The sequence below is a fragment of the Opisthocomus hoazin genome, chromosome 17 (assembly GCF_030867145.1).
Source record: "Opisthocomus hoazin isolate bOpiHoa1 chromosome 17, bOpiHoa1.hap1, whole genome shotgun sequence".
NCBI lineage: Eukaryota > Metazoa > Chordata > Aves > Opisthocomiformes > Opisthocomidae > Opisthocomus > Opisthocomus hoazin.
Genome location: NC_134430.1, coordinates 6,043,765 through 6,187,943, shown reverse-complemented (window position 1 = coordinate 6,187,943; position 144,179 = coordinate 6,043,765). Strand labels below are relative to the sequence as shown.

Sequence of the window (144,179 nt, the reverse complement as noted above, 5' to 3'; positions counted from 1 at the left end):
AGCAGCAGTCTTCGCAGGGGTGCAAAACAGCCTAAAATAATAGGGCAAGGACTGGATGCATCAAAACTCTTTTCCTGCAGAAAACAGGGATTTTGAAACTTTCATTCCATAGTCACTTTTTACAGAGTGCTTCCATTTCTGTCAACAAAGGCAAACACACAAAGAGGAAAACATTTTAAACTGTTCAGCTTCACACTGAATGTTTGACAACAAAATTAGATACCCGAAGCTGTAGCCCTGGAACCATCTTCCATGCAAGACTTTGGATGGTATTTTTTGGAGTCCAAAAGAGATTATGCAACAAAAATCAACATTTCCCCCACAAGTACAGAAGTCACTCATTCTCTGCTCAGTTAACACACTCACTTATTAATCATTTTTGCCATAGCATTTTAGGGAAACATGTGCACTACTTCTCTTAGAATACATGTGCAGCCATGAGGTATTTAGCCTTGCTCTAACTCAGCAGATGCAGCCCCGTGCTCTTCTCGCTGTGTAAATTACACCTCAAGAAACATTTTTAAGGTTTCTGTATCTTCAGCTCTGAGATTTCAGCGTGATGCTCATGGAGTGAATTCTCATGCGACCAGATGATGCAAAATTTATAACTGGAAACGCACAGAGCTGTCATGGCCCTTGTATGACGGCGGAGGGAGGGGAGCTAAGCCCACAAAAAAGCTTCAAGCCTGTGGAAATGACTGCAGAGTGATGCCTGGAGGCACTCCCTTCCCAAAGGTTTTAGGAAGGGGGAGGCTGAAAACCAGCTCCTCAGCTAGAAGGTTGTCACCATGGTGTCAGAGATTTAAAGGGGACAAAACTGTCCATCTACACAGAGACATGCAGAGAATCAGCTTAAGCACATGGGACTCGTTTGCTTGGATAAGAATCATCTGCAGATTAAGATGGTGTAAAGTATGTGGCTCCATATGTGCTGAGTGCCTATCCTCCCATCAGAGTGAATCTTGGGTACAATTCAATTATTTAAGCATTTACTTCATTTGGAACCCTGAGGGCACCCAAGACATGTACAGTGGCCTGGAAAATGTGACACAGGGTCTCAGGAGAACATTTCTCTTCTGGAGGGACATTAGGAGGCCATATGAGATACCTTAGGGCAATCAAGCTGCGCTAGATGGGTATACATGAACGACCACATTGGGCTTCTCACCAGTAACTAGTGGAAATCTGGGGATCTTTCTGCTCACCAAAGTGGGCCCCGAGATTTTGCTTTTTCTGCGTCCCACACATGTCCTTGTGAGCAGGAAACTGGGGCTGAGAGTGGAGATGAGCCTGGAGATGGACTTGGAGACAGACTGGATCAACCATATCTCCCATGGGTGTCCTGCAGGGCTGCGGCAACAGTACAAGGGTTTGTGGGTCTCCCACCACCACAGACCAGTCCTAATGACTGAGTGTCACTCGGTATCTCCTGGTCTTTGCACAGAGACACACAAACCCCCTTGCTGCATCTCGCAGGTCTTGCCTGGTTGGATCACCTGCAGCTTGCAGCGTCTGGTGAATGTGCCAGCGCAATTTCCAGTTTAACTTCTTGCGAGTTACTCTTTCTTTCCCCTCTTTCATGTTTTCCACAACCTGAAACCACGATTCTGGCACAGTTCCTGGGAGCATAGCATGGGAGGGTATTTAAGACTACGTCTCCCTCTCTGCCGCCAGACATGTTGCCCCTTAGGGGAATCCCTCCTTTTCCTTGCCTTTCTCATGCTGCTGCATGCCTTCTGGTTCTCACCATACAGAGCAAACTGCTTCTAACTCAGAGCCCCCAGAAATTCACACAGACCAGTGCCCAGTCACCAGCCCACCTCCAGATTTATACCCACTGGGCTGGGCCAGTGTAAGGAGGCAAACACCCCAAGCAGCAAAATGATTCGCAGCATCCCGGGGCAGCATCGCTCGCAGCTGGTTGCTCTGCCTGTAGATGCTGCTGTGGGCTGCAGCTTGCTCCAGGCCATGGCCTGTTCCTGGTTAATAAACAGTGCAAAGCTGGAGCTTGAGCGCTGTGGAAAACAAACTGTGTCTTTACAGAGGATGCAGCTGCCTTGAATCAGTGCTTGCTTTTTAGGGCTTTTTCTGATTTTAAGCAGCATAGCAGACATCCCTCTCGTGTTTCTGGAAAGTCTAGGAGCACCTACAGTTACTGGTTGCAATAAGAAGCTCGTTTTTACAATTTTGTTCATCCTCATCTGAGGATCTCTGTGTAGGATCCTAAATATCCTCCATGGGAAAAATGCATGTACGTCAGCTGAGCTGTCAGGGCACTTTTGTTCTTTATAAACATTTTGAGCTCTTCTCGGTGCAAAAGTACAGCAGGATGGATGCCTTATCCCAGACAGTAAGCTCAACAGACACCTCTGACCAGCTGGGGAGGAGCAAGGAGTCACTTATCCAGTGTCAGATAAGGAACCTTTCCCCAGAAAATTGTGGGGATTGAATTCAGACAGAGGTCCCTCTGAAGCCACAAATCCAAAGGCCACCCTTCCTGTATCTTCTCAGACCATTGCACTGTGCCACAGCCACAAACCTGAGAGGGGTTTGGCTCTTCAGAGACAGGATCCAGATGCAGCTGGAACCAAAAGCCCCGAGCTTGGGTGCAGTACACACTGAACAAGAGATGTTTTCTTTCAAGCCAAACGGCTGGATGACCTTTGCATTCATTACCTTGGAGCGACGGTTCATTTAGGACATTTTTCCCTCTGATGGAAGGACAAGACCTGTCCCGTATCTGTCACACAGCTTCATATTTTTGTCCCATGCTTAATGAAGGGGTATTATGAAAGCACACACTTGGGGAAGGAGATGGGTGCCCGCCAGTACTCTTCCTGCTGAAGATTTTGCTTCACTCACCAAAAAAAACCCAGAGACAGTTTGTTCTCCTGATCAGAATCCAGGTGCCATATTTACATTTTGTCTGAAATTAATTCAGTCAGATCTTTCAAATGCAAATAGCCAGGAAAGAAATAGCCATGGATTATTGGGGAAAGTATATATGTTTTTTTTTCCCTTAAAGAAATAATGCAGGCAATTGCTTGTGTTAGAGAGCAGCTATTTGTAAACAATCAAAAGCATAAAATTCACAGGTTAGGCAGAGGTAGAAATGTTCTTTCTTCTTCTCTTTAATAAATATTGAAAATGGACATTGACCGAAGCTACTAATTCTGCTATTAAAAGCAGGTGCTTACTCTCATTTCTATTTTTGCTGGTTAGCTTCTCATAAAATAAATATGGCTAGGACAGAAGTAATCAAGTATCAGCAGTGTGTTTGCACGACACACCAAAAATAGGATAGAATCCGCTTGTTAGTTCTTTATGCTAAGCCCTTTAACAGAGAGTCATCAGTTGTATGCACTTGGCTCTTTCCACTGAAGCTCACCTGGGGTACTCGGAGGCACAACAGAGTGCGTGTTTTCTTTTCAGTTGGGTATGGTGTTTCATTATATTCACATATAGGTACAGCAGTAGCTTGGAAAGGAAATCATCAGCCATTTTCCCATTTTGTGGAAACCGAGGCACAGGAAAGGGAAACAAACTTTTCCTGGCCATCAGGTTAGGCAGCACCATTGCTGATGGCTCTCCTACCCCCTACCTGCTGCTGCCTCTTTAAAGAAGGATCACTTTTTTTTACCTTCGTTCACCTAAAACATCTAGAAGCACAGCAGGTTGTTTCTGTCTGGATGTGCTTCGCTAAGCAGACGCCTTTCAACCCGATGCACCTGTAATCTTTGGCAACCAAACAAGTCCCACATTCCTCCGTGTAACTGGATCATTAGTGGGAACAGGTGCCTTGTACCAGGCTGCTTTGGGGACCTTTCAGGGCACATAAAGTTCCTTGTACTTGGGAATACCTGGTGCATTTGGCAGAGAAATAAACATGTCCTACCTTGCAATGACAGGGAACTGTTGCAGCAAATAATATTCTGCTGACTGGAGACTGTATTAGAGGAAAAAGTGGTAAAAATAAAGTGGGTTTGGCTCCTGGATTTCCTTTGGCATTCACGGGGCTGCGAAGCAAGATTCAACAGTCTTGGTGTGGTGGCATCGGTGCTCAGCTTCAGTCAACCCAGGTGGAGAGGGGCTCTCTGGAGGTCTGCTCCTGGGAGCCCATACCTGTGGCTGCCCACCAGCCATGCTGAGCTCCAGCACCTCGTCCTCCTTTGGGCATCTCCTCAGAGTGCAGCCAACCGGCACACATGCATGGATGTCTTCCTCTTGGAAATCCAAGTGTCTGGGGGAGGAACAGCAGGGGTCCTTGGACTGCATCCTGGAGGAGTCAGGACACGATGGGAGAAGTGACGACCAGCACGATGCAAGCAGCTGCAATGACACAAAGCCATGTGGATTTGTTGGCAGTGGTGTCTCACCACGTGATCCAAAAAAAGCTACTCAGAGGGTCAAAGATGATGAGCAACTGTTGGTTTGACTCACATCAGCCATGCAGACTGCCAGAACCTGGTTGATGTGAAAATGTACAGGCATTTAGGTGGTGAAATGTGTGTGAGGGCTCTGCCTGTCCCTGGCTGTGGCATTTGAGTATGCCAGGGCATAGGTACCCTTGGAAGGTCCAGGATTATTTATCCAAGTTTGAAAATGCTAGTCCAAAATTTTTCATGGCAAAAACAGAATCTTGGGATCCCCAGGGCAGAGATGTTCAAATTACTGCTCAGAAAATTAAGGAACAAGAGTATGTTCTGTTTGTTAAAAATGAGAACATTTCCTTTTTCTCCCCCAGCCTCTACTCACCGAAAGTTCTGTTTTGGTCTGACACAATTCTCTGTTTCATTGCTTTTCCTTTTGAACAAAATGTTTTGCCATCTTTGGCGTCTAAGAATTTGAAAATGAAAACCCACTTATTTCACTTTGGAGAGAGCAGGAAAAGATGTTTCATCACATCTGAATTCTTCTGCCATTTGTTTTTGTGAACAGACCTCTTTGATGAATACAGCTAAAGTGGGCAAATGTTTGCTGTCAGCTGCTGGTCATCTTCATCGGCAAATAAATTCATCATGTGAACTAATTTGCCAAGTCTGTTTGGGAATCCTGACTTCCCTGTTGCTTCTGCCCTGGCAGTTAACAGCAGCCATGCGAATGTGCCTTGGTTTTCAGCGAAAAGGTAATAGGATTTTAATATCACTGCAGCTTAAGGTGAAACCAATGCATTTCATTTTTCTTGGAACAGGGCTAGAAAGGAAAAGGAAAAGAGGAATCCTGCCAGGGACTTCATGATTTCACTCTGTGCCACCGAGGACCTGAATTCTTCAGAATGTCACTTGCCAGGCAGTCCTCATCGTTAATAACCAGTGGCAAATGGGAAGTCCTGGGAGTGCAGAATTATTCTTATAAATTAAGTTGCTGTGGAAGAGGTTGGCAAACCCAGAGTACTGGCTCAGTCAGTCCTGCAAGTTCACAGAGGTGCTGGGGGAGTGAGCGATTGGGGCTGGCCAGATGGATGAGCCTTTAAACAAGTTGCTAAAAGAGAGAGAAAAAAAAAAAAGTGAATTTAGTTAGTAGACAAGAAATAAAATTTTTGGTGTGGCCAGTGGCTCAGTGACGTCCCTATCAGATCTGCCCTAGACTGGAAATATGTGATGGGGACATGGTCTTCCTCCTCATTTAAATTAATAGCAATTTGATGCTTGGTTTTATATTTAGATGATAAATATCCCCCTGCTTGCATTCCTCCAAGTGAAGGCTTGTTTACCTTCTCACCCAGGAAGCCCTCGTGATGTCAGTGAATTTCTCTGTATTAGCAGAGAGAAGACAGTATCCCAAAGCCATTTCCCACATTTTGGAAGGTAGTGTGAGACACACTACAAATATCAGCCTGGCATGAAACAATGGATTTTGGATAACTTCTAAGATGGTGAGAAATGCCCTGCAGGGCAGACCATGAGGCTTAGGACTGTCTTTGATGGTGGCAGCAGGACATCCCTTCCAGGGACAGCAGGAGAGCCCATTTCCTGTCAGGGGACCATTCCCTTACACCCTCCCTTCACATCCACACTTTCAGTCATGGAAGGTGTCCTGCATGTCCGTCAGCTCTGCTCAGACATCTCAGCTGTCCCAGAGCTTCTCCAGTGGTACTTGGTGCCTCTCCTGAGGCAATTTCAGCTGAGCACTCACTGACTTTGATGGGGTCCTGGATGGTGGGGCCCGTTCAGTAGACCACTCTGTCTACTGCCATTAGAAACAGCTTAAGGCCACCCTGCTCCTATGCCATGTAACTGCTCTGTGTCACATTTGCCATCCCCATGCAGATACCTGAGCATCTGAAATGGCCCCAGACACTTCTGGTTAAGAAGAGGTGTTGATCTTTAATGGGAACTCAAACAGCGGAGACAAATTCTACCCACACAAAGACATGCAAAAGGATGCTGTGAGATCCAGGAAATGCATTTGTGTTTTGGGATCGCACAGTGTTTTCCTGACACACCCAACCAGGCTAATCCTGAGATTGGATGCCACCCTCCGTACTCCCAGCCTGCCTGAAACATGTTGTCTGCCGCTGATTTCCATGACACTGATTTCAGGCATCTCCAGTAACTAGATCTGGGCTTTACATCTTGCTCTCTTCCTTCATCCACTCCTCACTTATGCTTACAGCCCACGCACACAGAATGAAGACATTCAGCTCAAGAGTAGGGCTGGATCACAGGCTGTTGCAATTCAGGTTGCTAAGACACAACCTCAGAAGATTTTCAGGAAGAAGCAAAAATGAGGTCTGTTGATCTGTCTCTATCAGGACCTTTTCCAAAGATAGATGAACAGGAAACCATAAGGTCACAAGGCAGTTGTGTGCTTTCTGTAAGCACAGGGTGACTTTCCTACTGAGCATTGCCTTGCTTTACAACTCCTCCAAAACACTTTCTGCAACAGGAGCAGTTCTTACTGCTCCACTCCAAGGACACAGGTTGCCAAACACCTCAGCTGGTCATAGGGTGAGCTGAGGCAAAGAATGCTTGATCTGAGCTGACCCTGGTGTGAGTGATTTGACTGACCCAAAGAAATACAACTCAGTCCAGCAGTGGGAAGAAAAAAGTGCTGGGAGAGAAGCCAGGAGCTTTGCAACAGGCTTACCATACAGGCTTCACTGAAATGGGTTTTCTTCTTGTGCTGTTGTGCGTAACACCTGCCCTTGGAACCTGAACACCAGAATGTTTAATAATATTATTTTTTCTGCTGAAGGAGGACAGGCAGTGCCTTTTCTCTTCCAGGTCTTTTTGCTGGACCTAGATACATGCTGAAAAGCTGCTAAGTAGTTTACAAAATTCATAGGCTATGTTGTCCTTTGTGGTGTGGGTGTAGAAGTCTGAAATCAGTGCATGAACACTGGGCTTACAGTGATGTTAATGGGAACAGCAGTTCTTAGTGAGCTAGGCCAAAATCTTTTAAAGGAACATTTGTGTTATGCATGTCCAGGATGTGATACTTGCCTTGGAGAAAGCATCAAACTTTCAGATGGGTTAAATAAGGTGAGATGAGTCCTATAACTAATATTTCTTAATGGGATCCTTTGGGATCAAGATATGAGTCTTTATGATCTCATTATGACTGTTGCTCCCTTTCCAGTGTCATTTCGGTGTCTTTGACTTCTGCCAACACTTTGTGCTTATAAAAATCTTTTCATTATTGTATCATTTTACAGATATTAAGAGTGTGTGGCCTCATGCCATGTCTCAACCTTTACATCAGATGTACTTCACTGACTTCAAAGCAAATCGGGCACCCTGGTAATTTCATAATGACTCTGAGATAGCTGAACACTGTAGGGCCCTTTCTGCTGTCAGGGCTAATTAGGAAGGGATTGGACTATGTCAGGTCTGAAACTGCAATGAAAAGCCTGAGGTTTCCAAACCTAATCTATGTTGCAATATTGAGTGTAATACTCTAAATTTAACCAATGCTGAGACACTGGCACAGACAAAAGAGGCACCCTGAAACCTAAAATCCAGGAATTTCAAGTGAATCTGATATGGTGCTGATATAAGGGGGGTGGGGGGGAGAAAAGAAAGAAAATTAAAAAACCCACCCTATTTCCAATACTGCTTGACATCTTCAGAATGGATCTTCAGCAGCCTTCCTAAATTTAGGTATGAGTATGACCTTCAAAGCTTGTTATCCCAGCAGGGTAGCTGTCTGCACTCCTCATCATGGAGAAAATCTCAGTCTAGATCTGAGTTTCATGGCTTAGCCCTGGTAGTCAGCTGCACGTAAGTGGCTTGGTTTTTTTCAGCATTCAGTTCAAAACCAAGGAGGAGGGCCAGGGCTTAAGCAGATCAAAACAGGTACCAAAATATTAATGTAAGCTCATGGGAAAAGAAACCATCAAGTTACTCATGCTCTTGATTACTCCTTCTCCTGAGGACGGAACTAAAACACAGCAGAGTGCTCAAAATATCTCACCTGCTCTATGTCGTGTTCCTTCTTTCCAGTCACATGCACTAAAGGGAAACATGGCAAAAAAACCTCCATCTGAGGACAGTTCAAGGCAAGGGCTTCAACTGTGCATTGAAATTCTCTCTTCTGTGTTACTCAAGACAAATTTCATGTAGGTTGAAGGCCTTGTGCATAGTTACAGGTTCATCATAGAAATTTCAGGCCTCTTTTTGGATACAGTCTTTGCCCTACAGGAGTTCATCCTTACAGTTCATTAATTCTCCAAGGACATCTTAACTGGGGAAGGATTTCAGCTGGCCAAGAAATGGGCATCTCCAGGGACACTGAATAGCCCTGTATGAGAAAGAGTGAAGTGTATGACCTCCCTATACCTTGGGATATATTGTCATGCAATTAAGATATTGCTCCTTATGTCACGGTGGCTACCTGCAGGGTTCTTCCATGCTGTTTACTGCCCCACCACCACTAGCTGACCCTTTCCTGCCCCACCACCACTAGCTGACCCATCTAGTAGCCATCCAGTGGATGTGTGTGTGGCATAACAGAGAATCAGCTCCGGAGAGCAGGTACTGGCTTCTTAGCCCTGGAATCCCAGCAGATCTTGTGCAGCAGTCCTTGTGCTGGTGAAGAAAAAGCTGAAAATCTCTCAACTGGCCCAAGATATCAGACTTTATCTTGTTTGGTTCAGTGAGCCACTGTTTTGGTAGCATGACCTTTGCTTTAGGAAAGCTATGTAGGAGGTGTTATGCCATGGTCTGCTGGGTGTGAAAGGCTCCATCCTCACATGCACACCTGTGGACAAGAGTGCACAGTGCCACTGTCTTTGGGCTGATACACAGCTTGGTGCTCACAGGCTCGTAAGGAGGTTTGTCTCCCTTGCCGCAGCCACGCAGCAGTCCACTGGATTGTAAGAACAAGTGTGTCTATCCAGCCGTGTCTCTGACAGGGGCCAAAATCAACTTCCCAGGAAAGCGCACAAGAACAGAACATGACAATTTCCAATATCCATTCATTTTCAGCTGAGGGACTCTCTTCACCTAATGTAGCTTTTTTATGTGTTTAATAACCCTCTATGGATTTCTATTCTCTCAGCTTGTCCATCCTTCCTCTACAAACTCACAGCATCCTATGGCAGGAGTTTCACAGCTTAATTCTATGTAAGGATGTTCATCTCTGAAGAAACATCTCCTTTGCTTTGCTTTAACTTTGCCTTCTACTACCTTGATTTAATGACCTCTGGCTCTCATTCTGGATTAGGCACTGAATGATCAATTCTTGTATACGTTCTTCATGCATGTCACAAATCCCTCCTGGGCATCGCGACAGTTGTGCTTGAGCTATCCATGATGTAAAAGGGGTTCTTACATGTGCCAAAGATGTGATCACGGCCTCTCCCTGGCCGATGCTAGGCAATTCTGTGAGGGTTTAGGGATCATCGTAGATTCAGAGAGAATCAGTGTTGGAAGAGTCCCTGAGACATTGTATAATGCATAGAGTTGTGGACAGACCAGCAAGAATGTGTTTCTCTTGCATACAGGCAGGTGTGAGAAGGTGTTAATTCTTCCTGTAAACAGGTTTATTATGGTAACAAGATGTCCAAAAGCCCCTTCCAAGCATTCACAGTGACTGATACAAATTCCCATTTGTGTGACCGTATTTTCAAAAACATCTTCCTCATGCACGTAAGGAGACCATATCCCCGGGAGATGTGTGTTCTTGGAACAGAGTTTGCATTTCTAGGACATTTTTCTATTTCCACAAGTCCCTTAGGGAGCACAGATGTGATCTGTCGGGATCCTCACAGCCTAGAGTGTTAAAGGCACCAGTCCTATGAAGGAAAACACAAACGGCCCCTCTCTGAGGTTTCATTCATCCTGCTCCAAACGCCTGTGAATGTGCAAGCAGATTTGAGGGAAGGGCTGTTGTTTTTTTTGAGTGCCCCCAGAGAGGCTGTTGATAAACTTTGGCAGCTACTCCCCAGGCCTGAGCCAGCAAACAGTTTGTACCTATGGTCGTCATGCATCAAACCATTGGGATTTGAAGGTAAAGGCTTACAGGAAAACACAGCACTATTTCTCAGGTACTTGAAAAGCCAGTGTGACTTCCAAACTGTGCTCACTCTGATGAAAAAGGGCAGGAATCCCAGGTCAACGCTATGCTTAAATGCCTGGGAGATTTTAGGGTTCAGTTTCTTGTTGCTTTGAGTTTGTGTCACATAATGTATTGTTTTCATGCAAGGAGTAGACAGGAACAAACACGACGTACTTAATGACCTCATAGGAGTACAGAGTTGTTTAACCCTGGAAGAGTACGAAGGTAGTCACACAAAATCTATAGGGACGCTGGAGCCTTTTAAGATGCTCCTACCCCGATAGGTACTGGTAACAGCTTCTCGCCTGGAGGTCACCTCTTCCATAAATGAACTGGTGGCTGTGTCATTGCTCCTCGACCATTTTGACGCAAAGTCATCTATGCTGGCTTTTGAAGACGTTGAAGTCACGTGGGCAGACTTTGCCTTGAGGCTGTTAATGAGCCTCCATACGATCCTTTCAGTAAACTCCGTGGCTTTGATTTTGTTTTGATCTCAAAATGCTTCAGTGCCCAGGGCATCATGGCGTGGGCTCAGGCACATAGAGCCCCTTTGATCTGGCCTGGTCAAATCAACTCAATGTCAGTGGGGAAAACGGTCCTGTAAGACAAGAGGAACCATGTTCCAGAGCAGATGAGTAGAAACCTTCTACCCTGGTTTGGATACCCTGGGTAGAAAATGATTTGTCCTAGTCTTAAATTTTTGACATTGGGTTTCTAATCTCAGTCACTCATTTATTGTCAATGGAGATGCTTCTGGAGGCAGGTACATCTCAATATTTTGTCAAATCTACCACATCTATATTCAGGACACCTAATTTGAGCATAACCCAGAAAGTCCCTGAAGAATGAATGATCTTGGGAATTTTGTCTTACACTGCTCTAATCTATGACATTTTCTTGACTGTAGGTGATATACAACTGCTGTCACTCCCATATATTTGCACTTTAAGCAGAGTCTTTCTCCTTAATGAAAGGATTCTAGACAAAAGACTTAGTGCCACTTCATGTCTCCTTTATGTTAAAATGCAGATATTTCTAAGATATAAAGTTAAACATCAATGCAAAAATGCACAGCTGAGAAAATGTGTTCATTCTTACATTGATCTAGAAGTTGCTTTTAGGACTACTATCCCCTAATCTTGAGAATAATTTATATGTTTGGTTGCAATCTTTGATTTCTTACTTCACCACACCAAATGGCCAGACACTTTAAAAGGAAGAGAAAAATGCAGTTACTAGTGCTCCATAACAAAATCCTAAATTTCAGTGCTCTCTAAATTCCTGCTTTAAAGGAGGAGGACAGAAATTGTTTGTTCACTGGAGTGTCTATACCCTGGAAAAAAGATTCTAAACCTAGAAACCTAGATTTTAAAACTAACAAGAATAATGATTCTAAACCTGAAAACAAATTCAGAAAAAATACTAGAGCAAAAATACTTCTTACTGGGGCAAAAGTCTTTGTCAGCAATATCCAGGATACATAAAACAATTGAGAGCGGTGTCTTACCTTACAGGGACATGACATAATAAATGGAGGAGGAAGTCTTTAAGGTGTTTCTGGCTGCAAAGTGGGTTAAACAGCACTTGAAAAACTGTCTATCACTTCTCATGTATTCCACAGAGAATGCAGCTATGTAGTTTTGCCAGATCAAATGTGTAATCTAGCAAACTTTTTCTCTCTGCAAGCCAGATAGTAGAGCTCAGGCTGTGCCACATAACTTCTTTCTCATGCAGATATTGAACAGTCTTCAGAAATGTGCTACCCATGGACCTAGCAGACCAAGCTTTGTGCATTGCCAGAAGCATCTGAGTTCAAGCCTTTAGACTCTGGGAATTCACTGAAATGCATGAACGTGCCTCCATCTCTTTGAACCAGCACAAAATAAGTAAATAAATAGCTGTCAGGAAGGTACAGCCTGCAGGGAAACAAAAGGGGTCAGGGGCACTGCTTAAGAGTCACTATGGTGGAAAACAAACTCAAGTCCCTTGTGCTTTACAGCAACTAATCCATGTTCATTTATTTTAAGAAAGCTTAAACCACTGAGCTAACACCTCACAGATAAACACATTTACTGACTAAGGTGTTTGGTGAAGTGTCCAGGTGCTGCTCTTGCTGTGCTGTGCAGTGCAATACCCATGGGGCATGGTCAGTTCAGCTGGTGGGGAGTTGCACCTTGCTCGACATTACGCTGAGACTAGATGCAGATTTATTTCATGGATGGGTATTCAAGGTGACTTAGGAACGTGCCAGCTACAAAGAGGTATGTGCTCATAGATGATGTGGGTACTATCCTTTGTATGTGCCCAGGGAGACACCTCAGGAGCCCGCCTTAAGGCCCTTAAGATTTGAAGATGACACAGAGAGAGACCTAAGATCTCTTCCTGTCCTGTTCCTGCTCAGATGAAAGTCAGCTCAAATCCATGCTTGTCCTCCCTTCTGAAAGTGGGGAATAACAGCATGCGATGTGGGGAGTGGTGGGTTGCAGACCACAGCCAGATACTTGAACACCAGACCTGGACTTCCCCTTCAGGCCACTCACCAGCTCGGAGCCAGTAAAGATGACACGATTGCTTTATCTGTATCATCGTAATACTCGATAGTCTCCATTCCAATAATAGGATGTCATTCTGTCTGGCACCAAAATCAATCAATCTGTCATGCTTAATTGAAAAGCTGATACCTTAAAGCTATATCTAATTTACAGCTTGACCACATCTTTCATTTGAGGATGATTCTTGAGTCCTTGCCTAATACTTCAAGCTTTTTCTCTAACAACTATGTATATTTTTCTCTCTCTCTCTTTATCCCATTCTATTTATTTACCTTAATATCTAGCTATCTAGTCTGTCTATATATTATCCTTTAGTATATTCATTGCTCAGGAGAGAAAAGAATAAAAGAAGATAATTCAAAACGGACAGCTTTTTTCACACTATTTCCATCCCTATTGTATAGTAGAGATTATACCCTGTGAGAGAACACAATTCACAGATTTTTTTTTAATCTTTGTGGTTTTGAAAACAAAATGATGAGGTGTTACAAGCCAATTCTAATTTATTCCAAAGGACCAAACAAACCCTGAAGTCTTTCTGAAGTAGAGAGAGCTCCCTTTGAGACCGTAGTTCTTTGTGGACTCATGAAAAGCACAGAAGAAACACTGACTCAAAATACTTCTAGAATGCATCATATTTAAAACATATCGGAGTCCCTTGTGCATGAATTACTGAATCAGAAGATCTCTGCTTGGCATCACAGGAGATGGTAGAGCATGAAATAACAACAGACCATCGCTTACCAGAAAGTACATGGCCCTGCTGTAAGGACTGTTGTAAATTTGGCTGTTAAAGTCAGTGGGAGAGCTCCAGCACAAATAAAATCTGAATATTGCTGTGTCAGCCTAACTTTATGTTTGGGCAGAGTCCTGTTTTGATCACTGGTGTTGAAGTCAGTGGAATGAATCACTATACAAGCCAAAGCGAGTGAGATCAGAAGCAAAAAGCAAGGCAAAAACAAACACTTGAGTCAGTTCAGGACAATCTGCCTCCTTTCTGATTGTGTTTAGCCCACAGAGAAACTGCTGTAAAATTGTTGTGGTTCACTCTATGACTTATCTATGCACACAGAGTTAGCTCTCATGTTTCCATACCTTTGTTGCATTCTGGGAGTGCAAGATGAATTTTCAGCAGAAGTAATAAAAGCTGTGAGATTTCATGGAAAGTCCAAAAGATGATTTCAAAACCTCATTACTTCAGCTCCTGTCAGTCATTCAAAACACATCAGTACAGTCTGCAGCCAGCGTTCTCACCTCACCGACTTGCAAAACATAATTGAAGCATGAAAATTAGATGGTTTTGGTGAGAAGTCTGTCTGTAAACCCTCATGCTGTACTGTAAATTAGGTGTTTTTCTGCTCTCTCTCTAGTGCATTTATCATCAGTGTTTTCCAGCATGAGAGTGTTGCACACCCATGGGACACTAAGTCACATGAACACGGCGAGCGAGAGAAGGAAAGGTGCTGGAGGAGACCCACAGCAATGGGGACGTTTCCTGTGCAGGTTGCTCTGGAGGTGGCCACGGCTTCTCTCCCACCCTGGGACCTCACCTGTCAAATGCAGCTGGTTCGTAACCAGAGAAATTGTGTCTACCACGTCTAGATGTGGAACTGGATCTGCATTTGGAAACAGGCCATGGAAAGAGAGAATAAAAAATCTCCCTTGCTGGAGCATTCCTGTTGTGGGAGCCAGCACCTAAATTGCTCTAACTCAGTTTCAGACTCCAGTGAATCACAGATGAAGCAAGCAAGTGCTGGGAAGAAGAAGGAGGAGATCAACTTAGCAGGCCTCCAAAAGACAGTGTCTAAATTTAAGGTTTCTGCAAATGGAAGGAGAGAACAATCTGGAAATGTATGAGGAAGGAGCACTTGTGTACAATATTTATAGATCTTAAGTTCCTGCCTGCATAAATGGGGAAAGCTTTTAGCTAGCATCAGGAAATGGACCAAAGGAGAAAAGCTGGCCGTAGTTGTTGACAACAGTACCAAAGATGTTGGGGACAGGAATGGAGATGACACAGATGCTGGGATCATTGTTCAGTAGCCAGGGAGAGGTGACAGGGAAAAACGGAGACCTTGCCAAAACTGCCTCCATAACAATTTTGTTTCTGTCCACAGGTGGAGTAACACTGCAACATGCATCTACCTTTTCTGTCTGATTTCCAAGATCAAGAACCTGTGGAACCCCAGGCAATACCACCTAGACCAGGACAAAATGGGTACAAAGATTATATTGATCCTGTTGCCTCACACTCCTGATCTGGTAAGATTTTACACCTGTGATTAATAGGTGTAAGCTAAATCTTTACTTGACATCTTGCCTAGCTGAGAGAAGGTCCAGCATCTTAGACTGTTTTTATAAATAGCTTCAAGAAGTCCTACAAATCCATGAAAAAAAAAAAAAATAATCCTAATATGGGGTGCCTAAATGTTTCCTTCAGGTTCCCAGCTTCCTCCAACTCAGCATACCAAGCAACTGCTCATCTGCTCATCAGTCCTGTTTCTCATGCTTAGCTTCAATAATGTGGTGACCTTGGAAGTTTGCTTTCACTGCATTGCGCTCCTAAAATTTCAATTAACTATCTCCGTGACTCCCTCTTCCAAAAATACTTCACCTGGCTTGCTATATGTGATCTCCCATTTGTGAATTCAGGCCTGTTCTCTTTAATTAAATCAAAACTTACCTTTGGTTTTTTTTCTCATCTATCCCTCATCCTTGTTCCATAGAATCTTCCCCTTTGGCAATGTCAATCTTTACAGGCCTGTAGTTTTGCTCTGCTGTTCCCTACAGTATTTTCCTTTGACAGGTGTTGTGTACACATCACTTCTGTCCACTGTTAATTTTCCGCTTTCCTTAGAAGCTTCTAATAACACTGTCTTTCTAGCTCTAGCAGCTCTCTTAGCTCCTTTGACACTTTGTTTGGAGTTTGGAGATTTGACCATCTGGTCTTTTTTAATCTTAAATTCTGAACAGTTGCCTCTCTTGACCAGCTATTTGGCAAGATCCCTTTCACAGATTTCTGCCTTTAGAAAATTATCACAGTTTTCCTTTTTCAGCTCCCTTCTCTTCTGTTCATGGGAACTTATAGTTGCATAAGACCTACAATACTATGGCGTGGGACATTTGGGAACAGATTCCACTGTGGATCAGGCACAGTCCAGGTTTCTGTTGACCCGTTAGACCCAACTGGTCCTGAGCTAAGCTACCTGTAAGGATAAAATTATTATAATTATACTCATGGACTTGAAAAAACCTTTAATATTTTACTGACCTTGATATCACCCTAATAAAAGTTTCAGATTAAATATAACTATTGTCACATGACAAAGCAAAAATGACTAGAGAGAAGGGTAGAAATTGCCCTTCTTAGTGTCCAGAGGTACTATTGGGAAAAGGGTGAAAGATCCATCTTATGTTTTGTGTCTAGAAGTTAGATGTCTAAGTTTGCCCTGGTCATATGCTCTATAACTGACAGATTTATATACCACTGCAACCTGTTTTCTCTTAGCCTGAAACAGGCACTTAAGACATGTCAGATGAACTGGTCCCTGAACGTTCGCGCTTATTTCTGTTTCCAGAAAAAGACTTCAGTGATGAACTTAGGCTTAAGTGACCAGAGGTTCAGTGTCCATTCTTGTGAGAGATGACTCTGAGCCCACAACTCTTCCCTCTGACACTGCAAATCAGAAGTAACTTTAGTTCCCTGAGTTTACAAGGGTGTAAGGGGAATCTGAGATCCCATCAGAGATCTCTCAGAAAGAGATCTGTCAGTGCCTTGTGAGCAAACTTTCAGTCTCTTCCTATTTTTCACATGACCTTGTTTAAGGCATCACACCCAATTTTGCTGTGAGCATGGGTTTCAAACAGGTCTAGAAAGTAAACCAAACTCCAGCCAAAGCCATGATTTCTGGTCAAAGTCCACCTCCTTCCTGTTCCAAATGCAACTCCATGCTAAGCAAACGGCTCATGAGGCTCAGAGATGTTTCTAATCACTGTCATCTCAAGTCTTGTTTTGTAGAGAAACCATTCATTTCTCCAGAGCAGCTTTCATGGAATTGCACGTGAATAATTTCTGGGGAACTGTCATGGTTTAACCTGGCAGCTGGAAACTAGGACCATACAGCCGCTCACCCGCTCCTCACGCCCCAGTGGGATGGGGAGAAGAATGAAAAAAAGTAAAACTCGTGGGTTGAGACAAAGACAGCTTAGTAAGACAAAAAAATAACAACAACAATAACAGAATATGCAGAACAAAGCAATACACACTATAATTTTTTTCTCACTGCCCAATGACTGATCTGCAGCCAGTCCCCAAGCAGCAATGGTGGAACATGTGATTTCACAGATTTTCCAGAAGAAGACCAAAAAAGTTTGGACTCACAGAAAAAAAGAGTTGAACTCCCAGAAAAGAGGTCCCTGTCCCTGGCCAACCCCCATTTATAAACTAAGCACGATGCCTATGTTAGGGAGTATTTCCATGGCCAGCTTGGGCTGGCTGCCTGGCTGTGCTCCCTCCCAGCTCCTGAGCACCTGCTCATCAGCCGAACATGGGAAACTGAAAAGAAGTCCATGATTTCTTAGCAACAACTATAACATCAGTGTATTATCAACATTCTTCTCATATTAGATCCAAAACACAGCAGCTACTGTGAGGAAAATTAACTCTATCCCAGCTTAAACCAGGACAGCACCTCTGAGGCGATGTCCTTGACATGCACTGTCTCTACTTTCTACATTCAATTGTTTTTAATGTGTTAAATTCATTCTGGGCCCTTTCCAATGATAACAAGTCACAAAATATTTTGTATCCTGTCTTCAGAGAATTAATCTCTACATGGTCTCATTCCTTCCTAACATTATTTATTCTTCTGTTTTCCGATCTTATGAGTACTGCCATTGACTGTGCCACATTTTGTCCAACATCCTTATATCTTACACAAAGACATGAAAATTCTCAGGTCCAGGCTGGTCAGTGTTCCACATCTAAACGTGTCTCCTGTGCATGTAGGAATAGTTTTGTTCTTGACTCTCAGAATGCATTTAATCCTGCACAGTTCAGAAGCTGTATGCAGAACATATCTCTGATGAAATAAAGCAGCAGAACACAACTTAACCAAAGTTACAAAATTAGACAATCTGCCTTCATAGTTTTTATTTGTGTTTTTCTTTATGGAACATTTGTCAAAGTCATCATAGGTGGCTTTCTTAGAAGAGGGAGATGGGCAGTACTAAGCATCTGGTTTATGTCCTCATCTCAACCGGTTGAGGTTCTGAACCCATAAATATGTAAATGAATCCCAAGCCTCTGTCATACAGCTGAGATCTGGCTAGCCCCATGCTAGCTCAGACATTATTTGTTGGGTTTGATGCATTTCTACTCTCTTCCCTCCACCCTCCTCAGCCACAGGAAAACATTGCTAAATAAATATTGACATCTACAGAAAGATTTTAAGGGAATGTAGAACAGGGACACATGACGAGAGAGATGTTTTCTTACTCTGAAATCTTTTTCTTACCAGGCCAAAACTTTGGTGACTTTGAGCTACAGATCTGAGTCCTACTCCTTCAACACAGCTGCCACCAAAGCAGCTTTGAAGGTACAGCACAGAAAACCTTCACATGCAGCTGATGGCCATGCTGGCACTATCAGAGCATCCACCTGTTTCATATTTTAATGGTCCCTACTTCATTTAATAATCTGTACTCCAGAAGGCATGTATCATTAAAAAGCATTTATCGAAAGACTTGTTTCCAAGCACTGTGTTCTGCAGTTTGTGATTTGGTATTCAAAGAATGAACGTTTTGTTAAGTGTTTTGCAGATGCAGGATGAGAGATAGCTCTAATCTGCAGGCATGTCTGATTCAGAGGTAGCGAATGATTAGCAGTGACCGAAGGAAATGGGGAGAGAATCAATCCTTTCAGTGCTGAGGCGGAAACAGACAGCCCTTGAAACTCGACTCCCCTCTTCCTACATCAGACATTGTCAAAGGTGGGATTGCCAGTAGGTATCTGTTCCTCTCCATTGGTGATGAAGAGAGACAATGGCAATCAGCTAAGATTTTTATATTTAACTCACAGCCATCTCAAGATTCAACTCCAGATTAAGACAACTAAATATCGGTGTCCGCACATAACCTAGGAATCTAAGGTCTTTTGGAGATGGTGAAGATCCAAAACTTCATTCAGTAGTTGACAAATAGTTATTTACTACAAATTCAGAGCATCCAAGGCATCTACATGGGACTGACAGATATGTTTCAGGACCTATGGGAGACACAGCCTTTCTGGAGCAGCAGCTGGAAACCAAATGGGATTCCCTCGGGCACAACATGGAGGCTATGCCACTGGAGAGCTGTACGTGAGCAAATCTATCGGCCCCAGCACAGATTCAGTCCTTGGAGCCTGGAGGACCAAACGCTGGCGGTTTGTTTCACGAGCCCAAATGCTGCAGACAGTGTGTCCGTCACTATCTCCAAGGATCCTAAATTGGCACTGTTAGTGGGACCACTGGCACCATCAATGGGTGTGTCTATGCTGCTTCTGGGGGGTGGGTTTGCACATGGCCAGCTGGCCTTCACACCGCTGGAGTGTCCTCTCTCATGAAGGCAGGATCCTACAGTGCAGCATGCCTGGCACAGCAGTGTGCCCGGGGCAGTGCTGCAGAGGGATCCGTGGCCGGCAGTGTGAGACATGGGTACAACACAGAGAAGATGGAGCACGTGCTCTGTTTCCAGCTGCTTGCAGCACGGGATAGCTTGGGCTGCCAGAAATACGCTCTACCTGAAAAGAAAGATCTCAGGCCTTCAGCTCTTCGGGATCCGTTTCACAGTTTACGTGGACATTTAGCCTTGTTTTCCTTCTAGCAGTGGGCAGATTTGGGAGCGTGGGATTTGCAGGCAGGGATATTTTTGAATCCAACCCACAAAGCCTTTGCTCAAGAGTAGGTTTTTTGCACTCTCTAGTCAGCCATTGCAGCAATAAATGCAGCATGAAGGCCTGGACACAGGCAGTGTTTGGAAGCTGCTATTTATGGAGCAGATGCTGTTTGGGCTTGTGAGCAGACGAAAGCCCTTTTGTGCCCGGCGCTGCCCTCGCTGATGGTACAGGTTCCCTAATCCGGAGAGTGATGGCTTCCTTGGATATTTTTAATACTGGTTCATTTAAACAAACACATATCCACATGGAGGCATGTGAAGGTTTAAGTGATTAGAAACTACTGAATAGTCATGAAAGCTATATCCAGACACAGCAGCTTCTCAGAGTGCAAATTGCATGAATATAGATGAACTGACTTATTTAAAAACACTAGCCTTTAATGCCGCTTCTTTCAGTTCATTTCACGTAGAAATAGAAGCGGAGTTTTAAGGTGAAAATCTATTCTCTTTTATGCTGCCATAAATCAAGATAGTTAATTCAAAAAAATGTCAAAGTCAGACCCTTGGGTTGTGACTCACCTGGATTCTGCTACAAAGCATAAAAGGAAGCATGAGAATAAAAAGGGGTTTTTTTGTGAAAAAAAGTCAGGACCCTAGAATTGAAGAACCAGATTATTAAAACTGCTCAAGATAAACAATGAAAGCAGTGAGCTCTGTTTCTAGATGGAGTTGGGCAACATTTTAAAATGAAAACTTGTTTAAGTCCCTCAAAAAATTCTGTACCAATTTCCAAGCAAAGGAAAACATAAAATAGCTGGAAACTGATGTAAAATCATTTGTTTCAAGATGAACAGTGTGCTTCATTCTGATAAAATCTGAGCGAGATGAATCATTTTGGATGTGATCATAAACTGAAATGCATGACTTGTTTTCACCTTTCAATTAACTGATTTTTATTTTTTTTGAAAAATCTCTTGTCATCTAACTTGAGGAAAAAATGATGTCTTTGGTTATTTCATAAATGACATCCTCCTTCGGGAGTTTGCTTGCTTACTTACTGGCTCTGATGGTGCAAGTGATGATTTCTTGCAGAAGAGCCCCATTTTTTTGCAGTCTATGGGTGGAAACGGCACTAAAGCCACATTTTCCTGCAAGAGGATTGTTAACAGGCAGGGACAGGATGGGTGTGACACAGATCCACGTGGCAAAACTCCTGTCCTGCTGTCTTCCCGTGCATAGATACCTCTATGTGATGGCATTATGGGATGTACAAACATCTGCTTGGGATACTGCCGAAACCACCAAACACATTTTCTAGCATGAGCTTCAGCAGGGTATGAAATCTGGTCCCCAAGGGGGGAAATAGGAGCATGGACCAATCCTCCTTCTTGCCACAGTTATTTGGAAAATGTTTAATGGATATTATTTTTTCCAACAGGGAAACTGCCGTGGTTGCTGTGGGTCATGGTGGGAATATATATACATACACACACAAACACACACACATATATTTTTATATATTTATACATATTTAAGTTAACATCTTTAAAAAAACATCTTGAATAGGAGTATAATAGGGGCTTGAGAAAAGGCACACAGCAAAGGGAAGAAACACACATGAGTTCTCTGGTCTCTGGACATATATCCAAGGATATGTGGCTGTCTGGTGCAAACATGTAGAGATTACCTCTTCTAGATGGGAAATCAGGAAAGCAGAGCTGGGATTGCCCAGGGAAATCTTCCTTGGGAAAATGCCTGTTAGGTGTGATTCCAGGTTTTTGACAGAAGAAGTTTGTTTTAGTCAGTGTTTTCACCTTGATTTCAGGTATAAACATAAAAAAAACTCCTGAATCAGCTAGCTTGGACATTCTAAATTAACGAAGATGTCCAGCTTCATTTTGTCTTTGGAAGATGTTTCTGAAAATGAAAATTAGTTAAATGGAGTATTCTGAATCACAAGTTTGTTAGTGTACACATGTATATATTTATATATAAAGCTTTGCCTGAATTTGCCTACATATTTCTTAAAATTTTGGTTTCGACTAGTTGTGGGGGTTTTAAAATTTTTTCTGTAGTTTGACCTCTCTTGTCCCACCCACTCCCCCTCATAGCATCCGTAGCCCACATCAGGCAGGGCATGGCTGGAGTTTTCTCCTCAGACAGACACCCACGGAAAAGGGCTGTTTCCCTGGTCATTGGAACTAGCAGTTATAGAGTCTGGGATGCTCTTGCACAGAAATTTGGGGTGGAATTAAAAGAACCAATCTCTTCAGCACCTGTTGCCCAGATCTCTTCATCACCTCATGGAAGTTTCACGTCTGGCAAAGACCTCTGCAAAGAGGCCTGAAATCGGGAAACAGAGGTGTAGAGGGAACCAGATACTCCTCACCCATCCAGAGACCTGAGAAGTCAACCAGGTTTTGAGGAAGACCATCACAGCCTCGCTCAAGGCAGAAGTCCCTATTGTGCTGCTGGATAAGAATGATCTCTGCTACAGGGGCAGAATCAGAGTAAATCATAATCAGTAGGGTTTTGTGAATCGCTCCCATCCCCAAAACATTTTCCTCCGCTTCCACTGCTAGCGAAGAAACATCCAGTCATCCCTCTAGCAGACAAGAGAAAAAAAAAAAGAAAAAAATGAATGAAAAGCCTTGAAAGCCAGCACACAAACATGCCTTATAAGGGGGTCTTTATTTGAGCGGATGGGGTAAGGGAGTTGGAATCACTTTTTGAGGATGAAGAATTCACTGGGGTGGCTGCCATGAAGTCTCACAACAGTCCCCAGCACAACGCCGGGGTCTATGTTACCCAAAACTTGGGAGCACCTCAAAAAAAAAAAAAAGCTGCTTTTAAAATAGTGTGCGGTGGGATTTATGGCATTCCAGCATCTCGTCTGGTATGAAGCAGATCTTGGTTTTTTACAGTTACAGTCAAAGAAGAGGGCTGTAGGCTGAGAGTGACAGACTCACTGCATTCATGAAAATGGTTGTAAGATACTTTCATTTCTAGAAAAAAACATAAACCAGTCATTGAACTTAGCAACTGAGCACCAAAAGCTGGTTTGTCATTACAGGGGTGCACAAGTGCAGACAGCATTCCCAGGGACCCTGCTTCAACCTGTTGGTCGTACGTTCAGGTGCTATGATACCATTTAAAATTCAATCAGTTATGCAACAATAAATGTGCAGATTTAATGGGATTAAAAGCAACAGTGAGAATGAGTCTACTGAAGAGTAGGAGGAGGAGAAGGAGGAGTATTTTGGGAGAAAAAGGATGTAAAATGCCAAGAAAAATTAAAGAAACGTTACCCTTTGCATTACCCTGGCTCTTGACTACAGCTTGTTGCAAATGCTCCATCACAACGATTTTTGAAAGGAAAGTAGGTTTTCAATGAAATGTATTTTTTTTTCCTAGAGCTCTTCTTCTTTCCTGGAAAAGGCTTGATTGTTTTTCATCCAGACAAAAAGTACCTGGATTCTGCAGCTGAACTTCTATGTTCCTTGAATCACCTACATGCAAATCCCAAGATGTATGGCCTTCTGTCTTTTAAGAAAAAGAATGGTGAGGCACTGAAGGAATTTTAGTCCAAGAAAATGCCCAGTAAAGAGAATGAAAGTATGAGGTATGCAATAGAGTAGTGGGAATTTTCAAAGCCCAATATTTAGATCTTGTGCAGCCCCTACTCCTCAAAGAAAAAAAAAAATAGGGCTTATTTGTTTCTGTAAACAATACGTTTTCATGGATTTTCCCCTATTTTTCCCTAAGTGTTTAATCAGGGACAAATAAATAAATAAATCTTGATCGGTTGTCTGGGAACATCCAGACCAAACTACCAACAGTTCTACAGCACAGCTGAGAAAGCTCTTGCCCACACAGTTCTAATTTTGGTTGAGACAGAAATGTGTACACTTTATTTACATACAAACCCCAGTTATTTATTTACACCTGAGACATTTGGATGAATTCCTTCTGCTTTCAGCTTGTTTTTTAATTCCCAGTGGCCCCCTGTGCTGGGACTTGACCGGCTCTGAGCTGTTCTCTGCTTTCCTCCCCAGTGACTTCTGGAGATCTGGTCCATGCTTTCCAAACACGTGCGGGGTGGAGAGAAGCTCTGCAGAACTGTCTGGAGGGTTATCAGGACAAGCCCTAGCAGGATGGCTGAAAGCATTACCGGACTATATTGATTTTTGAGCGTAATTAGAGATAAAAGTGGAGAAAATGAGAAAGCAAGACCATGAGCTGATTTTTCCAGCTAAATCTTTGATTTCCTTGGTCTTGAAAGAAGAGCATCTCTTCTCACTCACACATGGCAGCTTGCTCACCCACTCAGTGTCTGGTCTCCAGGGTCTGACTGAGGTACGTGCAACATGGACAGCATCTTAGCAGTGCCTCTGGGCAGGAGGTGTATTTAGAGTTAGTGGAAATCAGCACACCAAATACTCTGAATTTTATTTACACTGCAAAGCTTGTTTGCATCACCTTAAAACACCCCAGAGTTCCTCAAAGGGAATAAATGTGCAGTCAGAAGCAACACCCACTGCTCAGTGCCCCTCCATTGATGGCTGGACGGTTTGGTTTGAGCACCGGTACAGTAAGCAGCTTGGTGCAGGGAGTTTCTTTGCAGCACTTGCCATCGCACGCTGCAGGCCCGTGACTGGGTGCACCTTTCCTGCTGCTGCACCTCCTAATTCCTAAATCCCCCCTGTGGTCTCAGGCTAGTGCAATTAGCTCAGAAATATTTACTGAATGGGACAACACACAGATCGGATGATCGTTTGTTCCAGCTCATACTGCCAGGTTCATGGTGTCCAGAGCATTTGTCATGAGCAGCACCGTGGCCATTTGCTACAGATCCAAGTTCTGATCTGAAAATTGGCAGGCCCACACAGAAAAGACAGCGATTCTCACTGTTTGCTTGTTGGAGATGTGAAAACGAATAGAAGAGCAGGAGACATGAAGACAGATTGAGAGATGACAGGGAACAGCATGTGGGGAAGGATCCGCTGTGCCGCTGGCTGGCTCAGTACCTTCACAGCTAAAGAAACTTTGGAGTTAAAGCTCTGCACCTTTCCTCCATGGCCCAGATTTGGGGAGGCAGACTGTGCCTGGAGTCGCAGTGGTGCAAATGGGATGTAACTCCATCAGACCCAGCAGGATGGCCTCTTATGTGCAGCAGCGTAAGGCTGGGCTGAATCTGCATGGTACTAATGGAAACACAGCCACAGTTTGGTCACAGATGCTTTCTATCATAAACATCCAAACTCTATATTCAGTCTTTCTAAACTTCCCAGTGCCCTGATGTAACTGGTTATGAAAATGAAGTGTGTCTGGCGCAGCTGGAGTTGGAGAGCTAAATTATCATCCGTCGCCTCGCAGCAAAACTCCGATGCTTTGAAAGCAGCCAGGATTCTGCTATGCTGTAAAACACAGAAAAGAGCCTGTTCTCTGCCTACCTTAGACTGCCTCCTCCATCTCCCACCTCTCAGCCTCACTGTACAGAAATTTCCTAAATCCCAGTGCAGATCATGCTATCGCGACATTGTGTGTAGAAAGGTATTTGTTTAGATTAAGTCTTTTAAAAATAATGGTGACAAAGGCATACGCATTAAACAAGGAAAATCTTAATTGACCTAACCAAACAATTTGCTACATTACTTACCTGATGTAGCAGTGTATATAGGATAGAAATAAGTATATTATGTTTAGTATAACATAAGAAAATGAATATAGTGGAGTAATGAAAGCAAATAATCTTGTATTATACTAGCTAGTAAATTTAAAGTGTGCAGAGAAGAGATAATACATTATTTTATCATCAAGTGCCCTTATGAGATATTAGTGAAGTGAGGCTGTGATGAACCAAGCCTTTTGTTACACGTTTGTGAATTCTGAAGGTGATGCATTAGGTGGTCTTAAAGCTGCTGTCAAGGTCGAAGTGATATGAATACAATCTTACTCAGTAGAATGAGGTCTCCCTAAGTGTATCATATAGGATGCAAGACTGCATAGGTAATGAATTAGTATGTAAATTGGGGTAGTTTTAGGAGATAAAGGGCATAGTTGAGGGGTGTACTCCGAGAACTGCTCTCCCGAGATAAGGTCACTGACAACCACCATGGTCCTCTTGCTGTCAAATCAGCCTGTAACAGAGGTCACAAAAGATTTTGCTCTGTTAGAATAGTTACGTGCTCCAGAGCACAGCAGGTACTGAACTTGTGTCCTGTCTGCCCTTCCTTTATTGCTTTTATTCCAACAGATCTAATAATTTTCATGTGACTATTGAGAAAAAGTGGTGTTGAACTGGCCTGTGCTTTCTACCAGCCCACAATGGAATAGGCTGCACACAGAACTGAACCATGCACCAGTATTTGGGGATTTTCGTGAAGCCCCGTTTCTTCAGTCAAAAAAATGCTGTAAGAATAACAATAAAAACCCCACCCCTCTTCCTAAACAAAGAACCTGGCTTATTTCATCTCCTTTGTCCACCTCTCCTGCACAATATCTTGTCTGCGAATGGAAGTACAAACTGGCTGTGGTGACAAGATTTCCAGCTTTGCGCAATCAAAAGGCACAAATCTCATTTGTGGGCTGTCGGTTACAAATCTCACATTTTTCAAGGCTACACAACAGTGCTAACAAGTGGAGGTGGGCAAACTAGTAAAGGCAGTATTTTCTTGTAAGGAAGGAATCCCAAATACCTGCTCATATAGAGCAGCTTGAGCCAATGCTCCTAGGGTAGCAAACCTATTTAGGACCGCTCCCTAAAGCATTTCATCTTGCCTTTGGTCATTTCTCTGTCTAGCTACAGTTAGAACATAGTGCTAACAAAAAGGCAAGATAAAGCTGAAAATGAATAACTAAAGAAACTAAGGAAAGTTGGGGTTTTTTAATAAGAATTGTGCCTTCTTTATCTGATGCGAGGTCTAACCTACTGCACTTGCCCCATTCTTGGTAAAAAATAAGCTCTGTACTGCTGTAGCAGATCACCTCCTGGAAACATCTCCCCCACTTCTGTACCTTTCCCCAGAGCTCAGGTGACTGCTAGCACTACCTGCATGATCTCTTTAAGAGCTAGTTAGGACAGGTGAATCCCATTCTCTGCAGGTATAATTAACTCCACCTCTAATGAAAGTGTCTCTGATCTTCTAGAACATCAAGACTTCTCTACATGGTCATCCTACATGCTTGTGCTTTTCTTTTTCCCTCAACATGTCTGCTAAGAAAGGTAAGGCAATCAACAGCAATTCTGTAAAATATCAAGAATTTTGTATGATAAAATTCTTTGTTACTGCTGGGTTTTAGGGTTTCCTTTTCAGAATTCTACCTGCAACCAGGAGTGCTGACTGGAAACAAATCCTGTTTCATTTTTCTTTACGTGGGCAAATGAGCTATATTTATCTCCCAACTTTTTAACTGGCCAATTTAGTTTTGGAGAAAGTACAGGCTGTTTCTTTATATTATTCTGAAAAAGAATGCCAGTCTTTAATTTCTTCACTTGAAAATCTAGCACTGTGGAGCCAATATCATTGTTACCTTGGAGTAGGTTTCTCTGTTATTCCCCACAGCTGCGAAAGAACATTATAGATATGAAGTTGTTCTGGGAAGGAGCTGGGAAAGAAATCTGGCCAGGAATATAAATTACTTTTCCTTTTATTCATCTTGAATTTTCAGTTATTCTGGCATAAAACTAGAGTAACAAATCCTCTTAGTATAGGATTTACACCATTGACTTAAGTGAGGTTGCTTTGTGTTCACAATCCTGGATTCAATGGGAGAGAATAACACCAATAAAAGCACCATGAGGACACCAATAAAAAATAAGCAGAATTGGGTCCCTCAGAAGCACCCTTTAAACAAAGTTGAGCCCTAAGTAATGGCTGTATGCAGTAAGCAAGGTAAACCTGAAGCCAGTGAGGAGAGCAAAGGCAGTAGTGTCTTCCTTTTGCTAGGAGCTCCTGGACCTGTGATGGTGGGAAACCACTGCTCTGGGTGAGGCCGAGGCTTCTCTCTGAATACACGTAATGTGGTTTTCTGATCCTTGCTCTGAGGTGTTAGTGGGGTTTTCCAGGAGTGTCTTCTTGTTGGGTTTTGGGAGAGCAGCTTCTAGATGGGTGGCCCCTAGAGTACGGAGAGGACAAGGATTCCCCGTGCTCTCACATTGACTCTTTGACTTGGCAGAGGTGAAGTTCACAGAGCAGATGCTCCTCTGACTCATGCAGCTGTAAATAAGGATTTCTTCCAAAGAAAGCTACACGTTACACCTACCCATCTTGCCAGAGCTGGTGGAGTTGCTGCTGATTCATGCTGGGAAAATTTGGCTCCATGACCCCAAACGCTGGACCACACAGTCCACTCCTTTCCCCTCTCTGTAATTCATACCCAGTAACGCACTTGTAAGGATGATATATACTTTCAGTAGATGTTCTCTGTGCTGGTATGATGAATATGTACCCAGGGTATTGCACTACATAAGCAGTGCCAGCAGAGAAATGGTCTGGTGGGCTCAAATTTCAAAGGGTTGATTCACACAGACAAGAAAAGCCCTTGCCCACAGATCCTGAGACACTGTCCCAAAACAGAGTCAATCAGATGCATAGATGGCATCAGGGGAATAATTTTAGGGAGTCTTCTCTGATCTGAAGTCTAATAGTCCAAACCATGGAAAAAAAAAAAAAAAGAAGATCCCATTTATACATGACACAGCTGGTTTAGAGGAAAAAAGCTTTTTCCTCACAATAATTTTTATCCAAAATATACAGAGAAACTTTCCAAACTTTTGTTTTCACATCATTCAGTGTATCCAGCAGGGAAACGAACAGACATAAAGGCTGAATTGTGATGCCAAGTGTTGGTTAAGTCCAGACCCCTCTTCAGGTCCAAAGGGGACCTGAAAGAGGACGTATCACCAGAAGGCAGTTCTTCTGAGACTCCTGGGCCAAGTTTCAGACATAAAAGAAAACTTGGAAATAAATGTAACATTTTGGACAGCTACCAGGTTCAAAAGAATCTCCCAGCTGATATGGTTCCTCTATAGCGATTATCAAACATACAGAGCTGCTACCCACATGGTACTTTTACAGTCTGTGGGAATGGCAAATGAATATGTAAAGAACACTTCTTCTTGTGTGTCGTAGAAATTTCCCATTGAGACCTATCACTATGCTATCCAAACTGTATCCATATAGAATAGATGAAGTCATCAATGAATTTAATGGAATCTCTGCTTTTTTTTCCTACTGGGTTATATAAAAATCTGCTTAGATCATTTTTCTTGGAGTGTAGAAAGGAGAGGAAGTGGTTGCTTTGTGTTATGCTCTGTTCTTAGTCTGTGTTTCTTGAGAAGAATGGTTCAGTAATTGCTAAACGTTTTCAGCTATTTTTCTCTATTTCCTTCACTGAAATTTTAAAAGATATCCAATCAACTCTATAGTTCAACAACTACATTAAGAAGCTATCACAGAAATGTCTTCTGTACATTTTGAAGAAATTTTGATCAAAATTTTAAAATTATTATATTTTCCACTTAAGGTGACGAAACTCCCTGTGATAATTATGGTTGGGGTGTTTAGCCCAAGGTTTGCTTCAATAAAGTGTGGCTTGTATTTTGGTTTCTGCATCTCTTGTCTAGCTGAGATATGTGTCTAAGCTGACATGCCTACTTTGCCTGGCTCCAGCTGGAGTTTGTCTGAATAGGATCTGTCCCAGGATTCACCAACAAATTATATCTACCTCCGTATCCACATTCCTATTTTAGGTGAACACACAAAAACATCATGGATAAAGCTACTGACGTGGTGACTGCATGCTGAAGAGCAGTCCCACAGAATTGACTCCTCTGAAGAACTTCCTATTGGAGTAAAATTTCTCAAGTGCTGCATCAGATAACTTCACCCAAATTAACAGTTCTGTGGGCAGCAAAGCATCTTCCCTTTTGAAGTGAGCACCAGGATGGCCTTTATCTTTCTCACTGATGTGGAACCTAGTCAGTACTCTCCAGGGCAGGGAGGGTGGCACTTTCAGCCACTTCACTAAAACTGAGTTTCCTTGCAGGATTTTGCAGTGGGATATTGATGTCAGAGTTACAGGATGACAGATGGGTGTAATTCAAGGTGAGGGCCTTCTGCAAGGAGAACAAAGCAGGGCTTTATGCAAACCACAGAGCTCCAACCACTCTATTCGAAAGCAGTACAAAATCCCATTCAAAGACCTCATTAACTCAGTGGGAGCTTGGTCTGACCAAGAATGTTAAGCTTAGACCCTTAATAAGGACAGCCACAAGGGGACAGAGACAGCAGGATATATTCCATTTGTTTCTAACCAGGATGAAATTAATCTCTATGCAGAAAATCAGCTTAAGAACTCTACCCTACTTAAATTCCTGCAAGGCCTCTGCAGTTCACTTGAGTAATCATTGATTTGATTCTTCAGAGATACAGAGAAACTCTAGCTAATTACAGTACATCTGTGAATAACTGCATTTTTGGTCCTTAGGCAGTTGTGAAATTTGGAATAAAAAAAAAAAATCAGCCTGAAAGTATTCCAAAATGTGGTGTCTTGAAAAATAAGACTGTCAAAATCTGGTCAAGTGAAACATTTTGATTTGATTGGTGCAGTTTTTTTACCATATGTAGCACTGAAACATATTTCAAGGTCAAATGTTTTCTCAACCTGAGAAGGTGAAATGTTTCATTTTGAAAACGGCAAAACAAAATGTTCCCATTTTTATGTTATAATTCGTGGGTGGAGGACTTTTTTTAAAACTCTAAGACGTTTTGATACATTTGTGCAGTGTTCCAGCCCATCCTCATCCGAGTTGGGGGGTTCAAAAGTTTGGCTCAGGCTTGAACTTTCTGCACCCACGACAGAGAATCCTTTTCCTGTGCTAGAGCTACAGATGAAGCATCTGCACAAGGGGGTCTGTATCCACAGACAGTTACAGTGGATTGTTCTCATTCTGGAAGAAAAGATGAATGTTTGTGTGATCTATGCACACAAACTGCTGCAATATTTTAAGATCAATAGTACTGAGGACAGTCACAAGAAAGGACCATTTGCAACCCCCTAAGATTGATGTTTCCTTTCAGGAATGGGTGAAAAACACCAGAGAGATTTCTCTTTACTGTCTTAAAAATGCTCCCAGGCTGATTCAAAGTCATCTGAACCAACAAACTGATCGGTTGTACTACGGTGACATCAAGAGGCCACTGCTGTGCTGGAGACACAACTGCTCTGCAGAGCTTATGGTCCCCCGGGAGCAGGCAGGAGATGAGGAAAGCAGCAACTTGCTCAAGGACATCTCTGCAGTCAGGGCACAGCTGAGATATGACCCAGGCATGCCAGATCCCAACCCTGAACTGCCCAGCACATGCTGCTTTGCCTGAGATGAGGTTTTGCTGAAAAATAACCACCCAGAAGCTGCAATCTACAGGCTACCGCAGTGGGTGGTTCGTGACCTGCTGTGGGGTATCCATCTGTGAGCAGCCTGCAAGGCAGGGGTTAGCTGGACCTGGAGTCGGGCATGCCCGGACCAGGTGAGGCAGAGCAGGGGACTCGAAACCTTGGAGAAATGCCTTCACATGGAGCTTTCTGAGAAAAACAGGAAGGCGTTGCTTCTGCGCACTGCACAATAGCCACCAGATTGTTGTTCTTTCGGTTTCCTGGGAGCTGAGAGTGGTGACAGTGCAAGAACCCATTGGCAAGGTCTCCTCTTTCTCTGCTGCACTCCCTGCATAACAAAATCCTGCCCCCCACCCCCCCGCCCCGCAGTGTCCCTGTGTGGCATCTCTCCATCTCCCTGCACAGGGGACATTAGCTGCACCATGCAAACATGCTCAGTTGTAGTATTGCTAAATCTCTTGTGCTAAGCATGGTGGCCTCTGCTGTCCTGCATGCTCTGGGATGCAGGAGAGGGTCTGGCTGTCCGTCCTGATGATCCCTTCCTCTGCTATGCGACTTCTGAGCATTTTGACAGGACAGCCTTCTCCCACTCACAGGAATGTGCTCCAGGAGGACCAGCTTGGGTCAAGTGCTCAACATGTAGGTCTGAGACATATCATGGTGCCTCTCACCTCCATGTAGGCTTGTGGGGAAGGAACAGCTTGCACCCCTTTCCTGCCAAGCAAAGGCTTGACCTTATGGCTAAACAGTAGAAACAATACCAAAGGCCAAGAATGCCACAATTATTTCCTGTGAGGTTGCTCATTTGAGAGGTAATTTAATTTTAATCATAGATTTTATCCAAGGAAATGATCTGAGGAGTTCAAACTGGGTAATCCCTTGAAGTGGTGATGTTCCCAAACAGAGCTGGGATTTGCAGTGCATCAGCAATGGCTGTGCACACCTCTTCCCCATCCTGCTTTTTGCAAGTTAGTTTTGGGGACACACCACCTATCTCGAGGACAGCACTAGTACAGCGTCCGAGTCCCAGCAACACACCAGTCCTGACTGAGGCTCGTCCCTTCTCTCACGCTGTCTCAAGGGTTCCCTTCACAGCCTTTCTGTTGACTTTCAAAGATGCATATTCTGCTATAAGCAACAGTCCCTCAAACTGGAAGTAGGAGCATTTAGATTTTACACAGATGCTTGTGTTTAATATTGCAAATCTTCCTTTCCAATTAAGATAATGGGAGCCTTGTTGTCCACATTTGCCCTTCTTCCCAACAACTCCCTCATCGGCGTGGCTGACTCCTGGAAGCTCTCTGCTTTCCTGAGCTCAGTTTAGACTTCAATCGACTTTCCTGTTACTGAAGAGGCTTCACTCTGCTGTGCAAATCGTCCATGTTTTCCTACATTTCTTGGCTATTGTTGTTGGCCATTGCTGGTTTATTAAAAAAACATATTCAGCATTTCTCTATCTGCTGCAAGTCAAATTGGGTGGAAAGCTTGAGAGTGGGTGAAGGAGCAGAAGCAGCTTCCATACAGGCTCCTATGTGTGTGTAAATATTTGAAAGGTCATCCAGTTATTCATACAGTATGTTCTGCCAAGCTTTGTGCAGAAAACACTCACCTTTTTTGGTGTCTCCTAATAAATCTTTCAGGGTTTGCAAATGCATCAGCAGGGAGTCTTGTTCCCTTTTCCAGGTAAATAATCCATTGTTTGGTTGGTTGTTTCTTTCCTGAGCAAATCAGGCCTAGGGACAAAAATATCATTAATGGGAGGTAACTGCAGATGCTTACAGTGAGCAACAAGGGCAGGTTATGAACAAACCTGGGGATGGAAAATGCAAAAGGGAGAAGATTTTTATATCGTGACTAAGTTCCAGAAATATGTTGTTTTCCTGTTGTGGCAAGCAGCAACCCACTAATTGGGCAGATCTCCCGTGGTTTGCAATGGGCAGGGTCCAGGTCTGAACTGCCAAACAGGACTGTCCTTTGCCCTCACATAAGGTGAATTTGGCTCTGGATGTGAACTGCTCTTGTGGAGTGTGCCTCTCTCCCCTGGCCTGACCTCATCCTGGGCTGGCGTCTCTGCTGGAAAAAGACCAGCACTTACCAGCACCCTTGGTCCTTTGGAGTTCAATGGACATTCAAAAATATGTGTTCTGATGCTGCAGGAGTCTGGAGACATGTTGTTGCAGCAGCACACTGCTGCTGCTTGTGCCTGCACATAGATGGATCCCCCATGTCTAAGCCGCCCCTCAAGCAGAGACTTCCAAAGCTGCAGGAGCTCTGGGGCAGAGGCGTCATAGCACACACCTCAAAGTCCTTGTGTACCCCAGTTATCCTTTCCATTTTGGTGGCAATCTGGGTCCTGGTTTTCTCAATGATGTGAAGCCAGCTCCAGCTCTCATTGCAAAAGAGATTCCTCTCTGCTAACGAGCTATTTATGAGCACCGTGCCTAGTCCAAGTTGCTCATCCAGGCTCCTGCATTCAGGAGAGGAAATCATCCCAGGTACCTCAGACTGGACACCCAACTTGACTTAGCTCCAGGTTAAGGAGCAGCATTTTGATGTTAGGTGGGGATATCTCTGTATGCTGTCAGTGGGTACAGCTGGAAGCTATAAAGGAGAATCAATGGAGATTTGGCCCTTAGACCAAAGAGGGGGATGGAGCTGGTCCCTTCTGAGTGTCTGCTCTAAGGTGACTTAAACATCTTCCAGCTTCCACCATTGGGCCAGATCTTCATGTAATGTGTTGGCAATTTAGATACCTGGCACACAACAAACACCTAAATTTAAGTGTCCTAATGGGAAGTTGAATCCCATATTTAATTTTATAAGGCTAGATCAAGAGGAGAGGCATCTCTCCATTAATCATTCACATGAAAAACAATTAAACAAAAATAATGTTTTTTTAATTTATCCTTGTTGGACGACTATATAGATGAAACTGCTGCCTTATATAAAACCAAAGGACAGTCTTGTTCTTGCATAACTTTGTGAGTAAAAGCCAATGCAACAGCTTCCTCTATCCAGCTGAATAACAATAGTCTTTTACCTCTGTGAGCATTTAAATATACTCAAGATTATTATTTATTATGTCTGAGTAAAGCAGAAGGCATGTAAAGCAATGTATAAAATATAGTAAGGTATATCTAGAGGGAGGTTGTATGGACATCAAGCATAGCAAATCTGATATAAAACATAATGAAAGAATAAAGCAGGTAACAGGGCAGATATAAATCCTGATGCAATGAATAAAGCATGTCACATAATGGCGATAAAAAAAGTAGCAAATGGCAAAACACACATCAGCATAGACATCAAGCATAATGAACTGATGGATGAAAGTCACATTAATGAATAGATTGCTCTTGTCACTCAGAATAAGCTAAACGATCATTTTGCCTTCTGAGCCCTTAGAGAGCTGCTGGCTACACAGGACTATGGGGAGGGTTTTCTAGTTTTCTTACTTAGAAACTAATAATATCTGACTCTTGCAAATACCTTTCGTTGAATATGATCATCAGATCTAAAATCCTGTCAGGTTGAAAACCTTTGTTGCTGGGCTTAGTGAGGGTTTGCATGAAGCAGGCATGGGCTGGAGACCTCGGAGAAAGACAGGTCAGCATGACTCACAGACCTTGGAGGAGCAAGGCTGGGAATATTACAAAATTCAGCAATGCTGCTATTGCAGTAACTCGATCCACAGCCACGACTCCATGGTCCTCACTTGTACCAATATATGTTCCCCAAATATCTCCAATGAAACGCAGTCTGCTCGACAAGGTGTAGGTGGAAAAGCATAGATGGGCTGACTTTCCCTGGGGTATTGTTTTTCACCTTTGTTAAAAATACATTTGAAAGTATTTTTTTAAATCATGGTGATGTAATTCACACGTTATATTGTGACTCTTTCCGAATGAAGAGTTTCACCTTTTCATCACTGTTTGGAGACAAGAGGCTTTCTAGTCGGAACAAAGGAACCCAAGTCATTGCCCCTAGAGAGCAGGAACCCCCCTCCCCTGCAAGACCAGAGCTTCACAGACTCTGGCCAGGGTGTTAATACAGCCCTCGCTTGTAAAACTCATTGATTGAGGAGTATTTTTGCCTACGAGCACCCTTCATCTCAATCCAAGGTAGGATTCCTTGACACAGAGCTCTGGTCACAGCTCACAAGCAAGTGCAAATTTTCATGTCCCTTGGACTTCTGAAGGAATTCTTACATGCTCCCCTGGCCCCCCCGAGTGCTTTCCTCTCTGATCTGGAAAACGGGGCGATTCAGTGACTGCACATCTTCTCAATTCTGCTGCATCATTTGATAGCTGCATTTTTACAAACCACCTTTTGCAAATAGATTTGAAAGGAAAGTGCATTTAGTTTAATTAGTAGAGTCTACAAGCAGAAGCCATTTGTCAGCCACTTAACCAAACTCTCCATTTTTCCTGGCAGCAGCAGATGCCTGAGCCCAACTGGTTTGAAACAGGAATTTGCGGTAGCAGACCCAATGCCAGTCTCTGCCAGAGATTTATTGCTCTGCTGGCATGCAGCAGTTCTCTCACTAAGGCTCTCATATTGTTGACTGGCTTCTTCTGAAGTGCAAATACACGAAGCAATGCTTTGAGAGAAGCCAATAAGGAAGGACAGAAGAAACTTTTCCCACTGGCTGGGGCCAGACCCAGGACTAAGCAGGATCAGGGCTGCATGGAAATTAGGAGCCTGTTACAAGAAGGGTGCTAGAGGTGTGTGTGCAGGAAGCGTAAGTACAAGTCAGCTCTGTTGTAGGCTGGTTGTTTCTCTGGTAAAAGCTTCTTAATTTCTTTGTACTTTGTTTGCTCATCTGTAAAGTCAGCACAGGTTTTTTACACTAAAAGCTTTTCTTCCTAACCCAACCTCTTGCTTTCAAGATTCTCAGTTCTTCCATAATTGTCCTTATATAGAACAGTGCATGCCTGAAACGAAGTCTGAATTAGACATAAAGATTTAGACAGGGAACATACGGCTGTGTTAATACCCCTCTGAGCAATGCAGGTGAGTTGGCAGCTCTGATTTATTTGCAGTGGCTCTCCTACACACCAGTTTGACTCTGCTCTCATCAAAGAGCAGTACACCCAAACCTGGGAAGGTCTTCGCTGCTGGGGGTGCAAAGGTGAGCAGCACATGCCTTGTTTCAGGCTCTCCTTGTGCTCTCTCTGAAGGACATGGCTTGACGGCAGATACTTTCTGACAGCAGCGGGCTGTGAACCGAGCTGAAGGACTGAGACCCCTCAAAAGAGAAGGTCCCACCTGGGATTGCTGCTAGGACAGAGTCAGGGACAAGGCTCTGCAAAGCATATACAATATACGTCCATAACGCCATGACAAAACAGGGCTGTGTTCCTTCGAGCAGACTGACTTCCTCCAACACTAATCTTTCAGCAATGGCCTGGGTGTCTGCAGAGGCTGGTATGCAGACCACTGAAAGGGGCCACTCAGGAGAATGCTGTCAGCCAAACATGCAGTGGCATTCAGGCAGTGCAGGACTATTTGAAGCCAATGGCCCAGCCTGGGCCACACTTTCTATTTGTTTTTACACGTTGTGAGCTAAGTTTGGGCATGGTATGCTCAAACACACAAGCAAGCCTCTGTCTGCCTCTAAAAGGACAGGGGGGATTGAAAAGGGAAAGTACACTTTTCAGGCAAAGTCAGGTTCAAATTATGAACCAGCTTTTCATTTTAGCAGGAAATACTTGATCCTCCTGCACCTTCATTCGGCAGGGCCCACAACATGGCTTTGAGGGGAGGCAACCCCCAAAGAAAATACAGTTCATGTGGAGAAGGTAAAGCAAAGCCTGTATGTGCAACTGATTTGTAAATGAGAGATGCTTAAAGAGATCAATTTTGAAGACCAAATATTATTTTTAACCCTGTTTCCCCAAAGATGCTCCAGACATTACTGTGGCCTGACATAGCTCTACCTGCCCCAGGGGTGCTGATAGATGCAGGGCTTGATGCTTGCGTTGCCTTCAGTCCTTGTCTGTGGCTTTGTGCTTTCCCTGGTTGTGAAGATTTCAGTTTCACGTTGCTCTATGGATCCACCAGTGAATCCATGAAAGTGGATTATGTTTTTTAATAGTAGTTAGAAGTTACACTGAAAAAAGTGTTAAAACAACATCATTTTTAGCCTGAAAAGCACACGCCATTACGGTGACAATAACAGTGATGTCAGAAATTTACCAGTTATTAGTCACAAGTGATTTGGTTTAAAAGTGACCTGATTCGGTTCAGAAGTGATCCCAAAGTTCTACAATTTAGCCTAGAGCTAGTCTGAGGTCCATTAAAAGTTATAGCAACTGTTTATCCTTTATCTCCTATTTCTTCCTCTCTCCACCTGATGGTTTCATGGAGGGTAGGAAGCAGGAGCTCTGAAACACTGGAGTAAAGCCTATATTCATAATACTGCTTGGAATAAAAAAAGCCCTGCCGGTAAGTGTGTATTCAAAACCTTGCTCCACTGTGTCTGGAATGGCGAAAACAATAAATGCTCCTGTCGGAGAGAATATTCTAGCAAATCTACCTTTCCCCATCTCCAGAGCTGCAGTTTCTGCCCCTACAAGAGTGGCTTGGCTCTTCTAGGTGATGTTGATTAGGGAGGCAGAAGGTGTGTTGTCTACAGAGCTCATTTTGCCAGTACAAACTGAGTCTCTAATAGAGGGGCTTTCTTGCTGTAACCTCATGAATCAAACTTTGATTAGTGGTAATGTAGGTGTCTGCTGTCTCAGTGCTGAACACCTCTGGAGCCCTGGAGGGACGGTGGCCATCTGGTGCTGTGCTCAGCACAGGCTGTCACTGGAGACACGGATGGGACAGAGCTGTCTCTCTTGGGGGAAGACAATTTTGAGGCTTGGGGACTAATATTAGGCATCTGCACTCGTTCAGCTGCAGTCGTGACCAGAGGAAGGCAAAGTTTTCAGAGCTATGAATATCGCGGAGTCTGTGGTCAGGGTGAGGGCTCCGAGGCAGACACAGATGGCAGGGCACCTTCTGCTCTGCTCATAGGGTAAGGGGGGAAAATGGCAGAAATGTCTCCTGTCCTAGGTAATGGGGAGGTCAGTGCACAATTCAGACTAGACAGCAGGGTTCTGACCCTGGACAAGCCCTAATCTCACCTAAAATTGGGGAAATTAAAACAGGCAAGACCAATGCTGTACTGAGTTTTTCAAAGTTTATAATAAACACCCACCAACCGTGCTGAGATCACAAAGTGGTTCCAGGAGATGTGGCTGTTCTTCTGTTTTGTTAAAAAAAAAAAAAAAAAAAAAACCAAAAAAAACCCCGAAGACCCAACCCCAAAAACGCAACCCTACAGCAATTACACTTGAAGAAAACGAAGGCGAACCCCCTCAGTGGGTAAGGAACTTTGAACATATTCCCCTTCACACTTAAAGACTGACAGAAAGATACAGCTTTAAAACAAATAGGAGATCACATTTTGGGGGCTTCAGCCCAAACTCTTCAGCACTGTGATGATACATGACAACATCTTTACCTCTGGAAGTAAGTAAAACCTATCTGGAGGTAGCACTTCCCAGCTGCTGCCATGGGTTTGCTGCAGGAGATCTCTTGTAACAGGAGACCCATAGCTGTATTATGTCAAAGTTACTTTATTTCTCATCCTAAAAAGAGGCAGAATCTGTAAAATCTCATTCTGGGGAGGAGTGACACCAAACTTACTTCCATTTCATTCTGCATAAAAGATGTGTCCTTGAAATCTGGAGCTGTTCAGAAGCCAGGCAGGTTTGAAGTGGACTGCAGAAATATAACTTATGGTGATGCCACCTTTTGCCAACACTACAATTTCAGCATCTATAAATTTCATATTTTCCTTGCAATGAAGTCTCTCCTCACAAACTGAGCAGCCTGTGAATCCACAGGCACTGGTTATCTTCCCAGCTCCCTTCTGGCCAGCAGTGTGGCCATGAACCGGGGCATTTCCAGACACATTTCTCAGATTCCCATCTGTAGAAAAGGGATAATAATACCTGCCCACCTCTGCGGAGCCCACTGAGGCCCCTGGATGGAAAGCTGTGTAGAAGGAAAGCAGACCTCTCTAGTCCTGGTGAACATTGCTTACTATGGGCTCAGCTGTGTCGGCCTGGCTGGTTTTTCAAGGAAATTTTCAACTGGAGTTAAACCTGTGGACTTCAACTGAAATAAAACATATCCAACCGACCATATGCAGCCCTAGGCTGGAGCCACCAAGAGCTGGCTTAAAACAGACTCAACTTCCACTCTCTCCCAGGACACTCAGCCTTCTAGAGTTTTTTTTTTTGCATTTAAGCATTTCTCTCGAAGTGGTGGATGGTGGAGAGCAGAAGTTTTCCGCAGCAGCGTGAGCTCTGACTCAAAGCTGGTCCCAAGGCTACTCTCAGCCTCCTGCTAACCACAGGGCAGGAGCTGTACTGCTGTCATCAGGTTTTTGAAGAATGTGAGCCGATCTTCTTCCCCAGCTTGTTTATGAGATTGGCTGAAACACAGTGTAATCATTAAACAGTGCAAAGCAAAAGAGAATCCTTTCCCTTTTCTTTTTCCACTCAGCTGTGCTTAGCTCTTCTTGCAGTTTCCCAGAAATGCAAGAATGAAAAACACAGAGGCATCGTTAAGGGGGGGGGGGGGGGGGAGAAGAGAGAATGATGCGACTTAAAAACCTGGGTCTTAAGTAATAAACTGTCAGATTTGGTGAGATTCCAAAGAAAATTATGGGAATACGCAACGAGGCCCAACTGTGCTGACCCTGCCCTGCCCTGAAATGCCTTTGTGCTGCAGAGAGGCTTGGCTCTGGGGGGGGACCCTGGGCATAAAGGCACGGTCAATCGTCTATGTATCATCTGATTTAAGTTGCCAGTTGACCTGTCTTAGATGCAGTGTCTCCAGGGATATCCAGCTACTTGTATTTCATACCATTGCTGCCCAGAACTCCTGACTTTCTCTGCAAAAGCCTCACTGTGGAACTTCAATGGTATTTGAGAACATCCACTCAGCCAGTCTGTCTGGCTTTCCAGCTTTCCAGCACACCTCCCAGAACACAGCCGGACGTGTCGCACTCTGTACAGATTTGGAGGGCTAGAGAAAAGCTATTTCCTGGCATTGCGGTGGAATTTGTGCATTTAGTTTCATAAGAGCAATCAAGAAAACTCTCTGCCTAAGCACCTTAGGGCCCTGATGCTATGCTGGCTAGGAACACTCCTGGAAGCACAAAACAATAAACTCAGCGAGTACATTTCGGATGCTGAAACCAGGCATGCTGGCACACAAGTCCTCCAAGAGCTTGTTGAGCGTGCCCAACTCTTTTGTTAATTTGGCTGCATTTACTCGCTGGAGAGCTGTCACCCTGCTGTGGCATACCAGGCCTTTCTCAGGAAGCCAGGAACTCAGGTCAATCTGCTCCACAGAAGGTCTAAAGCATGATTTTTCTGTTCCATAGGGTGGGGAAAGGGGAAAAAGAAAGAAAAAAATTGTATCTATCGGAATAGTAATAAATATATAGCAAAGAGCACATTTTAATAAGTCAAAGCAGGGGTAGACAGTCTGACGTCTTGCACAGTGGCTAAGTCACCAGGCTCAGATCTCTCTGCTGCTTTTCTTTTCCAGGAGCTGATTAACATAAATCACATCAGCTGTCCCAGGAACCCGGAGCAAATCTGCAGATCTCTCAGCCAATGACCCTGACCCTTGGAGTTCCACCATCCCCAGAGTCCAGTGCTGCTCAAGAGTCAGCTCCCAGGAACACTTCCAGGGAATGGTGACTTTGCTGGCAAGGAACGAGCCGCTTCAAACTGAGGAATTTGGACGCTTCACTGCAAAAACAGCGGGTCAAGTTTAAGGTGAAATTCTTGGCCCCCTGCTTTTGTTTCTGGTGATGTTTGTGGGACGAAGCTGTGCCCTGCTTCAGATCCCTCCTTGCCCCGTACACCTCACTTGCTGGACACCACCTGCCCGAAGCAGCATTTGTGCTTACATTTGCCATCTGGGATGTGCAAGCAGTTAAAGATCTGTCAGAAAAGCAACACAATTTTGCTTTCTTTATTATTGAGAAATCAAAGACCTCATGTGACTTTGTAGATGACTTAACACATTTGTAGAACAGGAAGGAAGTCGAGCTGCACTGTTCGCTTCGCTTTTCAGTGCGGCGGTTGCTGCAAATTCAACCTCATTAACTCACAGCTGTGTGGAGGGATCAGAAAATGACTGCCCAAATGACCACCGAGCCCCCCAGATGTTGCTTCTTCAACATCAAGACAGCAACAATCGCTTTAGGGATCTTTCACATGGTAAGTTACAGGACTGAAAGGGGGGACGGGGAGAGGGAGACAAGAAGAGACGGGGTGGTGTGATCTTTGCAGAAGGTGCAATTGCTGCAGATCACAAGGTTTCCTGTTGACTTTTCTGTGTTCCCAAAAGAGAAAAACCAACGATTTTGGAGGGATGAACAGAAGAGGAGAAGGTGGCAGGGTGAGGAGTGGGGGGAAGGAAGGAATTTATTGTACTGGGAGAGTTTTTTATCTATTTGTTCCCTGACTGTAGCAATTGGAGCTCGTGGAAGCTCACTCTGCTTCCTGTTCTTCCCTTGCAGCTTAATGCAGGAGCTCTTACCCGTGCAGGGGTGTGTAGGTTGGCCAGGTCTCAGCGCAGCTACCTGGACCTGTTGGTTAGAAACTGGGCAGCACATTGGCAGTGGAAACTGTGGGAGTGCTGAAACTACGGGTTGCTGGAGGGAGGATGGATTTGGGCCCCAGGCAAGCAAAGGGCGGGTGGGCAAAGCTGCGTCATCCCTCCCTCTACAGCCAGTTGGACACTATACACACTGTTCTGGTTTCCGTTTGGATCTGTGGCTGCGTTCAGCTCCCAGGCAGCTGGCATAACTGTTCGGGGGTGGGCACAGATGGCAGCGAGCAGAGGCAGCAGAGCCTGGAGGGACATTTCTTCCCCTCCACCTGGCTGCACAGAGGTGCTTTCAGGTGGCTTGAAGTCATACTGAGGATGTGGTTTCTTGCATAGCAGAGGCACTTAAAATAATCCCATCTGTTGCACTCGGTGTGTGCAGTCTTGGGTTGGGAGCCTGCAGAGTGGTAACGGTTAACGGGGGCATTTAACCCCCTCCTTGCACACAAGTGGAGTGAGGGGAGCTGTAGCCTGCAGGTACGTTCTGGGCAAAGCAGCTGTGGCAGCCGTTGCACGCATGGGAAGGACAGGCCAATGTGTCCCTGCAGCACCAGCCAGCTTTCCTGGGGCAGCAGGAGCACACCAGGCATGTCCTCGCTGCCTGAGCAAACCCTCGCTGCACCAAAGCCCCCTCCTGACCCACACACAGCCAAGACAGGGGTTTGACGTGCTGGTGTCATGGTTTTGGCTTCCACGATGCCATTCCTGCATACATCGGTGGAGGATTTGACTCATGAAAAGAAAGGCAAAAAAATCTGGCGATTTGTTTAGCTGCTTTTTTGGATAGTAAGATAAAGGGAAAGCATTCAGTGAATTGTGGGAGTTTATAAACATGCCAGCAGCAGCAGCACTGTGGGTTGCTGGAGGAGGCAAGCGAAGTGGGTACCTTAGCTTGGGTGCAGTGCAGCATCTCTGCACCTCCCTGGTTTGGGGCAGGAGATGGTCCCATGCCAGCTCAGAGTAGGAGAGCAGAGAAATTTGGGTCTATACTGCATCTTCGTGCAGTGTAACTGCCAACATCTTTTCCCTGGCATTACTTGAAAGCTAGGCACTCTAGTGGCATTTCCATGCCATGTTTTAGTCATTTGGGGACCCCAGAAATGTTATGAGATTGGTTAAAAGAATCACGCGATTTTATAACCTCTTTTGCCTTCTGCTTTTTGAGCATCTAGATTACACCCTGGGCAGGCTACTTGTCTTTTTGCCACAAGCTCAAAGCTTATAATCTCTCTGCTTTAAAGAAAAAGAAGTTGCTGCATTTCTTGTGCATTCTCATGACCCCAAGACACAAAAATTGAAACTTATGAAAGCGGAGAGTTTGCAGCAGACCACAAGCAATTTCTGGCAACCAATTAAACATATAGCCATCACAGAGGGATGGTCATGAACTGTTTGGAAATGAGACCCTCGTAGGAAGTATAGCCAAGATCTGAAGCAGAGCTGGCAAAATTAAAGGCCTGTTCAAAGGTGGGAAACACAAGACAGGGAACTACAACATTTTCTCCAGAGAGCTACAAGCTCACTGGGCGACGTGAGCTACCTGTTATCAGTGGTGAAACAGAGGTACAAAAAACGAATTATTTTTTCCTAGCTGGGAGGGTGAATCATAAAAGAGCTTCCTTTGTCTCTCTCAGAAGTCAGCAAACGCTTTGAACAGAGGCACATTTTTCTCGTCAGTATTTCACCATGATGCCACTAACAACAGTAAAGATTCCCGATTTGCACCAGTGTGTGATGGAAGAGAATGAGACACCACTCTCACTGAGGTGCCTAAGAGGGAAAACTTCATTACCAGTGATATCATATGAAAGGTGTGTTATTTCAGAGAAGTTTTGTGGGTCTGTTGAAGACATCTGGTAAATTTTGAACAGTGAAAGGGAGAGAGCCTTGGAGTGAGCCTTCACAGTGCTCACGGGAAAGAGTTTGCAGAAGAGGTCTGAAGGTCCATGCAGGGCAGGCAAGAGAAGCTGCTTTTCCTTGCAAAATGCAAAGGCAGAAGCCATAAGACAGCTGTCCTGAGCCAGCCCTGAAGTCCGGCAGCCTCCCAGCCTGTCTCCCGCAGCAGCTAGCAGCAGCTGCTTAGAGAAGAAGGTATTGGAAGCAGGACAGATACCAAGTGATCCTTGCCTTGTGCATCCTCTGCAGGCAGTACTTCAGAGACTTCTTGAGCTTACATGGAAACTATCACGTTTTCTAGCTGTTGTGCTCACTAATCTCTAGCTCTGTTCTGCTCACATTTCCTTTTCAATCATTTCTTTTCCCTCTTTGACAAATTCTAGTGTAACAGGGCTCTCTGTGAGCAGAGGCTGTTTCACACACAGTCTTTTTATTGCTGTGAATGTTCTCCCTCTCCTGACTGTTAGCAGTGGAGACACAGTTAAAATCAGAAATTATGTGTGGTATGCTTAGTTCTAGTTTATACCTTTCCCTATATGAATAAAAGGATAGGTGTCTGGAACAAAACAGGTAGATTGTCTGCACTGCTAACTAGAAGAGGGTAGAGGACTGGTCCTGGGCCCTGAAGCCAAGCGATGCTGCCTGGCCTGGGGTCACCCCCTTCTGGAGGAGATTTGAAGAAAAGTGATTGGAGTGATCCAAACCAAAGCCAGGGAGCAAGCTATGTAGGGCACTATGGGCAATCAGAGGTCTAGTGCTGAAGCTTCCCATTGATTCTCTTTTAAGTGGGACAAGTCTGCACTGAGTGTGAATGTGACTCTGAGACCATTTTCAGAACAGACTTGCCTATCAGCCACAGCGTGTCTCAAGCACATTCTCATGCAAGGACTTAGCAGTAATACTCTGCCTAATATTTTATCGAGAACCAAACACTCACATTGGAGTCAAAGCCACCTGCATGTGTCCCCTTTCTGCTCTGCCAGGGCATGATTTGGCTTCACCCTGCACCTGACAGATCACAAGTAAGATGAACTCAGCATGGAATCTCACCATGGTTTTGGAGAGGATCCTGCAAAGCCACAGCTCTGCTCTCCCTCTGCCCACACTGGTAATCCCCGTTGCCAGGGCTGCCTGGGTAGGAAGCATCCCTGCGTCTCTAAATGACGGCTCTTGCGCACTTCAATCACCATCACAGTGACCAGCTGGATGTGGCTGGTGGTCAGGAGGGTTTGGGGTCACCCTCACAAACTTTGCGGTCCGTCATTGCAAAACCAGAAGAGTGATTACCAGAGATATGCACAACCATGATGTACAAGATCATTGCAGTGCCAGGGAGTATTAGCAACTAACATGAGACCTGGATTTAGATGAAGGATGCAGAGATGCCCTTGAAGGCCACGACTGATACAGTAAAGGGTACGGGGAATGGGCAGGGGCAGCCTGAGCTCTTCGCGCTTCAACCCTGCTGCTGCTGGCTCCTGACAGAACAAGCATCACTGCAGTACCAGAGCCTGTAACTCCCCAAGTCCCTGCGGGTCCCACTGTGTCTGTACCTCCTGTATCATCTCAGAGGGTTTCTTTTACACAGAACCCCTTGGGAAACAGTTTCATTCTTGGATAAGGTTGTCTTGTCTTCATTCTTTTAGAGATAACACAGAATAGCTGCCATTTTTTTCCCTACCTCTTCTCCACCTTCTTGCTCAGGTATCTGCAGCTGGGCAGAGAGAGGAAAAAAGAAAAGGGGATTTATAACTCAGCTGTGACTTGGATGATTTGCTACATCAATACTGTTCATTTGTATCAGTGTAAATTATTGTTGTGGGTCCTAGTGATGAATCATAGTGATGCTAGGTGATTGTATTGCCATCAAACACAAGCTCTCATGCTTTGTGGTGATGCCTTGTCCCCCTATAAATTAGAATTGCCTCACTGCTGATCTCTCTATAGACAGTTGGAATAAATTGTGGGCGTTCTCAAACAGAGAGGGAAGGAGAAGGAGCAGAACAAGGGGACAGAGCTGTGTGATTAGCAAAGCTTCACTGGGTGTTGTGAGGTGACTCGCAGGTGACTTTCAAAGAAAACACAGAGGAATTTGTCCTGCTCATTGGCTCTTCCAAGGCATAAAGAGACCTCAAGTTATTTGACATTATCTTCAAGAATGAGGCTGGAAAGATGTTTCTGTGCATACAGCATGGCAGAAAACCTGCAATTCATTTGCTACTAGTCCTTGATCAGAGCCAAGGAGATCCTAGAAAGGCCCATGTCTGTAGCTTGGTCTGGCCTCTGTTGCAGCCAAGCTCTTCTCTTCAGCAGCTCTTTAACTCAAGGAGTAGAGTCTTCTCTCTTGGACCTTCCCCAGGTCCAGTCCTCACCTATGGACATGACTCATACTGGTACATAGCTGTGATTCATTGCACCTTCACGTGGATGACCCAAGATGTTTAGCAGACCCTATGCTGCTCCCTTGTCCTCCCTGAGCATCCCTGTTGCACAAACAAGAGGGGGAAAAGCAGGCAGCAGGAAGAAAAAAGATGAAATATTTTAAACAAAACCAAATGGGAGCTAAAAGCACTCCTCACTTCATCCTGCCGTGCCACAACAACCACTTTTAAACTGAAGTAAGAAAAAGTGAAGCACTGAAACAACAGCATTTCCATGTGGTGCTATTTGCCGTCAAAGTGCTGGATGTCTCCTGCTTGCATGCTCCACTGTCAGAAACCTTCGCAGCACCCACTACACTGTTGGAGCAGCAAGTCTCTGTCCCCAGTCACCCCTGTTCATTATGGCTTCAAGCTCTTCTTCCAGAAACACTGGGTGTGAAAAAAAACAGGAGCAGCCATCACAGCGAGGCCATGCAAATAAAGATAAATTATTTGGAGATTAGTCAAGCTGCACATATTTCAGGAAAAAAGGCACATGACACAGCCTCTAACAGCAGTTTAATACTACTGCAGCTGCAGCAAAATTACTCACCAGGGAACAGGGGCTGCATGCGTCATGCTGTTAAGTTCTGCCTTGCAAGACACCCCAAATTTAGCTGCCTTGGTTTAACGACTGGCTCTACCTCAGTCCTACGCTATTTAGCTAAGTCACTTCATTTCCTGGTGTTACAAATCTTTTCCCAAGAAACCTGGAGCATTCCTTTTAAACGGAGGCTGCAATAAGATAGGAGATGTCCTCCAAAAGTTGCAGCTGTAGGAGATAAAATCAGAAGGGTGGAGGGACTGGGAGACTCCAGCACACCAAGAAAGCTGTGAATTGAGCACTGGAACGTGAAATATCCTGTTTTAAGCCTGCCTCTCTCCTATCGTGACATAGCAATAAGAAAGGGTACCAGACGCTTCTCTGAGCAGTCCCATCTGTCTGAAATGGGAACCTTTTGGTTTCTTCTGGAGCTGAAGGGTGAATCTCAAGTGACAATATATGCGGCCTTGCAGAGCAAGGTGTGCTAGGCAGACTCCACATCAATCTTCCTCTACCTTCTTCTCACACTGAGGCAAGCAGCTCACTGTACAGGTTTTGTCACCTTGTATGTATATTCTTCAGGAAGAAATGAGATTGTCACATGCTAGCCAGCAGCATGTCAAACCCAAAGTTAGGAGATGGAGAGGTATCCTGGTTCTCACACAGCACTTGTGATGGAAAGCCGAGGGACAGGCACACTGATCTTTGTCTTATCTGGTTGCAGTTCAGTGGCTCATTCTTTCTATGCAAAAGCCCTTTTAAATGGAAAGTTTAAACCAACATTCATGTTAAAAGTCTTGCCCTTAATCTTTCAGCTTCAGCTTGGGTTTTCTGTCAGACGTGTACTTACTCTATGTGACTACCTTTGGTCTCGTTGCGTGGTTCATTTCAACACTTGAAAGGAAACCAGGAACTCTTTCGCTCTACTGTTCCCCTCTTTGATAGACATTAGAGATTAGAGATGGTTCTTCATATTGAAGTTTAGGCTCTGGCTCTGCTCTGTCTGTAAATCCATCTGGGATGGGAGCATTTGGGATCTGATGTTGTCCTTTCACTTGGCTTTCAGGAATGAAGCTGATATTTAGGGCTCAGGTCATCCATTTTTCTCAGGCCTCCATTTAACAGAAACCTGAAAAAGCAATTTCTTCCTATATTTTCCATGTTGAAATCTGAGGTGTTTGACCAACAGCAGCAATAAGGTAAGCGAATTCTCTTCAGGAACACGTACATGAAACCTCTTAGACCAGTTAGGACATTTGAAGCCAGCATGTGATCTCCATGGGTAGTCAGTCAAAATATCCTTTACATCCCAAGGGAGACTGTCAAGTGTAAAGAAACTGCAGATCAATATAATTTCATTCTTGAGAAGGTTCAGTGCTTCCATGGAACTTCAAACACTGTTACATTACATCGAATTAATTTTCTTATGTCCCCATGAAATGAGACCTAGATATTCCTCTTTTTCCTGTCATCAGCCTCACGAACAAATTGCAAAGTTCATTTACTGCATGGCAAAAAAATGAAAAAAAGCAATGTGTCTCATGTAATTGTACAATCTGATCAGACAGGCCAGGAGAAAACATGACACATCCTTTTTTCCAACTCAGACTCTAGACAGATTTAAAATTCGGAGGGAAGGCTACTGGTGGGACCCAGGGTCCCCGTCCCCACTGCGGAAAGAGTGTGGCTTGGTGGACGCTCATTCTGGAAGCAAAGGGCTCTGGGGGATGTGCTGCAGCGTTTCTGGAAACTGCACTTGCAGCTTGTGGTGCAGAAAGTTGATGAATTGGGTTTTGAAGGTAGTTTCTAGGCCTCCTGCAGCTGATGCAGAGACATTGGGAAAGTCTGCGTTCAGTTCTTGTCTGTGCCGCAGGCCATCCCTCCCAGCCTTGCTTCCCCATTTCGGGGCAATGCGAGACCTTTCTTTCCAAGCCTCTTTGTTCTGTTTGCTTGCAACATGAGCCCTAGCACAGGAGGCACCTGGCTATACGTTAGTCCTCTCTGAACGCTGCCTAGATCTTGTATGGCACCTCCAGCCACCGCTGTGCAAAAGACAAAAAATATTCTCCCTTCTGCTTGCCTAACAGTTACGTTTGTCTCATCTCCCCTCAGTAGCTGGTTTTGTGCTGTTTCCCATACGTAAAGTTTGCAAACATGACTGCAAACCACAGCAGTTCCGGTTCCTCCTTGCCTGCATCACTTCTTGAAGTGGTTGTTGAAACGAAAGGCTGCTATAGCTATTGTGGAAAAGTTGTTTCAGCTTCCACGGTACTGCAGCTTGTGTTGATCTTGGTGACAGATAGAAACTCACTTCCTGCGTCAGTGTGGTGTTCAGATGACTCACAGACAGAGGTTGGGCAGTCCAAATAAAATGGCTCCTGTCGTTCACCTCTTCACCACCATCTCTTTTTTACTGATGGCTCCCATCCCTGGAGAATAGTCTGCAGAATGGGTGCTCCCAGTGCTGGACCCGGTGTTGGCGGGGTGTAGACAGAGAGTTGTGCTGGCACAGGTTTCTCCATTTTTTGGACACCTCGGGGTTTCCTCTCCTGCAGACTCAGTTCCCACATCTCAGAGGAAAAAATGCACAGGGCATTGTGGTCCTTGCATTTTTCCTGGTCTGACTCCTGCTCTCTGCTCTCAAGGTGTGCCCTGTTGTTGTGGCCAGAGGTCCTCCTGGACAGGGGCACAGCTCAGGCAGAGAAGAAGCAGCAGCAGAGAAGTCAGAGAGCTTGTCCAGGCAGTGAGACGCAGCTGCGGGGTGACAAGTCCATGTTTCCTGCATTAACATCATCAGGCTTCCTTCTCAAACACCCAAGCTGTTAAGCCAATATTAAAAGAGTACAGCACACACTATGCTGCTTTTGGAAAGTGCAGCTGTAGGTATAGGACTGGCAGACCATGCTGTGCTCCAGCCTAAAAACGCGGAAGAAATGAAAGACCTACCAAGCATGAGGGAGGACAGCAGAGATCGGAGAATGAGGAAGAAAATGATGAACAAGATAGAATGCATGGTGAAGTCAGAAATGTGCCATCTCACTATACAGGGCAGAAACTGTCAGTAAGGTGATGAAGAAGCAATATACGGCATCAGAGCAGTCCTTTACCCCAAGAGGAGTTACTTGCTCTGACAACACTGTGGGTAGCGACTGATGCTCCGTTGTGGCCTTGTACTTCTTGTTCTTGGATCTGCAACAAGTTTGATCCCCTTGGCACGTGCTGTCTGTGGCAAACAGACTGGCAGGTTGGGATAGTCCCCAGGAGGGATGTGGTGGGGTGTCTGGCCTTGTGGCTATTCGTTTCCTGGTTTTACTTGCACAGAAATACCCTGGACCTACTGTCTGAGGTGTGCCCTGGTGAGGTCTCTAACCTTATGGAGGTCTTCTGCAGACCCTGACTGCCCAATGCCCCACATGCAACAGGAGCTCTCCCTAACTTGGGGGTTAGAAATTGATTTTTCACTGCAGATCCTCACTATTTGGGTATAGAAGTTCAGTGCTAGGACAGAGACCATAGCTCTAGACCTCACGCCATCGCACAGCTTGCTAAACTCAGAATGGAATGAATCCTGGAGTCTGGGGTTTGATAGTCCAATTCGGAAACTTGGAGAAAATAATTTTGTTTCAATGTGAAAAAAGTCCATTTGGAGATTTTTCTCAAATAAATAAAACAACCAAAGTGATACTTTTGTCAATGATGTAGTACAGCTAGACTTACAGAGAGATCTTTATTCTTCGTGTGGTTTTTTTACACTTTAAAATATTATTGTTACATGTAGCTCAATTTTGAAGCAAAATGTAATTTCAAAACGTAAATCCAGGACTTTCTGGATAAAAAATTTTGAGAGGAAACTCGTTAACTTCATAATTCCTCCATCCTCCTTCAGAAGCTGGCAGAAAAAGATAGTTAAACCCAAACCATTAATAAACGCATAACTTTAGCCTCAATATTTCCTTGTACAGGATTATGAGCCCTTCATGACTGTCTCACTTGGACACCCATCCTGCATTTAGGACTGTGGCCACTGCATGCTCCCTGGAAACAAATTTGTTGATGGGAAGTTGGCCCAAGTCCCACTGAATTGTGTCTTTTGCTTTTCTTCTCCTAGGTTATGAGTGTTTTGCTGCTGATTGAGTACTCCCTGGAGGTAGCGAGCGGGAAAGGCTTTTGCAAAGACCTGGACAAGGATTACTACAGAACTGGTAGGTCCCGGGGATGCTGGAAAGCATAGAGGTCTGTGGGGTTGGGAGGGAGCCCAAGGATGTGCATTGGTCCCTCTTTCTTCTTCATCAAATAAAATTGGAAATTCAGAGCAGATGAGTTCAAAGCTCAGACCCAAAGACAAAATTTAAGCTCTAAAGATTTGGATTTTGTTTTAGGACATGGCTGTGTTGGCTTTTGGGAGGCCAGTGTGGACCCTAGTGAAGTTGCCTTTACTTCAGTGGGTCAGGTCCTCAGCCCAAACTCTCCAGTTCCCTCATACTCCTCTAGCTCTGCTTCTCCCTCTGCAATACACTTTGCATTAATCTGACAATCCTGGTTTCCACTTCTCTTTCTTTTCACCAACTGTAGATGATTTAAGCCTTACACACAGTCATGACTCCCTCCACATGTTGAGCATTTTCCAGGAAAACACTGAAGTGTCTAACCAGCTCCTCAATCGACCTAGTCTGGCCAGTAACCTCGGGATCTCAGAGTGGGGACAAATCACAGCCCCACACTACATTCCGTGGGTGCATGGGCTACCTCCTGTTGCCACCAATACCCTGCCCTCTGTGCCATGGAGCCATCCTCTTCTCATCATCCATCATGCTGTGCAGGGGTCTCCTACCTCACAGCTGAAGGCACTTCAGAGTGCCACCACCAGCCCAGCTCCTTCTCCCCCCTGTCTCTTTGGACCCTGTCCCCACAGGTTCCCAGCTCCTGGTGCTTTTGGCACCACATTTGTTGTCTGGAAGAAGCAGCCAGGCTGTTTTGTAACCCACCGATAGTCACAAGCATCATATTCACCACAGCTGATTAAATTCCTATGACTTGGAAGAATCTAGCTTAGTTTTCAGAGACCTGGCATATTTCTCATGTGGGATGCCATTTAAAAGAAAATAACTTCCCAAACCTCAAATGTTACTTAGCCAGGCTAATTTTGCATGAAGTTGTTTGGAAGCAACAAATGCAGGGTGCTTTTTCCTTTTCTTAATCACTTTTCAGTGTAAAACCACAAGTTGAGATAACCCTTCTCTGCTGACAGAAACCAGACTCCCACACTCTGCATTGTCTCTCCCTGCAGAGAAGGCTCATAGTCAGAGAAAAATGCAACCCGCAGCAGCAGGGACTTGCCTGTTCTCTGCTTTTGCAGCGTGTCCTTCCCCAAGCTGCAAGCATGCACAGAGGGGACCCCTGTAAGTGGAGGAAAAAGAAGCCAAATACAGCAGATTCCTGCACATCCCAAACTCACTTGCCTCTAGGGTAGGAGTCAGGCACAGTGGAAAGCACCAAAACAGGCACAGCCACTGTCTGGGTGAAGCTATTGCTAACAGATGGATTCCCATTTTTCAAAAGACCCCAGCTGGGTTTTAGGAGGCACCACTGTGATCCACCAAGGCTGTTTTGAAAGGCATCAGCAGTGAGTAGAAGACGGAAATTTCGGTGAGTCTTGCTAATAGGACACGGAGCAAGCATCTGCTGGTTCACATCTTTCACACTGGGCCCTGTTTCCAAAGATGCCCAGTCTGGGTGGGTTGGGGGCTGCTTTGCTTAGTTCTGGTCCACACGGGCACCTCTGCAGCTGTGGCTCAGCTCAGCACCCAGTGTGGACTTGCATGATGTCTTCTTTGGAAAACACTTTCTGCAGAGCTTTCCCATCAGGGCAACATGCAAAACACCACACAGGCTCTAAAACCCGGCTGTTTGCCAGCGGGCTGGGATCAGCACAACAGAGATAGGAGTGTGCAGTTCTCTGTTTCTGTAATATATGTTTCTAGTTCTAATTTTACAGATAAAAACTAAAGAACCTAATGTGAGTGTGACCTTAAGCTCTTCTCCATTTTCTGGGTTTGTTTTTTTTTTTTTATGGGTTTTTTTTTGTTTTGTTTTTGTTGTGATGTACCTGGCATGGACATGGGCACAACTGGAAATATTTTTTCCTGATAGCAGAGTATCCACATGCATTCTGACTAAAACAGTGATCTGAGCTGCTGAAAAATGAACATGGTATTTGTAGATCAGAATACTTTGCCACAGATATAATTCTGTAAAAATGACAATAGTTTTTCATTATTTTTTGCAGAAAGATCATCCAAAGCCAATAGTTTTTACTTTTCTTCAAGTATCTAAGGAAAATATTCTTTAAAGAAAAAGAAACAAATGGTCGAGACAGATTTTTCAGATAATTTCCGCACGAAACCATTATATGCTTTCTAAGCAAGACGTGCATTTCTGCAAATCTGGAGGCTTTTCTTTTAGAATCATTCCAAGTGAAATTGGCCCCATTTTTAACAACCCCCCGCTCCATCCCACATAGTTAAAATGACAGGTCTTCCCCCTCCCCCTCTTCCACTGCCTCCTACACAGAAAGGAACATTTTATAATGAAATCCGCAGCAACTTCCACTTGGCTTCTCTTCCCAAGCATTTCAAAGGGCTCTGCTTGGGGGACTGTGAGTGTTTTCTGATTGTAGTTGGAATAAACACAATGCAACCCTTTTATTTCCAGAAACTAGCAGGGAAGCAATACAGCAAAGCAGTGCAAAAAGTTCAATTTGACTTCAAAACCCAGATGGAAGAGTTGGAGAACAATTTGGGGAGAGGTTCTGTCGATGCCCTCAGCATCTGCTGCTCTATTTGTAGATCCTGCCAGATTTAAGCACATCTCAGAATATATAATGCTAGCACTGTAGTCATGGCCCAAGAATATAAACAAGGCAAGGCTTATGAGAAAATGCTTTTCACAAAGATACTGTAGGAAAAAATACATATTGGAAATCTTTATAAGGAATCAGAGCTCCCTCAAAATTTCTCACCAGTATGTTTTGCTGCATTAAAAAGAGGGACTGGGTTGGGCCTTGACTTCCACAGGTATGGTCAGGGAGGGGAAGGAGAATTGGGATTGTTGTAGGTTTTTGTGATTGCCAGGATAATGGGAAGGGTGACCGGGTCAGCTGCCCTTAGAAGAGGGATGCTCTGTCCCTTGCAGGCCAGTACTTCTTGCTGTCTTGACTTACAGGATGCCACAGGCAGCACAGGACCGAAAGCGCTGCTCTGAAATTTGTTTTTCAATGAAAGCTGATGAAGAGAAGAAGGACACGGAACTGTTGGAGCGGGTCCAAAGGAGGGCTACAAAAACGATCCGAGGGCTGGAGCACCTCTCCTGTGAGGACAGGCTGAGGGAGTTGGGCTTGTTCAGCCTGGAGAAGAGAAGGCTGCGGGGAGACCTGATTGGAGCCTTTCAGTACTTAAAGGGAGCCTATAGGAAAGATGGGGACAATCTGTTTAGTAGAGGCAGCAGTGACAGGACGAGGGGTAATGGTTTTAAACTAAAACAGGGTAGGTTTAGGCTGGATATAAGGAAGAAATTCTTTACAATGAGGGTGACGAAACACTGGAACGGGTTGCCCAGAGAGGTAGTGGAGGCCCCATCACTGGAAACATTCAAGACCAGGTTGGACAGGGCTCTGAGCAACCTGATCTAGTTAGCGGTGTCCCTGCTCGCTGCGGGGGGGTTGGACTAGATGACGTCTAGGGGTCCCTTCCAACCCAACACTTTCTATGATTCTATGATTCTATTCTGTAAGACCTGCTGAAAATGGTGGATTAAAATGGGAAGAAGACCCAGGTTCTTTGTCTATGGGAGCTTTGAAGATGAATTTCCCATGCCTAGTGGGGTCAATGCTGGCTAACCAAAAGTAGGTCAAAACTTACTACCTAACTAATATTTAAGAAATAACACAAGATTAATTTGGCCAAGCAGAGGGAACAGGAGACAAACTTTGTTGCATGGTGATTTGGGGCATTCAGTTGCAATTTGGAAGAATTAGCTTCACATCTCTATGTTCTATCTCACCTACAGTAGAAGTTTGGATGTGCATTTCCCGTGCAGTCTCCCCCATTTCCACTCTGTTAGAGATCTCATCCTGGAGCTGAGAAGCCTTCCTAGTAAAAGTCTTTTTGGCAGTGCTTCATTCCTGAAAGCATATGAGCTTTGGCAGACTAGCTTTTCTTGATGGAAAAATAAAACCAAAAAGCAATCCCCAGAAAACATTTCAATTAAAACCTCCTTACCAGCTCTAAGCTGTTAACATGAATGGTTTTCTGCCTTGAAAATGTTACACCCCACTGCTTTCCGCAGGTCAGATCATTAGGATGTCTTCAATTCATGTCTGTGTACAGTCTGAGTGTTAATCACTTTCATTTTTCATTAATGACTATAAAAATTGAGGCTGTGGATAAAGTACAACAGGAAAAGTTGTTTCAATTTCTGTCCAGTCAGCCAAGAAAAATATCTCCGTTATGCCTGAAGACCTATCTGCACAGCATATACCATATCCTACGCATACCATTTCCTACAGAGGAAATATTGCCTTCTCCTCTGACGAAAAGTGAATCTGGCTAAAGGAGCTGGGAGGCTGCTTTCCCTTGCTGGTGCTGCCCATCCTTTGAATGCGACTGTCCAGAAACAGCTCCCTGCAGCTTATCAGCAACACCAAATCAGACACTGCTGTCCTTGACAATCTGTGAATGCAACTGTTAAACCACGGCTTTATGAGCCCTGTTTGTATTTCCCATGCCACTTTATTGGGCTATAAAATAGAAAGGGGTTTCTCTGCATTCATGGGAAATACTAGGACTCGTTCCATGTCCCTGCTGGCTACATCCAGGGCAAGAACCCTGATGCGACACTAATAAAAAAATAGACATTTGGCAAATAAATGCTCTCTCTTCCTCTTGGAGGGGTGGGGTTTTTTGATACTACTTGCTGGCATTGCAAACATCTAGTGCAGCTCTGTCGGAGGCTCTGTTGCCTGTCCCCATTCTGGGTACACCACCTCCCCAAGGAAAATGGTATTTTCTTTGTACCACATGCAAATTCCTTCTCATTCATCACTCTCAGAGAATTCGAGTAAGAAAAAGCACAACAAAGATCATGTTTATTTATTTGTTACTGATATTTATTCCTGTAAGCTTTTGGAAAAATGTGCACCTCAAAGGGGACAAGCTCTCACCACGCTCTCTGCCAGCAATAAAGTACCGCTGCCAGCATGGAGCTGGCTGTGGAACTGAAATGTTCTTGTAGGTAGGATCTTCTAGGGCTATAGCAGGGAAGCAGGATTTGTGAGGAGCAGCATTTCTTCCCTGCCTGATTTTGGAATCATGGAATCAAAGCAAAAGTAAAGTGCATGCCTGGAGGTCTCCAGTCCAAACTCCTGCTTAAAACAGGGCTGACTGTGACTCCAAAGCTGGGGCAGCTGACCCAGGGCTTTGTCCAGTTGAGGTTTGCAGATTCCCCACAATTAGAATTCCACAACCTCTCTGCATCCCTGTTCAAGACTACATCACTTATAGTAAGATTTTTCTTCCTTTTATCTGGAATTTCTTTTATTGTAACAATTGCCTCTTCATAGAATCCTAGAATCGTAGAATCATAGGTTGGAAAAGACCTCTAAGATCATCAAGTCCAACCATCCACCCAACACCACCACGCCTGCTAAATCATATCCCTGAGCGCCACGTCTACAAGTTTTTTGAACACCTCCAGGGATGGGGACTCCACCACCTCCCTGGGCAGCCTGTTCCAATGCTTGGTCACTCTTTCAGTAAATAAATTTTTCCCAATATCCAATCTAAACCTCCCCTGATGCAACTTGAGGCTGTTTCCTCTCGCCCTATTACTTCTTACATGGGAGACCAACACCCGCCTCACTACACCCTCCTTTCAGGTAGTTGTAGAGAGCGAGAAGGTCTCCCCTCAGCCTCCTCTTCTCCAGCCTGAACACCCCCAGCTCCCTCAGCCGCTCCCCATCAGACTTGTTCTCTAGGACCCTCCCCAGCCCCGTAGCCCTTCTCTAGACACACTCCAGCCCCTCAATGTCCTTCTTGGAGTGAGGGGCCCAAAACAGAACACAGTACTTGAGGTGCAGCCTCACCAGTGCTGAGTACAGGGGCACAAACACCTCCCTACTCCTGCTGGCCACACTATTCCTCATACAAGCCAGGATGCCATTGGCCTTCTTGGCCACCTGGGCACACTGCTGGCTCCTGGTCAGCCGGCTGTCGACCAACACCCCAAGGTCCTTTTCCGCTGGGCAGCTCTCCAGCCACTCCTCCCCAAGCCTGGAGCGTTGCATGGGCTTGGTGTGACCCAAGGGCAGGACCCGGCACTTGGCCTTGTTGAACCTCATACAGTTGGCCTCGGCCCATCGATTCAGTCTGTCCAGACCCATCTGCAGAGCCTTCCTACCCTCAAGCAGATTGACACTCCCACCCATTCTGGTGCCATCTGCAAACCCACTGAGGGAACACCCAATCCCCTCATCCACATCATTGACAAAGATGTTAAAGACTGGACCCAAACCTGAGACCTGGGGGACACCACTCATGATCGCCACCAGCTGGCTCTAACGCCTTTCACCACCACTCTCTGCGCTCAGCCGTTCAGCCAGTTCTTTGTCCAGCACAGAGCACACCCACCCAAATCACGGGCAGCCAGCCTCTCCAGGAGGATGCTGTGGGGAACAGCGTCAAAGGCCCTACTAAAGTCCAGGCAGACAACATCCACAGCCTTTCTCTCCTCCACTAGGTGGGGAATGTCTTGCAATAACAGCCCTCAAGGAGCCAATGCATCTTCTACAGGGACAAACCCCATTATTCTCTGAATACGCCAGCCCTGTTTAAGGTGCTGCAGAGGAAAACAGATTATTCCTGAGATAGGCACCCAGATGAACATGCAGGAGGAACAGAGGGGAAAACTGTGGAATGATGCACCTGTGTTTGAGATTATATAGGTGCTTGAGATTGGTTTAAGATTCCTAAATTTTGCCCTTTTCTGAAGGTCTTTAGGTACAAAAGAGATAAACATTCATCCTACAAAGGCCAACTAAGCAGGAAGGGAAATACTGAGGAGTGTTAAAAATTAACATCTTGTGGTTTTGGACAACAGATGCTGGACATGGAAAGAGCCTGTTAGTCACAGTTCTTAATCCAGTCTGTAGGGTCTGCTGTGGCTGCAAGTGCCTCAAACCCCAGGGATCCCCAGGGATCTGCTGCTGGTTCTGGAAGGTAACTTGCCACTCTTCCACCTTGCAAAGTATTCCAGGTGGCATTTGGCCTCCCTATAACATACCACATTCCCATCTCATGGAGGGTTTGCACAGACAGGGCTAAGAGCCAGCAGCTACCACTATCTAAGAGGGTCATTCCTTTAGCCCATCTGCTAAATGTGCTCCCACAAAGGATGAAGGCATTTTGTTTAAGTAGAATCTTTGATTACTGAGATCAAATCCGTTGCTACTAAAACAACCCTGGAACAGAGAGATCTGCTGCCAGCAGAGAGGACGACTATATTTGCTGTGAACAAATAGGCGGCAGACAATGCATGGAAAGTTGTTTTCTCTTGGGTTTCCTTTTCTTTCCTTCCCTTTGTGGCTGCAGGGTTGCAGGCTTTTTGTTTTTTTGTGATTTTGTTTAGGGTTTTTTGATCTAGGTTCTGCTTGGAAAATTCAGCTGGGTTCTACCGGCAATTAGCCTGCAGAGGCAACGGCCAGTTGCCCAAATAATTAGCGAGCCTGCAGAGAGAGCTGGAGCATGAGACCATGTAGAAAGAGGCAGAAAAACACAGCTGTCTTCAATCCAAGGAAATACCGTGCTAAAGAGATAAATCCTCTCTGGAGCAAACTTCTGATGGCTGGTTCTGGGAGGAGAACCAGAGAAAAGGGCTTCAGGCAGTTTGGGGTTTAATGGGACTGTCTCCTTTTATGGCTGTTCCTTCAAAGGCTGAGTCTGTCTCCTTTGTTAAGCTCTTTTTTTGTTGTGAATTTACGCTGTCCTTGTGTTAATCTTTGCTTCTTTGTGCACCAGATCACAGCCTTGTCTCTACTCTCCTGCTTCTGGAAGGTGGGTTAAGTTTTCTGCCTTGAAGCTTAGGCTCTTCCCATGACCCTCGTGAGCTGCAGAGCTGTGAGCAGCCTCTTCTGCAGTAAAGCCCTTTCTCCATTGCACTCTCTGTTCTCATTTGGGGTTTACTGGATTTGGGTTTTCTTTCTTTGCTGTTTCATAAGACTTCTTCCTCTTCTGTGTTTCATTTCTCAGTACTTTGTGGTAAACAGATCCTGAACTTGTTCTTTTTATTGGATTACAAGTAAAAGCTATTTTCTTGGTTTGTGCCATCAAAACTCTTTTTTCCTGCTGTAAGTTAAGTGTTTGCTGGAAACTTTTGATCACTCCCTTAGGTCTTGAATGTCTGACACCTCCATGTGCAGCAACTCCTATAGTGCTGCTTCCTCTCTTGAGAAGTTATTTTTGCTTCTTTGAGGGGTGCAGCCTCCTCAAAGGGTTTGGCCCTTTGAGCCCCAGAAAGGAAGAGGCATCCCAAGCTCAGGGAAGGAAGTACTGGACAGAACTTTTTTGGACTAGAGGCTTCTTGTCAACAAATCTCACTTCTAGAAGAGACTGAAGTGTGTTGCTAATTCTTGAGAAGATAGTATGAGAATTTTAAATATTTTTTTTATCAGTGTATTTAAATGAAGTGCATTCTCTGCTAGCAGAGTAAGGGCGTGAGCAGTGTCACTGGTGGTGCCACCTGCCCTCCCTTGATGCCAGATGTGGCTCAGGCCAGCTGTCAGGCAAGACCTCCACAACCCTGGAAAGGCTCCAGAGCTTCTCAGTATCGTCTTTAGCCCTTCCTTCAACCGGCTTTCATCCATACCCACACTGATTAGCAGAGCCTGGATGCACTACTTGACAGTGCGTGTATGCTGCAGCTGCTGCATCTAATGGGCACCCATCTCATGCCAGATGTTGTGGGCAGCACTGGGTGGCAGGTCAGTCCTTCCCTACCATGGCTCTCCCTTTGACTTGGAATGACTGTTTGCATTTGCTCCCTCAAACTGAGTAACTGGCCAAATTATGATACAGCTGCGACTGCTCTGATGCAAATGTTTTGTTGCTGTAAACAGCAGTGTTGGTGTTAACTGCCTGAAAAAGAGGGATGGGTTTCTCTGCCTCAACAGCTTTGTGAATTGTTTTATTCTATTTTCAGCAAAGCTAGGAAGTGAGTTAAGGACTCTTTGGTTTATGCGCAAGCACTGAAATACTCCCTCACCCACTAAAAATGTAATGTGGTACCAAAGCTGTAGGCAAACACTCAAAAAGCTGGGGGAGATGGAGGGACATTTTCATGGGGAAAACAACGGGTAGCATGGAGCTGTGAAGGATTTCAGAGCAGCTGGAATATATCCAGGATCTAACAGGCTAAAGCACAATTTCTAGATTTCTTTATGAAAGCAAGTGAAAAGAGTAATGGAAAAAAGAGAGATAGGCACTAGATTTATTGAATAGCCATGGAATAAATTGGGCAGTTGGCAGTGGGGTATGTGAACCAGTAATCAGACACTTCTGATGATCAAGAAATGTACCTATGGAAAGGATCAGTTAAATGTTTAGCTATTTCCTAATGAAATTAAAACTTTTATTCAGATATTTTGGAGTTGGAGAACGCCAAACAGACTGCTGCTATGTTAAACTCGGGTAAAGCAATAAGAAAGAAATCAGACTGAGTTGGAGGAGGCTTTGTGAAAGACACTACATCATGCAGAGGCAGATAAAGAAAGTAGCAGCGTTTTGCCTTTGGAGTGAGTTTTTTTCTTAAGAAGCAAACCAACATTACAAAAAAACCTCACACTGTCTAGACTGCTACGAAGACCAAATCTGCATGCTGTGCAGCGCAAGCAAGACTTTGGCTGTCATCATCAGGGCAGGCTGCAACACCAAGAGGGAAAATTGCTTCCTGGGAACTGTTCAGTAGGAAGCTAAATGTATGTAAGAGATCATGTTCCTGCACCCCAAACAGCTGACTAAGATTACCTTCAGCCCTGTAGGTAGAACTGTCTCATGTTGTTCTCCCCACACATTTATTTTTAACGTGTGTGTTGCATCCTACAGCTACAGAGAGCGGAGGTGAGATATTTCACCCTGAAACTCTGTGGTCCATATCAGCGGTGGGTGGTTAAAAGTCATGCTTCTTGTCTGTTTGTGAATCTTGCAGATCTTTCACCAGATATCACAATTGGTTACTTTATCTGTCTTTGAGTCTCAAAATAATTTCCAACTCAGACTTCTTAATCATTAGCTAAAAGCACTCTGCCTTTTTCTCTACTTCATTTTACCTTAATGCTGTAGCCTAGCATTTCAGTCCAAGCAATAAGGGCTTTTGGCTCCCATGTGCCTGAGCTGACAGCCTCCTCAACCCAGTGGCTAAAGGAACAGAAGCTTCAAAGACAGATTAAAAAGTGGGTGTAGTAAGGGAAAAGAGGGTTACCTTGCAGCTGCATGGCACTCATTTCCCCCCCCCCCCCCCCCCCCCCGAATCTTTCTGTCTTTAACTCTTCCTTAGACCTATGATAGAATGCGGACACTAGGCTCCAGATTTTAGTAATGTGGTAATTACTTTTATTGCCTTTAGCTGATGTCATCACCAGTTTCCTGTTGATCTTCATGCTGTTTGTCATCAGCTTCAACCTCCTCCTTGGTGTTGTGAAGGTACGTCCTCCACAAATGACATTTAGCTGCTGGCTGAGGTCTCTCTGAGTTAGGAGGTATTAGAGGGGGGGACTAGAGGATTCTCACTGAAAATGCCGAAGTATGATCAAGAAAGCAGAGAAGTATCTCCACTTTCGTGAAGAGAGGGAAGGCCGCTGGTTTGCAGTCTCAGGCTTGTCTGCAATGCTGCTGCCAGATTTATCAAGTCTAGGTGACATTTCTATCAAGACTATTTTTCTTGTTAAGGAATGGAAATGTTCTGATTAGGAAATGTTCTTTTTATTGCCTTGTATGCTTACTGTTTTGCAAGTCAGATCCTGGAAGGGAACTGGAACTCCCCTATTACGCTGGGGGTTCATTTCCCATTTCAGGAGAAGAAATGTCCATGCATTGGTGTGGGAACCCAGCTTTCTCTGTAGCAGTAAACTTTGGGGACAGCTGAATGACAGCTCTGGTGGGATCAAGTGCCAATGTCACATAGCAAAAATTTGCAGAAACTTTACAAGGGGGTGAAAAAAATCAGTGTTGATGTAATCCATTTTTTCTGAATCAATTGTCACCACAGTGTGTGGAATTAGATGCAGAAATTCTAGGAAACTGTTCTTGGAGTACCTTAATATACATTCTTTCAGGTATTGACAGGTGGTCTCCTTCTCCCATGCAGAACAGAACTAACTGGCACTGTTTTTCTTTCTCAGAAGAGGGAACGTCTCCTGATCCCGTTCCTTGCTCTACAAGTCATGGACTTTCTCCTCAGCCTCCTAACAATGTTCAGTTCCTACATACAAGTTCCAGCGATCATCTCTGTGTCCTCTGTTAGCCACACAGTAAGTAACAACTCACTTCTGGGGTCATCTTCTGTATTTTCTGGGTGATGGAGACCAGTGCATAATGTAACATAGATTACATATAAATATCTAAAGGATCATAATCTTGGGCCACAGTTCTTCATGACGAGACAGTTTCTATGCTGACTGGAGCCACAACGCAGTCCTTGGGGACTGGAGGGTGTGCAAGGAAAGTTAGTGACAGCTGGGACATTGTTTAATTTCCCATGTCTGAGAATCTTCCTGATTTTATTTTCTGCCTCGGGGCTTTGGGGAGGTCGTTCTAGGTGTGCCCATGCTAGGAAGGTTTTGCTGGAGATACGCTAGGAATATCACTGCTCCAGCTAGAGACCTTTCCTGAGGAGCTTGTATGAATCAGTCCAACAAGATGGTTTGCTCTTAATTTTGGCTAGTATAAGTGAATTAAATAGCTTAGGCTGTAAATAGAGCACAGGCCCTGTGTAAAATGGGGACAATCTATATAAAGACACAATCTTGTAATCATAACCAAACTCCCGTTCCCTGCCCCTCTTGCAGCAGGGACACTCGAAGATCCCTTTCCTGGCTCTGCAGCTACTGGATTTCTGCCTGAGTATTCTCACTCTCTGCAGCTCTTACATGGAGGTCCCCACCTATCTCAGCTTCAAGTCTGTGGACAATGGGGTAGGTCATGAGCAAGCTCAGCCGATTTTTCATGCCATGAATCCCTGTGAAGTTTCCTTCAGTAGCTGTTAAGACAGAGTAAACTTTCTCTGATCTCTGTGGTATACCCACAACTGCTCTGTTTGATGACAGAAGAGGATTTTCCATATGTTCTCACAAACACGGTGTTCTTGACTGACAGCTTGCTCATGCATGTGTTTCTTAAAAGTACACCTTGTTTTTCTTGTAAGAATCTTATGGATGCAAATTGCAGAGCCAAATGATTTGTGTAAAGCCTGCCTGCATGCATTGAAAATGCATCAACTTTTCATCTTTATTAAACAGTCATACTTTTAGTTCTCATTTAAATAGTCTTCTGAAAATCCTTGCCAAAGGAGTGTAAACAGTAGAAGGAAAAAAATATCCCTGTACTATTTCTGACGAGGACAGGAAGGTGGCCTGTCCCACCTTTCTGAGAGACAGGCTGGGAAGCTTGCTGAGATCTCCAGCACGCTTTGTGTGACCCTGGTAGAGGGAACAAGTGTTTGTGACTGACACCCTCTCCCTCTTTCCACAGGGCTTTTTGCCAACCCTGCAGAAGTTACCAACAGAGGAATATGCCAAAGTGATGGTCACCTTCACCATTGCATTCATTGCTGTCCTCTTCCTGAAGGTAAATGGCTGCAGGGTCTGGTGAGGCTGGAATGAAGGTCTCTTGCCTGGAGGATAGAAGGAATTGGCTCCACTTCTTTCAAATCTTCCAGGGCATTGGAAAGCCTTGTTGGTCTCTCCTTGGGCACAAGAGGAGTTATGCCTCAGCGTAGTGTCTGAGGCAGGTCTGATATTCAAACCACTGGTTTTATGCTTCTGCAGTTGTGAGATATAAAGCAAAATCTCTCTTATATCCAATAACTATTACTGCCCATTCACCTCTAGAAGGATATGATGTTTGAAAACAAATATAGGAAAATCTTCTGCTATTGTGTTCCAAAATAAATTAGATCATTAAGCAGCAGGTTAGATCTTCCACTTGGGTAAGTCACTGCATCCGCAGTGATGCAAGTGGAGTTATGCACACTGACACCCTGAAATTTAATTAAAACCCATGAGCTGCTAAATTTTGCTTGCATCTCAGAAAACTCCACTGTGAGATGGTTTCTATTCTTCTTGCTTCAATGGATCAGAGAACAGGTTTTTCACTGAGGGGTTTCAGACCACCTAAGAAAACCGGATCTTTCCAGGTACTTGAGCAGATTCTGTCACAGTGAAAAATGCTCCTTGTTAGTTGAAAGCATTTTTACTTATTTTTATTCTTCCCAGGTGGCCAGACAAGCCAGTGTAGTGTGGAGTTTCTTGTATGATTGCACTGCAGACATGACTTTAGGACATTTTTTAGTATTTGCATAAACTGAGCAATAGAAGTGGAGATAACCCTGAAACCCAGCTGGCGGCATGGGCCTTCAGCAGAAATGTCATTGACCTGGCAAATCCATTGATTTGAATTTTCAACGGGGTTATCTACAAGACTGCTTAACTTGCAATGATTTCTTGCACTGGAGTTTGTAGGAGGAGGGATGGGGGATGGATAATCAAAAAAAAAAGGACAGGCACAAGTACTCCTTGGTTTACTAAACTCCCCAAAACAAGACACTAGGAACTCCATCCTTTAAACTTAGTGACAGTCCCTCCCGTTCCCCATGTGTGGCAAAACCACTATCATGAGAGAGTTCCTGCCAAGTGAAAGGTCTGATAAGGAACATGGCAACAACATGAGACATTTTCGAGGTAAAAAGGCCATTTGGCCAATTTAGGGCTCATCGGTTTCAATTCACCGAATGCCCACACCAAGGTAGCATCTAAATACATTGGACTAGTCCGGGGTCTTTTTGCATGAGTTGACTTGCTTAGTGACACATCACAAGCATTTATTGCTCTTATACTAAAATTTTGTTTCTGTGTGTCTGCTGCTGTTTGCCTGCCAACTTGCAATTGCTGTTCCTGAATAGTTATCTGCATCCCACATCACAGCATAACTCAGCTAGAAGTTTGTCAGACGAAGCAGAGAAGGGGCACCTGCCCTGCTGCACGCCTCTGCCGGTGACCTCATATGAGACCCGCCAGACTTTGCTCACCCTTTTAGAAGGAAAGATTGCTCTGACAATGCTGGGGGGACAGGAATGCTGCTCTCCCTTCCTTCTCTCATATAACACCACCCTTTGCAGGGAACTTGTCCTGTTGCTACATGGAGGTCTCTCCACACAACTTTGCAGCTCCTTACCAGTGTGGTTGCTGGTTGTACACTTACTTTTAGAGCCCCAACAGTGACACCATCAGTTGCTGAAGTCTAAGACTTCTGAAGATGCAAAGTATTCAAAGGGCAGAGTGAATGAAGGGGTGATGCTTACGTAGCATGATTAGGGCAGTCTCCCTTGCCGATCTGTGTATCCACAAGCAATTTCCATCTCGCCTCAGTGTCGCGAAGTCCTCTCCCTCCACCACCACAGTGATAAGGGTGCAGAGGCCGAGGGGACTAAAACATTTCTGATGGGAAATGAAAGAAAGGCTTTAACACAATTACTTCTGAAGTAGCTCACTTCCTGACCTCTCAGGCAAGCTTCCCATCCGCTTTTAAAGTCAACAGCTGCCAGAGAAGTATTCCCTCTTCAGTTCAGTGTGGAGAAGGGTATCCTACAGTGGCTCTTGAGTGTTCTGAGTTAGCCAGTAATGGGATGATCCCAAGGTCACTAGCTGCCTTTGCATAAGCTGTGTATACTAATGCACTCTGCTCCAACCTGCTATTGCTTGCTGCAGTCCTAACTGAAGTCAGCTTCATTGAGTTTGGTGATGATACTGGACTGGCACTGCAGCAAACTTGTCTGGAATCAAAATCAAAGTCTGGATTTTTTGTTGTGTGTTTTTTTTTAATTTATTTGGGTTTCTTTCAGGGATGAGTGGGGTTTTTGTACTGTTTATGCGATGGCTTCAGTGTCTTGCATGTTTGCTCTCTGTATGAAGAGGGTTTTGGAAGGGGGAATGTTTTTTGCAGTATTCCCTAAAGGTAGTCAAAGTTTGGATTTACCTCCTCGTCTCTGGAAGTCTGTTTGAGAGACAGATTCCTTCAACTCAGATACTTCCTTGTTCTCGTTCTTTGTCTTGGCTTTGTGTCAAGACAAACAGTCCTCATTGTTTTAGGAAATCCTAAGCTACATGGCTTGTTCTCAGGACATATAACTACCTATGTTCCTTTGAAAATGTCAACTGTTTTTAAAGCAGAGTCTTACGCCAATAAAAATAAGAGGCACACGACTTTGCCTCGATGCACAGAGTAAGGAAAATATTTATTTAATATGGTATGTTTCACAGGCCTTGCTTATTTTCATGTGCCACAATCCGTCAATCGATCCATTTTTCTCAGAAAAGCTCTATTTATTGCATCTTGTAACTCAGTGAGGTGCAAGGAGGTCTTGTCAGAAAAGTATTGCAAGCATAGGATTTTGCTGAATGAGGTGACTTTTCAGATCAGTCCCAGCTGACCAGGGATGCTTGGATCTCTGAGAGGTGTATGTTGTGCCCAAGGTGCTTTTCTGAGACATCCAAACTTTGTAGCCTGCTGAGAAAAATAACATGAAAAATGTGCTTTCCTTTCCAACCTCATGATATTGCACTCTCAGAGGTCTTAAACATGTGCTTTATATTTAATAGTATTACTAGTCCTATTGACTTCCCACACCAGTGTGCTGCTCTGAATAGATGGAGTTGTCACCTTTCTAGTGAAGGGTCAGGACAGACTGATTTAAGGCCTTGGGACACATGGACCTAGGCTTCTACCTCCAGAGAAGAGAGCAGGGCAATAGCAGGCTGGTGGCAAATGCTCTTGACTTGCAGTGAGATGGCAGACTTCCCTTTTGCTTTCCTTTTCAGGCCTATATGTTCAAATGTGTCCTGAGCTGCTTTAAGTATATTAAAGCCAGCAAGAGACAGGAGGTAAAAGTCGACGCACAAGCAGTTGAAAAGGTGAGTAAAAACTGCCTCAGACTTACACCATGAAAGGTGTGGTTTACACTGATGAGATGCATGATGATCCTCACTTTTGCTTCTTCAGTGGTCTGAGAGACAGTTCAACCTTTCAAATGTGCATTAGCAGGTACTAATAATCAGTTTCTGATTATATTATATTATATTCATTTAACTTTACTTTTGTATAAAACCTTTCAAAGTCAGTGGTACCAGCAAGGATCCTGATACTCAGGTTTCAGGCAGATAAATGGGAATATATCACCTTTATTCTTCGATCCAGAGATGTGTTTTTAATTTCAGATGAACTTTAGTTTCTGTGCCTGATAGTGCTACCCATGTTTAAAATTATGTTTGTCTTCACTTTTCACTGAATCAACATCTGAGAGATTTGGTGCATTGCCTTTCATCTTAGCAGCTTGCTAAATAATGAATATCAATGTCCTCACTTAGACTACTGATGATCTTTTTAATAGTAGCATCCAGCTGCTCTGACACAATGGAAAGGTATTGAAGACCTTCCAAAAAGAAGAGATACTGTAAAGATGGATGAGAAATAAAGAGAAAGAATATGGAATGCTAAGTGTAGGCATTTGTCTTGTTGAAACTTGGCAAATATCATGAGCAGCCTTGTGTTGCCAGCAGTGTGTGCCCTGACTGTGTGTGCATCATGGCCCTCTGCAATGATCTGAGCTTAGCTTTTTTGCTTAGGCAATGAGACTTATATTCTGGACATTAAAGAGCCTTGGTCCATTTATTGCAGCCATGCTTTGGGAGAAGGAGGTGGGACTGGCAGCAAAGCAGTAATAAAGTGCTGCTAACCTCTAACACGTCTGGATTTCTGCCCTTTATCTCTTACAGTCCATGTGGTTCTTTTACCCTGCTTTGAACTAGGTAGAGAAACACATCCAAGATTAAATCCAAACCCTTTGTGTTTGGAGAGCATAACTAATGGTCTTCTCTTTCAGGCTGAGCTGCCATCGTATGAGGAAGCCTTAGAGTTGTCTTCCAAGGAATCCCCACCACCCTATGTAGCAATCTAAGCTTCACTGATGGAGAGGAGAAGACATTTGTATTGCTGTTGGTGCCTCTTACCCCTTCTGTCAGATAGTCAGCCTCATTGAGAAGTCTTTACTTTATAGCAGTATCATGCTTATTACAATCCACCTCACTTCATGAGCCTACAAAGCATGATGGTGAACCACTGGCGTTGGTGCCTTGTTCTACACTGGCAGTTTTGTCTTGGTACCACCAAGCTGCCATGCTGATTATAATAAACTTGGCACCAGGCACCACAGAAGTTCCCATCACTGGTCTCTGACATCTGGCTAATGTGAAGTGTAGGCACTGGCCTGAATCCCTTGTCAGGCTTGCTTTATGCCAGCGAGATGTCATTTTCATCTGTCTCACATCTAACGCAGCAGCTGAGACATTTAGGAAGTGGCATGGGGGGAAAACAGGCAAGCAACATTTCGCTGAGATAGTCCAACCCCGAAGCTACGCCAACCAGCATCTTTTAATGAGGGCCCTACGGCAAATGGATCAGCCAAAGAATGAAGACATCAAATGAACTCTGATGCAGCTCTTATGCTGTCTGCGTATGATGATGATTAATCGTGTGTACTCCAGAATATACAACATGCTGGAATTGTCACAATATTGCTCTGCCATTTTGTACCTGAGTGTTTGCATTTTTTTGCTTTTAGTGTGACTTGAAAGATGAGATTCAATTAAAAAAACAGATAACGACTTCAATACTTTGCTGTCTGATTTCTGAAGAGCGCTGTCCTTGCTGCCTGAAGTATGTTGCAATGAAGCAATAATTTGTTTTCTAAAAAAAATAGTTAGCAAAAAGAGTACTTTGGCCTTAGACGAATGTTATCTCATGTGTGTGCTCTTCTCAAAGGAAAAGATATTTCTAACTGCCAACCTGGCAATTTCATCTAAAAATCTAGCTTGTTCCCTGCTCTTATACATTATCACCAGTGATGAAAATGCTGCACCAGGCATGCTTTCTATGTCACATTCACAACTGACTTTGATTGCACAGGTCAGTCTCTGTAGATGTTAGTGAATGATGTTGCGTGCGACATATGAGGAGTAGCTGGAATTTAGCATCTACTCACCTTTTTGGATTGTTGCCTCTTTTTTAAAACAACTCAATAGGAAAGTGTAATTTGCTCATTAGTTACTATTCCAGCATCATCCACAACGTGGACCACAGCCTGGGGTCCTTGTTCTGCTCTGAAACAGAACAAAAGATAAAGCTTAAATGGAAGATTTGCCAAAGTATAAATAAGAAATGTCAGTGCTGCCCCATGCTCTTTTCACTGGATGTGTATTTACATATATGAGGATGAAGATAATGATGTTGGTCATGTACTTTTGAGCTGATTTTCTCATCACTGAAGAGGAGCAATGATTTCCTTTCTCTGTGCTTCATCTCCCTTGTTCTGGGGACCAGGATACTCAACAATAGACATGAAGTCTGGAAGGGTATACCACAATGACATCTTAATGTCTCCGGTGCTTTTAAACATGCTTAAAATCACTCACAAAATTACAAATCCTCAAATTCTTCAAGCAGAAAGTAATTTTCTTTCTGACCTTAAATCTGGAACTTGTTTAACTGTGACCAGAGAGCAAGGAACCAGCCCAAAATTCAGCCAGAAAACCATGCAGAAGCATGTGAAGAGCCCAGCTTCTTGCATCAGGGTCCAGCCCAGTCTCCTGCTTAATTGGGTGGAGAGACAAAACATTGTCTTTGAAAATCTGAATAATCAGTAGGCTACCATACCTTCCAGACACCACCTGTCAGCCTTATTAGTCATAGTTCTGAACACCAGGCTCGATGTTGAAACTGGCTGCTTCTTGTCACTCACCAGTTGCCTGCCCACCTTGGTTGCAGTTCTCAAAGCCAGGTCTGGAGAAGGCCACGGAGTGGGCTACCTGCATGGTGCTTCTCTCTTTTTTAGTTTAGGGAGGTATTTGAAAGCACAGTCCTTCATTTAATATTCCTCATCAGATTCTGTAGGTGGCGTGTGACAACCACCACAGCACCGGGACATCTTCACCAGGCTGTCTTCCACTGGCAAGGACTGACCAAAAGCCCATTAACTCCGTCTGTCCAAAATATCATTAGGAGAAATGCTGGCAGTTCACTTGGCTTCTAAACCAGAACAGAGTTCCTCAATGCGATCCAACTAAATTGTGTTAAAAAACCTTTTCCCTCTCTTTAAATGGTTCATATTCTACTTCTAATTAAATTCCAACTAATAATGCCCTTGGCTATTTAGTTACTGCAGCAGGGTTAAACATTCCCTAAGCCTCTTGATTTAATTGACTTTGATAACACAGATAAAATATGTTCAAGCCATTTCTTGCAGAGACAGGGTTTGTTTCAAGGCAAGCGAGGCACCAAGCCTTCGGGTACACACCTGATCTTCTGAATGAATCTGATGTTTCATGGCTCTTAGCAAGCCAGGCTATCCCTCTGCTGCATGCAGTAATTTCTCTCCAAGGCTCAGAATAGTTCCTCATGAAAGCCTGGCTCAACCCCCCTGAAATCTGATAAAATGTATAGATTTATTGTGAGTTTCCAGCCAGGTCAGGGGCTGAGTTCTAGACAGGAAGTGGTTTTGGTTTTCTGAAATGTTAGATGCCTTGGCCAACACAAACTGAACACAAGCTGTCCCCAGCCTGTTAATAAGCCAGACGATGGCACTATCAATGCTGGTTTTGAGACTGATAAAAGACTCTTTTTAATATGCTACTGTTACACTGTTTTTTCTTCCCTAAACTGATTTACTGATGTGAGTCTCTTCAATACAGGCTGAGAACCAATTCACACAAATAAGCTTAATGCTGCTCCACACATTGCTTTTTCTTCCCAATGCAGAGGAGAAACAAGTAGCAATTCTTTAATGTAGAGAGCAGATTGAGCCGATGAGCTCAGAACTGGCAGAACAGATTTGTAAGAGGGACTCAAGCACTCGGTGCAGCAGCATCTCATGGAGGTGGAGATCCTCCGGGACTCCAGAGATGTCTATTAGATTACCTACCTGACTGTGTTTTTTTTCGCCCATCTGATCTGGAGCAAAAGTTCCAGAGGAAAAAAGGGCTTTTTGCTTCGAGTGTCTGTGTGTTGCTTTGAGTGTTTCTGCTTTTTTTAATTTCTTGTTCTTCTCTAGGAATTCGGGTGTCACTGCCTTCAGTTGGAGGAGACATGCCTCTTCCTCCGCTCTGAAAAAGGAAAAAACTTAATACACTTCACTGGTCTCCCTAGTCCACAGAAAGGGAAACTGAGGTACGAAGTAAAAGGAAACAACTCATGGAATATCATGGACCCAGTCAGAGGAGGGAGGGAAATAGCAGAATGAGTGAGAGCGACCCTGGTCTGCTCTCTAACCCAGGCTCAGTACCTGAGACTGCAAGAAAAGCTTCTAAAGGTCCAAGTGAATCTCTAGAGACTGCCTGTAGGTAGTCCTCATGGCTGGGTGAGATGAAGTTGTGCTCCATTCCATTGGGGGAGTGTTTTGTTTTATAGATCCAGGATAGCCCTCCTTGAGGCCCCTTCCCTCAGCCTTGGGCTGGTCCCAATGAGACAACGCTGCAAGTCCCAGGTACGTGCTGGAAGTGCTCCCATGCACCATTCAAAGACTGTTAGTCAAACGTTTGATAAACCTGGTCACTGAACGGAAAGATTTTCTGGTGAAGGTAGGCAGCACGGGTTGCTCCAGCAATCCAGGACACACCTTTCTGTAAGAGACTCCTTGACATGGAAGCGCAGTAAAAGTTCTGATTCTACAAATCCTCCTGGAGGTTAAACAGCAGAAAAACTGACAGAAAATACAGCGTCAGTAAAGCCTGGGGAGAATTGGAAGCATTTTTCTGGTGCCGGCTTCTAACAGACTTTGCAGTGGCATCTGGAAACATGCTGGAGCTGCTAGCAACTTGGCAAAAATAATACATAACGCAATAGGAACAACAGTGCTCAAAACCAGGCAGATCAAGTCATGGCGTCCAAAATGATGGAAAGGTCTCTCCTATCCCAAGGGTGTTCTGATGTCCTTAAGTGGGTATAAATAGACCTTGAAGAGGGCAAAGACAGCAGCTTGGCAGCATTCCCTGGCATCTCCTTGAGCTGACGTAAGCCAATGCGCTGACTGGCCCTGGAGCAGCGGAGGGAATCCCAGGTGATGGATGTGTGGCATTTCTCCAGGAGCCTGTCACTGCAGACTGTCCTGCATCACAGGGACCGTGCTGCCCTTCTTGGTTTTCTTGCTGCCTTGGTTCCTGCCGATTTGAATGACACCTAGAAACCTTCCAGGATTCAGACCCTAGAGCCCGGGATAGGCGCCTTTATAATTGAATAAATCAAACATCATAAGAAAGACAGGCTTTACTTTAGCTTTCTTGCAGACAGTTCATTAAGATAATTACTCACTTGTATCAGTCGCATGAAGTCGCTGCAACTGCTGTCCCTGGTGGTGGACCCGGATTGACAGAAATTGTCAGTGTGGTCACGCATCAGCCCAAATCCTTTTGCTGCAGTTCGCTTTCCGTCTGCACGCTCATCCATCAGGCCAGACATCCCCACAGACTCCAGCTGAGGATCTCTCTCATCCATGTGTCTGCCCACAGGATTTTTGTAACATTGCTGCTAGTGAAAGTTATTTTACAAAGATGTTCCTCTTCTTGGCTGATCCCGGAGTCTATCACTCCATCTTCCTACCCTGATCCCTTTGTACAATTTGCCTTGATCCAGCCAGTGTGTTGGCTCATTCACCTTCGAGAAAAAGAGCTGTTCACACAGTGACCTTCATCTTTATAGTTGGTAGGTCTTGTCGTGCTGTTTCATTCAAGCAATTCAGTAGGACAGATATAACCTTAGGGACTTCTGAGCCAGGCCAGCATTGCTGGTGGCCAAGTACAGGTGGAGGAGTCAAGGCATGGCGGGAGGACACGAGCTGCCCAAAGTTTCACAGGTGGTCAGCAGGAGAGCCAGAAATAGCGCCCGGGAGGCAACTCGGTCCCAAGGGGAAGATGTGGGCAAGGTTAACATGGAAATAAAAAATGATCCCTCTGAAATAAATGTGACCCATAAAATACATAAACATTGACTAGCCATAAACAGCATTTACTATTTACAGCATCAGAGCACAAGGATATTTGCCAGCCATTTGCAGCTTAAAGGATAAACAGCAGTTCTTTTGATCCTGAGTTGTCAAAAGGGTTATATTTAAAGCCATTCATTTCTCCCCAGTCTTTCACCCTTTACACCATTTGTTTTATGCTTTGCACTGATCCCGCTGCTGTAAATACCACTTTCGCAGTACAGTGGTGGTGCAGTAAATATCCTGTCTGGTAATGAAGCAGGCTGGGAGGGACCCCTCCACCCCCTGTAACAAACCGAAATAGAAACACCGCGGGGATAAAGCACAAGAATTGGAGCTTTGACTAAATGGCAGCTTTTGTCACCGTTTCTCTGAGTATTCGAAAAATGGAGGCTGTGAATCCAGCTCAAAAACACTCATCTGGGAACATCAAAGGAAGCCTGAAAAAGACAGAAAAATTACTGAGCATTTTTCTAAGCCTTGGAGTTTTCTGGTGGCTGGAGGGCAAGAAAGTTGTGTTTACTACAGCTAAAAGGTTTGTTTAGAATGAAATAAAAATCAACAGTAAACTACTTGGGATTTGGCTGCTTGTCCCTTCCCAACCTCTTCTTGCTCTGCTGCCTCAACCAGCGTGACTTAGCCACCCTCCAAATCCCGTCTAAGAAGTTGTTATGGTCCCGGGCTACAAACACAGTGCTTTTTTTTTTTTTAAGAACAATCCAGTATTTTAAATGCCTTCTGCTTGAACTCTATTGGAAGTTCAGAAATGTCTTGAGATCCCTGAAGTCTGATTTCCTTTTTTCCCCACGTAAAACCTTCACATTCTTCTTGGTCATTAACATGGAAGCACCTTAGGGACTGATTCCTTTTGATTTTATCATTTTGGTTTGTTGTAGTGTGAAATTTATACGAAGATATTAAATGTAATAATGGTATGTTTATTGGAAATATGTAAATATGAAACTAAAATAATATTTTAAAATAAAACTTGAGCAAAAGAGATTGAAAATAAAATGCCAAATCAAAACAAGGCATGTCTGCACTATTACATCTAAAATGTCATTTCTTCTTGGCTTTTCCCATCTGATCTACATCCCTGTGAAATGTTACGCATACAGTGATAGAGAAAGAATCTGCTTTTATACAGTTTATGTCATCAGACTTGCTTGTTTTATCACAAATGAGAAGTTACCACCTCTCCCAGTGGTAATACTGCCCGTATGAGTATGTGCTTGCTTTATAGCATTTTTTGTAATTATTCTTAAACTGGGCTTTGCTCCTTCCTCACCCCTCCCAAGGCTGGCAGATTTGACCATCCAAAAAATGACGGCATCCAGCAGAGTGGTATTGAGATTTTACAAACCAGGAAAAGGTTGTTAGAAAAACAAGGGAGGATCGGAAGGAAAGCGCAGCACAGTGAGCAAACCATGAGTAAGTCTGGGGCATCGTGCAGAGCTTTGAGGCATCAGCCACCGAAGGAAAACCTCCCTCTTGCTTGGTTGCAGAGGATGATGGTCATGCTGGGGAGGACAAGCTGCGTCTCCTGACTTCACGCTGGAGTCAGCTGCTGCACCTGACCACCTTTGGAAAGCTGTTTATTTTAATTCAGTCTCATTCACCTGCAGGCAGAAACCGTGGTTGTAGTTAGGCTGTGCTGGTTGTTAGCGCAGTGTCAAGGTTCTCCAGCCCTAAGCACTTCTGATGCTATAATTTTCCAGCTGAAATCTCCCAGCAGTCTAAGCACTCTGATGGTGAGCTGCATGCCACCATGTCGTTAAACGTGTCTCATCCATGCTGTGACATCCAGACACTGCAGACAAGCTTAGTGCAGCCAAGCTCATCGATCTGAACTGGCCGACAACAGGCATCAGCAACCCTGGTCTCACACCAGCAATGACAAGACAGCCCCAGCAGCTCCAGCCCCCCTTCCCACCCGCTGGTGGGAGCACGGAGGCTGCAGCCATCAGCAAAGAGCTTTTACCCACAGTGCCGGTGGAGCGCAGCAGATCATCTTATCACGTATTGGAAATTTCTTCAAAAAATGATACTTGTCACCTGCATTCTGAGAATAGTTGACGTGGTCATAATCTGAAGAGGGATGTGGAGAGCAAGGGACTGGGGTGCAAACCCAGGTCAGAAAAACCCATATGGGTGCCAACGTCTTTCACTATCACATTTTTTGCCTTGATACAAAGCATCTACACACCTTTTCTCATCCACCTGCACTCAGATAACAATAGAATGGGATTGTTGTTTGTGGAGAAAACTCCCTGGCTACACACAACAATTTCCCATCAGTCTAAAGCATTTGATTTCAGCAGGAGCAAGGTGGGACCAAAATCTTCTGCTGATCATCATCCAGGAGAGGAAGGAAAGAGGGGATCTGGTATTTAAAACAAGCACTTTTTTAGTCAGGAGACATGGATGTGAATGTGTTGGAGGGAGAGGTAGACCCTCCTTGTGCTGGAACACGTGAAGCCTACAACAGCGGCTCTGCAGAATGGCAGGGCCGCTCTGGGGCCAGCATGGGCCGTTAATGGTTTGTGTGTTTACGTTGCAAGCAGGCTCGGGAAGAGCTCTAAATGCATATTTTCCTCTTGAAATATTGAATCCAGTGTTTTCATTTTCAGAGGCCTGGGGAAAAATTATGTTTCATATTTTAAAAATAAACACTGCTTTTACAGAGGTATAAATGCAGACCTATAGTATCCAGCACACCTCTGCCTCTCGCCTTATTTTTAAAGCTTTAATGTTGCTTGTGTGCCACAAGCTCTGCTAGTGAAAATATTCACCTGACATGTATTTATCTTTCTTTACTAATTAACAGCAAAATGACACAGAGAAACTTTATATTTTCCTCAGCAAGAACAGCCATAGAGACTTCATTTACGGAGGGCTCTGAATGATCCCCATTCATGGCAAGCAAGCACTGTCTGCACCAATAGATCCTTGTACACACGGCAGAGCAACCGGAAAAACCCCATCGTAGACAGGGCTGGAGGTAAAATCTCTCAGATTTTATGCTTTTATTTCACTTTGCTCCCTTACAGTCACAAATGTATGGGTATATCTGTTCTGTATATTTGGGGAGCAAACGTGCCTATGTGCATGTAAGCACACAGCATATTGGTGAATAGTGTTTGTACATATTAGCACTGATCTAAATCCATGCATACACAAACACATCCATCAAAAGCATGCACGGAGGAGAGTGATGTGTCTGCATGTATGTGCACACATACATATCTGTGTAAATAAACACATACATGCAATCATGTTTATATGCATGTACGGTGACATGCATATACATTTATACATCCATTCACAGGCATAGGCATTTATACATGAAGTTTTTATACCAGGCTCTTTGTGCATGCACATGAAGGTCTGCATGTGTTTTCTATATTACTCCATGATCATAATCTGCAATTTTCATGTCCTGCCTGGTAGCCCTTTTAATCCCAGAGACTCTGAAATAAGAAGCAAATAAAATAAGATGCCATCAAGCCTGGAAAAGGGCCTCAATGATAGAAAGAAGTGAAATGGGAGTGAAAAAAATCTCACCTGGAGCACTTGCTCCTTCAGGCTAAAAATTTTCAACTATCTCCAGAGATGGTGGAAAGTCTGTGATTGATGGTGTGTACCTGGGAAGACAGCAGTGGGACAAATCCATGCTGGTTTTGCATGAGAACACAGCCATCTTCTAATATTCTAATTAACACTTTTAATGTTGAAAGAGTTAAGAATAGCCTGGCAACTTCACTAAGGACAGGTCCTTTTTTTCCTAATCAAAGCGCCTTTCTCTACAGGAGCTCTGTCTGCTGAAGCACTTTTGGAGTAAAGAGTAGCTCTGTATAAGGGAAGAGAAACTGGGCTTTGAATTAAAGTCAGTTTGCCACGGCACTGCACTAACAAAATGCAGGCTAAATGGATGAGTGCTCCAAGGGTGTGCGGCTGGAAAGGTGAGCAAAGACTAATCCATCAGAGGAGAAGGGCTTTAATCAACTGACAAGAGTGTAATACGGTAGTTAAAAAAAGAAAATAGATGCACGGCTTTGTGATGAACCCGTCATTAAATTCATCTTCCTCTAGTACCACATCTCCCTGCTGCTCTTCCACAAAGAAAACACTGGATTTCTGCTCACTTGAAGCATCATCAGTCTTATTTGTTGATTTAGATTATTGGCTTTTTGTGGCAGGAGCTGTATCTCCCTCGTGTGTACAGACCTGAACGCTACGCTGTAAAAAATAAATCAAACTTCTAATCTGTCTGTCTATCCCGAGTTTCTTGTCTATTTATCTAGCTCAGGCTACTGAGTTCTTTCTTTCCATCCCTGCTCTCCTGCGCAGGGGGCACAGCCTCACTGAGAAGTCACTGTTTCCCACAGGAAGAGATTTGTCCTGCATCCTACGCTTTCACCCGCGCCTCCCCAAGCCTTACTCTCCTCTTCCTCTCCTCTCCTGCAACCGAGCATTCGCCCACAAATTAAGCCAAGGCAGCGAAGCCCCCCGATCCCACAGGATGGTTTCCAGCCCTGTGCTTGGCAGACGCGGGGCCTGAGAGATGATTTGTGTGACGCTGTTCCCGTCCCCCCCTCCCACCGCCGCCCCTCCCTGGGCTTTGCCGGAGGAAGAGCACAAGCCTGACACACCACAGACCATTGCTTACTGTGGCAAAGCCCAGGATTTGCAGATGGGATCTGGTGATTGACAGGTTAACCCCAGTTCCCCAGGGCTGGCTTCACTGGTCCCACTGTTACGGTCCCAGATTCCCCACATACCACGCTGTTGCGGGTCTCTTTATAGCTTCCCATCCCCTTCACTGAGCAATGAAGCCATTGTGGAGGGGATGGGGGCCGGCAGGGCTGGATATCCTCCCCCTCCCCACCTTCGTGCAATATTTTCTCCTAGTCCATCTTGCTTGTCCTTCTCCCCTCCGTGCCCACCCCCCCAGCAAGTCACACGTGTCAGGGGCTGGCCCTGTGCCTCCCCGACGAAGCGCAGGTTAATACCTCTGGGCCAAGACTCTTGCTTGCCACTCCGCTTCCAGCCTCTGGCTCCTCCGCAGCCATGGACAGGATTTTCTCTGCCTTGCTGCTGTCTTTGCTGCTTCTCCTCCAGAGCTATGGAGTGTACGGGGCACCTCCGCAGCCGAGAGGTAAGTGGTGGGGTACATGGTGTTGGTCCTCTCTCTCCTTGCCACCAGCCTGCTTGGGGACGGGGAAGGAGCTGAAGGAAGAAGAAATACCCAATGTCAGTCAGAGAAACAAAAGAGCTTTCTCAAGTATTTTCCCAAGGCAGCAAAACCTGGAGATGTGTTTGCTTCTGCCTGTTGCATTGCTTTAGAGAAATAGTGGGAGGTCGGCACAGAGGCACAGCAAAGGTGGCATCAGGTCAGCCCTATCTCCCATCATAGCATCAGCCTCGGAGCTCGCTGCTTTTTGCTGGAGGAGGCCCAAACAGGAGCAGGGCTCTCCTCTGCCTTCCACAACTGCTTCTCCCCTCTGCAGCTCTGCAGAGGGCTGGTTTTGCCGGGAGCTTGAGGAGGAGCAGCCAGACACCCCGAGCTCTGGTTAACCTCACCGAGCATGAAGGTCTGGGTCAGGTTGCTGAGGATGAGCCTTTCCTAGGTTTTACTTCATCCGTTCTTGAGCAAAATCCTGCTCTGTTTGTCTTTCCAAGTGGCATGCAGAGCAGCCAGGCAGGGGATGCGCTGCCTGCTCTTTGAGGTTGCTCGCTCTCGGACTCCCGGGCTGCAATTAGTGTCAGCAACTACCTGGTAGCAAGACAGCATCTCTGCTCTGCCAGGGGTGGGATGCTGCTGGAGGCTCCACCAGCCTGGGGAACTCACCACAGGAGAGGTGGCCAGGGCAAAAGTTACTGCTGGATTTTAAATATGTCTGAATGAGCTGAAGATGATGCATAATGCATGCACCTGGGCAGACTGACAGTTGTAAAACAGGCGTGACAGGGACTGCAGTCTCAGCTGCTGCTTATGAAGGGGAGTTTTCTGATATACCGACTGCTTTCTCCTGAGTAATTTGGAAAGGGAGAGTTATCTCAGCTGCAGAACCACTAAGCGCTACCGAAGTCAGGAAACTAAACAGACCAGTCATTCAGCTCAGCCCTACCATGAGAAATTGCGATTTCTAAAATAAACACCTTTTAATTCTGAGCTACTAGGCAGGTTTCCTGTGCTTTTTAACGAATATGGCAAAGATGCCTTAAGAGATATTTTCTGCTAAATCAGTCCATGAGGTTCAGCTATTTCGGAATAACTTCAAGTGTGGACATTTATAAAAATAGAGGATTTTGTTTCTGATTTAATTCAACTTTAAAATAAACTATGCTGAGTCAAGATGTCACCCAGAGCAAGCGCGCCTGACTGTCACCTCCTGGAGATAACCAAGGCCTGTCCTGCAGACCCTGACGTGCACACGGTGGCTGTGACCAGACAGGCTGAAATCCCAAAATTCCCATCTGATATCTCCTTTTTTCTCTTCATTTCCCTGAAATATACTTCTCTCTCATAGAAAGAGGTTAAAAATGCTATTCAGGGCAAAATCACAGAGCATCCATGCAAAAAAGGAAAATATACTTCAATACTTCTATTGGATCCAAATGTTCCAAGGAAAAAAAAAAAACAAACAAAATTTATCCTCCCTGATTTGTCACTGAAACCAGAGGTGATTCATTAGCTAAAGTGGCAAAGGGGAATCTGTGCTTTATCTCTGGAGGAGCTGATTGCAAGACTTTGAGCCTTTCTCTGTACCTTCATTGCTCACCTGTAAAATGGGCATAACCAACCGCAAAAGGGATTTGCAATACTGTAAATGGACTGCCAACTGTGTTTTCCCTTCCTCTGCAACGAATTGTGGTGGCAAAGCGAAAGTCACCCACATGGGAAAAGGTTATATTGCATTTTAGTGGAAACCAGAGCATCTGACAAAGTAACCACTTTCTGCTTCCCTTCTACATGCAGCATCTTTTAGAGAGACCTTTCTGGGAGCCAGAAGCAAATTCAGCATTAGTGTCTCTCAGGAAACTAACCTGATTATGTTCTTTATGGGTATATCACAGGGTATTTATTTTCATCTGTCTGAAAGACTGAAAGCTCCATTAGATTTCACACTGAGGACTAGCTATAATATTTATGTCATAATTTGGAACAGATTTGTTGGCCCAAAAGCTCACATTTAAAAATCTGTCCACAGAAATCTGCTTATGATATAACCTATATCGTCCCTCTCTGCAGAAATCAAATATTAACAGAGCACTTGATGCCCCTATAGAGACAGGCTAAATGACAGAAAAAAATTAAAAGAACAGAATGCTATAGATCTGGTGGGGAAAATGGGACAATTCATTTAGAAAATCATAAAAAATATCAGTCCTTTTTATGTTTTGCCACAGCTGAAAATTAGGATGGAAAACAGCATGCAAATGAGAAATAAAAAAAAAAAATCACTCAGCTCTTTGCATTGCTAATGCTGCCTGTTTATACCATTTACATTTACAGTGGATATTCATGTCTTACTATGGGGTTGTAGAGATTAACTATCAATTACATGGCTCTATATCTCTCTATTGTATTCTCCCTCACCAGCTCACAGAAATAAAACAGCACTGGTCTTTGCTGTGTCACAGTATTTCAGCATTAGTGCCACTAGCTGATCAACATGAGACTGGTTCACGATACGTTGGTTAGTTAATCTGAGCGTCTTGATTCATAACTGAATCTGAACTGCCGAGTTTTATGCCTGCTTCTGGTCATGCATGACAAAGATATAATCTTATTAATTAATATCGATGTGGATTGCTGATCCACATCCGAAATGTGATAACTCCTTTGGAGACTCTGTTTGATGCAGAAATGCACGCACGGACTTCAGCTCACAGCTTTATTACTGGCTCCGTGCTGCCATGAGTGAATTCAGTTTCATGTAGACATTAGCAATAGCCTGGGGTTACAAGTGGGTAACCTGCTCCCACAGGTGCAGCGCTGGTATCTCATCAGCTCGCTCCTTCGGAAGTACAAGTTGTCAACCAGTAACTGTGCTTCTCTTACAGACACTATCCTCTGAAAGGAAAAAGAACATTTAGAGCTATCAGGTTAAAGTGGTCTCACTGGGCCTCTCTGAGACAGGCAGAGAAAGGATTGAAGCTTGCAGTCGTCTAGCCTCAGCTGCTGCTCTAAGAACACCACCCACTCCCTCCTAGCACACTTTTCTCGTCTTCTTTTATTTTTCTCCTTCCTCCTTATCCTTTCCAGGCACCCTGTGTAGAACCAAACCCACTGATTTGGTGTTCGTCATCGACAGCTCTCGAAGCGTGCGCCCAGACGAGTTTGAGAAAGTCAAAGTCTTCATGTCCCGGGTGATCGAGGGGCTGGATGTGGGCCCCAATTCCACCCGGGTGGGTGTGATCAACTATGCCAGTGCCGTCAAGAACGAGTTCTCCCTCAAGACCTACCAAACCAAAGCAGGGCTGCTGCAAGCTGTCCGGAGGATAGAGCCACTCTCCACCGGGACTATGACTGGCCTGGCTATCCAGTTTGCCATTAGCCGGGCTTTTAGTGACTCAGAAGGGGCCAGGGTGAGGTCTCCCAATTTTAATAAGGTGAGAAAATTATCTATTTCTTGGATGTTCCTTCTTTTATGTGGCTTATTATGAAGTGGTTGGGAAAATCAGAAAGGAGAAAAGGTGATTTTCTCTGTGCTTTGACTGTGTGAGGACAAGTGGGGGTTAATTGTCAAAGTTGACAAACCTTTGGGAGGTGGAAACCTCCAAATTCTGTCTGAAAACAAAGCTCAACTTCCTTTTGGGCAGAGCTGGCCAAAAGTTGTTGTATTAAATCTAATCCATGTTCACTAGCTCTCTTCTCTGCCTTGAGTGTCTGTCCTATGGGATGTGGCTCCCTGCTTCCAATGTGCCTGCAACACCATACCTCCGTGAGATGATGATCTCAGCAGGTTTGCTAGGTGTGAACAATGCTCATCTTCCCCAAAACAGTGTAATAAAGATGCTTCAGAATCCACCATAGTAAACAGCAACACAACCTTCTGAAGGTTTCCTTTGAAACGGCCCCTTTCAGCTGCAGCTATAAAGCAAAGTGTTGTTTAAGTGTCCTCCACTGCTCTTCCAGTGTTTCAGAGGCTGGCTGATGGCTGTGTTTTCCATTCTGGGTGTTCTCTTCAGGTACATAGACTTTAGTGACAATTTATCATTTAAGGCTGTGGAATAATATCAGATTCATTTTACATGTGGTTGCAATGGGCGTCGCTGCTCCTGACCCATATTGCCTGTCCAGGAAGCCGTCCTTAAAAAATTATTCCCCAGATACCTCATTTTTTCTCTCTGGATTTGACCATGAATGAAACCAAAGCTCAGCCAGTGACTGTTGTCAGCAAAACTCTCTTCTGAGCACGTGGAGAATGTATATTCTTGACAATAAGTGTTTTAGCTAAACATCATGAACACACTTCCCAGGCCCTCGTGTCCCATGCCAGCTCCACTGGCTCTCTGCTGTGAGACTGGACCAGAAAAATGAACAAAGGCATTAGCAAGCAGATAGAGCTTTCCACCAGCTGGACAAAAGCCCAGCTGTTGTAGCAAGGAAGCCTGAGATTTTTCTCCCTGCCTACAACATTTTTGGAACATCAGTCACCTCCCGTTTCTCTCACTGCTAGTAATACTCTAGGGAAGGCAGAGCAGAACATAAAAAAGGTGCCCAGGGATTGCAAGTCAAAAACAGTACTGAAAACTGAAAAATAGGCACCGATAAAGATCTGCAAACTCCAAAGATCAGCAACCTGAATGCTCTGCCGGACTGCAGTTCACAAGATACCCCTAAAAACGAGGCTGCCAGCTACAAGAAGAATCTAAATAAATGTCTTGTGTGCCCCCTCACCATACTGACCTACAAGCAATCTCCAAATATGGATGAATTCATCCTCATATGGTCTTTTATTGTAGGATTCACAGCAGGAAAAAGTCTAGGTATCCTTAGCCTAAATCTGGTTTGACACAATAGGAAGAAAACTAAGAGTGGTAACAAGAGAAAAATTACACTCCAACAAACTTTCACCAAGTCTCACTGGCAATCGGCTCCAGAGGGAGAAGCTCGTCTGACGAGCCACCATGATCACACCAATACTCCAGCTTAGGTGCAAAATACAACAGCCCAACTCTCACAGGTGAACTCAAAGACTTAACTGAAATGTTTTTTATTTAAAAGGAGTAACATTGGTTTGTTTGTCAAGTTCTTTGAGATTCACTGAAAGAAATGATTGCAAAATTACAAGGCATTATTAATATCATATTGTTATTATCATTATTTTTTTAGTAAAGAGCCTTTAAATCCTTTAGGCGCAAGACTAATTCTTCTCATTCATTCCACTGAACTACTTCAAAGAGATTAAGTGTGCATTCAGCCTCAGCTCAAATCTCTTATTTTGTAGAGGTTCAAGCAATTGCGTGTTGCTGCCAAGGTGTGTTTTGCTTTTCCCCGTGTTCCTAGCAGCAGTAAGTCTGCCGCAGGGTCAGAGGAGAGGCAGCAGCAAACCATGCTGCTCGCTCCTACCGCCCTCAAAACGCTTTGGAAAGTACTCATTTCTCAGGGAACTCAGGGCTGCCCAGTTTCTCCACGGATGAATTCACTGAAGAGCTGTTCAGATATTGCATGGGAAAGAGAGATGTTTCCTCCAGTGAAACCACTGCAGCGGAGCTGGTGGGAAGGTGACAGGTCTCCATCAGAGCCCTTCTGCCATCCCAGCCAGGCCAGAGCACCCTATGGTGGAAAAATGTTAGCAGAGTGGGAGCTGCAGGTCTGCGCTAAGCAGGATCATCCAGAGCCACACACCAACAGTGCCTTTCTGTCCAGAAGAAAAAAAGTAACAGGAAATGTTTAGTTCTGTTTATCACAAAACCAGACAACTGAACTGAAACAAACAAAAAACATTATCTGGTTGATAATATCTATTTCTGCTTTCAGAAATTTTTACTTTGATTGAAGTGCAAAATTTGTTTAATAAGAAAGAAAACACAAAAAATTCCCAATGGTTTGAATGTCAGGCCACAGAAACATTTCAGTTCTTGGGTACCGATAGGCAAAAAAAGACATTTACTTCTCAGTACTTCCAATATGTCCTTGCAAAAAAACTTATTTCTCATCTCACTCCATTAATTGTTCTTCCAATGTCCAGAACTGCCAGAAGCTCCAAGCAAGAGAGGTACAGATGTGCTTGTCCTGCTTCCCACAGTGTCAGCAGTCGCTGCCCACTGTGAAACAGTAAATGTGGTAGCAATGCAGGAGGGGGTGGGTGCTGCTCCTTCCCTTGGAGGTGGTCAGCTCTTGCTAGAGGTATGATTAAAGTATTTGCTTCTGAGATGTGTCTCATGTGATCAGACTTCCATTCAAAGCTGTTGAGCACCTTTGCAGATGGAGAAGGATGCATGAAAGGTGTCAATCAGCGCATAAAATTTTCTTTCCAAAACCTGGGAGTTTTTGCATGTTTGCACATCAGCAGAAATCGCAGGCCATTGCTAATCTGCCATCCAATGGCCTTTGGGACTGAGAACCCAACTTCCTCAGGCTCCATCTCTTCTACTCTCATCTGCCCAGAAGAATTACTCATAGGGAAAATCAGTCAGGGGTACCAAGGTGGCTGAAGCTGTTCTCCACCTCTCAACACTCGTCCTGTGAGCAAAGGATGACAGAGGAAGAGCAAAGGGAGTTAACACCATTCCTTGTATCTGCCATCTTCCACGAGGAGCTCATTATTGGAAGAGTAATTCCGGTGTCCTCTATGGCACCAGTGATCCCACACTGAGCACAACCCTGACACAGCTCCAGCAGCACTCAGAGAGCTCATATCTCCAAATTGGGCCAACATCCTCACCCAATAGATGGAGGAAATCAAGAAACAGGAAACCTATGGCCAGTCATTGCACCTAGAATGGTACCTGGGTTATGGATGAAGGATCCTAAAGGAGGGGGTCTGATTTCCAGTCTTGCTGTGTGAAGGCAGCTCCCATTGATTTAACTGGTTTTCTTGTTGCTTACCTTCGAAATGGAACAAATAATGGGATCTTTTTAGATCCACTTTCCCCTAGGACTGCTACCAGATCCATTCACAACCCTCAGACATCTCACCATATTTCTTTTATTTTATCCTGTCTTTATGTAATTCCCCAATGTCTATTTTAAGACAAGGTGACCATGTTCAGGTCAGGACTGGGAAACAGTCCTAATTTATACAATATTATTATACTACTTTCGGTATTAGCCTTTATTTTTTTTCCTTAATACAGACTGACACCTTACACACAGGTTTGACCATTACTGTAGATTGAAGAGACATTTTCACTGAGCTGTCTGTCAAAATGCCTGGATCTTTATCCAACTAATCTCTTCCACACCATTTAAGTAACTCTTTCCAGTGTGCACTCTTTTCCCGCTCTTGTCTACTCTGCAGCTGGGCTGCCAGACAACTCACTCAACATGCTGTTGCTATGCTTGTGCTTTCCTGTCATCTCAGTATGCATAAGAGCGGCTATTCCCTGCTAATACACCAAACAAACCTTTAGTTTAAATATCCAGACACTTCAAAAAAAATCAAATTCATATAGTGGCTTACTGCAGTAGCATGGCTAAAGCATCAATGTTTCTGGGGACTGTGGTACAAAGAAATCTAATGTTGCTTTGTCTCCCTGAAACCTTATTTTCTGGACATCTAACAAAGCAGAAGAACAGTAATGATCTTTTTAAAGATTTATCTTAGACACCAAAAACCAAAAATCACTACAGGCTTTTACCTCTTTCCTTCTACTTTGGATCTGGTCAGAGAAAGGTTGAGATTGGAAAGGATCACTGGAGTTACATTGGCCAACCCCTCCCTGCCCAAGCACGGCCACCTAGAGCTGGTTGCCCAGGACCATTTCCAGACAGCTTTTGAATACCTTGAAGGTGGGAGACTCTACAACCATTTGCATTCCTTGTTTCCCTGGTTATTTCTCTACTTTTTTCCACAATGCCTTGAAGTCCAGCAAACTTTTCCCTCCTGTGACCCTTATGCTGCTCAGGGTGGCCCCATCCTCTGCCTGAGAGGATGGATAGGTCATGCAGTAATTCAGGGAGGTGAAGCTTCCAGAGACATTGGACACAGTCCTTGCTTCTTCACATAGCAGAAATACAGCAAGACCCTGTGAAAATCGGTGCTCTCATTGTCAACCATGTGGGCACTGGTCAAAGCATCACAAGATCATTCGGTCTTGCTGTGCTGTGTATGGCAAATGTCACCCCAGGACAGGGAAAAGCACTATTTGTTTATGTAGGAGCTCAGAGTAGAGTCTGTTTATACTTTTATCAAAAACTACAGGGGTGCCCAATTACTTTTATCTTTCTTTAGGAGGAACAACAAACAGATTGTCAAACTGCTGAGAAAATCAAGGGCTTGTTCAGCTTTCTGCCCGATTCCCCTTTCAGTGCTGCTACAACATTCACAATATACACTGCATAATGAGACATAGCTGCCTCATTAGCTGCTGGATTGCCTACACATGGCAGCCCTGAAATCTGAATGCCTGGGGATGTCAGTGAAGACTCTGGTGTCTTAGTTAACCAAGAAGAAATTGTGTCACGAGAAGATGGGGGACTTCTGTATGACAGAAGTAACATGAGAAGGATCCAGAAAGTTAGGAATTCACAGGAACATGAAATATGGTGGATAAAATGAGCAAACGGTTCACCCGTGAAAAGCGAAAGTTTCTGAGTTTCCTTAGGGCAAAACTGGAGATCCTGCTCAGCTGTTCGAGACAGCAAAAGCGATCACCCTTGCTGAATTCTTCTCACATGGCTACCTGCTGAGTCCAGCACGAGCCCTACACCACAGAGCAGTGTCAGCCTCTCCGGGATGCAGCGGTTGCTCCTTTCCTCCAACCTGTCTCTTGCTCTTTACCAAACAAGGCACATTGCAGGACTCTCAGCTTTGTAAACGAGACAAGGTCATAACACAGAGAATTGCAGAGATCCTGTGACTGCAAATAATTTGGAGGTAGGTTTAAAGCAACAGGATGCTTTTATGCTGAAACTCACTGCCTCAGGCTGACAGGGAGGGCAAAGGTCTAGCAGGGCAATCCTAAGAAAAATCAGAAATTCCTAATTATCAAGATAACTACTTATGATAGCAAGATCACTTTATACTTCTTCTATTTATTACACTCTTTCTGTAAGCACCTGGGCCTGGCCACAGTCACAAACAGGTTCCCTGGCTGGTTGGTGCTTGGGATGACTCCCTGTTACGTTTATTTTAGCCATGGGTTCACTGATCAATTCTCGATGCCTGTTCCAGATTCTTTGTACCCAGAAGTTTTCTGTTCTCCAACAGAGGTCAGAAAGCAACAAGATTTTTGAGCGCTCTGTAGTAGATTTTCACACAGATGCATTCTGAAGGTCTTTCCCATTAGATCCAGATGTGGATGCTGCAACCAGACACCTCCTGGGTCATATCTGGGGCTCAGGCCTATGTGAAGATGCCACTCTGATGTGAAGAACTAAAGGAACTGATTAAACTTGGAGAACCACTTTATTTAGACAGAGAAAAGCCAGGAGAATACGCAACACATCCATCCTATGACAAACACTGCAAGAAAGATACGCAGCGACTGACAGAAACCTGTTCGTAGGGTGATGTTGCTCGCAGAAGCTTCTTGATAATACGTCTTGTTTCCTGACAGGCTGGCTTTTGATAAGCTCTAATTGGCAGCCCCCATCTCAGAGCTGCTGCTGTATGCAGAAAGCCGAGTCGCCGAATCGAGGGCTCTCTCTCCTGGCAGAAAGCACGATTGCATGGCTGGCTCTTCCTTGGCTTGGCTGCTGGTCCAGAAACGACCCGAGTGCTCCTTTTGGCCAACCTTTGATTTCCACGTTCATTCCCCTTTACAACACACACTGCCTTCTGACACAGGTGACCCTTTTCCTTGTTTTGGCCACAAACAGGAGAGAAATACTTGCATTTATTTATTTTTTTCCCATGGAAGCAGCCGGTTGCAGAATTGTGAAGCCACCTGGAGTTTTTAATTTTGTAGCTCTTAGCACAGATTAACACCTGAACTTACAGATCTGCACCAGGTTGAAAAGCTCTGCATTTTTCCAGGTTTACCCATCTTTTCCATAGAGGGGAAAGCTCTGAGCAGGACAGCAGATTACCTTAGTACTGCAGTATTACTCTAGGGTGGACGACTGCAGCATTCAACCATCCCTTGGCTGAAGGGTGGGCAGAGGGGGAAGGAGCCACCTCACCTGCATGGCCCAGGCCCCTTGGGGCAGGGAACCCCACTCCTGACCTTACTGAGATGACTTTTCTCCTGCCTGAAGATGTAAAACAGCCATCACACTGCCCCAGCTGAGCAGCTGGTGGGTCTGATTTTATCTTCAGAAAGTTGAAGAGCATATATGGCATAGAGCAGAATAGCAAATACTGCCTTAATGACCAGACGATAGCTCATTATAACTCACTGCTGCTGCTAGATAGACTTTTTTTCTGCCTTTTACATTTGAAGTTTCTTTACCCCCTGGATTACTGAGAGTGTTTGCCTGCAATGTGGAGTTTTTTTCTGCTTAGCAGCTCACCTGCTCCTGCTGATTACTTTTCTCCGTACTACCCTACATCTCAATCAGTTGATTTGGAGTGGACAGTGGTGTCACAATAAAACAGTTGCAAGGAAAAGTGGCAACAGCAGATGAATTAGCAAAGAACACAAATGAAGGTTTTGTGACAAAGTTGCTTATCAGAAGAAAAATTAAGAGGAAAATGGACCATCTAGCAACAGGAGCAGGACTCATGGAGGCTTTCCACTGGTTTAGGGCTCCATCTAACCCAGGGTAAAACCCAGTTCCCACTTAAATCAACTGTCATGTTAATACTGATGTTAGTAGGGGTAGGATTTCACCTCTTCTATTGTGGAAAAGGGAATCAGAAATCATGACAGGCACAGACACACATTGTGACCTTAGGCAGATCTCTTCCCCTCTCTCTGTTTCAGCTTCTCCATCTATAAAATTAGGAAAAGTCTTCGTCTCATGATGCTTCTCTGATATTTCCTGAGATTCTTTAAAGTCCCACACTGAGTTAGAGTTGTCCTTAGTGTCAGCTGGGGGTTCATGCTGTTAGTCAGAGTTTGGCTTGAGCGTTAGCTTGCCTATGAAGAACATAACCTTTACTTTGGTTTCCTTGGGGGTAAGATGCACCAGTTGTCCCATAATTAAATCAGTCAGGTCCATGGCAGTTTAACCTTTCCAGCTCAGAAAGAAACAAACACCACGTGAAAGAACGGCTTGGGTGATCTCAGGAAGAACGGGAAGAGGAGTGAGGGGGTGACATTTCTGTTTCTTTAATTTTAGAAAAAAATCAAAGCTACTTTACTAACCTGGGCCTTTCCACAAGCAATAGTGATAATAACGCCCATTCAAGAGTACACCTTGTCTCTGCCCTCCACTGCATAGGTGGCGATCGTTGTGACCGATGGACGTCCCCAGGATGGAGTGCAGGACGTGTCAGCAAGGGCCAGAGCAGCTGGCATCGAGATCTTCGCCATCGGGGTGGGCCGGGTGGACATGCACACACTGCGACAAATTGCTAGCCAGCCCCTGGATGATCATGTGGACTATGTGGAGAGCTACAGTGTTATAGAGAAGCTGACCCACAAGTTTCAAGAAGCTTTCTGTGGTAAGTCCTTGCCACAACCCCTGGGTTCCTAGCTAAGAGGTACAAGTGGCTGCCAGCAAGCTTTTCACATGGAGGCTGTATGTGTGATCATCCTTTATCCATCTGCTTCCTTGTGCCAAGGATTTGGGTCTGTAGGAGCACAAAGCAGTATGGAAGATAGATGCTCTTTGCAGTTGCCTTTCAAGAATGAGCTCGAGAAGTGGGTCCATGTGAAACTTATGAGGTGCAACAAGGCTGAGTGCAGGGTTCTGCATGTGGGTTGGGGCATCCCCCGGTATCAATACAGGCTGGGAGATGAAGGAATTGAGAGCAGCCCTGCTGAGAAGGACTTGGGGGTTCTGGTGGATGAAATTCTGGACACGACCCAACAATGTGCGCTGGCAGCCCAGAAGGCCAGCCGTGCGCTGGGCTGCATCCCCAACAGTGCAGGCACAGGGCGAGGGAGGGGATTCTGTCCCTCTGCCCAGACCCCCCTGGGAGTCCTGCGTCCAGCTGTGGAGCCCTCAGCACAGGACAGAGCTGGAGCTGTGGGAGTGGGGCCAGAGGAGGCCCCAGCAATGATCCCAGGGCTGGAACCCCTATGCTGGGAGGAAAGGCTGGGAGAGCTGGGGCTGCTCAGCCTGGAGAAGGGAAGGCTCTGGGGAGAGGTTACTGTGGCCTTTCAGTACTTAAAGGGGGCCTATAAGAAAGATGGGGACAGGCTTTTTAGCAGGGCCTGTAGTAATAGGACAAGGGCTAATGGATTTAAACTAAAAGACAGCAGATTTAGACTGGATATAAGGAAGAAATTTTTTACAGTGAGGGTGGTGAAACCCTGGCACAGGTTGCTCAGAGAGTTGGGAGATGCCCCATCCTGGAAACATTCCAGGCCAGGGTGGACAGGGTGCTGGGCAACCTGATCCAGTTGAAGAGGTCCCTGCTCACTGCAGGGGGTTTGGACTAGATGGTCTTTAAAGGTCCTTTCCCACCCAAACCATTCTATGATTCCATGATTCTATAATATCAGGTTTTGTTTACGGAATTCCAGGTTTTAGTTAAAGAAGTCTCCAGACTTCATTGCCACAGAAGAGTTTGTAAACATAACCTACACACTCCTTGAGGCATTGAGGAAGAACCTGGAAAACATGATCTTTAACTAGCTAAAATTATTGTCCTTATATTAAAGCCTATCTGGGCAGTTCTGAGAATGTCTTGTAATTTCCCCCACCAGTATTGCCTTCTGAACTCCCAGCTGAGCATGGGCTGGTTTGACTTCCCTGCTAGAGGCTGAACCGCCTTTGCCTGACTACGTTGTTGGTTTTGAGCCTTGTGAGCCAAGAAACTCTCCCAGCTGGTGCAGTATCTAATGCCTTTCTGCACAGCATCTAAAAAGAGCCTGACTATCCTACAAACACGTATTCACAAACGGGTGAATGGAGTGAGAAAGCTTTATTACTTTCAAATGTACCCACAAGACTGTAGGAGGTGGTCTATAAATATCCATTTTATGTGTCAGCAAGAGAGGCTTGGGGGTTTCGCACACCCATCCTGTCAAAGCACAGACGCATGGCAACACTTTTTAAAAGGTGCGATACACCACAGCGCCTATGGCAAGGCATTGCAAACACATGCACACAGATGGACCTGTAAAACTCTCTGAGACCAATTTCTTGAAGAGGTGTAAAATTTCACGATTCAACTTTCAGGCTGAAAATGATGGGGGTGAGCAGCTTTCATCAAGTAAACCTTCCTCTGTAGGAAGGAGGAAAATTTTGACTATAAAGACAGTCATGTATTATGATCAGGTGTCACTACACCAGAAACTCATGGAAGAGGGGGACAAATATTGCATACTAAAGGGGAGACAGAGACAAAATTTCAGAAAGTGGAATCCAGGCCATGAATATTTGTGGGAGTTTATGTTGGCTGTCCTGGAGTCAGGAGTCAGCTGGAGATGGAGAGACCTGACAATGTGTTTTGAAGTTCTGACACTGGTGTTATTCAAAAAAAGAGAGAAAAAAATCCCTTCTGTGCCTTGCTTTTCAAATCTGCAACATGCAGATGACAAAGATCTCCTCATGGTAAAACCCCTCAGAGATGCATCCGAGGGAAGCACTGTGCTAAGGATTATTATGGCTAACAGAGAATAGCACCATATTAACGGCCAAGTGGGTTGTTATCGTGCTATGCAAGCAGCTGCACAAAACCGTCCTTGGAGATGTACCCAAACACCACCTGCTATTGCAAAGCGCGGTTTGTGGGTACTGACAGCAGGAAGACCTGAGCAGCACTGTCCAAGCTGTTTCCCATAATGCTTAACAAACACATGGGAAAAGGGAGATCCTTGGCAATCCAGCAACTAGATAGTCTAACAAGATCTCTGTAGGCTTCAGAGAACTCAACCTGAGAGTCCAGGGTTACAGCCATCTGCATGGTTAGTAATACCGCTAATTATACAAGCTACATATCTGCTGGAAAGATCTACCAGTACTGGCACAGTATGCATTCATGCAAATTGGGAAGGCCAGAAGAAATACCAAATACATGCAGAGCAGAACACAAATAACTTGAAATAATGAAGAGAAGCCCCTTAGCGTTGAAAGACTTTGCGCCAACTCCCATCATTACAATACAAGCAGAAATTCTCAGTTTTCTGCACAGATTTCCCTGGTATTTGTAAACGAATTGCTTCAACCAGATCTGTTTACTTTTGAGTTGGTTTTCCATCTTCGTCGCTGTAGCTGTGACAGTGTTGTCAGTCACTGAATGCTGCTGGCTCAGACTGCTGCAATTCAGCTTCTGTTTGCTCAGCGTCTCAGGAGTCAGATCCAGGTTAAGATCAGCAGGCAGAAATGTTTGTAGAGAGCAAATCTGAAAGCTGCATGTGCGAGGGTAGCTCTGAAGTGAATTCCAAGTATGTTTGCATGTGAATCTCATCCAGAAAAGACAACTATACATGGGGCTGAACTCACTAATCATAATTGTACTACATAGCTGGAAAAAATGGATATTGGCCAGCCCAGATGGTAGGTTGGAAACCAAATCTCATCCAGCACATTTGGAGAGTGAAGTATATTGTGATATGCTCGACAGACAGATGGTTTTTGCCCTCACTATGGAGACTATTTCTAGTCCTGGCTGTGCCTTGGAGTCAGGAGACTCATGCAAATTTCTCCTTGCTTTTTATATCTCAGTTGCTTCCAAGAGTAATGACCTCTCACTGCCTTGTCTTGCTGCAGAGCGGATTTAGTTATCACTGAGTGTACGGGGCAAATATCACACTTTGTGCATGGGCTGAGCAGGGAGAAGCCTTGGCACGGTCTCTAATTTTCATCTGCACCTTTGCTTGCAGTGGTGTCAGATCTGTGTGCCACTGGAGACCATGACTGTGAGCAGATCTGCATCAGCACCCCAGGAGCGTTCAAGTGTGCTTGTAAAGAGGGTTTCACGCTGAACAGCGATGGGAAGACCTGCAGCGGTATGTGATGATTTTCATTTGCACTGAGCCGAGCTGTGATCTGCAGTGGTACAGTGGGGACAGGATTGAGACAGGGTAGATATGTTCTGCTCAGAAAAGGAAGAAAAAGAAACTATGCACTTATAACCAGGGATTATTTTCAAAACGTTAGTGTGAACTGTTGTTGAGTTTTGATTCATTAAACCAATTCATTAGCGACAAAATGACATTAGGGTTGTATTTTCCCATATAATCAATTGGGGTCTTAGTTGCTGTGTTCTTTTGCCCTCCTCTCATATTTTGTTTCAGCTTGCAATGGTGCATCAGGATCTGCTCTGGATCTCGTTTTCCTGATTGATGGCTCCAAGAGTGTGCGGCCTGAGAACTTTGAGCTCGTGAAGAAATTCATCAATCAGATTGTGGACTCGCTGGAGGTGTCAGACAAACAAGCCCAAGTTGGCCTAGTGCAGTACTCCAGTTCTGTCAGACAGGAGTTTCCACTGGGACAGTTCAAGAACAAGAAGGACATCAAAGCAGCCGTCAAGAAAATGGCCTATATGGAGAAAGGAACGATGACAGGCCAGGCTCTGAAGTACCTCATTGACAGTTCCTTTTCCATCATAAATGGAGCTAGGCCTGGGGTCCCCAAGGTTGGCATAGTCTTCACTGATGGACGGTCACAAGATTACATCACCGATGCTGCTAAGAAAGCCAAAGACTTAGGTAGGTCTCCTGAATTCTCAGTGGCTTGTTGCTCCCTTGGGCCAGGTATTGCATCTCGTATCAATCTAGGCATGACTTTTTCCCTGGAGATATCTCTTTCTTAGGATAGAAACAGGTTACTATAGAGTGACTTTGTCGAGATTTTGTCTGACAATCCTTGCACTCTCATAAAGAACTTGGAGCAACTCAGGTCAGGTTCAGATGAATCCTTGTTTGACTATAGCTGCTTTTTGTTCCCACAGCCCCTCTGTGTCTTTGATCTAAGTATGCTGGAGGTGTCTCTGCTGGGCAAGATGGAGTTTCACACATCTGGTGTAGGATGCACACTGGTCTAGCATGCCTCACACTAATGTGAAGGAAACTGAAGGAAGAAGCTGAGGATTTGTCTGATGTTGGTAATGACAGTCAGGTCAGCATCAGTGGCACACATGGTGAGGCAAAGACAACCATCAGAAAGCCCCTTGGAGAATAACAGGAGTTGTAGGGTCAAGTGTGGCTTGGCTGTATCAGCCTTAAAGTGTAGAAAAGAAAAAGGAGACATAAAACAACAAACAAAGCAGAAACACAGATTTAGGGAGTAACCGTGGACTCCCTGTCCAAATCCCAGACACACTAATAAGAAACTTCCTGCAGCTTCTGCTGGAATATTAAAAGGGCACAATGGCTACATATTGATGTATTTATATATCTAAACACCGTGAAGTATAAATATCTTGAGATCTGCCCCTTTGCTGACCTCCTGAACGAGTTCCCAGTCTGCTGACATCTCTGTGTTAAATGGATGCAGCCCATGTGAATACGCTCATGAATTGCTAAATTCTTTACATCCTTTTAACTTCGGTCTCAACCACTAGATGGGACTAAGGGCTAGCGCATAATAATAAAGGTCAAGTACAAGCTCATGAAAAGCTGATGTTTACAAAGCAAGCTGACTTTTTATGTGGATGTTCAGCTCCTATAAAACAAAAGGTCCTTATGAGCTGTATCTGTGGAATTTATTCCTCTGTGATGATAAAACTTTATGCCTTGTTTCTTCTTCCTCTCTTATCCCTACACAGAAATCTCCAACATCTGCTCATAAGTGATTTCAGTGGGATAAATAACAAGATGCTATATCTCCAAACATGTTCCTTGAGTTGAACTGTGAAAAAACCCACAAATATTGGACACATTCAGAGGTAGAAAGAGAAGGCAAAAAGGGGAGGCGGGGAAAGCATTACCAGTGTCTAGACATGGCGAAGTAGAGACAAGTATTTCAAAACAGGGGTTAAATAGTGTCACCACTCAGGTCGATGGGAGAACTGCAGTTCAGTTCAATACAAACAGGTTTAAGCCAGAGGTGGCCAATCAATCTCTTGGCAGTGAAGCAGAGTACCTGGACATGTTCCTAACTCACAGTATGGGTTGCTTTTGACAGACTATATGAGTTGCAATTTTAGAAAGGGATTCACCTACAGTTTTGCTGAACCACAGGTCTCCATTGCACAGGGGACTTTGTCACCACATAGGATAATTAACGGTGGCCGCAGGCTATTTTGAAATTTTCCACTGTTTCCTTCTGCTGTGTTATCACTTCCCTGTTAGTTGGATGCATGATCCTGTCAAGATGCTATGATCATCTCTCCTTTCTTGTCTCTCCAAAACAGTGTTCTTGTGGTGATAGGGGTCATTGTCTGAATAATTCTAGTAAGACTTTGCCTGCAAAAAATATTTTGGAACCCTGTTTGACCTGGTTGAAATAAGTTTATAGTAGTAGAGGGTAAGGGAGTTCATTTCCCAGTTAACATCTGCAGAGCTGTGTGGAGACTGTGGGTCCAGAAGGTGAGCAAGGGTTTACAATGGTACCAGAGCAGCGAGATGCTCCGCGGCTGTCCCACTGACAGGCTCTCATTGCTTGCAGGCTTTAGGATGTTTGCTGTGGGAGTTGGCAACGCAGTTGAGGATGAACTAAGGGAAATTGCTTCAGAACCTGTAGCCGAGCACTACTTCTACACGGCTGACTTCAGAACCATCAGCAAGATTGGGAAAAAGCTGCAAATGAAAATCTGCATTGGTAAGAGTGGGGGATTGGGGAGAGGGGGGATTTAGTCACAGAATTTGAAGGCTAGAAGCAGAAGGACAAAAATGCCCCTTCAAATGGACGTTACAAACAGCTCTCTGTTCTCACTCTATCCACTTTGCAGGGTACTTGGAAGCATTGTAAGACATCAACATTTTGTGTTGTTACCTGAACCACAGCCACCCCTGAACCTCCTCCATATCCCCCTCTCACAAACTGCTTTCTCCTTCCATTTTCCTCCACCCTTCTCCCCTTCTCTACCTTCCTTTTCAGTAACGATCAATTCAGGTGGTAGCAGTCCCTGAGAACAGCCAAAAGTGACATAAGGAAAGAAGAGTTAGTCTTAAAAGGGAAGCTAAGGATTGATATATTTGGCCCAGTTTGAAGATCATCACAAAACTGGACAGCTGAGTTGAAGCTTGCTAAGCACTGGCTGCTTCTACATTCAAACAGGCACCACAGGGGTGACACATTTCAAGTTAAAATAAGCATCTATTATCTTCCACATGACTCGTAGGTGTCTGAACTTGGGCTACATGAATGCTAAGTTGCTCACGTTCCGATAGCCTAGTGAAGCAAAGGCTGAGAGAGGACTGAATGGGACACTGGCATGACAAGAGGAGGTAAAGAATAACGTCAGATTTAAAGAATGTTGACCTGTAAACAACCTGAGTCTGAAAATGATTTAAAAAAGAACTACCATAGTTATTTTAGATTTTGGTTTTGAAGGAATCATATGCCTCCTAGGAAGTACTGGCTCTTTGCAATGCATCTGCTTGACCAGGCAGATCATAGTGAGTCCCAAACACTCAGGCTTCATTTAAGATGCTGAATACCTTGCCACACTTCTGAAACCTCCACTGCCAGGCTCATCAGGAACCTGGCACTCTCTTGTTGAGTCCAGGTGCTCAGGCTCCTTTACCCTGCTCTGCAAACTTTTCCTTCCAGTTCCCAGCAAGATACATTGCACGCAGCTCTGATGGGGTTCATTTAGTTCCCAAGAGAGCTCTGCCAAGCTCAGCTCTACTTCCCATGAGTGCGTAGACCTGCTTTCAAGTGCCCCATGGGCCCATGCGATGCAGAGATCTCCACTGCACTCATGGCATGCAGAGATGTTCTACAGCATCAACCAGATGAAATAAAGCACATTGTCAAATGTTAATCTGCTTTTTCCCTTTCTTTGCAATTTCTAACATTGTTGTTTGTGCCAAAACCAAGAGATATCCATGTAAATATTAGTAGGTTAGTAGCAGATGACTCATCTGTTTTTTCTCCCTTAGAGTATATTAGAAAGTTAAAAGTACTTCGGAAGTTAGAGGCCTTGCCTCAGGAAAATCAGATTTGGTTCCTCGCTTCACTACAGATGTCCTGGGTCTGCAGGGCAAGCGCCCTGTTCTCCGGATCCCTAAAGATAGGACCTGCCTTTCTTCCTGGGGAAGTCTGGGAGGGACAACACCATCCAAGAAGGTCCTGTGTTTGCAGAGCCTGGTAGCCAGGCTTGCAAGACAGAGACCATTTGCCACGGATACTTTAAGAAGTAGGAGTTGATCCAAGAACAAGATGATGGGAGCTATATGAAAACCCTCAACATACTGTATTTAAATTTCTTTCAAGAAAGCAAATACACTTAGACTTTAGCACTAAAAAAAAAAAGTAAAAAATAAATTTTGGACAAAGTACTTGTTTGCAGAAAACTAAATTCTGGTAAATATCTTAACATTTGAGTTAAAAAAAAAAAAAAAAAAAAGGAAAGGAAAGGAAATATTTGTATTTGTTTGATTTCCAGCACCAGCTTGCATTTATCAACAGATGGATGGAAATCTTCTCATAATATCCAGCTCTAGTTTACTCATGACTGGTGTAATCCTGCTGTGGTTTTGTGCAAGTGATGTCCTTTCCCTGAAGGAGTCCTCCTATTTACTCCTTCCATTTACTAGGCAGCTGAGCTGACTCAGTATGGTTTTGTAAACATCTCCTTTATTTCCCCAGTCATCTCAGTACCCTTTTTCACTCCTATTCCAGTTTCAGTTAATTTTTCTTGAAGAACATATGTAAATTATTGACATAGATTAGCAAACTGTTTAATGCACATTGCTCTGCCTGCTCAAGAACTGGAGTGCTGAAGCAAAGCTCAAACAAGTCTTGACTCTCAGATGATAAATTGCCTTCTATTTTTACTTCACAAAATGAGAGGAGTATGGCCCACAGTGATGCTACTGGGAAGAAAACTGGCAACCAGAGACTGTTCTGAGCACTGCATTTGGTCAGATTCAAATTTATGGGGCAAACTTTAAGCATCAGTAGTGGAGTTCAGTGGGTTTTCTGGAAACTTGGAGATCCGGGTAAGACTTTTTTTGCACAGAGCCTGGCCTATAAAACAAGACAATGTGAGATTCTCTAGCCATCTGAGGTTAAAGCCAGAAGTGATCAGTCAGATAAACAGGAGGAACGTTATTTTGATTTTCTCCATATTTGTGGTAAAGAAAAAAGAAATTACTTTGTTTCACTTGTCTCAGTGATTTTAATTCAATCCTTTTTTTCTGTGCCACTTGACTAATTTTCTTGATATTCTGATCCACAGAGGAAGATCCATGTGAATGTAAATCTATTGTGAAGTTCCAGACAAAAGTAGAAGATCTCATAAATTCATTGCAGCGGAAATATATCCTTCGGAAGCTGTCTTTGTTCAGAACTCCATGGGTTGGGTTGCGCTTTCTGGAGGAGCTAGTGGGGAAAGTCTACCTGTGGGGGAAGGTAGGTGGGTAGGTGTTCAGGAAGCCAAGAAACAAGACACTTGGGTTACAAATGTGTATAACAAGAAGAGTCCCTGCACCAGAGTGCATAGCTACTCGTCTGACACAGAGTAAGCGGCTCAGAAACAATAGAGCCAAAGTACAATATGTCAAACTATTGCAATGCAGCAATGAGCTGTAGGCACCAAGATCTAGGTCAATTTTTAGAAAGAAGCTTAAATGAGCCAATGTGACAAGTGTGGAAGCGTGGTTCATGCATGGGATGATGCTGCTACCTCTGCAAGATATGGGAGGGCTGAGAGCAGCAGTGGCTAACGCTGGACTATGAGCAAGTGAAACCACTGGTTTCATCCCACCCACATGGATGGGATTCTTTTTATCTGACTGTAAATGTCTACAACGTAAACACCTGAATTGACTGGCCTAAATTTGTCCATAGCACTGGAGGGAAAAAGGGTCTTCTACAGCAAACCACCTCCGACAGTATCGTTGGTGGTCTGGATAAAGTCAGATGGATGGGTCCAATAGTCAGAGGGATAGGTTCTGTTTCTCCCAGCTGGCTAAACCTTAGTTGTGAGAGACTAATTTTCATGTAACTGCTCACTGCAAATATCTCCAGTGAGGTGAGTGGGATTGCACCCGAACTGAATTTGTGGGATCACATTCTGCCATGTTGGGTCCTGTCATATTGCACAAAGACCATGAATAAGCAGTTGAAAGAGAAACAAGAAAAATGAAAGAAAAGGCATCAATAAGATTCAAATTTTGCATGGGGAAAACACAGGGCTAGGGAGATTTTTCGTTACTGAGAATAAGGCGAGAATATAATTTTAAAAGCAATGTTCTAATTTATTCATATGTTTCTGTGCTTTGCTCTGTTCATTGCACAGTGTATTTTCTACTCTTTAACTCAAATTGAGTGAAATCCACGACTTAAGTTATGCAAAAGGTCAGAGTAAATCAGTAGTTCTCACCCAGTGGGTTGCTGCTCCCAGGCACATCATGAAAAGCAATTAGTGAAAAGAGCAGAAAATTGCGACACACTATATAACTCTAAGCAAAGCACTCTGCTCTGCTCTTCATGCAACCCATACTGCTCAAGGTCAGAAATTCTCTGTCAGTCACTCAAAAGACATTCCAATCATTCTCACATCTTTTATTCTTCCTTTTATAGTAAATTTATAGGTGCATGTGAGCATGTGTGCAGGCACGAACATTTTCTACCTTCAGTAAAAGTTCATCAACCTGATCAGTTCTGGAAATGCCCGAGTAGGTGATGGCAGCACTCCTCTGCTACCTGCTGCCAGCAAGGTAGCTCCATTCGTTATCTGTTCTGCAAGCCAGGGGGGGACTTCAGCAATGAATCGCTAATCTGCACTGTCATTTTTTCCCTTAACTCTTGCTCACTGGAAGCTGTGGCAAAAAGGATCGAAGCCCTAGAGAACAAGATCATCTAAGATCCCAGAACAATGTTATTTCCCTCCTTCCTAACGTGACAAAACCAGAACTCCTTCACTTGTAGTGGAGGGCAGCTCAGTCACAGCACTATGGCCAGCTTGTATTTTTTTAAAGAGCCTAGTCTATCTGCATTTGTTTAAAAGGGAAGAAGTATAACAGTAGACCAGACGTCGTGTAACAGGCAGAGCACTGTCTGTGGCTGAGAGCTAGACCATGCTAATGTTTGTTGCATCGTATAGAGTGCATCTATCAAAAAAAACTGGAAAGGTTTGGTTTTGATTTAAAGCTTAATATATATCTGTGTTAATAAGTACTTGATTATGAGTTCTGTGAATCCTTGCTGTGTTCTTCTGCATCTTTTGTTTCTATGCATGAGATAATTTAATTTAAAAGTCAAAGTGACTTAAAATCAACTCAGATGCTGAGCGTAAAACGTCAAAGCCGCTGATCAGCTTATTATTGTAAGCATGATGCATTTGTCAGTAAGTAGGTGAAATATAGTAATGATCTCTGAGTGTGCTTTGAAGACAAGATAGGATATGATGCTGCTGTTAGCTGGGTGTATCTGTAGCTGCTGTACAACACAATGAGAAAAAAAGCTCAGCTTTCCTAGCCAGCAAATGCTCCCAAAATGTCTCAATGAACTAGCACCCGAGCTGGACCTGTTCTCGGTAAGTCCTGATAACGTGCAACGAGCCAGCGGCCATGGCTCTGTACAACACAATTCGGTACTGTTAACACCAGCCCCAGGAGACGTGCCCCTGCTCTGCTGCTCGCTGGTCTCCACGTCCTCATCTGAAGCTACAAAACATCATTAACACCTAAACCACAGGGAACTGCTGCTGGAGCTGCAGCCGATGGAAGCGGTGCCTTCCCCACTGCGGTGACCAGAGGCTCACTAGCTCCTTCCTCATCCCACACCTCTAAGCACCTTCAAAGCCAGTAAGTTCACCTCAACACCTTTCAGACTCTGCTGTTCCTGGATTCCTGGCACTGGCAAGACAAAAACGTGATGCGGGCCGGAAGCACCTAATGCTGCCTGTGTGCTACCGCTGTAGCCTGGCTTGGCGTGAAGAGGCCGTGTTGACTCAGGGCACGATGGCACACCATGGAATGTGAGCTCCAGGGGTTGGGATTGGAAGAGGATTTTATTTTTATTTTTTGTATCAAAATATTTATACTTGAGATTATGTGTAAAGCTTTTCAGAATAACTTGGCCTGTTCAGAAATGTCACCATAGCAGAGGTGTTTGGGTGAATATTAAAAGTTTGCTGAAAATTTTAGAAGTGAATTCAGCTTATTTCTTTGTGCAGGCTTTGATGTCATTGCCTGACAATGCCACCTCACCATAGTCTTGTCAGTGGGTGGGAAAGCCTGCATCTCATGTCACAGCATTTTATTTCAACGCAAGAAAAGAAACAGGTCCATAGAGAAACCAAGACCCTTCTCTCAAAATAAAAAGCTTCTTTTACAGGAAAAATCATTTATTATACTCTTGGACTTGCAGGAATGAGTCAACATGTTTCCAGGCATTAGCTCAAGGACTACAGCCAGTTCTTGATAGAAGAACCTCATCCTCTCAGTCAAATTTTGTACACCCTAGACTCCAGAGTAATCCCTGCCAGCTCCCAAACTTCTAGGGAGAAGATTTCGGTCGTCTAATTTTACACATATAAAACCTAGGCCTCTGTGATTGAGCTTCTTACGTTACGTTTGTTTCTCAATAGAAATACATACCACAGGGCATGCTTGTCTAATTATCTAATGCATGCATTTTAGTGCAACAAAGCAGCACCTGAGCCTATTTCTCTTTATAGAGTATAAAGACTCCTTCAGACTTGTGCAATTAGATTCTAAACACCTCACCCAGTGCAACCGAGTCTCCTCCACTGTCATCCAAGGAATCTTTTTCCTGGTTATGTAAAAATCACTTTCAATCTTAAAGATAAAATATTTACAATGGGGGAAGAAAAACCTCCACTGTGAGCAGGAGAAAAGAAGCTTCTGTATGCTATGGTTCTCAACTTCTCTCTTTAGCAAGGACTACCAGCAGCCAAGCTCCCGGCACAGTTCAGAATCTCACCTTGCTGTTGAATAACATTGCATATCAGCTCAGTGTTACAGCCAATTCCAGAGAAAAGCATTTGCAAGCCAAGATCCTGAATTCATGCAGACAAAAAAGGACATACAATAAGCTATGGATAGGACTGGTGAGGAAGCAAGCAAGTAGCAGTCCAGGAGGTGGGTGTGAAAATAAGGAGGGACATACAGGGCTGTAATGCTCATCTCCATAAATCAGGAATAACCCACAATGGTTGTGGATGAGCAGACCTGGAGGTCCAACAGTTGATCAAACAAGCCTATGTATCAGCTCTTTTGACTGCTGCTTAATGAGCTATTGATCCTATTCTCTTTCGCTTTTTGAAACCAGGGTTGAAATATGGTCCAGAAAACATCAAAGATGAGGGAAGTATTTAACCTACGGGCTTCACTGACTAATGGCCTGGGCTCAAAATCCTTCCAGCGCCATATGCCCAGGGAAGAGTTAGAGGGGTTTTATTACCATGACAAAGCCAGGCAAAGAGATAACAGCAATTCCTGGCCAGAGGAAAATCCAGGACACAACCGGGCTTTGAGAAATGCAGAGGGAGCTGTGCAAACCACAGTTCAGGAGCTGGAAACCTCACTGCTCATCAGGCTGATCTCAGCAGGTCAGGTGGGGATGAAGCCATGGGGTAGCAGGGAGCCTCATTTATTACTCAGAAATGCAATGAGACTCTGGCTATGTTGAAACCACTGTCTTGTGACACAGGGTTTCAGAGAAAATATAAATTTTTGGCCAGTAGAATTACTGCTTCTTTCACATTCACACAGCCTAGTACTGGTCCTCATGGAATACATGTAACGTCCAGGCTCTCTGACATATTTCTGGACTTATTCTTCACTCTGTTGTCCTCCTTTTCCATTTAGTTCCATGGCTCTTCTATCTAAGCTGATCAGAGGCAATTCATTTCCACCTGACAAGATGATGACGGCATTGTTTTTCTCTCTTTTTTAGCTATAATCAGTTTGCCAATCATGGAAATGAGCTCCTGTAGTTAATTTTCTTATATGTCTAGTTATTCCTTAAATGTCTTGAAAGTAAAATTTAGTAGTGTCAGGAACTTAAAGATGGGTTTGAATTTAATTACTGTCATGGCACACATGGTAATGTCTACACTATATACTACTATTGTCACTCTGCTGCTTATGCTGTTTGCCTGACTTTTTCTGGTAATGGCACAAATTAATGTAAAGGGAGGGCTGGAACTTCACCTCCACAGAAAACTGCAACCATTCAGCCTACCTTGTCCATTGCCCGTTTAATCCAAATACTTCCACAAAACTCAATGCTGTTCATGTCTTTGGGAAGCAAAACAATCCCCAGCCCTTTTTAGGGAGGCTGATCCAGGTAGGACCATGCCTAGGAGCTACTGACTCAAACTGGGATGTGAAGGGCTGACATACCAAGCATTTGCTCCTTCAAACCTCTGCAATCCACCTTGAGGAAGGACCTAGGAGACGCGATGTCTTCCTATATCATCGAGTTCCTTGTTTCAGAGCAATACCCCTGGATGTTACAAAGAAATGACCCTACATGCAGACAAAGCAGCTCTTGTTTTTATTTTTTATGGAAAGCACACCATTACAACCATCCTTCCGTAGCTTTCTTTCCTAGAGTTTATCTATCCGTCCCTCCATCCCATCCAATCCAAGTTTCAAGTAGCAAACTTCATGTTCCTCTATGCTATGGTCCTTACTCATCGGAAACCTCAATCCAAGCTGACCTTTTGGCACCATCAGGTCTACTTCACACAGTAAAATCCTTCTCAAAGAACACAACAGAAGAGTGGGCGATAAATACTTTGCAGGTGTAAACAGAAAAGAATCCTTTTCCAGTGCTCTGCAATGGCAGGAGGGACAAGATATATTGTCAGGCACAGAATTGCTGTAACTAATATTTTGTTTTGTGTTACAGATAAAGCAGAACTAAACTAATTAACAATTATTTTTCCTGCCTTCTCAATTCTCCTAGCTTAAAACAACAAAAGAGCTCTTGCATCTCCAAAGTCAATTAGTCACTGAGCTAGAACATAGGCTTTTGACATTGTAATTAGGCTTCATTAATGGATCGCCAACGGCAGCAAGATGGAAACCTAGTAGATGAGCCTCTCTCTGCATTTTCTTTCAGCTAATTACGTGCTTATCTTGGAAACAAAAGATGCTGCACACAATGAACAAAAACACTTATGTCCCATATAGCGGAGTGGTGGGCTTATAGTGAAAGTGTTCTTGCTGGAGGCTGTAAAATGATCCTTCTGCAGACATGAGGTCCTTTTGCCTCACTTCGCTGCTGTGTCCTACTCCCCATGTTGCACCAAGTCCCGGTTCCTTTAGATCTTTTGGCAAAATAATTTATAAAAAGCTGCCCTTTAGGTATGGAAACAATCCTTGACCACGTTTTCCTCACCTCCCCTTGGGTGCTGAGCATGCCCTCGAAAGGTCAAAGCCTCCACCGCTCCCAAAGGCAGGAGGAACACTCTGTCCTCCAGCAGAGCTCTTTTGCCAGCAAGATCCCTCTGGGGAAGCAATTTTCTCATGCAGGTCATTGATATTATAACACAGGGCCATTAGTAATCAAATAAAAAAGTGCTTTCAATTAAACTGAGGGCTTCTAGCTTGGTAACATCTTTCAATAGCAATTTGTAACACTAATACAGTGTAATTGCTGCTAATGAATGGGTAGGTAGCAGACCAGTTATTATTATGATTTTTCTCCAAGCAACACCAGGCAGTGAAACCTGTCTCAGGCTGTATGAATTTACTGCGCCTTGTGAAAAGCAGTGAGCTTCCCTCTCTTCGTCCTCTGAGGTAATTCAATGAACAGACAGTTTAAGGTGCTAGTAAATTTATGTTGTGCAAATTATTTGTCTTTTTATGTTCAACTTGGGAAGAGGCTTCAACAAGCCAGAGTACAGTACCCTGCGTAATTCCTTTAATGGTGAACTTGCTAAGGATCAGAGCTCTGGCAATAAATTGTAAATGGCTTTATACTTCAGAAAGCCATTTAGATTTATTTATTTTTTAATCGCCAATCACAGCAGGAACTGTTTTGCAAGTTTTACAATCGTTGTGGTGTTTTATTGTGCTGTGGCCTATTCCCACTGTTATATACTGCATAGATTAGACTAGAGATGACAACAAACGTTGAACAGTTATCTGTCCTCAGGTAGTGCTGTGTTCCTTGGTGGAGATCAGATTGTTATCCCGCTCCTTTGGATGGAGAAAGTGAACCCTAACGAGACACAGAGCAGGTGGCATCATAAAGAGCTTGAGCTGTCGCAGAAGGCACTGTAGGGAAGAGCAGGGAAGGAGAGTCCTTGTTCTCCAGGGTTATCCTAAGGCAGAGGAAGGCACGTAGATAATTTTACAGCTGAGCAATGAGCTGCATTACTTCCTACACCACTGTGCACACTCACACACCTCTGATTCTCCACTCTGGATGATGGAGACCCATCCACAATTGACAGATGGCAGCTCTTGGCACAGCCTGCGATGGAAGTGATGTCTCTGGGGTCCCTACAGACTGTGCCCATACCCAGCTCTCACGCTGCACAGCTCTGTCCCAAACCCCTGTGACCTTCTCCTGATGAAAAAGTGCAAGTTTTGGAGAGACAATAAAAAGCCTGTTCCTATGCTTGGAGCTCAACTTCGCAGCACAGACTGCTGCAGGTTCACACTACAGCCGGCTCTTTCTTGCTGCCTCACAGGGGGCACGGCAAGGGAAGAAAGAATCCTCCAGATACGGTGGGTGTAGGAGTTAGAAAAGGACAAGGTCTCCACACCCATCAGCCAGCTGGAAACAGGGCCCTTGGCACCACAGCTCAGCCTTGCAAGAGTCAGGTTGCTAACAGGTAGCAGGGAGCTGGCGTGGGCATGCCCTGTCCCAGAGCTCCTGGAGAATTAACGTGTAGAGGCATCTCCAGTCAGCAGGGAACACGGATGGCATTGCAGTGGTGTGCCAGGGCTCTGAGGAGTCTCAGGGACTCTGCTGCTAGACCTTTCAGAAAGGCATAAAATTAGTATACCACCTACGTGGGGGAAATAACTTCCTGACCTTTCATGCAGCCAAACTTCAGTGTAATCATCTGACACTTCTGGTTTTTATCAGTGTACCCACAAATTAGCCACGGTGTCTCACCAACTAGTAGGAAGAAACTAATTACTGGTGCTACTGCTGGAACTGATAGCAAGGGCTACTTTGGGAAATAAAGGATTAATTTCAAATATATATGTAGGAGATCTTGATAGCAGCAGGTGTAAGGGGAAAAGAAAATTTAAGGTAGACATAAATGTGGGCAGAGAGATAGAATAGTAGAAGTGGAAGTATATTTGCAACTGAAGTGCAATCTTCTTCGCACATAGGACAGCGATGGAAACTTCTCAAACCCAGAGGTCGTTTTCTTTTAGCAAAAACTGAACAAAGCGAGAAAACTCACAGAGAGAGGGTGGTGACAGAAAGATGGTTTCTTTTCATGTCTCAGGGGCCTGTCCCTAAAATCAGAGTTGAGGGGAGGGAGGGGTGAGATCAGGCTGGCATTAAGCCAGCAGAGCTCCATCTGCTTAACATGGACCATCTGAGACGACGTCGCAGACTTCCAAGTGCTATGCTGGGGTGCGAGGGCTGGTGGGACCTCGGCTGAAACAGGACCCAGCCTGTGTCGCCCTGGTCACTAGGGTGTACCGAGGGGACCAGGACGCTTCTCCTCTCTCCACACTGGCCACCCAGTGTGGCACGGCTCAGAGAGCTGGGTACGCTACCAGATGGGAAGCGAGGACTTTGAGGGCAGGTATGGGTTACACCCTCACACTCTATAGGATCATACCAGGCCACATTTTTTTATCAAATCCTCCAGTTTGTCCATATCCCCAGCCTATTCTGGAAAGCCTCAGGACACTAGATGCTCAGAAAATAGGGAGATAGCTGGCTAGGTGTGTAAAAGAGAGTGTGATAGATGTGAGAGGGAAAGGATCAGGATCGTTGCATTAAAATACATACAGCTTCCTGGCCTGGATGAGGCTGGCTGTCTTAGAGCATGAATAAAAGTAAAAAAGCTGTGCTTGTTCTTTTCAGGGAAGTTTTCCTGATCAAAGGACATTTGGGACAACAGCGATGGCAGAGAGGGGCTGGAGATGTCCCCTCAGCAGAGCAGCTGGTGGGATCAAAGGCTCTCACGCTGCCTACATGAGGTTGGACGCAGACCTGCCCTGCGGGAAACCTGGCTCCAGGTGACCACCCGCAGCCTTGGCCACGCGCTGAATGAAGAAACAGCTCTGGCTGAGGGAGACGCAGAGCAGGAGCCACGCTGGCTTTTCTGAGAGCGTGTTGGGCCAGAGGATGGATCCAGAGGTGGGGAGGGACAGGGAGCAGCCTTTAGAATCATAGAATCATTAAGGTTGGAACAGACCTCTAAGATCATAAAGTCCAACCACCAACCCAATACCACCACACCTACTAAACCATGTCCTGAAGTGCCAAAACCAAGGTTTCCTCTGTCACAAACATTTTCCAGTAGGGTATAGAAGTACATCTTAATCTTTGCCCAGTGCCAGTGAATTGAACTGGGAGCACTGGGACCCTGTCCCTTCCGTTTCCCCGTGTCACACCCTGGTGTGTTCGGAGGAGGCTGACACAACACAGACCCCTGGCACACAGGGCCATCCCTTGTCACCGCGTATACCCCTGGGCACCCAGAGGACCCCAACACTTGTGCTGGGCTCTGCTCACAGGGCACATCCCCTGTCCCACACAGCGCTGGATGGGGCCAGGTAGGGAACCACGGTGGTGACTTGGCTTTGGTGAAGCCCTGCCTTGTGGCAAGGCGCACAGGACCCTGAGAAGAAAGCCCACGGTCGCTTTGGAGGCAGCAGGATTGGGCCATCAGGATATCCCTGGGGACATCCTCTGCAGGAAGCCCCTCCGCAGCAGCAGGGGAAGGGGAGGTGTGGGGAGCAGCATCAGCAACGCAAAAGCTGCTCTTGAAGAGGGTGAGGGGGCTGCGAGCCAGGCTTTCCATCTCCGTTACACGGTGCCGGGATGCTCGGCCCTTGCAATATGTCAACATGGCCACTAGATGTCCCCAGCTGAATGCAAATGACAACCTCCCCCCCAAAAAAACCCCCAGACCTGCACCCCCACACCACTACCCAGCTGTTCTTCTTGACACTGCCAGTAATTAAAGATAACACCACTTAGCCTGCCGTCACTTGCACTGAATCAGTAACGTTTGATTTGTTTAACCTTCACATCAAAAAAAGTTCAATAAATAACTCAGCACCTCTGCAGAGCGCGCGGCGCCGAACTCGGAGCCAGCGGCAGCTGCGGATAACGTGGGGCTACGGGAAGGTCGCGCTGGCTGTGCTGACTCCTCAGCCCCGGTGTGACACACCCCGTCTGCCTCCTGCACCCTCTGCGCACCAGCAGGCTGGTGGGACTGTCCCCATGCTGCCCCGCATCCCCATTATTAGAGGGGACGGGAGGGAAAAGATGCTGGGTCCTGCCTGAAAGGGTGCTGCACTGAGCCAGAACTGGCCATAACAATGGCTCCCACCTCACTTATCATGCTGGGAGCATTAATTAACCCTGAGGTTGAGCTGGGTTTTCTGATCTGGCTGACAGGGGACCTTATCAATGCCTCTAAATATCTGCAGGGTGGGTGTCATGAGGACGGGGCCAGACTCTTTGCAGTGGTGCCCAGCGACAGGACAAGGGGCAATGGGCACAAACTGAAGCAGAGGAAGCTCCAGCTGAACCCGAGGAAGAACTTCTTCCCTCTGAGGGTGACGGAGCCCTGGCCCAGGCTGCCCAGGGAGGCTGTGGAGTCTCCTTCTCTGGAGATATTCCAGCCCCGCCTGGCCGCGGTGCTGTGCAGCCTGCTCTGGGTGACCCTGCTTGGGCAGGGGTTGGGCTGGGTGACCCACGGAGGTCCCTTCCAATGCCTACCATTCTTTGATCCTGTGATCACCTGCCATGTAGCTCCAGGTGAGGGAAAGGAAGGCACAGAGGTGACGTGAACTCCCCAAGCCCAAAGAGTCATGTTGGAGGTCGGAAACAAGGATGGCCAAACCAAACACCACGAGCTGGGCACAGGCTAAGGACAGATGTGAGGTTTTCCCATCCTCAGAGGTTCAGCAGTAGGAGTCAGGGTAGGGACACTTCGCGTGTTCAGAGCTCAACTGGACACAGCCTTGAGCAACCTGCTCTGTGCTTTCCCTGCTCTTACCAAAGTGCAGAACCAGAGACCTCCAGAGGTCCCTCCCACCCATACAGCTCTGTCCTAACATCGTTCCTCCAGACCCTTTCCCAGCCTCTGTTCCTACAAGCCTGCAGTCTGGTTGTCGCTGTCTGGATCCTGATGTTACCCAGCTTGCTGTCATCGCTCTGCAATGCCACGCAGAAGTCCTGCCAAGAAAATTAATGGCATTACAGCATCCTCTGCAACCGCTGTGTCCTGACCTAACGCCTGGGCCAGCAGAGTTTTGGTCCCAAACTAAATTCTCTCTCAGTCTTCAGGAGGGCTCAGAAAGCTGCAATCTCCCCTCATCTCCTGCCTGCACCTCTTAACGCAGTGCGTGAGCAAAACTTCACGGAAAGGGGTTGGATGCCTTGCTGGACTCTTTCTTCCACAGGGGCGACCTCCATCCCTGGTCTCACACGCTGGGAGCAGTCAGAACATCTTTCCCCGTGGTGGGCTGGTTCCCAAACAAGGCAGCCAGGATGTTCCTCTGGCAGAAGCCGGCTGCGGACAGTCCTTGTGGCAGCTGTAAGCTATCCCTTATGTCCATGCTCCTTTTTCCAGCTCCTCTGTCTTGTTTTACCTGGCTGCTTATCTCAGACTTAATATTTCCAGGTCATTTAAGCTGCCTTATTTCTTAAGGAGAGGCAAGTGGAGACTGTAACCGGAGCTGATAAATCCTTAGACTTTGACCTCAACATTTATCTGCTTAGGCTGATGCTCGCCACTTCTGCAGGCTGTGCAGAGGAGGACAAGCAGCTCCATTTCCCTTGGAGACAAACTCTCCTTTAAAGGCAGAGGGTGGCTCCATGCCAGACCTCCGTGCCTGCTCTCGCAGAGTGCCCTGCTTGGGGACGCTGATCCTTAGGCTCAAGGTCTGTACAGCCTGGGATCAGCTCTTCCCTCTTCAGGCGTCTGGTTTTGTCATGCTAGCACACAAGGTCCCAGGGGGATGTTCTTTCTTCTTTCTCTCTCAAAAGAGAGATCACAGAACTGATTGGGCTGGGTGACAAGGCTGACCCATAATATGCCCAGGAACTGCAAGACATCATTTCTCCTATCACAGGAAAATGGCCCACGGCCATCAAAGGGGAGGGAAAAAAAAAAGAAGCAGCTCTCTTAGCAGGCCATTATCTGGTGACAAAGGCTCTGTTAACACACAGTAACCCTTCCAATGTGCTTAGAAATCTGAGAAATGAAATGAAAGGTGCTGTCACTAAGGAGAGCTTGTATTTAGCGTTTCTGTCCAAGTGGAGAAATGGGAAGTGGAATTTAAGACAGCGGGCCTGCATGTTTAAGGAAATAGATTGAAAATGCATTTGGAGTGCGGAAACAGCATAAAACATGTTGCAGTTTGCCTCATTTGGGATTCCAGTCATATAGGCAGCAACACTGTGGAGGATTTAGCTTGCCAATCAACATCTTATTTATTTCCTCTGAACAGGAGATCTTCATTCTGTGGCCGTCTCTGCCTCCGACATCTATGGAGATTGCAAAATCAAGAAGCTTGGCTCATTTTTTTGTTGTTGTTTTGTTTAGTCCAGAGCAGCACGCAAAGTAGGAAAATATCAATACTAAGGAGAGAGCACCGTGGGACGGATGCAGACTCCTTCACCTCCGGGTCACCCAGCTGTGTCTGCCTCATGCAGGGATTACACGGTGCTGATGCCAGAGCTCAGTTTGCGAGGGATTATCTGCTTGGCTCTGGGTAGAAACAACCATGCAAGTGCCCTAGGCTGGGGTGGGTGAAGAGTGAAGCGATTTAGAGGAGATCAAGAACAGACTGGAAAAGCAAATCCAGCTTTCCTGCCTTGCATACTCTTGCCACTTGAAGCAGGGTCCGAGATGCACATGGTTCATGTCTGGTGGCCTGCATGAAATGAGTAACGGGCCAGAGCTCAAACAGAGCTGCTCTCAGCTGACTGCATCGGACGCGAAATCCCTGGCAAAAGGCACAGGCTGTGGACCCAGAGCCTGCGGGGTCCTGCTTAAAGCCCAACCTCTCCCCAGCAATGAACGTGGTACCCACGGGAATGCCACAGGGCCAGCAACCCCAGGGTTTCCAGCCTCTCCGAGCTGGAGCAAGACTATCCCTTCCCTCCTCTCCAGCACCGCTCGGAGGGCTCCAGCTTCACGGGGCACCCCCGTGGTCTTCCCAGACCCCTGGAGATCCCAGCAGTCAGAGGCAGCCCTGGTAGTCTGCGAACAGGAGGACGGCCCCAGTGGTCTGGGCAACCAGAGGCTTGGTGGTGTTTCAAGGGAGAAACAAACCAAACCATTTCAAACCAAAACAACTCTTTGAGGCTAGCTCTTTTATTGTTTGGGTTGCTTTTTTTATTTCCTTAAGCTTTTCCAGAAGTCCCAGGGTGGGAGAAGGCATTCAAATTCTCATTTTCATTCTGCTCAAGAAAGAAATCTTTTCCTGCAGTTGTTCCCTCAAAACAGAATCGGATTTTTTCCACTAACCCTCCCTGAATCAAATAAACAAAAGGGGTCATTTAAATGAAAGTCAGTGCTCAGAAGGTTTAACACATTAAATTAGATGTAGTGAAACAAAAACACACTGGACCTCTTTCTTCAATGTAGTATTTAGATAAAAGGTCTCCCTATTAAAAGTCAATTTTTTTGCCATGGTTTTTCCCTGAAAATATTTGAACTCTACTAAAAGAGAAACAACTTTTCACAAAGAACCCTCAGAAAAATCACTCTGGATTAAAATTCACGTAACAGTATGCTTTGTTTGAGATTTTAGAACAGGACAAATAGACTGCTTTGCACACAGAAATACAGTAAATACAAGACTCTTGAGAGTAAGGCCACATGCTGAAACATTAGCACACAAAAATGGGCTTCTCTTTAAAAAACAAAAAAGAAAATCGAGATTTGCAGGTTAGGTTGAAAAGAAACAAACAGTATAAATTCAATGCATTGAAACAGCCAACTGTTTTCATTTTGTTGGGTTTCATGGGTTTTTTTCCCCAAAAAAATTTTCATGTTGCTCCCACTTGAAAAAAAATGAAATACAGTATAACAAAATAATCCCCCTCATTTGAAACACTTCTCAGCACAAGTTTTCCTACCTCACTTTCTGTGGGAAAGGTGTTGGTTTCCTGAGGAGCTCTGCAATGGCCCAAGCATCTCTGTGGGCAGCAGCCCTCTGCCTTTGGCACCTCCCGGCAATCAGCCTGCTCGCAGCTCCGTCGGGGTAGAGGCTCCTTACAGGCTCTAAAGGACAGCTGCTTACACAGATTGCCACCAGAAGTTTCCACTCAGTTAAGGTCTCATGCTGCAGGACCTCTGAAACGCTGATTATCTTCAACTCTCCACATGCCTTCACAGTTTCAGCCCAGCACACTGCAGCTTCAGACGGCACCATCTCCACTGGCACCAGCTCTCCCTCTGCCCCACCCTGCAGTAGGTCCCCAAATATTTCACACCCACACCATTGCAGCATCCCTTTCTCACCTGCAAAACCAAGACCCACAAGCAGTCACAGGGCTTGACAGCATCACTGATGGGCAGAGCTGACAACAAAACCCCGGGTCCCAGCTGTGAGTGCGAGGTCATCTCTAGCAGGCTGAGCACCTGTACTGGTGGATCAGCCACTCAGCACCCAACTGAGTTCAGGTGCTGATGAACTGGGTGCTGCCCTCTGACAGGGCAGGGAGGGATGCTCTACCCGAAGGGCTCAGAGCCGGACTGATAGAACACGACTGTGTGGTGAAAGGGCCACACAGCAGAAGGATGACAGACCTGCCACAGGCTTGGCTTGCCAAAAAGGAACGGTTCACAAGGCAATTGTAACCTTCAGGGGAGCACTGAAGCCTACCCAGGAGAAATTTCTGAAAGAAAAAATGCTCTATGCTTTCATTATGCTGGTGAAAGCTAGCACAGGGCATGTCACAGTTAAAACTGAAGAACCACATTGATCTACAGATGTTGCCTAGCAAAGCTAGCGTCTAGGCGTCAGTGGAACTAGCGTCACCCCAAGCCTCATTCATCTTCTCCGCACAGGAGTCAGTCCCACCCAGAACGGATACTTTTTCTTTCTTTTCTTTCACTCATTTGTTTCATCCTTCTGGAAAAAAAGCAAGATAAAACATCAGTCCCTTTTTAGCGTGGGGCAGAAGGGAAGGAATCCTATTGATAATAACAAGTGCTGATGAAGAAGAAGCACATCTGCAGAGGATACTTTCCAACAGATCATTGTCAGCTGGGTGTCGCCAGCCCATTTCCTCCCATCTGAATTCTGCTGGTGGAAGCACTCCCGAGAGACACAGCCTCACATCTGTACACAACACCAGAGCTTAGAAGAAATGTGAATCCTGGCTTTCAAATGCCAGTAATGAGAGGAGAGCGGGGGAGTAAGAATTGCTTCTTTTATTAATCAAATTCCCCCCTCCCATCTCCACCGCCTGCCATCATCCATTCCGGAGAGCATCGCCGAAGCGCGAGGGCATGCCTGCCTAGCTGCTTGTGAAGTCTATTGGTAGAGTAGCCTCAGGTGCCACGTACTCCATTTGACAGTGCTACCACTGCCAGGGCTCTGGCAGCTAATGGAGGACCTGGTTCAGCTGCCTGGAGGAGTGATCCATCACACCGAGCCCAGGCCTGACTGCGAACGGAAGACATTTGGCTCACGAGAGTGGTAGCAATCAGGGTATTTAGGGTAAGGACAAGGTAAGAGAAGCGTTAGTACTCCTCTGTTTAATCATCAGTGATTCCTAAGCCATCACCTCTCAGCACCAAAGTGCCGAGGTGCCCAAGGGGAGAATGCAGCCTAGGGCAGAAGCAGACTCGCAGAGAGGAAGCTGTCAGGGAATACAAGGGAAGAGCAAATCATCTCGGCACAGGCAAGGTCAGAAATCAAAGCTTTCCTCATGTTCCCCGGCAGATGAGGAAAACCAGCTTCATTTTACCGCAAGCACAATGGAGAAAATGAGGTTGTATTTGCAGGGGAAGATTATAGGAGCTGGGTCTCAGCTGGGTTTCCAGTGATGCTCCCCTTGGTGACTGGTAGCTGACATCAGGGATCAGTCATTCCTGGGAACTCAGACAACCAGTACAGCCATTAATTGCACACAGAGTATAGTTGCCCAGCTGGGACCAGTAAGACCCAGTTTCAAATTTTCAAATTCTTGTCATAGCCAACGTAACTGAGCAGGTATTGGGCTGGGAGTCCAGCACCAGCAACCTTGGCGCAGGCTTTCAGGCACTGCTGGCCCACTGGCCCCTGAGCACAAGCTAAGGGCAGGAGAAGGTGTCCAGGTTCTCGGGCTGTTTTAGCACGATTCCTCTGCTGACAAGCACAAACCAAAGCCTTGTCAGCACCAAAGTGGAGATGAGTTTCCTCCAGATTGCAGCTCAGGCTCCCAGTACAGCCGTCTCGCTGTTCTTGTGGCGATCGCCCGCGGCGGCAGACGGTGCTGGCTCCCCGGTGACTGAGATAAGTGACGTCTGGGACACGGGGCAGCGTCCACCTGCAACACCCCTGCTGACCTCAGGCCGTCAGCTCATTGCACCAGCGTCAGTGCTGGCCGGCACCAGCTGCTGCTTGCTCCCGGGTTGGCATGCCTCATGTTTCCTACCCTTTTCTACGTTTTTCTCATTTTTTATTTTTTTGAGGTTTCTTTGACAAGCCAGTAGGCTCAGCTGCAAAGCATAAGTTCTCCCTGGCCTACCAGGGATATAATTTCTACCCTCAGAAATGAAGCAGCTGTGGGATGATCCAAGTATGAGAATGGGAATACATCTACTGCAGAGTGGCAGCAGGAGCAGAATACCCCCGGCTGACACCAGAACGTGTCCAGGGATGGGAGAAACAGCAAGAGTGAACTGCCCTGTTGCTGCAACCTTTTGCTCTTTCTCCAGTGATCCCCCTTGGGGGTCCACCAGCTCCCGGGAAGAAAGTGTAGGGTTCAGGTACATCCTGGCATTTGGCACTTGGTGCAGACCTGTGGGAAGCCCTGTTGCTGGCTATGCAGGCTGGAAAGTTCCTCTGGGTGTCAGCATGGCTAACAGAGCTTCCATTCAGGGCACTGTGCAACAGTGGTGTCAGGCCTGAGAAACTGCACCTGAGCACGAGTTCTTTCTGTAAAACCCCAAAGAGTGAAGGTCCTGCTTGCTCTGGGAGGGTGGCGATGCTGGGAAGATGGTCAGGTGCAACTCAAACCACTTGCAAGAGCTGACTCCTGCTGTACAGTACAAATGGCCAAGAGGAACACAGTGTCAGGGAAATGGGGGGTTGTCCTGCTTTTACAGGTAAAAAAAAACCTGCAGCGCAAAGGGTCTGTGACTCACCCTAAACCTCCAGAGGCCTCTTCAGCACAGGATTCTCTCCAATGCACTGCAAGACCCTTTTTAGACTGAGGCACGGATACATGCACTCTGTTATTCTGGATGAAGCCATTTCCAACTTGACCTGAGGGTAAAAGGATTTGTGTAACTTCCTGTGGCCAGCAAGAATGTGTGATTTCCACTAGCATCAGCCAAAGAGATGAACCTGCACCTGTGAGGGGGGAAAAAATGCATACCCCAAGATAAAAGTGACCCCATGTAAAGGATAATACATTTGAAGCTTTTAATCAATCCCATTAGGAGAAGTGGTATCTGCACTCCTGTAATCAAAATCCTGCCCACAACACTACCACTCTGCCTTAGACAAGCTTGTTCCTCCTTGCAGCCCTTTTCAGATATAGAGATTGCTTTGTGCTGAGGTGATATTGAATTGATTCAAAACAAATTTTGGGATGTTTCAGGCATTAAAGTTCTTCGGGAAGGTCACTGGTTATACGGTACAAGTGGCTCCTTTTCAATCTACCCTTTAGTTTCAATTTACAGTTCTGCAAAGGGACAGAGTGCTCCGATTCCTTGTTTTAGAAGAAAATAAAACCAACTTATGTGGTGAGCACGGGCAGAAGTCTTTGAATTTGATTGTAGCAGCTCCTGTGTGTCAGTAGTTGGATGTTGGATCTTGTGTTTAAAAGCACATTCTTCACTGGTACGAGATTAAAGAAAAGTGCAAACCCAAAGAAATGTTGCTGCACCTGGGTCTCCTTGGTTTAGAGACCGCAGCCGGCTTGCTTACCTCTGGGCATGTGACAGCCATCAAGGGACCTCGTGAAATCCAGGGGGGAAGCTGGGGAGTATAGCGGGGAAGAGACTCCAGGTATGGGAGAGGACTCTTCCATGCAGTACTGTGAAAAAGGTTACACATCTGACCCCTTTCACGGGCTATTGAGGAGCGAAATGTGACAGCGAATGATGCAGGGTGTGAGCCTGCAGAAAGTTGAAGCAGAGAAGGCTGCGGCTCAGGGCTGCTGGCAGTCTCCTGGAAGACATGTGGGGAGGCACCTGCATGATGGAAAAGCGTTAGCGAGACGGGTGTGCAAGGGGGGAAAATGGTAGTGGTGCTTTGACCATGAAGATCGAAGGATTCCATGGAGACAAGGTTTGCAGGGAGAGGTAATAGCTTCTATTAGAACAATTGGTGTCATTGAGGAGAAAAAATGACTAGCTTCTGAGCAGCCAGTCATTGCCGAGCTATGAAAAGGAAATTGGGGGAAAGTATTACAAAAAGTACACGGAGAGAGAACCTGACATACGCATTCGTATAGCTGGTGGGCTGGTTGGTAGACCTTCTGTTGTCTGAAGCTCTTTCGGGGCATTTCCATTCACGCAGGCGGGGTGTAAAATGCTTCTGAATCAGAGTAGAATGACTCACATTTCCCTTGTTCTCGTGTTTACTTATGGAAATGACAACAGTAAGCTGAGGACAGATGGAGCTGAATCCTTGTTGCTCTCACACAATGTACATTTTTCCTTCGGTGGCCAGGACTACTGCTACACATTATTATGCACTGCAGTCAGAGATACATCAGTGCAGTGAGCCATACAGGAGATGTATAGACAGTACAAATCAAACCAAATATCCTCAGGGTGAAAGCCAGTGTTCTCTACTTATGGGGAAATGGAAAATTCACTTCTTCTGAAACAGCAAGTTGGAGGCAATTTTCATTGCCAGGGCAGCTGCTAGAGGGAGACATTGCCATGCTCTCTAAGCCAGCACCACCTAATTCATGGCAATATGTCCATAGTATCTCTCAAATAATGAACAAAATGAAGGCATTAGTATCAAACCCAGGTGAAAAGGACCATTGACCTTCCTGAGTCACCAGCAGTCCCCGACATCCTCACACCTGCTTCCATCTGCAGATGGTCCCCCACTACCTCCACTGCTCTAGAAGCCATGGATTATTCTGGGAAGCCTGAATAGCCTGTAATTTTTCTAGTGTTGAAAAACCAGCTTTTCTCTCTTCTGCTGTCATCTTTGCCCCTTTTTAAGGAAGGTCCATCCCCATATGATGCGTTCCTTTCAGCAGAGGGGACTCAGGTTGCTTGTTGGCTTCCCTTGTGACCTCCTTGGTCTTCTACTTTCCAACTTCTCTAGCTTGGTTGCAAACCGAATTGCTCCTTTTATTTCTGAAAACGGTTAATAACCCCCCTTAGTAGGGTAACTTGAAGTGTTGCTTGTCTGCAGGTCAGTTAGCATTTCAATGCCAGCACACAGTGCAAAACAGCACCAGTGCTCTTATTCACGAGCAGTCGTTAAGTCAACTTGATTTGTTTCACGGGCTTTTATCCTTTTATTTTTCTCTTTAAATTATATAAAAAGCTAACATGAGAAATTTGAACTTATTTATCCTTTGATAAAGACGGCTCAAGTAAGATCAAATGTTATAGCAGGTTTTCACAAAACAATGCCACAATTGCTGAGTGAATTTCCTGCTTTTCTGACTGCCTGTGGCTGGATTTAGGAGGCATTAGAAACTGTTTGTCCTCTCTTCATTAGGACAGAAAGCAAGTGCAAATTTGATGAAACTACTTGAGACTTGAAAGAAGAAACAGACAATTCTGTCCGCCCCACTTGTCTTTAGAGAAAGCAGGAGCCATGAATCAGATGGAAATTGCTTTAATCTTGCTATGTATTCATAATACTCAATTTCATTTATTGTGAGTGAGAGGAATACAGACCTCCCCTGCCTCCTGCTACGTTCATAATTTATCCCCAGCCAATTAACTTCTTCTGCTGCAGAATTAATAAACTATTATATTATTGATGCCAAAAAGTGGGTATGGCATTCTCTGTCTTTCTGACAGTGTTGTGAAAAGTTATGTACATGACTGCAACAGCAAGGAGTTTTCTGAATTTCGTTTTATGTCAAGCTTTGGGAGGTGATACTCTCTGGGAATTGATTCTTCATTCTTAGCCCTTTACTCTGTGGCCACCATTCTCCAGCTTTTCTCAAAATGCTGAAGCCTATCTATGTCCCTCAAAGTTTACAGAGTTGGTGGTATTGCTGAGGTCAATTAATGAGGTCAAATGGTGCATTTTCCCTGTTTGCCTCATCACTAAGATGCACAGTCACTTCAGATACTAAAAAAATTAAAGGTAGCAATTCAGCTCAGGATAGGATTCATCTCACTTAGATAGGAGTCAGTGAAGTGTGCCGCTACAACTGAAGTAGACCCTACAGACTCCTCTCAAAGTCAGTGAAGAGAGACAGGCACTGCGAGGAGCAATCCTTCTAACCAGTGTAGACATCTATTTCAAGGCGAGATAAAACGCACCCCAGGCAGCACTGACTCCACCAACCGGATCTGCATCAGAGGCCTGCATTGCAAATATAGACTTGTGGCTGGAGAAAGCCCGCTTGATGTGCAACCTAAATACTTTCCGAAGGTCACCCATGCCACCTTCTCTCGAGGAGGGTGAGGTGTGGAAATGGAGACTGCATGACTAGCTTATCCTGGTGCCGAGCTTTTAGACAGCCAGGTTTTGGAAAGGTGAGTCTCAGGATCTAGGTTTGTCAACCCATGGAAGGGTACAATGATGCGGGGAGGCAGCCTCTGACTATGGCAATGGGGTGCTCACTGATCCCAAGAAGCCTTTTGTAAAATACCACAGTCATCTGGTCCCAAGTGGCATCTTCAATTCCCTCCCTATCTAACGACCTGCACAACGAACCCACCCATTACCAAGGATGGAGACTGGCTCTCTCTTCTAAGTACAGCAACTGTTTATGCCCCTTGTGCAATACAGAGGGATTTTTAGTGCAGTAAATATGATTTCCACCAAAAAAGCCACTCTGCTACTACAAGCAGCTTTCAGATCCGTACACCCCTGCCCTCACAGGAAGCTCTAAAGCAGCGGACTGCGTTGAACAAAGCCATGGTTCTGCCAAGCAGGCTCTTGTCTGGATATGTGGGTTTGTGCAGACCTAAGCTCTCTGAGGAAATGCATCTTTTCTGTAAGCAAATATTTCTTAGATTTACAATAGCTCTTTTGTTTTGGCCAGAAATAGTCAACAGGGTCCCCCATAATCCAGGACCAGGCTGTTTTCTTTTTGGCTAACTACGACTGAGATCAAAAGGCGAAGGGCTCCCTGGGACTTCTTCAACATCTGCACTGGAACCTGTATCTTCTGTGGTCCAGGAAAACGCACATGCTGCCAGCCTGTCACCTGCTCTGGTTGTGTGACCTTGCTGACGCACTTCTGTTGGAGTTTTCCATTTCTGTAACCAAGCCTTGCACCAGAGACTGTCTCTGCTGAACACCCAAACTCTTCCTGTCTCTTCCCAGACACAACTCTTCTGGTCTCTGGTCTCAATGGGAAAAAAATAAAACCTCCCAAACAAACAACTCACTAACTAGCCAACCAAGCAATCCGCCCCGCCTCCCAAAATATTTTTGTTTCAGCACAATATGAAATAGAGAAACAAATGTTGAAATATTTATTTAGTTTCTGCAGTGACAAAATGCTCCCTGCTCTACAGTGGGCTGAAAGCTCAATTTCTGGCTCATGCAAAGTTTTATTTAAAAACTGAAAAGTCCATGTAAACAAAGTTGAAGTGCTATTGTTTCTAAAGACAGCTCTGGGTTTTTCTCTATGGTAACCTCGCAGAAGGTAATTAGGGAGCCATAGCAACAGCTACACCTCCCAGCATACTGTCTGCTCTCTCTCAAACACTGTGCAAGCTCCAAAACACACAGGCAAGCATCCTGGGGATGCCAGCCTGGTTTACATTGTGTAAGAGGCAATTGATGTTTCCCAACATCACTCGGGGCTTTGTGTTTGACAATATTTGGTTTATTTCTGCTCCAGTGACTGAAAGGAGACACTGGCCAAAAGCTGCAATCATGTGTCCTTGCCTTATGTGGGAAGGCAGGCATGCAGCGCATCTGGTCCAGAGCGGGAAGCCTCGCTAGTTGTGAATTATCACGTGCCATGCCTGGATCCGCGTCCTGCAGACATCTCTGCAGTGGGGGTGATGCTCTACAGCTGGGGAGAAATCGTGGCCTCAGCGTTCAGCGCTCCCCAGATCAGAGCTGCGTGCTTTGGAGCTCTTGGGGTTTTGCTCCATTGCTGATCTGGGTTACATGAACTTTGGAGTTACCTGATTTGTACTCTAGGTCCTGTTTTTTCTTGGTAAGTATCTACAGCACTGGTACCCCCCTCTCCCCAGTGGGTCCCTTCACGTATCTGCTACAAAACAGGCACTCTGAGAAGCCCAGAAATGCAGTTTGGCAAAACTCCCTGAGGAGAGGCGGAAAAGCAGAAAAGCAGGGAGGCTTTGTGCTAGCTGTGACATCCAAGCACCCAAAACAGTGATTTTCCCCAGCCCTCCACTGTGTCTTCCTCTTTGTAAAATGGGCCAACAACATCGATCTGCTTATGAAATTCTTACAAGAGACATTCAAAAGCTCTGACATTCAAAAGCTCTTTTGTTACAAGAGGGCAGGAAAAAATGCCCTGACAAGGTGACAGTTTCCACCCCTCTCTTAAAGAGCAGCTTGATGTAAACTGCAACAGAGGGTGGAATATTGCATGCAAGGCAAATTTAACCCTATAAATTGGACATTGCCCTCCTCTCAGATGCAATGGCACAGGACACAAGGCACAGGTGACCCAAATAAACCTTAGACCTCAGGTACTCATGGGGCACCCACCCATGCCAGCATTCCTGACTTCTTTGCTTTGAACAGGTCTCTAGAAAGCACCATCTCGGCCTGCCAGGGTATGGACCATGGCCCTGGGAGGCCCCAGAAGAGGTGATGGTCTTTGGATAGAAGGTTTTTTTCTGAAAACAGACTCTCTTGCAAGAACACAATATGCTGGTAATAAATGATAGATACAGCGATGGCAAAGCCCTTTCAGTACTTAGACAGAGAGTGGGGGTCTGGAGCATGGGTTTCATCACTCATTTTTCCTTCATCTGCTGTTCTCAGGTTGCTTCATGTGCCTCTTACCTCCATTTTCCATGCCTGTAACAGGGGACATCCTTTATAACACAAACCAAGGCCTGCAGACAAGAATGTTTCTGCCAGAGCTATGACCAACAGCATGCACATCCCACCTTAGAAAGGCAGTGCATTGTCCAGCCCTTGCCCACTGTCTTTGATTAAGCAGCCATCTTCCATCTCTGCAATGAAAATTTGTCTCCCCTGGATGAGGACTGACCTCAAGGTGTTTGCTGTTCACTGCAACTGTGCTGTGGTGGTTTAGAGAAAGCCACTTCTTGGTGGTGCCACACGAGCTCCAATGACCAGGCACTGCAGGTCACAGGGGAAGCAAACAGAGGGGAGCGTGTCCTGTCCACCTGCCCCGTACCACTCCTGTCTGTCCCCAGACACCGAGGACAGCAGCAGCAATTGCTGCTAAACAGGGGAATGACTTGGAGTGTGTTTAAGCCTATCCACCCACTTACACAAGGTATTTAGATGCAACAGGTCTCCGATTTGGAGCTGACAGGCGTTTGCTCTATGAAGACACAAAAGCTGTAATTTCTTATAATGAATAGCAACTGCTTATTAGCTGATGTCTCCTTTCCTAATTCTGTTTTATGTGCAATGTTGGCAGAAGTGCAGCCGCTCAGCTGCAGGTGGGAGATAGGAAGCAAACTTAAACATCCAGGAAGAACGAGAGCGTGTATCAGAAAAATGCAGTAAGAGAAGTTAAAAAATTTTGCAGAAAAGGATCAAGGAAAGGGGGTTCAGGAAACATTTCACTGACTGGATATGTATTTCAGCCTGACTTACCTGCAGGTGGGAACACAGTGGTTTTCAGTCTCCTCTCCACAGCAGCTTGTATCCAATATTGCTGAACATGGGTGATCAAGATCAGGACTGGACACACCATTTTAGTTTCTCCTCCTCAGGCTGTGGATGTTAAAAAACTAGAGAGCTGATTCAGTTCAATCACCTAAGCAGCACCCAGTGATGCTCTCAGCATTTCTTCCAAGAAGAAGGTATTGCAAAGCCATCTCTGCCTGCCTGTTTTTGCCATCTGATTTCTATTTGTGATATCTCTGAGCCTTGCCTGCAGCTCTATTTCCCTGAATGATCCCATAAATGAACATGATTTGAGCATTTTGTGACCTCTATCTTGTTGGAAGGAATGGGTCTTTTTATCTCTCAAGAGCCTAACCGGTCACAGGATTGTAATTACCACCAAATGATCCTGATGGGAGTGAGACAGGTGGGTCTGAAGATAAAGGACAAGCAGCCAGACCATAGTCATCACAACCACTAGAGCCTAACTAGGACTCCAGAGCTGTCTCCACAGGAAGGCTGGCTCTGAATGGACTGTGGAGAGAAAATAACACTCTCGTGCCCTCTTGGCAGTCCCATTAGTGGTGTCAAGAGACTGGCAGAGCAAGGCAAGAGTTTGAACTGTCATTGTCTTCTTTGCAATCATTCTGCAAGGGGAATATCATCATCTTCCAGGCTGTCCGTCAGCAAATAAAATTCCCCCTACAAGAAAAGGAGAGTGGAGAAACGTCTCGATGAGGATTATTAACTGTTAAATGCAGTCACCTTGAGTTCTTGTTTTGCTGTTTTCCCATCCCAAGAAAGTTCTGTTTGTTTTAAACTCTTGGTTTCCCTGTTTGCAAGAAGGAATGATACAATGCAGACTTGGTTCATGCTACGGTCTTTAGAGGGGGTTACTGAAGGGGATTGCTTGGGAGGTGTTGGTAGTCAGACCCAATCCTTTTTGCCAGCAACAGCACACAGACCGATGGTTACACCAAAGAGTTAAACACTAACAGGAGTGATCTGCTTCAGAAGGTGTGATTATGCACAGAAACTACTGCTGGACATTACAACCTTAATCAACCTTAATCGTTACCTTCTAATCCCATCTACGTGGGCAAACCCAGGAGCCCAAGAGTGTTGCCAAAATGTGAACTAAAGGAGCAAACAGGTTAACAGAGTGGTAACAACCAGCTCCCACCCTGCGTACATGAGCTGACAGCCCAGGGAAGGCTAAGGGCTGCGAGGTGTGGAGGACAGAGCAACAGCCCAGCACCTGCTCTGTGGCAGCGTGCTGCAGCAAAACAGTCTCAGCTTTGCTTAATTTAATTCTTGCCAGTTAACACCAACTTCTGATGTCTGATTTGGGTATTGAGGAAAAAAAAAGTGACGACAATCAAAAAACACTTCAGAAAGCACATTACTTCCCATTCCCCAGGGCTCATCTAAAACCAAACACTTTCCCTCTCTCCCTCCCCACCCCAGCTAAGTCTGTAGGCAGTGAGGGTTGATGATGCTCTTTGCGTATTACTGGTCTTCCTCCACTCAAATGTTGGTCACCCATGGCCACAGTCCCTCAGAGGTGTCCCTGCCCTGGTGTGGCTCACCCACAGGCTACAGACTTGGCATGACTCAAACCCTGTGATTTACACCTGATACGGAGCAGAGAGCGGTGACCGAGCCCTGCAAAACCTTGACGGGAGGTTTCAGCATTCCCCGCCGGAGCTCTGAACCGGAGGTTACGATATTAATATACATCCTGCTGTCATTTCACTGAAACGACAATGCACTGATTGCATTAAGCACCCTGTCAGCTATTCATTAAACGCCTGATTGAAGACTGTCACCGATGCCTCTTCTCTTTTAATTAAGACTGGTGCTTTTGAAGGCAGCCTGGGGGACCGGGCGGCAGTGAGGGCTCCGGTGCTGGGCTGCGGGAGCCCAAGGACAACCCTGCCCCCCCACTCCCCTCTCTCCCCTCCAATTCTGACTTTGGAGAGAGTGTTAATTAAAAAGTGTTTCAAGGATTCATCTGCTGAGGCTCCTTTCTTAATTAGCACACCCTATTAGCAGTATAACTGTGTAACGCAAACAAGGTTTTACATATCTTCCCGTTTTCTTCTGCTACATTTGCTGGAGCGATAACAGAAGATGGATGATCTGTGGGTGTTTCAGCTGATTAGGAGCCAAATTTTTGTTTTCTCTGTCCCTTTCTGCCAGAGTGTACGAATGTCCGGATGAGGGAGATTTCATCTGTGCCAACGACCCTGGAAAGTGAAGCATGTGCATGCAGAGGGCTCACTACTGCAGCGGTTTGGATGGCAGTCAGCACATGCCAAGAGTGTCAACATGGTGAAGACTAGCTCCCAGAGGTGCCCCAAAAGACCAACACAGCAATAGCAAAGAATAAATACACTCAGGCAGAAAAACATTTTCTGTGCTGAAACACACGATCTCGAGCCTCATGAAATACACAATCGTGCACCCCCACAACATGATCTCTGCACGCTTCATTTACAGAGAACAGCATTAACCCTTCTGGGAAGCCCGGCACCTCATTCAGGAGTTTCCCCAGGGACTGGAGACACAAACACCGAGTTGTGCCCCGCTTTGCAAGGCTGTGGCTGGGTTGCGGAGGGAGCAGTGGGAGATGCAGCCGTGCATCCTTCTCTGCTCGATAGTGCATGCAAGGGGGTCCCCTCTGAAGCAAACAGCACCGCCCAAACCACCAGCTGCCTTGGAAAGCCACTTTGGCTGGCGGCTCTGGTTCGTACCAGTGATATTTACTACAGAGTTACGTGCCTGTGGCTTCAAGTGATGGAGGGTGGCAATATCTGAATTCTTCAGAGGAATACAAAGCCCAAATATTCTATTCAAACACAGAGTCTCCAAAAACCCTTTTAACAGGCTCCTCTTCATTATTCCTTTGATTTGCATAGTGCTGTCTTAATGCAGACTAAATGTAATTATTTCTCATTGCTGTTTTGCCTGTATTAGTAAAAGCTAATGCCACAGGGCCTTGTTCAAAAACTGCCTGTATAAATATTGTTAAAAATAAATGCATAACATTAATTCTCCATCGTTCATGTCACTGTTTATTTAATGCTCTAAAAAGCTAATTACCACTAATTTTATTCTACATCTTCTTCAGGTCTTACAGTCTCAGCACTATAAGATAAAAGAATTAATTGTTAATTAGCATACCTTTTCTGGAGAACACTTTTCTCTTTATCAAAGATTACAAGAGGAGGAAGAGAGGGTGAAAGGGAAGAAATGAAGCTCTCAATATTTCTGCCAGCTATGGTGCCAAAATGGGCTTTTTCTTAAACAACAACACAAAACTTTATCTGGCCCTGGGGAGGAGCAGTACAAGCTATGGTGTGTGAAGCCAGTAAAAAGCGCCAGCATTATTATTAGTTTTCCCTGCACTGGATGTCTGAACACATTGTACCCGACTGTGTCTGCAGCCTGATGGATTTGTAAAATGGGAAACGATGCCGCTGGAATTGTAGACATCCACTACCAAAAGCCAGGGTGCCCTTCGCTCAGAAATGACCTGGGAGGCAGTCTGAACATCACCTCTGAGCACTACCTCTGAACGTTAGCATGGCGATATCGCACTTGGAGGAGCATGGGTGGGGGATGCCAAGCATTGCAATGCCCGTTCCTAGGTATCCTAATGCCCAGGGGAAGCCAGAGAGACCACCAAGCCAGGCAACCATGCATGAGATGTTTCACATTACCACCTCAAAATGTCTAAATGCAGTCAAAACCATCACACATGGTTAGATTTATGCCACCCACCTGAAGGCCTGTGCTTTTTGCCTCCCTTCACTCCAACTCTCCCCAGCCGTAGCTGTGCCTCTCAGAGTCAGATGCCATGGGTAGGTCTCGTGTAGAAGACATTCAGGCAACAGCACAGAGGGAGAACTGCAGCATGTACCACCCTGCAGTGCCTGCACAACTCCTGCATCCTTCTTATTCTGGGGTGGAGAGGGCGTCACAAATTTCTCCAGAGCTTGGTTAGCACAGACTGCGCTACCCTTTGGGCTTGCCCCCACACAGTAGTGCCTTTCTTCCATGCTAAGGACAGGTTCCTGTATGGAGAGACCACAGGGCAAAGGAGACTTTTCCGTCTTTGTACCCTTTCCTGGGGCCTCCCTAGTCCAGAGCAGATGGGATTTCAAGGAAGGGATAAACCAGGCTCCTGTGGGCAGGCAGCAGTCCTGTTCCTGCCCTCATTTCAGGGTATCACCCACCAGCCTTCAGTACTTGCTTCAGTGCAGCCGCCTATCTCACTCCTGCCTGTTTTGGGCAGAGATGTTTACAGTGGGTTTGACCCTGACAGCAGCAGCTTTGCAGGTCACAGGAAAGGGCATTTCATCAACTTCGTCTTGCAGAAGCCAAGACCCTGTCGAACATCACCACGCTGATATACTAAACATAGTCCTCTCCCCAGCTGAAGACTCAGATCAGCCAAGAGGGGCAACACTGAGCTGGGTTTAGCCCTAACAGCAGTTTCCTTGCCCCTGTGCTCATATTTTCAGCCATCCCCTGCCACAAATTCTCTAATATCGTCACAGGGTAACGGGCCACCATGCCGTTAATCTCCGCTGCAACAAGCATGCCGCGGAGCCTCGCCGTTCGGTGTCGCGGTGGGAGCGTGCTGTTTGTACTAGAGCAGACTTGCTGGCTTTCTGATGTATTTATAGTTGCATTGCTTTTCTCTCCAGCTAATTGGAAATGTCAGGGAACTTTTAATTTGTAACAATGAAGTGAAACTCTTCCGCCTCCGTATTTACATAAATTAGGGGGAGTTTGCACACATACATTTCCTGGAAGAAAAGACAAAAAAGAAACAAATTCAGGATGAGTTTCCTATTTGAAATATTCATGAAGCCAAACATAAAAATACAGTAACTGACTAGACAGACTTGTCGAAAAAGAAAATTAAGGACAGAGCCACAGGGACAGTTTAAAGCGCATCCTGGTAGGCTTCTTGCTCTTCCCACACATTTGGTGGTGGACTCTGCCTGCCCTCGGGTTTTGACACGGGCGGAAGGGAACAGTCCTTTGTACCACATCCAACGCTGCCTGGTTAATAAGCCAGCACCTCAGAGACAGGCCACGTCTGCCCAGCCGCTCAGCCCTGGAAAGTGGATAGGCTGGGGAGGTCTGGCTGGTCCAAGCAGGAAATTAGATCCATCCAGCATGCCAGCCATGCTCAGAGCCCGCAGAGCAGCCTCTGCTCCGGCCCTCAGGACCCGGCAATCAGAGCTCTGCTCCAGCGGTAACCGCAGGGCTCTGCTGGGCTTTAGCAGGTCTCTGCTTCGGGCCATTCTGAAGGGGATTTGTGGGTTGTTGGCTTTTTTGCTAAAAACATTGGGTTTTTTGATTGGCTGCTGCTTTGCAGAGGTTCATGCAGCCTTAACGAGATGCCTTTGTGAGGAACTACGAACTGAGTGTCTCAGCCCTGGACAGGGCTGAAGGAGAGGGAGGATTCTGGGGTGGGAAATGAGCATTTATTCAGCAGCAGCAACCAGTGGATTCCGTTACTTCTCAGCAGGAAGGGAGAGCCTGAAAAATTCAGTGGCTACGGCTTAGCCTAGCTTCATCTAAGCATCTGTCCACATCTGTGACCTATTACCTACTCCCAGTAAACATTTAAATCTCAGATAGCTTCGCATTTTTTGGCTATTTTTATTGTACCTGTAGTCAGAGCACAGCGAGGGTCAGTGATTCAGCTGCTAGCATAATTCACCCACAGTATTCTCCAGCATTATCCTATGAATCTACTATTAACCTGCATTATTCCATTAGTTCAATATTTATCTCTGGTGCTGTTAATGGAGTATTTGATTTAACAGTACATGAATATTGCATCCTGCAGCAGTAAAAAAAAGGTGAAATTAGAATTTAAAACTAGAACAGGATAATTGCTAATCTAATATACTTGCAAATTTGTTAAGCACAAATTCTGCTAAGCTTACCCCAACCGTGGGGCTGACATTTCAATCCAGTTAGCACAGATGGAGCATTTTGTTATTTGTACAAAGCGACATATTCCATGAAGGATGCTGGAACCCTGATAAGTTAACATCTGTTAGACATTTCATACGGTTTGCTGCGGCTACACAAAATTCAAATCCAAGGGTAAAAATATGTCTTGGAGGAGCAATAACAGCTTGATTTAGTCTTGACACTTTGTCATTTTCAGTCATGATGGCACCAGGACACAGCCTGTAGAAAAGGTCTGGGCTCCACATGAACAACCCATGTGGAGGAACTGGGCCTGGAGAACTGTGAGTTGATTCCCTATTCGTGTGTTCTTGTGCCTTCCAAATTGCTCAGAAAGTCTTATATGCAGACCTTGTAAGTTCCAAGACAGACCGAAATGGAGCGGTGATGGTAACATAAGGTTTGAGATAAGTCTGATCTCATGTATAGCTCTATTTTGGGCCAAACGATGGACACCTGACAGATACTTGACTAGCATCTTCCATAGAATTGCTACATTTTCATTTGAAACTGCCAAAGATGGAGAATCTTCCACTGTTTGTTTTTGTGGCTGATCATCCACACTGCTAATGTGTTACAGCTTCTTTCTCATCTCTCTTGCTAGTTACCAAATACCAGGTTTTGTTGTTCTTTCGTACAGACTACTTTGAAAGAGTCGAAGGTCAACTCACCTCTAGGTTTCTACACTTTAAAATCTGTTTAGATCTCAGAATTGGTCTGAAATGTTTGCAGAAACAAAAAAACAGCTGGGGAAAAAAAAACAGAAAGTGAAAGCTGGCCAAAGTTGCCTGCCAGTGCTGCCACCTTAAAGCCCCATTTCAAGGCTTGGATCCAAAACCTGTGCAGCAGCTCAGTGCTGCCGTCTGGGCCATTGCACGCTTCACTTGAAATTTCCCCTCCCGCACTAAAGACAAGGACTTTGCAAAAAACTTGACAGCCTGTCCTGCACCTCTTACTCCATTCCTAATGCACGGCTCGTGGGAGGGTTTGAACATCTCTGTTTCCTTTCATTTGAAATACTCTTGCAGATTCCTGATCAGGGCTTTCAACAAACAAAGAAGGTGCTGTCTGCAGACAATCCCTTTCACATTTTATCTTGATTCCACAGCATGCTGGGAGAGGGGATTTGAAGTTTTACCAGGGCTTTGTGGTTACCCAGGCAGTACAGATCGATAAAGCTTGTTGATACGTACCTCATTATCCTGCCTCTGACTCAAGAAGCTCCTATTTACCCAGGTCATCAGAGAATACCTTTAAGTAGGTCAAACTTGGGCAGGCGGGGGCACCTACCCACCCTCCCTGCTTAGTATTCAGAATTTGCACTGAATTTCCCATCTATCGTGGGGTGGTGAGTGTTAATTACACGGGTGACGAGAAGGCAGGGAGGGTGAAGGCAGCATCAATCTTGCCCTTCTGGTACTTGCCAGAATATTCACGCACAGTTTTTTTCTTGTTCCCGGATCTGCTCAAGTGTGTAATAATGAGAGCTTTTTTTGTGGAAGTTCAGATTTCTCACACCATGAGAACCTTCTGCTCTGACGTGATGTTTCCAGAACTGCAGTCCTCCTGAAGCCTGGGGAAAGAAAAGGACTGTCTCGCTCTTGCAGAATACAGAGATCATTTGCGAATCTTCTCCAAGATTCCTTTCAGCATCTGAAGATGTTAGCAAGCAAAGCTTTTATGGAGAGTGCAACAGACCAATGCTGAAAAGAGACAGCTGCTATCTTGTAAGTGCAGACAGTGATGAAAGGAAATCAGGGTCGAGGATCAGAGACTTTGTATAGGGCAGATGGATCAGACATGCAGTGCATCAAATTGACGAGATAGCTCTCACCTAGCTATTTACAATATCAAGGGCCTTGCTGGAAGAGCGGTACAAAGGGAGATTTTTTCAGATTCACTTGCTGCAGTGTGGTCAGCCGTGTCAATATGCCACAATTACTACCACGTGTAGGACCAAACTCCTCCTCGCCTTCACCACAAAGTCTGATCCAGGAAGAGATTTGGACAAAAGTGCTGAATAGTAGCTTTCTTATCGATGCAGCATGATTAAAACTGAGTCTGGGCTTTGGTACTGGACCTAGTCCAAACTAACACCTTGGTAAACGTCTGCAAGGGCCTCCCAATCTGCTGCAATATCAAAGTGCTGCTCAGCGGGTCCAGTGCCTTCCACGACCATCGCACAGCTCCCCAGCGACGGGCTGCCTGGACTTTCTGGATGCTTGGACCTTCCTGCCTGTGAGCAGTCCATCTGCTGATTTCAGTAATGCCTGGGCCTTTCAGCTGAGGTTCTCTAGCTAGGTCAGGGCTGATTTTTTTCACACAGGGAGCATTAAACTCTCATTTTTTTTTATCCTTACACATTAGATTTTTTGAAACACCAAAAGTTCCCCACAAAAACAGATAATATTTCTCTGTGCAGTTCTAAAAAAAAATATTAAATCTAAGAATTGCTGTACAAGGTTCTAGCTTGTCTCAGACTCAGGTAGGCATCATACTGCAGGTTTTTTTGTCTCAACAGCTTCTGATGAAATACATCTTCTACCCACAGGCCAGCCTGGGCCTGCAAGTGGGGGAAATACTGTAGCTCTGAGAAGCTAGGAGTTTCTCACTCCCCTTTGATCTCACTTGAGCATCAAGTTAGAATTTTAAAAATACAGAATAAATGAGAAGGGCTACTGAATATGAGGTGATCAGCTGCTTTAATGATGAAGGCCCTGGGTCCACGGATGGACCCAATTTGATTCCAGCTGCATATAAGTAAAATACTGCAACACATTTTTGTGTTGAATCACTGAATTATTTAGTTTGAAAGGAACCACTGGAGATCTCTGGTCCAACCTTTGGCTCCGAATAGGCCAAACTGCAAGGTTAGATGCAACTTTATGGTTTTAACAGATCTCCCTTGATGTCTGCCATCATGTATCTGTTTCCAGAAATAAGGATAAAGGCAGTCGTTTCCAAGCAGTCTTCCCATAGTGTCTACACAATGGGTGCAAGTTCAGGAAATGCAAGAATTACATCAAAAGACAATTAGATGTTTCCCCTTCTGAACCCAAGCTGTCATATTTTTCCAGTTACTACAAAAGATACACCTCTAGATATTATTTGGCAGCTATGTGCAATGGAATTGTTTTCATTAACGCCAGAAGAGGTAGAAACCCACCCCACAAGCCCTCGTCTGAAAATCATGATGATACCTTGAGTTCTACTGTCAGACAGAATGATTAATATAGCCTGATGACCTCCACCAGCAGTTCTCACCCTCTTCTTTTTTCACCACTGCTTGCTTGTATGTCCTACATGCCTGTTTGAGCAAGAGGTGCCAGTTGTTGCAGGTAGTCCCGGATTTCAGGCTCCATTCCTACATCGCAAACAGGTTTACACGAAGATATGTGAGAAAGTGATTAATTTAAATCACTTCCAGAGGTGAAAGAGCATTTTTCTGACAGCAAAATTATCATCATTCTTGGGTGGGCAACCCTCCTTTCAGGGCTGATGCATGCATCTTTGACACACACATCCAAGGAACTGCTTTCATTTGGGGGTCCTCAGGGTCCCCATTGCAGCCAGTTCTCCTGAGCATTTCTTCACCACTTCAACCTTGCCTATGCTGGGAATCAGGCAGGTTTTCCAAAACTGTTAATCAGATACCACTGCCATTGCAAATGAAACCTCTTTTTTTTTGCTTTGTGGTGTTCTCTGGAGATCTGCAGCTGTGCTGATGCTGGAAAAGTCTGATCAAAACTAAGGCTTTTTTTTTGCAAACAAAAAATAGAGTAAGAACTTTTGAGTTTTAATCAGAATGCTTTTTCAAGTAAACATTTGCAGCTGGCTCCACTAATTACCTGTAGGGGGTTTATCTGTTTGATTACTTGTAGCTAAAGGGAAACCTGCACCAGTTCACATTAACACCCTTTCTCTCTCTTGCTTCGCTTTTATCACTCACTAGAAAATCACTAATGATGTCAAATTCAGGGTTAAGAGGATTTTTATGATTTTTATTATTGTATCCTTCTTCTAGTTCAGGAGATTGAGTTGAGATAACTGAGACCTGCACTCAGCCCTTCAGCCCTTAGCACACATAAGCCTGGTAAGTCCACGTAGGCACAATGTTCCCATTGAAGACTAATCCTGGCCTTAGCTCTCTCATGTTCCTGTCCTAAGAAGAAACCTCTGAAAGAAATTAATGATTAAACTGTTACTTAAGGTGTCAGCCAGGAAGAGAGGTAGAACCTGTAAGTTGCTGACTCCATGGTATGGCCAGCTAAGAGCTGGCAACCTATGCTTGGCCGGTCATCACAATCTTCCTGGTAGTCCACAGGGAGAAACAAGAACTTATACAGGCGATCTCTGCTTCCACTCAGTCTGAAGATGGATCAGTCACTCTCTGGACATGCCGCCTTCTTTCTATCCACTATTGGTAGAGCTGAAGTAATTTAGACAAGGTGCCTGACTTTGAAAAGGGTACAGTTGAGTACTATGAATCTCAGTCTCACCTAGCAGAATGGTGGGAATAACTGAGTGTTTGGTTCTTTGGTCAGCCTCGAGGAAGCCCTCACTCATTTTAAGTACATCCAAAATTTCAGTTTGGTTGCTTACCTTCTAGTAAAATGAGAAAAGCATTGAGAACAATCCGGTAGATCAGAGTGTACACTGGATTTAAACGGAAATGAATTAGTTCAGGAGGTTTCTGTATCCCTTTAAACCTTCTGAAAAGATAAATTTAGGTTAATATAAAAGTAAGACATGATTTCATCATGCCAAGACAAAGTATTCATTTTGCCAGTGTAGAAACTGACTTTTTAAATTTTTATGTATTATTTTCTCTTTTTTTTCTCTCTCTCTCTCCCTTTTGCTTGAAAACATTTGTCAAAGCTGGTTCAGATTCATAAATAATTATTTTTAACCGGGACAGAAAATGGAAAGAGCAGAGCTGACACTCACACTCATTTCCCCCTCTACAGCCTGCCAACCTGTTCAGAGTAAGGATTTTCAGATGCACAGACTTCTGTGCTTTGAAATAAAAGTAGTGTAGATAAAGGATGACTTAAAATGGGGATTTTGCCCAGTTTTCCCTCTGCAGGGTTTTCTAGCTCCAAGCACAGCTCAAAGTGAAAAGCGATGACTGCATCATGGCAGACAAGTCCTACTTACCTGTTTATTTACTCACCTGTTTTAAAAAAGCAGTTGGTGATGATTTCCCTGCTTGCATATCCCTCACAGCAGTGATAAATGCAACAGAGCATCACCCATTTTCTATTTGAAATTAATTCTGATGTATGAATGTGCCAATGTTTATAATTAGTGCAGTAATGTATAGGCCCTGCTCTTCATGGCTAATTTTTCATCTCTATTATTACTCACTTGTTGGTGACAGTGACTGTTTTCCACCTCATAAAGTGACAAGACTCGGATGTCAGCACTGTTTAATGCATTAAAGGTGTTTCACATCAAAAAGAACCACACAACCCACATGCGCTGTAAACAAGGTAAAGAAAGCACAGTTGCAGTGGGGCAATCGCGTACAAAGAAGTCTTTCCCATATCAGGTTTTCTGTCAGTACGGCCCCCAAACAAACCCACCAGAGCTCATGAAGACATGATAAATACACCTGTCAGGCCCAGGTACCAGGAACGTCCTTCTACTTTCAGCATGAGCTTTTCAGAACAGCACAGTTGTCATTTTTTGCATCAAAATGAATGGCTAAATTTTCAAGAGGCTCAATGAAGATGTGATGGCTGCTAAGCAGAGACAGCTGGCAAAATTCCACACAGGCAAACTCTGGCCAGATATGCTGTTCCATCAGGAAGAAGATTATACAGAACTGTGTTGCTATCATCAGTATTTTATCTTAGAAAAAAATTCTGAAAATCCCATTTAAGGCTGCTTTTATTTTAATAGAACATTTTCATTCTTCAGTTCAAAATTACTTTTCACTTTGTAGTTATATATTTAATCTCAAAAACTAACCTTAAGAGTAAATATATTTACTTAAAAATCTTTGTTTTCAGGATCAAAATTCCTGACTCAAATTGAACTTCACACGAAAACAAGTTGTTTCATTCAGGCTCGGCTAAATTTTTAATTTCGATTTGGCATCATGAATACAGAATCAGGCTTTGTGGGAAAGGACCCCTTAGCATCACAGTTTAGGGAATTGTTAGAGGCTTTCACGGCTTGAAAAGTAACCTTCAGATCCTTCCTAGAAGCCAGTTCCAGCTTTTTCACCACCCTCCTTCCCACAGAATATTGCACCCATTGCTCCCACCCTTCTCACCCAGGTACCATCCATCATAGTCCCCACTTCATTCCCAGTTGCAAGCCAGTCCCAGGGGCACTGTGCATGACGCAGTGTCCCTAAGCATTCCACTTTGCTTCTGCGTATGGAGTGGACTAGAAACCACGAGTGTAAATGTTGCTTAATCTCCCTGAATCTGCTGTCAATGCACCTCTGTCAGCCGCAGAGGAATTGGATTTACCACACGCAGCAGTCTCCCTTTTCTAGCATCAGGGCAGGAACCTTTAGTGCTCTCCTTTGCAGTGCCAAACAGCTGCAACACCATGAATCTCACTTAACTTACTGCTTTCCCAGGGCTGAATTCAAAACTCCCATGTCTTATTAAAAGACGAGTTTTAAAGAGTAGTCCTCTCCCAGTCATCACCCCGTCTTCCAGGATTCACTCTCCAGGCTGTGCAGTGAGGGAGGTTGTACCCATATCATGGCAAATGCAGTAATATGCATTCTACATGACCCAGGGGGTTAGGCGATGATATTACACAGCACAGTAATATTTCATTCAATCAGATATAGGCACAAGAGAGGACCACGTATCAAAATAAAGGGAAAAATTTTATTAGCTAGAAATCAGTTTCAAAAACAGAGCCCCCCACTCAGTTGCATTTCTTTCTGTCTTGGCTAGACCCTAAAATGCTGAGAGTCCACCCCTTGACTGGAACAAATTGTGAAAGATAATGTGGCCATGATGCTTTATTATGAAGTTCTGGCTTGTATTAGTTGTACACCAGTGTCAGTCCTCTGAGTGCCAGGAAATTATTCCAGCTTATAATTGAGATCTGTATCTGGCCCCCAAAGAGTAACTGTAGTCTATAGCATATAGCTAACGGTTTTATTAAGAACTTTTCAGTTCTCCTGCTATATTATGGAAACATCTTTGCAGTAGCTAGGTAAGTATTTTATCACTAGGAGTAGAAGAGAAAAATACTCCCTAAACTTTTCTGGATGCTAGAGTATCTTGGTGAAAGGATGCCTACTTGTAAGCAAGGCGTTGTCTCTGTGCTGAGGAGCAGCAGGATGCGGTGACAAGGGTATTTCCTAATTCAGATCCCCAGATTACATGCAAATCTAGCTTAGGGTGGACCTGCATGTCTGCCCAAACTACAGTCTCACTTTTGACAAAAGCGACACGTTACCCACAAGTATTTTTATGAATAATGTTGGAAATTTAGGGGTATTTTTGGGGTGCACTTTTTGTTTAAAATCTGTCTTCTTTTATGTCCTGGGTTTGGCCAGGACAGGGTTAATTTTCACCAGAAGCCAGGATGGGACACAGCCGGGCCAAACAAAACAGGGTATTCAATACCATGTGCCATCACGCTGGGTTCGAAGGGGAGGGGGGCAGGGTGGGCCCACGCCAGGGGGGAGGTTGGTGGTGGCTCAGGAGCACATGGAGCATCGGGCACCGAGAGTTGCTCTGTGCATTTCACATTTTGTTTTGTATATTCTCTTTGTCAGTATTATTGTTGTTACTGTTTGCTTCATTTGCTGTTCTGTCAAACTGCCCTTACCCTGACCCACGAGTTTTTGCCTTTTTCTTTCCATTCTCCTCCACAGCCCAGTGGGGGAAGGGATGATAGAGCGACCATGTGGCGCTTTGTCACCGGCCACAGGTCAAAACTATAACATTTTACTATCTTAATTTATTTAGGGTTCTGACTAAATGTAAAGGTCTTCCTCCCAGATTGGGGTTTCACTTGCAGCACAGCAAACTGGCCCCACTCACTGACAGTTAGAACAGACTATTTCAGTAGGAATGGACCTACATCGATCATCTAGTCCAACTGCCTGACCACTTCATGGCTGCCCAAGTTACAGCATCCTATTAAGGGCATGGTCCAAATGCCTCTTCAACACTGGCAGGCTTGGGGAATCAACTACCTCTCTAAGAAGCCTGTTCCCGTGTTTGACCACTCACTCGGTGAAGAAATGGTACCTAACGTCTAGTCTGAACCTCCCTGGGCACAGCTTTGAGCCGTTCCCACGCGTCTTGTCCCTGGGTACCTGAGAGAAGAGCTCAACACCTCCCTCTCCACATCTCTTCCTCAGGATACTGTAGGGAGCATTGAGGTCACCCCTCAGCCTCCTCTCCAAAAGAGAAAAACCCAGTGTCCTCAGCCACATGTTGGAGGACTTGCCTTCCAGCCTTCTCAGCAGCTCTGTTGCCCCCCTCCTGATGCATTCAAGCACCTTCACATCCTTCTCAAATGGTGGGGCCCAGCACTGCACACAGTGCTCAAGGTGAGGCCGCACCAACGTTGAATACAGGAGGATAACCACCTCTTTCGACCAGGGGGCAAGACTTTCCTTACAAAATTACTGAAGTCTTGCAAGAGGAGGCAGCAGTTCCTGAAGTGTGACTGAGGGGTGATACTGAGCCCAAGCTTGTGTTCAAGAATGGCTGTGTGGCAAAGGCAGCGAACCGGGGAGTTTGATCTTGCAGGCTATGCCGGCCAGGGAGCACAGAAGCAACCATAAACCTGATTGCTTGGCTTCTGTTTTTCACCACTGCCACCCCTTCAGCCCGCTCAGCCTGCGTGCCTTGCCAACACAGCAGGTTTGCATAAGCAAACATGCTCAGACAGTTTCTTTTCTGTGTTATCAGATGCAACCACCACCTGATTCTGAAGCAGATGGTCCCTAAAGCTGATTTATCCATGCAGCCAGCAATCTTGGACCACCCTGAGAATAGATTAGAAGAAATCACATATCTCGTCTAATTTATCTCTGGTTTTGTGTACAGCATACAAGGTATAATATGCCACGGAATAGGCTACAGAAAGCAACATGCCCACAGTCATCTAGAAGACCATTTCCCCCACTGTCCCTGCTCATTGCAGTGGGGTTGGACTAGATGACCATTACAGGTCCCTTCCAACCCTAACCACTCAATGATTCTGTGATTCTAACAGAACTGTTATCAATGGAGAATGTTGCTTTAATTCCCCAGGACAGCAGTGCACAGCACCTGCAGGTCTGCCTGGCCCGCCTTCTGCAGACGTCCGGAGCAAATGCTGTGGTCTTCCTTTCTGCGACTGCTGCAGGAAACAGGAAGGGACTTTTGATTATGTCCCAGCAGTGGGCCACACTGTGCTAATTGTGCCAACGTGAATCTGGAGTCCCTCCATCAGTGGTTCTGGAACGACCCCAGGATTGTGCTGCCCTGTGTTGATAGGTTGAAAGTGGAGTAATTGGGGCTGAGTTGACAAAGACTTGGAACAAGGCCATCGTTAGTGTTCATTAGTAGATTTTTTTTTTTTAAATCTACCTCTAAAGTAAACAGCAGTTCCCCAAGACCAATTTAAAATCTATTTTTACTTCCATCCCTGAGAGTCTGGAAATGGGTTTTGAAGAAAGCTTCTTTCAAAGTCTCTGGTGACTCGACTAATTAAATCAGGGGCCTCATGTGGAAAAAATATAGAGAGATAGATACACTTTTGTAGCCCTATTTTTTTCATTCTGCAATGAAAAAAAATTATTTTAGAGCATTTTTTTGTTTTGTTTTGTGCTCTAAAATTCATGAGATTCACGGAAAGCTGCTAAAGCAAATTATTGTCAAGAATAGGTTCCTCCTTCATGAAAAGGTGCTCACTAGCCCTGAAACACCACATAATTTAGGGATGCAGAATATGAAACTGTGATGACTTTTGTGATCCGTGTACTTCAATCTTCTTGTTTCCAGGCATTTAGCAGCCAGCTCATTCCCACTGTTCTGCAACTTTTTACACAGGACTGGCCAGTATGGTGCTCTCTCTTGGATACTTTCCTTTCATTATTTATATCTTTTGTATAAAATATATGCAATTTCAGATTGCAAGTGCATCTGGTTTTCCTCTTTTAAAATGTAAGTGGGTATCTAGTAATAGCACTTTACAGTTTTCTAATAGCTCCTCTCAGAGCGATTTGCAGGCACTAATGACTGTGCTCTAACAACACTCTTGAGAGCAAGCCCTGTCATAATACTGTCCTCACTTTTAACAGATTGCAAGACTGAAGCACCAGTGTGGTGTCTGTGATAGAGGGGAATCCACATCACCTAACCAGCACCCATCATCTGAGTCAGGAGCCTGGTGGTTGTCATTCCCCATAAAGTCCATCACTGGAGAACAGCAGACACTGAAGCTCAGAAAGGCATTCTGAGATATCTCTCTCCACTGACTGTAAACGGAGCAAAAGTCATTGAGGACTGCAGCCTAGACACCTGGTTTTATAGTGACTGTTCATAGCTCTCCCCCTCTCTACTCCTTTGGAAAGATGTTTGCGTGAGAGACACTCAGGAAAGCAAAGGCAATTTAATGAAAAGCATGAAGGCAGTGTAGGGCTCCTTCCCTTAATGCTTCAACATGTCCAGGTCTGTGCTGGAAGACGTTTTCCAGCAGTGCTTTTCATATTCACCCACAGATATTTGAGCAAGGCCCTCTGTATTTCAGCTGTTCTTCCCTGGGAAATTGAAAATGGGCTTGAAAAATTTGGTCTTCTCGTCTTGGCATTTTCTCCCATTTCCCAAACCAAATCCAGACTGCTGGAGGTATGGATAGCCTCAGAGCTCAGTGATGGCACTCTCTGATAGGCCTTACTGCCTTGCGGTGACATTTGCCATGTCAACAAGCAGAATGGCATTCCAACGGGGCCTTGGGTGACTTACAGTTGAGCTACTGCTTAAGTTCATTCATGTCTGCTGAAGGCCAGCCTACGGCAGAAGCCTCAGATGAGGCTTTCCAGGAGGAACAAGATATCTTCATTTGGGAAGGGAGGGTATCAGCATCCTGAGATATAACGATCTCTCTAGTAACATAAGTTGGTGTTTGTGCAAATGATAAAATTGCAACCCCTTCAGAAAACTCCTATTGAAAGAGGTATCAATGTATGACACAAGGCTTTTATTCTCCCACCATGCAAAGTATTAGACATAATTAAATCCATATAGCTGAGCATGCCTGACTGAGTCTTGACTGCTGTTTTGTCTGTCAGTTTGCTTCATGGAGAGCAAATATCAAAGAAGTATCTGAAATACGATACCCATGAAAAAGAAAATAAACTGGAAATGTTTTGTAGCTTTTTACATCCGAATCCCTTATTTTATGGAGTAAATAGACTTTTCAAAGTTCTCTTATCCTTTCTGGTTAGAAAGAATATTAAAATTAAACAGAATTTTGTTGTGGATTTTAAGGCCTCCAAAATACAGAAGACCTTCAAGACCTAGACAGTCAAGCTGCCCAAAAGAAAGCTGGACACCATTTCCCAAGCACAGGTCTAAATTTTCAGCCCATTCCAAAGTCATACAACTTGCCCACTGATGAGGTTTCATGGACACAAAGGCTGGGCCTTTTGGTCATGACATTTTTGTGAGAGGTCCTTTGTGCAGGAGTTCCTGAGCAGCATATGTGACCTATTTGTGGTACAGAAGCCACTACAAAGGCGTGCTGGTGTTAGCACAGCACAGGGAGCTCCTAGTCTGGCTACTCATGAAAAAGTCAGTCTTCTGGTCCTGGGGTTTTTAGTCTAGCAGTAGGATGTATGATAGATCCAATGACATTAGAAATAGTCTGGACCATTTCAGCAGTGAAATCACTAGAAACCAATTACACGGGCTGATCGGAGATTCTCCATCACTGAAATATTTGTAGATGAACGATGAACGTTGGTTCAGGGAATTTCTCTGATTATCTTGTCCAGAAGGTTAGACTGGCTTATCATTGTCGCTGTTCTGGACTTATTACCTACATAGCATAGATTTAATGTGTTTATCTTGGTCTCCATTCAGTCTTACTGTAAAACTGACTTTGTCTTCATCGCCTTTCTCATTATAAAATTGACTTCCAAAACGGAAACTACCAAAACACTTTGCTAAATGATTCCCAGTTATTGATTATGTAATGATATGATCTGTAAGGATGTAGAATATATATACACTCAGATAGATGTACTGTGAACTATATCATGATCATCACAGGAAAAAATACGGGAATAATATTTTCTTCTCTTATGAATCACACCTAAATGCCCTCTCACTGCCCTTTTACAAACTTACCATATACATGGTAGTTTCAGTTTGGCATGTACAAACCCTGAAGTGGTAATTAATGCCTACCTAATTATTTCAAGAGACACACTGGAACGGTTATTACTTATAACAGGTCTGCACATGGAGCATCTTCCCTTCTCATTGCCCTGTCTCTCGCCTTGCTTAGCTCTGGTCGAGTCTGCACTGCGAACTTTCTTTCAGCAGTCACCTTGTAAAATTATACAAGCAAACAAGAAGAGGAGGGCAAACAAATAAGAAACAATTTCAGGTCTTAATATAACCTGCTTCTTCAGTGCTTCAGAACAGAAGTAAGCCTAGTTCATCTAGTCACCGTATTAACAGCATTACCTGGGGAAGATCACAATCTCTTTTACATTTGCTGTGAAAAAAATTGACAAAATATTCCCTTCATGCGTTTCTTCACGTATTTGGAGAGATTCAAGGGAATCACAAAAAGTACATGCTTGCTTTTTATCTCTCTCCCTTTTCCCAGCCTCCACCTTGATTCATCTTGTTATAAACTTTAGCGATTTAACAGTGTGTTGTCTCCTGCTGAGCAAACGGAAAAGTGACAAGAGACAAGGTCGAGCTGCCCTTTGCTCCTCCTGATACACAAGATATTTCATGTGTCTAAAGCTATGGCTATAACAGGACTGGAAAAATATCAAAAGATATTAAAGTTAAGAAAACAAGTCACTGGGAGACTGTAACCTTCATCAAGTGGGAAAGCAGAAAGATTCTTATTCTTGGCTCTCCTGGTTGCTGTGCACTTGTCTGAACCCACAAGGCTGTTTTAATGTTCTATTTTATTTCACCCACTCTTGTTTGAAATGTTATAGTTTCAGAATTGAAAGCAATTTTTGTGAATTGATAGTTGAGAGACGTTGGAATGTATGTGTGTATACATGCACGCACCGGCCAAGAAAACCCTTAGCTGTCCCAGCAGAGGGACAGTAAATATGAACATAAATGAAAATAAAAGCAAAATGTTGAGTTGTTTCTGAAGATTGATTACAGAGCAGACCTCTGTGAAGATAGTGATTATTGGTCCCTCTTGGATATTTTATGCAATTGTGCAAGCACATCAGGGCAACACTTTGAATTTTACTTTTGGTCTATTCAAAAGATAGCAACAATAGATAAATAATAAAAGCATTTTGATAGTATTTGTTTTGTCCACAGTAAATGCAGACCGGGAAAGAAAATCTATAGCTTTTTCTTTTATTGCTGCCATTTCAAATATCTAGTAGATTTGAATGGGGAAACAGATCTAGAGAGTGATATGTTTTACTCTGTCAAAGGTTTCAAAGGTAAATAAACAAGTTTTATTGGTTGCTCTTACATCTAGATGTAGTACTTAATAGATATATTAAACAGTGATACAGCTGCCAGATATTCCAAGGAAATATTGTGCATATCACAGCTAAGACTTACAATGTCATAACAAATCTATATTTTACTAATGGAAACAAGGCTTTCTCACATAAACTGCTCCGAGTTTTTGAAGCTGATTTTCTACCACAGTCATTTCTCCCCTACTCTCCCAGATGCTTTGCAATTATACCCAACTGCTGTTGCAAACAAGACTGTGCCATACAAATGACCTTCATTTCCTAATGGTTGTGCTGAAGCAGGAAATGAGATGTGAACTTCGGGTGGAGTAAGGCCTTGGCTGAAAAGACACAAACAGAAGGACTCTTTAATGATCCGTGGTAGCCCTTCAAGCAAAAAGCATGCAGGACAAGTACCATATCAAAAACAAGACTTCAGCAACTAAAGTAGGACCCATGCAGATAAAGTGTGGATGCCTAAATGCAGAATTAAAAAGAGACAGAGCTCCTCCATATTCACCACATCTCTATGGTGGCCAGGCTCTTTTCTTAAGAGTAAGAGACAGTGAGTTTTAATCTTTTCAGGAAGCAGAGAGAATCAGACCTGAGTCTCCTACATCTTTGGGCTATTATTGCTATTTATAGCATTTAGCATAAAAGGCTTTGTGCTTTGGAGGTGGGTTTGAAATGATCTCTCTCAAAAGAAGAATGAATCTCAGGTTTTCTCTTTCTTCTTCTCTTTGGGCAACAGCAGGGGCTCCTGGCCTGTGGGGAAAGTTTCAGGTCATGAGTCCCAAGTGCTTCAAGTTTTGGAGCCGGCCTTGTTTCACCTATCTAAATTCATCCCAGAGGATGTACCTACAGCAATGATCTGACCTCTATTTCTGCAGCTCAGTGCAAGACCTCTTTTCCTTCTCCCCATACAGCTGCAGTGACTGCTATAGCCTGATCATGCTGATGGAGTAGGAAAGGCCATCAGGCCCCATGTTCCTTCTGTCCCAGTGACTCTGTAGTGCCCTTGCATGGAAACTAGAGGCATGTGTGGTGTGGGGCTGTTGTGGTTTTGCCTCAATTTGCAGGAAAGGAGCACGCAGTTACTCTCTCACTCCTTCCCCCTCCATGGTGGGATGGGGAGGAGAATCAGAAGGAAAAAGGCAAAAACTCGTGGGTTGGGATGAGAACAGTTTAATAGAACGGCAAAGGGAGAAGAAAGCAACAATCAATAATACTGATAAAAAGCATATACAACATACAGTGTTCTCACCACCTGATGCTTAGCTTGCTCCTGAGTAGCAAAAGCCTTTCCTTCAGCCAACTCCCCACTTAAATACTGAGCATGACATCACATGGTATCGAATATCCCATTTGATTGGCTGTTTGGGTCAGCCTGACCAGCTTGTTGTGAAAATTAACTCCACCCCAGCTGAACCCAGGACAAGGGCGCCTGCTCTTGCAGCCATGTGGCTCTTCGACAGAGAAAAGCCAGTGGGGCTGGAAGAAGGTCATCAGATGATCAGACTCATTAATGATGTTATCTGAGTAGAAGTCCAACCCACTCAAAACCAAATTCACTCACTCATTGCTCATGTTACAAGTCCACCAGCCTGGTTTGAGAGCCTGAGTTTTGGAAAAACCTGCAGGGAAGGAGCCTGGGCAAGGTCACTGCAAGGCAAGTCAAAGGTCCTGTTTGTTTAGCCTGCTCGTACAGG

At 44.8% G+C, this 144,179-nt stretch overlaps 2 protein-coding genes across 2 annotated transcripts; both read left to right on the top strand.

Annotated features, from left to right (window-relative positions):
- Positions 1-41,377: 41,377 nt before the first annotated feature.
- On the top strand, positions 41,378-68,853 carry LAPTM5 (lysosomal protein transmembrane 5). Its single transcript, XM_009936872.2, has 8 exons — positions 41,378-41,617; positions 50,977-51,070; positions 61,539-61,615; positions 62,314-62,442; positions 62,980-63,105; positions 63,662-63,757; positions 67,006-67,098; positions 68,067-68,853. Exons 1-8 carry the CDS (start codon positions 41,531-41,533, stop codon positions 68,139-68,141), a joined length of 777 nt encoding a protein of 258 aa, XP_009935174.1. The 5' UTR covers positions 41,378-41,530; the 3' UTR covers positions 68,142-68,853.
- A 9,431-nt stretch (positions 68,854-78,284) lies between these two features.
- Positions 78,285-100,570, top strand: MATN1 (matrilin 1). Its single transcript, XM_009936861.2, has 8 exons — positions 78,285-78,372; positions 81,487-81,833; positions 89,719-89,941; positions 93,273-93,398; positions 93,687-94,100; positions 96,001-96,153; positions 98,741-98,821; positions 100,320-100,570. The coding sequence occupies exons 1-8, from the start codon at positions 78,285-78,287 to the stop codon at positions 100,367-100,369; spliced, it is 1,482 nt and encodes a 493-aa protein (XP_009935163.2). The 3' UTR covers positions 100,370-100,570.
- Positions 100,571-144,179: the final 43,609 nt, after the last annotated feature.

Excerpts from the sequence above, each read along its gene's own strand:
- LAPTM5 (XM_009936872.2), top strand. The coding sequence starts at position 41,531 with ATGACTGCCCAAATGACCACCGAGCCCCCCAGATGTTGCTTCTTCAAC. Across the intron at positions 41,618-50,976 it reads CTTTAGGGATCTTTCACATG|GTTATGAGTGTTTTGCTGCT; the intron begins GTAAGTTACAGG and ends TTCTTCTCCTAG. Across the intron at positions 61,616-62,313 it reads TCCTCCTTGGTGTTGTGAAG|AAGAGGGAACGTCTCCTGAT; the intron begins GTACGTCCTCCA and ends TTTCTTTCTCAG.
- MATN1 (XM_009936861.2), top strand. The coding sequence starts at position 78,285 with ATGGACAGGATTTTCTCTGCCTTGCTGCTGTCTTTGCTGCTTCTCCTC. Across the intron at positions 89,942-93,272 it reads GTTTCAAGAAGCTTTCTGTG|TGGTGTCAGATCTGTGTGCC; the intron begins GTAAGTCCTTGC and ends CTTTGCTTGCAG. Across the intron at positions 93,399-93,686 it reads CGATGGGAAGACCTGCAGCG|CTTGCAATGGTGCATCAGGA; the intron begins GTATGTGATGAT and ends ATTTTGTTTCAG.